Source organism: Ischnura elegans, chromosome 9, assembly GCF_921293095.1.
Source record: "Ischnura elegans chromosome 9, ioIscEleg1.1, whole genome shotgun sequence".
Classification (NCBI taxonomy): domain Eukaryota; kingdom Metazoa; phylum Arthropoda; class Insecta; order Odonata; family Coenagrionidae; genus Ischnura; species Ischnura elegans.
In genome coordinates, this window is record NC_060254.1 from 105197363 (window position 1) to 105333822 (window position 136460).

The 136460-nt window shown below is 37.1% G+C and overlaps 1 protein-coding gene and 5 long non-coding RNA genes across 7 annotated transcripts in view; 1 reads left to right on the forward strand and 5 right to left on the reverse strand.

The window, feature by feature from the left end:
* The window catches only part of LOC124165194, a 9738-nt gene extending 7082 nt beyond the window's left edge, over positions 1–2656 (reverse strand). The window contains exons 1-2 of the long non-coding RNA XR_006866163.1: positions 2586–2656; positions 726–797 (exon numbers count right to left, since the gene is read on the reverse strand). This is a non-coding gene — a long non-coding RNA (uncharacterized LOC124165194). The remainder of the gene's footprint in view (positions 1–725; positions 798–2585) is intronic.
* A 16658-nt stretch (positions 2657–19314) lies between these two features.
* LOC124165195 lies at positions 19315–24479 on the reverse strand. 2 transcript variants are annotated; one of them, XR_006866164.1, is made up of 3 exons: positions 24277–24479; positions 20125–20331; positions 19315–19417 (listed from the first exon to the last, which is right to left on the reverse strand). It is a non-coding gene; the product is annotated as an uncharacterized LOC124165195 (long non-coding RNA). The 2 variants fall into 2 exon arrangements; XR_006866165.1 differs by lacking the exon at positions 24277–24479 and adding an exon at positions 20698–20756.
* A 33363-nt stretch (positions 24480–57842) lies between these two features.
* On the reverse strand, positions 57843–64728 carry LOC124165191. The gene is made up of 4 exons (XR_006866159.1): positions 64309–64728; positions 63187–63239; positions 59687–59768; positions 57843–57901 (listed from the first exon to the last, which is right to left on the reverse strand). It is a non-coding gene; the product is annotated as an uncharacterized LOC124165191 (long non-coding RNA).
* A 7546-nt stretch (positions 64729–72274) lies between these two features.
* LOC124165189 lies at positions 72275–74260 on the reverse strand. The gene is made up of 3 exons (XR_006866156.1): positions 74228–74260; positions 72804–73036; positions 72275–72361 (listed from the first exon to the last, which is right to left on the reverse strand). It is a non-coding gene; the product is annotated as an uncharacterized LOC124165189 (long non-coding RNA).
* A 13843-nt stretch (positions 74261–88103) lies between these two features.
* Positions 88104–88810, forward strand: LOC124165198. Its single transcript, XR_006866168.1, has 2 exons — positions 88104–88382; positions 88628–88810. It is a non-coding gene; the product is annotated as an uncharacterized LOC124165198 (long non-coding RNA).
* Positions 88811–90718: 1908 nt separating this feature from the next.
* Positions 90719–92039, reverse strand: LOC124165027 (piggyBac transposable element-derived protein 3-like). The gene is made up of 2 exons (XM_046542265.1): positions 91980–92039; positions 90719–91864 (listed from the first exon to the last, which is right to left on the reverse strand). Exon 2 carries the CDS (start codon positions 91853–91855, stop codon positions 90719–90721), a length of 1137 nt encoding a protein of 378 aa, XP_046398221.1. The 5' UTR covers positions 91856–91864; positions 91980–92039.
* Positions 92040–136460: the final 44421 nt, after the last annotated feature.

The following is a 136460-nucleotide window of genomic DNA, read 5'->3' on the forward strand; positions in this document are numbered from 1 at the left end:
TCAACTCATTTATGATCATCCTCACTGTAGGAATCCGTTGCGAGGTGATCATATTGTCAATAGTTTTTTCAATGATATTATTTGTGCATACTACAATTTTTTTTAATACTTTGAAATGAATTTTTCATTTTGTTCTGCGTGTAATTAATTTGTAAAGGAAATTTTAGCGTTAAAAAATAACAGACTTAAGGACTTATAGCCTTATTACCTTATGCCGAGCTTATACATATTTACTAACTTTGTTGTTATTAACACAAGAAACCGGTTCAAAATTCCACAATGCTTAAAAAATACTAGTTATTCTTTTAGAAGAGTAAATTATTGAAAATCAAATACAGTGTTTGGTTGAAAAAACACTGGTAACGCAGTAAGTTGACCATGGATTCGTGCTATGATAGGGATAGAGGGTGTGGTCCAGTGGGTGGGGTAAGGGACGGACGCTAATCACTGGGCTTTGAGCTGGGTGCCAAAACAGAGGGACGAAAATACCCAGGCAACTCACCCCCAAAACAAGGCTCCGTACAGAGAGGTTTGAAATCTTCTAATGCTACATGTAGCACACAAACGTTTTCCTATTCTAGCGGCCAGTGCGAAAGGGTTAAATGAAGATGATAGGTATACTTGGAAATTAACATGTGCATTGAGGAAATGTTTTTTGAATGAAATGACACTAATACATAAAAAATTTATATTCAGAAAAATCAAAACAAAAATAGATCTCATACCATTTTGATGATCATCTGGAGGCTAGGGGCAGCTGTCGTTGCCCAAAATTCACACATAGTCAGGTGTTATGGCTGAAAATCAATTTACATGATATTCATTAGGAACCATCTTAAAATGTTATTTGAATGATCCACCCTTATCATTATGTATGTTGTTGCTCCTGGAATTTGTTATAATAAGTATGATAAATTGCAAGTGCCAATTGTAGCAGAAAGTACCTAACCTTGGGTTGGTATCTAAGGACTTTCCGTCGATGGGAAATGGTGAAGGTCCCAAGGTTGGTACTGGTGGTTACTTCCGGTATTCCCCATTACGGGAAAGTGATATGTAATGTCAAATAAATCTCTCGTATGGTATGAACTATCAAATAAATACGTAGCCATCCAGTGCCAGCTTGATCATTTAATCTCTATCACCCTCCTGGGCTAAAAATACAACACCAATGACCCTTAAATAAAGACAATAGGTACCTACTCTTGGAAATTTATGAGTACCTTGAGGAAACATTTTTTTTGCGAAATCATTTGTGTCGTTGTTTTTCAATTCAATTCCATTAATTGCATCATTTTTTATTTCAGATTTACATAAATTAAAATCAATAGTGATGCAATCACGAATTTCCTTGCAGATATTATCAGTGTTATTTTAAAGCACATAAAAAATATATGTACTTTGTTAATAACAATATCTGGGTTTTTTTACTGCATTGAAATAAAATGTTACTCCAAGCAAAACAGCATGTATGTATTTCCCTGTTAGTGTTTCTCATATTAGCATTGGCGGATTTAGGAGGGGGGTGGGGGGAGCACAGGGGTATGTGCACCCTTAGACCCTTAAAAAATATACAAGATTTTTAATAATATCCCATTATCATTGCATTCATTTTGTATTACGAGGCAGCCTAATGCCCCCCCAGATCAAAATCCTTTTCTTGTGCCCCCCAGAGAGAAATCCTGGATCTGCCCCTGCATATTTAGTACATGTTTACACTATTATCCAACTAGACCATGTACAATTACTTTTGATAGGTTCTCAAGGTATGCAGAAATATTTTTATACGAGTATCTTTTTTTTGTTCAGATTTCAAAATTCATTACCATCTCGAAATTCAAAATCATTCATTACTTGTCCCAAAAGTTTCTTAGTACCTATCTTGGCTGAAATGTGTTTTTAATGTTAAATCACAGGTTTGACAAACATACATATTTTTAAAGATGAAACATTGAAATGTTTTGGCTATTGTTTAAATTAAGTTCTCATTAAAAATTTGAGTGTACTAATAAATTTTCTAACGCTCACAGGGCATGGTTGCAAGTAATTTGTTGCAGTAAAGAAACAAAAAATTCATTAACAATCTGCCCTACAATCTATGACATTGTTGTGATACGACATCTGCTATCATCTCAAAAAAGGTAAAAATTGGTGATTGGTCAAATCCACAATTTTAAGAAATTCAGATACAAAAAGAATCTTTCACCAATTTGAATAAAAATCTTGGATCCATATTCACAAAATCTATATTTAAAAATATTTAAAATGCAAAAGTTATTAATAAAGGGTACAGGAAGAGCATGGCCTTATATATACAATGAGTTATTAGAGGAAGAAAGCTGGCCACGGCAGGTAAGCTAAGAAGGGGGGCATGGTTGTCATTAAGTTATTCAGAGTTACAAAACCTCTAACTAGAAACTCTTTCCCGTAAACAAAAGCTATCATAGCAATAATCAGTTTCTGGAGGAATTTGTCTACCATAAAGGTGTATGATTTTGAAAGTGTATGTATTTGTTTTTTCCATGAAATGAGACCGATTTACAAAAAAAGTGTACCTAGAAAAATGATAACAAAAACAGATCTCATACCATTTTGACGATCTGCCAGAGGCTGGGGGCAGGGGTCATTCCCCAAATTATGCAGTGGACTCGTTCCAGTCATGTGTTATGGCTGGAAAATCAATTTACATGATATTATTTAGAAATCAGCTTAAATTGAACTATGGATGATCTACCCCCAGTGAGAAATGGGTGGTGGAATCCACGTGGAACCCACGTGGAGATGTAACGTGGATACCACGTGTTTTTGGTCGTGGAATCAACGTGGAACCCACTTGGAAATTTGGTGGAAAAATTAAAACAGCAGTAGGTGCTGTCCTAAAACCATTAAAACCTCAACCACTCTATATCTAAACCTTCTATATATGTGTCTATGATTTTTCATGTGCTCTCATGGCTGCCTTTCCACGAATTATATAAAAATAGAATGTGCGATACATTTTCACATAACTAGCGTGGTTTCAGGATGATAAATGACGCAATGTCACCAGAGAGTTAAGTTCCACAAATTAGAAATTCTGTTTAACATTTTATGCTAATCACCACAAATCCACTTGAAATCAACGTGGATTCCAAGTGGGTCCAACCACTCAATATCCACCACCATCATATATCCACGAGTCAACGTGGGTTCCACGTTGATTCCACCACCCATTTCTCACTGGGCCCTCATTATAACTTATATTATTGCTCCTGGAATTTTTTATAAATAGTATGAAAAATTGCTTATGCCAAATGTCCTATAAATAGACGTCCGTGGAAGACGTTTTATTTTTTGCTAAAATTCATTTTTAAACCATGTGATTTTTGTGTTATAGAAAATCTTGGCAGTGTTTTATAATGCTACAATTTTTCCACATTTATAGCCATTTATTTTATGTTTCATGAATACTAATACTTTTATTAAGCATTTTACATAACATTTAACACAATTTCGATTGTACAAAATTTCTGATAAAACTAAATGAAGGAAATGGTCAAGTATGTGGTATTGGCATATACGATCAGCTAATGGCAAATCCCCACTCCCTTATATATGTCTATACTTGGAGAGCCATTCCAGAATGTTTGGATTGTCAAGTTTCTCTACACTAAATAAAGCCTTTAAAAATGCTTCAGCAGTAGCGACAACAAGTTCCTCCTTCGCTTTCTTTGACTGAGTGACTGTGTGTTCAAATTCTTTAATTGCAAACTTAGCACAGTAAAATGTGCTCTGTCTTTCACAAAAAATCCTTCCGAGTTGAATTCACTTACCCTGGTATGAGCAGTAGCACTAGCTTTTGGAATTTTAAAATTCGTTTCCATCGTTCGATATTTAAAGCTGGAACCACGATAAATAACAGTCCAACCGCAAAACACAACCTCTCATAATGGTGTTTTCAAACAGAGTGCTGGGTAATTACGGTATTACCGTAGTACTGTATAACTTACAAATTGGCCAAAATATTTCATGTCGTGGGTTCCCTTTCGATACCCCTCACCCAGGTGTTGAGGGAAGGTAGGACATGCAGCTAGATACAACAAAATCGCTTAGTTTTGATTACAGCTGTTGCCAGTTGGCCAGGAAAGGCAGTGAAATAAGTACATGTAACTCAAAATGATTGGATTCATAGAAACGGGAAAAATTATTTCCCATTTATCAATCCTAAAACATGTAGAATGAGGCTTTCTCACCCGAAGAAATAGATGTTAGATTTGGCCAATGTCAAAATGCTTTCTTTTTGCATTGAAGCTCAGTGGAGATCCGAATATCCGACCGCTTATAAGGAGAACCCCTCTCCTCCTGTCCTTTCTGTTCCTACCTTCCCTTCCCCAAATGCTAGCACTTTGTGCCTTCAAATAACTATCCGTGTGTATGGATGTCTTTTAATGAATCGAATCGCTCAGTTGACGGGATGGCACCGTTAACGGTCGCCTTGGTCACCACGACACCCATTTCAATGTGGCCCAGCAGTGCGCCGTTCACGGCGTGTAATAAAGGCAGTGCTACAGAGAGGCCGCTTTCTGAAGAAATGACTCTTTGCAATCAATAATTTCCCTGCAGATATTATCAGTGTTATTTTAAAGCACATAAAAACTATACTATGTTAATACCAATATTTGGAGTTATTTTTTCTGCATTCAAATCAAGTTAAACAAAACAGCATGAATTTCCCTGTTAGTGTTTCTCATATTAGTACATGTTTACATTACGAGAGGGGACCTAACGGTTGAGAGAGGGATCTGTTTTTCCCGTAAAGTGTTCCAAGCAGTGATATTTTCTGAGTCAGTGTGAGAATCCTGGTCGCCTCTGAGTGCATCTGTTTGTCTTTGGGATTTTTTTGGTTAATCAACTTTTTCCGATAGAGCGAAAAGGTGTGATGGCTGACTGGCGGGGTGGACATGCGGCAGTGAAGTTTATTTTATTTATTTTTTTTTGTAGGGGAAAACTCCCGCAGAAACTCTAGCGATGCTTAAAACTGCTTTTGGGAATAGTAATCTAAGTAAAGCACGTGTCTACGACTGGTTTTCGCATCTCAACAATGGACAGATGTCGAGTGATGACCATCCTCATTAAGGGCACCCGTCAACATCAAGAACGGACGGCAATATTGAAAAAATCCACTCCCTCATTCAAGAAGATCATTGCCGAACCATAGAAGAACTTTATAGGTATTTTGCAGAGGTTAAGGGAAACTATCCGGAAAAAAAGGGCTGATCTTTGGCACACAGGTGATTGGTTCTTCCACCATGACAATGTAGCCGCCCACACCGCAATGTCCATGAAGTGGTTTTTGATAAAAAAAGGCATCACGCCAATCGTTCACCCCCACTTTTCACCAGATATTGCCACCTGTTACTCTCTCTACTTCCTAGACTGAAAAGGGATATTAACGGAAAAGGTTTTGGGACGGTAGGTGAAGTAAAACAAAAATCGGTGAAAGGCCGAAAGAACATTGATTTTAGTGAATTAAAAAATTGTTTTGAAGTGTCGAAGTAACGATTAGATGAATGAATGTGTTGCAGTCAATGAGGATTACTTGGAAGGTGATAAAAATTTATTGAGAAAATATTGATTATTGATAAAGTTACTGCGCAATTCCTGTTATTTTTGTCTCCCCTCATGTATTATCCAACTAGACCATTCACAATTACTCTTGATGGGAACTCTATGCAGATATTTTTTATTATGAGCACCTTATTTGGGTCAGATTTCAAAACTCACAATCATCTTGAACTTCAAACTATTCATTTCTTATCCCTAAACTATGTCTTAGTATGAGGGCTGGAATGTCTTTTTGAATGTCACATTACGGGTTTTACAAATATAGGTATCTAAAGATGAGGTATTAAAATCTCAGGGAAATATTTAAATAAAGTTCACTTCAAAAACTACAATGCACTAATATGCTAATATACTAGTATGTTTTATAACGCTCACAGGGAATGGTTGCATGTAACTTGCTCTCCTAGATTTTAGTGACAAGATTAAACAGTGGCATTTACCAGGACCTACGTCACCCTGGGCTTCCCAGGCAACTACCCAGGGTGGCGTAGCTAGGGGGCAACCAAACGCCCAAACAGCAAAATTAAATTGTTTTCCAATTTTAAAATTTTTTATTTTTTATTCTATCTCATGGTGTAAATTTATTTTTATTTTTGCGGAAGAAAAGGTAGACTTTGTGAAAAAAAACTCATAAAGTTTCATGGCTATTATCCATGTATATAATAAAAATATATCACTGCCACTCATATTATGTTGGTTCTTGAAAAATATAAGTCTATTAAACTATTTGGATTAAAATGTTCTTATTACCTCTGAAAATGCTCTCTGGTATTTCTTTTTAACAAAAAATGTACACTGCATTACACACAAAAGAGGTGATGCTAAACAATGGCTCAGGGAGGGGTCAGGCTTTGGAGGATAGACCACTTCCGCCCCGAATTCAGAGAAATTTTTTAATTCATTTCATTTTACTTACTTAATTGCATTGATATTAATTATGGAAAAGTGTAAGGATCGATAGAATATCCCTGAGAAAGCTGTAAACCTCACCATTTTGAACCATTTACAAATCTTAAAATTTTCTGGGGGAGGTCCCAGCACCACCGGCTTACAATGGCAGGCATTCCATACCATCCAGATCCCACAGCATTGATTGTCCCCTCTAAAATTCCCCTGTCCTTAATTCCTAGCTGTACCCCTTTCCCCGGACCACTTAATTGGTATACATAATTGAGGGGTATTCCATACCAAACCCCCCTTAGTAGGGCAACACAACAGCAGTTTGCTCTGTGTTTTCCCTTGAGCGGTCCCTGGTATTGATGTACAAGTCATTTATATTTTGACCGTAATAAAGATAAGAGTGCTATCCACAAGCATTCTTGTTCTTTTCCGAATCCAATCAATTCCGCATTACAATATTTGAGTGCTCGAATTTTGGGATTTGATGGATTTTAGGGTGTTTGCAGATTATAAAGCATACAAGCCTCAAAGTCTCAAAGTCTGGATCTACAGGCTTTATATAGTTGTGTTCGCTAGTTTCCTTGTGTTCACCCATCCCTATTTCCTTTGATGCCAAACGTCGGGTTGAATCGACGAGCATTCTCATACGCAAACGACCTGATGCCGGCTATAGCTGACATGGGGGAAGGAAGGTGACTGGTGAGATAGCTGTGGTCGTATGCATTCTGGCCCTGCCAGAGACCCAACTTAGGGAGACCTTAGGGCCACTGCACCGTAATTAAGCCCGACCCTCCCCTTATGGGATCTGCTTTTATCCCACTCCACAATGTTGATTGTAATGCATTTACGTACATGAGTAGGAAAAAAATGGCTTGTGAACGCATAACTCAGCTAAAAGGTTTGCGCCGAGTGCATTTAAATGGGTTTATTATAGTATCCTTTGTGTTATGTTTTCACTTAGGGCGTGTCAAGAGGTGTGCCTACGCGGCAGGATGACCAGCCACAGAAATTGCATGATGTCGTACATGTGACATAAAACAAGCTAATGCAAAAACAACAAAAAAAGGACAGGTGGGATACAACAAGAAGAGGAACTAAGGCGTTTTGGGAGGATGAGAAGTACTTGTGTACTAACTTGGGTAGCAATCTGTGCAGCCATGGTAATGCGCATAGCAGACAGACAAATAGACATCCACTTCTAAATATATGTAGAAGATGGTTAGCTAGATTTATAAAATCCCTTCTTACCTTTTATAGGAGGAATAGGGCAGGGGCGCAGCTAAGGACAAAGGCTGGGGGGTGGGTTTAGGCACAACTATAATACTTTGGGGTGTGGGGGTATTGCATAACCGCCTTAAGATTAATGGTGTAAAATGGCGACCATTACGGTTTTCTGAGGGATATGTGATTAATCCTAATACTATTCTATAAGTAATACAAATCCACTAAGTAAAATGGATTAAACTTAAAAATTTCTCTGAGCTCTGGAGGGGTTTTATCCCCCTCGCTGCGCCACTGGAATAGGGGATGCTCAATTGAGTATTGAGTTTAATTCTCAATTGAATTGCGGTGGAATGATTTGAATGGTAGAAAGTATTTCAATCTTGTAACAATCTAAGAGTGAGGGATCAATACTTATTCTAGGAATTAAGGTACAGCAATTCCAATGGAAAACCTTGAAAATGTCATATACCTCTGGGTGGTTGGCCGCCGACATGCCAGGGAGTTGTCCTTGATGTTATGGCCCTGAAATAGTGAAGGCATATAATTGTAGATAAACCTCATTTATTGATGAAAATTAGAACTGTGTGACATCTTAAGATAACAGAACAAATGTTATTCTAGACCTAACGTTGTGTGTTTTTAATGTAATAACCACTATTATCCAAGATTATTACAAGTTTTTCCAAGAGAACTTTACATTTTTTAGAATAAGGGTGTTCATAGGGGAGAATTCTTGTATTCAGAAATGTACTATGGGAGACATAAGTGATAATTACATAGGGGTCAGTGTTTGCCAATATCAATACCACCATGGGAATAGATTCTCCCACAGCAAGGTACTATTGTTTTCAATAATTTGTTGAAAACCACACATCCAATTTTCCTATCAGGGCCAGACCAGTAAAACTTGGATAGCTGGCATACAAGGCTAATTGCACCCAAGGTCAAGGATGTGACGGAACTAGCAAAATTGGAGTCAAAGTATATGCGATGTGAGCAAAGTCTGGAAACGAGCACGTAGTCTCGTAGCTGATACTATTGCTATCATCATTGATTCATAACTAATTATATTCAAATGTGAGTTTGCACAGACTACTCTGAGTGCTTGAAGGAGCTTTGCAGCAGCCTGAAACTATGTACAGTGTCGTTAACCTCAGCTTCAATATTAGTGTGGCAATAGAAATGTAATTTAATTAATTATGAATTAATTTGATTAAAATCCTGTTACTTCTCCTTGTTTAAAAGTGATAAGTGCCATGGAAATTGAATTTTCAATGGAAATAAAGTACATCCAAATGAATGTTACTTCCAGAATCAGTTAATGAGCAATCTTCCCAGCTATAGAAAAAGGAAAGCAGTCCAATGATCCGTGATTCTCCTATCCTATTAGGCAAGTTCAGAGGCAGAATATCACTCATGTTTGAATGGTGGCAGGAATGGATCCAGATTGCAGGGGGAGGCCCTCCTTTACATTGAGAGGAATCAAAACATCTGGGAGTCTACCATTTCAATCCTGTTGGCATTTGCATGAGGTGGAAATCTCTCTAGCTTACGTCCACACCAATACTTCTATGCATACAAACATGTGATCCATTCACTTACCTCTTGAGGTGGGACTTTGGGCCTCGCCGCGGGTCGCAGGTGGTTTCAATGGTCGTAAAACCTCCCATCCCCATCAGGATGGTTCCGCGACGTTCTCAGTTCCAGGGCCTGGCGGACAAGACCTTCCATCCTTCGCTCTATGACCCCCACCATCCAGTCAATTTCGTTTATGATAGACGCTATATCCAGAATTATGATGCTATAGCGTTGCATGAATTCTTCAATTGATGGACGGTGGAGGTCGGGCCCTGGAAACTCTTCCACCTCTGCCAGCTCCCTGGCAGGGCCCTGTTGTTCAGTGCCGAGGTCTTCTACCAGTCCTCCTTCTCCCGGAGGAGGAGAGGCGGGCGTTGATGGTCGGCCCGCCTCCAGGGGTGATGGAGCCTTGTCTATCGGCATCTCTGCTGTTGGCTGTAATACCACGTCAGCCCCTGGAGTCTCCAACTCCTCCGGGATAGGGCCCTCGGCGGCCAATTCCTCCACCTCTTTGCGTCCTAGGCATCTGCCTATTATAGAGAGGAATCCTTCTTGATCACACATAAATTTGGGCCCATTTCAGTCCCACCCCATAGATTTTGCTATCGAAATGGATTAGTTAATGACACTTGTAGACTATGCAGCATAGAGAAAGATCGTTTAATTTGATTGTATAATTAGAAGAATTGGAGAAGAAGCATTCACCTGGGTTCCTCATGGGGAATCTAAGTGAACAGTTGGGCATTAGGGACCCTAAGTGCCTTATATGTGTAACACCTAGTGAGGTTATCAAGGCTCTATTGCACCCTTGCAATGCCAAGGACCCATCTACTTCACTTGGGAATCAATCCAGTTACGACTCCGTACTAACTTACAAAAATTCCATAGCTCTAAAATACTACTACTAGAGTACTACTTCAGTGTTTTCCTAAAGAGGGGCTAATATGGCTTATTGTCAGTGTGAGTTTAAAAAACTATTTGTATATGTTATTCTAGCAAGTCGTTCATTAATATGCCTTCACATAGAAATTATTGGGAAGATGTTTGCAAAGGAATGTGTTTATCTAGATATCTCATCGACCGGAGAAAAAATTCGCAGCAAACGCCACAAAAAATCATTATATGCATCGATTACATGTTCGATTCATGATAAATATGATCTTCATGTCCGGTTTTTGAATTTGAAGGAGTAATACAATGCAACGGAATTGCTGGAGACTTACCGGAAAGGAAATCGATTAAATAATTCATGACTACGATAAATTTCCGCCAGGAAAATTGAGGCTGGGAAATAACACCTTCATACGGGGCTCTAGCAATCTCTTCCTTGAGTAAATTTACCCGAAAACCAAGGAAAATGCGAGTTTCCTGGACATAAAATTATTTTTGAGAGAACCAGATCCTGGTTGCTAAGCAGCTATCTCTGTGGGATGTATTTGAACAAAAAATGGGAAAAATATATATTCTTAAGGGCGTATTACACGATATAATAAAGTTTAGAAGTTGTTTTGTTACTTACGTATGGTATTACCCATATTGAAAACTGTTTCCTCAAAAAACTGGCGTTTTTATGCGTATGCACTGTTGCTACGAGTACCTTTTACAAGGATTAAAGGCATATTAACGCACTCCTAGCAACGTGCGGCTGTCGTCTTCAGAAGGCATTGTTGTGAGGAAAAGCATGCGGCTGTGCATATATATATATTATGATTCATTTCATTGCAAATATGTATACTGTTCTAAGAATCAATAAAGTGCCGTATTTTCAAATTAGTACAAGTATTTTCGCTGAAATTATCTACATGGAGTGGCGGTGGCCGGTAATTTTCATGCGGGTATTTTTTTTTCTGCGTGAATTTTTATTGCCACGGATTAGAATTGATTGTTTCGATCCTTGTTGATTTAGCGGGGTTAATTTATACACATATAAATATCCGTCGTCTAAATATTAGTGCGCTGCCAGTTTTGGCTGTAATAATTTTCGGATTTCCAATTTGTTTGTTCACGCCCTCTATTTACTTCACCCCTTCTATAGTTCAAGGAGGATATTTTACGCGGCAGAAAAAAAACATGGAAAATTTACGCGTGTTATTTAAAAAAATTAAATCTGAGCATAGAAATCATGTAAATTCCTCTCGATAAATATGAATATAAGCTATTTATTCTGATTAAATATCAAACTGTTTATAACCGAATAAAATCTTAATTGCAGATTACATCGGCGTATTTAAGTGTCCAATAATATCTACCCTTTTCACACGGATATATTTACGTCGGATTAGTGTTCAATCTTTCAATCAGTGTCGCCGTTTCGTCATTGATATGAGCAATTGTGACCTTCGAATAAATTTCTTCCGCTGTCTCTTGGACGTTGAATAAAAAATTACATCCAATATTGTCCCACAGAAGAATCTCTCTCTTATTCCAATTGTAGATAGTAATGCCAATGTGTTGACAAAATCCATCCTGCTACGTTTGGGCAATAGTTAACGTTGTTGGAGCTTCTGAATATTTCTGCTCTTCTAGGTACCAAGGGATTATAGGTATGAAATCATAACTATTAGTCAACAATCCTAAGATTGATTTGACGCAGCTGTCAATTCTTCCTCCTATCCGCTAGCCTCTTCATGGTGACATATTTCTTCCCTTTTGCATCCTCATAACCTGTCCAATGTAACTCATTCGGGACCGTCCCTTGCCATTCTTCCCTCCCACCTGTCCTTCTATGATCGTGTTCATCAGGCCATCATGTCTCATAATGTGGACAAGGAACTATTCCCGTCTTCTGCTTAGGGATTTTAGAAGATTTATTTTTTTCCCCAACTTTCTTGGCACACCTTCATTACTTACACGTTCGATCAATTTTATCTTCATCATTCTTCGGTAGCAACACATTTCGAATGCTTCCACTCTTTGACTTCTCTGCTGCTATCAACGTCCAAGCCTCACTTCCTTAGAGAATCATACTCCCTATGTAGCATATGATGTATTGTTTCCTTACATCTATGATTTCATTATCAGATGTAAGAAGATCCACCTTTTTGTAGTAAGCCATCTTCGGCAGCGTTAATCTACTGACCATTTCTGTCTTGCTTCGTCCATCGTTCGTAGTTCGGCTTCCCAGGTAAGAATACGCTTTCACATCTCATAGTTTTTTATTTCTTAGCTTAATGTTTGTCCTAGCCTCCTCTCTTTTTCTGCATACTAATATTCTTCTCTGTCTCGGCTATGACTGCTATGCCGTCAGCGAATCATAGCATAGTTTTTTTCTCCGTTAATATTGACACTCAAAGCCTTCTCCTTCTAATCACCTAAAATTATAAGGTTTTCTTCACCCCTTACCTGTTTGATTACTGCTATCTTCATAGACGCCTTAAACTTCTTCATCCTATAGTAGTCCGTCGTAGGTATGCGTTAACGTGTACCACTACGGAATCTACCGGCTTGGTCTCTAGCTTTACCATAATTTTCCTTTTATTTAGGACGGGACCTTTTTCCCTAAATTTCGATCGTATGCCCCTTATCTCTTACATAATTAATGGAAGGAGGAATATTTCTCGTAGTTTTTCAAAGAAATTAGTAAAGCCCTTATAAATAAATTATCCCCTACGAAATTAAAGCGGGCCAAATGTTGGCAAAGTCGAATTCATTAGTTCGTAATCAGACATAGCTTAGTCCCAAGAAGATACATTGAATAAATCACACACCATTTGTACGTTGAAGATGTTGTTATAACATTGAAATCTAGGTCACAATAACTTTTCTTATAATCGTATTGCAAGTGTTTCATTCAATATGGAAAAATTCCGCTCAATCGCGTTTGAATCTTCGGATTTTATTTGTAAGTTGAATTAAGTATATGCTTTTATGTAGAGCGTTTGAAAATTATTAATCATTCTATCAAATTAAGCTGTTAAGCATGGAACGGAAACTAAATATTATCATCTACCGTACAGTGGTTAGAGTAATTTGTGAAAGAGTATATTCCAGCGTCACATTCAAAAGGTTTTGTGCTCTTACTCATACAAAGTACTGCATCCAACAAGTAACTTTGTATGCAGTCACGCGCGCGAGTGCATAGTTAAATACACCAAGTATGATATTCGGCATGAAAAAATCATTTGGTTAACCTGGGATTCGAACCCGGATATCCCCGATGACCGGTCAAATATGCTACTAATTATACCACAAAGCCACCTTTTTACTTGAATATGAGAATCTCTTTTTCCTTGTGACTAAGATTCGCCTAGAAAAAAAATTACTTGGTAATACGTAACTTGTGTAACATAACTGACCGGCAAACGGGAGGATCTGGGTTCGAATCCCGGTTAAGCGAAATGTTTTTTTCGTGGCAATTAACAGTCTTGGTATATATGTGTCCTCATTCATGTTAAATAATAGTGGTGTATAAGAACTAAAATTCCCTTCGAAATTAAAAAGAAATGGGTAACATGTCAAGTACGAGACCTGACTTCAGTGCAGGGTACATCCCCGGAAGGGTCATACGGTGGCCTGAGTGGTAGAGAAAAATTGATCTTGTAATGCTCCTCAGAAATTTTAACTTCTTCCCAAGGCGGAGATGTTAGTATTGAAGAATTTTTAATGAAATTACATTTTGTTGTCATAAACTTCTAGAAGCATCATTATGCAGAAAACTTTCTACAGTTACACTTAATGAGTCTACCTGATGTTTTCAAGTAGGCTTCCGTGGAGATTGTGATGATATTTAGTGATTTTTTCGGGTATTCTTCCGCGTTTATCCATTTTGAAGGACAATATTTCGCCAACGTTCCAGTTGGCTTCCTCAGGTCCACTGAAGTGTCGATGCAGAAAGTTGTTCATCTTATAAACACCTCGTTTGCCGCCTTTTTTGTGGAGGTGTGCCCTGATTGGTCAGGATCTTTGAAGACCCTTTTCCACGCGCTGGCGAGATTGTAGCCGTCTTCACGGTTGAAGTTCTTCGTTGTTTTGGCGATCTCAATTGCCTCCCTGATTATTCTCGGGTAGTAGCGGCCTTCTTTGTACAAAAGAGAGGCGTCGTCAAAGCCAATATTGTGCGTCGGTCCACTCCATTGGTGTTCCGCCGCCGCTGACTGGGTGAAATGTCTATTTTTTACGTGCCTTCTGTGCTCTTCCCTGATAAAAATAAACTCCACAATGGTGGGTTAAGGAAGGGTAGTAGCCTTCATGGTGGGTAATTACCCTTGCACAACCCACGCTCTACCCACTATTAAGGGGAAGGGAAGGATAGAAAAATCCTTCGTCTACCCTTCCTTGGGACTTGGAATTTATAACTGAGGAAAACATATCGACATTGCCTCCTCAGCTACTTTCACCTGCTAAAGAGCATTGAGTTCTGTACAAGAACGTAAGCAGTCTTTGAATCGTACCCTCCGCCCCCCGAAATATAAAAACACAATCATTTTCCTTCATAAAAGAAAACAAAATATTAAAAAATAATGAATTAAGGAATATTTCTTTAACTATTGAAGTTTTTTCGATCATGAAAAGTGTTGGAATTAGTTGAAAACCCAATAATTAGTATCCTGGTTTTCAAAAATTTCCCCACCCGGTTTTGGACACCCCCCCCCCTCCCCCCCCCGAACGAAATTCCTGGTTACGCCACTGTACACAATAGATTATATAATTGTGTGAAAAAAGCTCAGTTAGAAGTTCTTTCATTCACATTTTTAGGATGTAACCTATTTGCGTGGCTGACAATGGGACATGGGGGGAGTGATGTTCGGTATTTGTATGCCGATCTTATTTTCTGAAACGAAAAAGTCACAGCTTTCTTCCACATAGACTCGGGTGCGAATCTCATCTTAAGATTTTGTAGTATATGATCCGTTGAGAAGCCTTTCCTAAGTACTACTTCGATAGCCAAGGTTGTTAAGGTACTAGTTTTTCATCCTCTTATATGTAGGTTCTGGGTTCAAGACCATGTTCGGTCAATTTTTTTCTGTCTTATAATTTTAGAAATCACTGTTATAATTCATCCCCATTAGTTTAATTTAGTTGCTTAGCGATTTTTTTTAAATTTACATGTTAATTTATGGATTTTTAGTTTTCATATTAGTCCTACCCTTCCTGTACCCTTCGTTGAGGCTGGCAGAACCCTTCCCTTACACTCTAGGAAGGAGAGGGCCTACCCACCAATGTTCTAAAATACCCTTCGTGTACCGTTGCTGAAAGTTATAGGAAGGGTACACCTATCCTTCCCTTACCCTCATTGGAGGGTAGACCTCCCCACAATGGAGGAGTTTATTTTGTACAGGGTTGGACTCGGCATTTCAGTGCTCGTGATGTTTGGTCGATGTAGGAATCACCGCCGCTGCATTGTGGAGGAGTGGAAGCCCTCCAAAAACACAGCATCATGACCAGATTCGAATATCCTCGTCAAAATGAAAGAACACACCTTAATGACATCTGTGGAGGAGTATACCAGATTAAATGTAAATGAAATTGTCTTATACTTCTTAAAGTCTTCTTGTCTTATACTTGTAAAAATGATTTGCAGGTTTAATGTATTTCATGTATATATTTTTTGCACACAACAAGCATATTTACGCAAATAGGAGATATGTAACGATTGAATTTGGTAATCTAGACGTCATCGCTGTATTACAGCGACCAAAAATCTTCCCCTGCTTAATGATATTGCAGTAATATAATTTCAAGTTAAATTTCTTTATTTTCGGTGACTCACGCAATAATTAGTAAAAGTAATTTCAATAGTTAGAATATCTTTTATAAGAAAATAACTTCCCGTAGTTTTTTCCCCGGTTGTAATTTATCGAGAAACACATTTTCCGGAAATGCGAGAAAAATTAACCAACGTGATACTTTTCGTATCGTGTTTTGATGACACAGCGGTTACTTTTGAAAATATTTAGACACTAAATGAAGATATGCACGTTATATTACCTACTCGGTGAAATATTTATTCTTGGTTAGCGTCAGCAAGAATTTAAAAGGAAATGGTGTAACCTAGAACCCAACTGATAATGTGCAGTATATTCTCTATATTCATCTTATTTTCAATGCTTGGTTCCAAAAAATTAATATATTATAGTCATAGCCGATACATTATCGAGAGGTACTTACTTTAAAGCAGTTTCTCCTTCTACCGTGTAAATTACATCTTTTGTAGCAGGTTTGGAATGACCAAAATGGTTAAAATAATTTGATAGTCTATTTATTAGCTTCATTACATTTTTAAAGGTTTTACATGGATGAAAATACGTGTCGAAAGATATTTAAACTGTTAATAATGTAGCACATTTAAAACGGATTTATATACTCACCATTATTCCTAGTACTTCATTTCCACCATCCCTCAAAAGATATGCTCCCTCTTTTCTCAGAAATTGGTCTTCATATTCTTTTTCCTCTTTGATTTCCTTTCACTTTCTATGCAAAGGAACAGAAAACTTGAAAACTCGGGCTCGCCCCGTTCCAAGCACACCCTCGCAACTCAACACTGGGCTTCGGATGATAGAAAAAAACTGCTGGGGGGTGTTTCAGAGTCTCCCCTTCCGAGCGAATCGGGAGACTTGACGCGGATTCTACGTCACTTGCTAGCGGCCAGACAATCCGTGCGTTTCAGACTGGCTTCCTATCGACTAAATGACGGCTTTCCGATAGGATAGAAGTCGAGTGGGCTATAGGTGAAGGAAGCTCATTCCGGTTGGGAATGGTGATATGTTATACTGTTGGTTTTTATCAAGTATTTGGTTCTAATAAAATAATACCACTTTATTTCATGAGTGCTGATGCATGTGGATATTCTGATAGAGTAATATTGGTGTAAGTGACTTTAATAATCGTGTAAATTAGACAATAGATGCGCAGACTGTATCACTGTCGGTGCAAGTTCATTTGCGTTGTTATTTGGACGAGTAATTTGGCAAAAAGAACGTTAAACAAGTTGGTATGCATGGCGTAATGACTTACAAATATGTAGGTAGCATTATGCATTGGAAATGTGTCCGTGGGTTTGAAAGTATAACAATTCGTCTAGTTTGATATGATTGTGTGCATGGCCATTGGCATCGCAGTTACATCGGAATTAGGCGTGGTAACGTGCGTAATACAGTTGATTCTATAGAGCACATCCTAAATATTCGTTTTAATATGAGATGTTAGTTCAAGCATAACGGGAACAGCCACGGTAACAACTATACGGAAGCACCCTCACACAATCTTGTCATATATACTCCACAAATTTCGACGTCCTTCCCATGAGAAATAGGGTGGTTTGCTATTGTTTTTTTATTCAGATTATTACTCCTGGAGTACGTATTTCACGCTTTTAGATTTTTAAATTACGATACCTATTTTTCGCGATTAAATGAAAATTGAAAAATTTCAAGCGCGCGAAAACGCGACGGGTAAGCATGAATGCCGGGAAAACTCCCGTGTGACGTCGTTCTGGTTCCCGCTGCCTTAAGCGAGGTGACCCTGGGGCGAGGCTCTGAGCGCTGATACGACGCAGGATGCTAGCATGTAGCAGAGTACCATGCTAGCTGATGGCGCTTGGCTTAAATAAGGATTATTAATACTTAATCAAACGGGGAAAACTGTCCTACCTTAGCCAGTTTTAAAAGGTGATTATTAAGACATGTTTCCCTGATCTCTGTGCCTCATGCATGCATTTGTAACCTCAGACGCTGTAAAACTCCTATCTACTCGTATAGAAACTGTGACGTTACGTGGAGTGGCATCGTATGCGCCAATCTGGCCTCTTTCAAATGAGGATAAAATTGTCCCTTGCCATTCGTCTAAACCAGTATTTCTAAAACCAAATAATTTGTATATTATGAATACAGTAATGGTGGGTAAGACATCGCAATCGACGCCTTTCGTTTCCTTTGATGAAGGAAACTACACAATTACACAAAATGATCATCGACTTACCCCGAAATATTTACCCAGATATATATGGAATTCTGTCGGGCGTGATGCTTAGAGATAAATAGCGACCGCCTGTGATAAAATAAAAAAGGGAGATAAAATTGCATCCGCCAGTCCAGCAGTCCGGAGACGGCTGCCGGCTGCGGGGATCACCGTACTCAACGGATGTTGGAAAGTGAATCTTTTAAACCAGGCGATTGATATAAAATCTATAATTAGACACGAACCCTTCTTTTCGTGAGCTACGTGTTTAAACAAATTTCGAAAGTAGAAACCTGCACTAACGGCGAATTTCTTTAAGAGCTATTTGACATGCATTCATTTAATTAATTTTAAAATAGGAAAAAGAGAATGTATGTAATTGTTTCTTAAGGTAACACTCTGGGGTCTAGTTGCTGTGATAACTAGAGTTATATATTTATATCAGTCATAACTAATTGCTCCCTGTGTAACCGGGTACAAATGCTAGTGGAGGCGGAGATTTTTCAAATATTGCACCTTGCTTGCCGTAGCACTTTGAGGACGGCGTTTGGAACACATCCCTCTGTTCTTCGGAGGGTATGACAAGCCGCCATAACAATGAATACTTACCACAAATACTGACTTGATAGAACTACCATGGAACTGCTTTTTCTTTACCTCTTCACTCTTTCTGCTGCTCCTCCATAGTGGCTGATGTTTTCACTTTATTTATTATTAAAATATTGTTATACATTTAATTTTCTAAAATCAAGTAAGTGATTCTGATGGGTTGTTACAAATGCTAATGGCTCAAATTATGGCATCGACAAAAATTATCGTTAGAATATTTTACAGCAAACTTGGGCATTGCCAAAAAATTGATCCATGAACCTCATTAATTAAGCTACAATAGATAAATATCTCGCTACAGTATCTATTCGTCGTCAAGCCTAGTCAATAAGTTATTATTATTTAATACATTTATTAGTGACAATGTGGCAAACATGGTTAAGTCAAAATCATCTGGAACTCTCTTCTTCCGTGATGCCTTGTGATATGGTATTCGTCCGAAACTTAAGGGAAGCCGATAAAACCCCCAAATAGACCACCGTGTGATGAGGATCAGGGCTGGTGAATAGATGGCGTAGAGTGTCCGCTGTGTTGTCTTGCGTCGCGCTCTCGTTGTCCTTTGCATTATTCGTACAGCGGATTTCATGGTGATGCTATTTGTGAGGTGCTGTGTTTTAAATAAATCGGAATTAGTCCACTACATTATAACAATCTTTTATGATTGAAAAAACTCGTCCTTTTTGTTATAGCCTAGACAATAAGGCTCAGGTCATTGAGATAATTTACAATATATGTTTAAATTCAATCGTGGAGAGCAGTTCCCATAAGTTCCCATTGCCACACCAATTGTTTTATGGCCACATGCGCATTTTTCAGGAAGTAATTGAACATTTATTATTTATATTATTGATTGAATCATTTATTTTCTCAACTAATAGACTTAGTAATTAGAGAATAAAAGAGAGACAAGATGCCGCTGAAGGAAGGTAGATAGGAGAGAAATATATGGTACTTAATGGGCGTAAGATGAAATTTAGAATGATTTAATAAAGTAGGTTTTATGCTATATCAAATTGGAATTTTAAGTATTTCATGTTATCTTATATTGGCTAGGTCGCGTAGAAATTTTCTTTCAGAAACATGTGGCAGATATTAACTTCGACGATGTTGTGAATTTTGGAATAATTTTGTCTCGAGCACCTACCTCACATGTGACTCTAAAATAACTTTATAAAGAAGAAGACCAATGGACATCAAGTCATATTAGAATCACATGATGACCAATGAAAAATATATTCAATCGTGTGAAAAGAAGTTACTCTAAATTTTAAGATTAAGTAGCGCTCAGATAGTATGAGTATCATGGTAGACTACCTGAGATTAGAATTTGATGAAAAGAACGATTTTTCCCTCATCCGTCCGCCTGCCCAATGGCCATCACCCGCTCATTCCAGAAACACCATCTGTTCCCCAACACCATCGCAAGCCGCGCTGTCCTGGACTTGGGCCACAGATGTTCTCTCAGTTGGACATGGGGAGATAGCAGGTCCACTTTGGCGACCACTGGCTCGGATGCAGGATCTGAGGAAGGGAGAAGGTAGAAAGCGATCGGTGACTCTGCGCCCGCCAGCCCTTCCGTTCTTTTGGACGCTGAGTGCCATTTCAATCTATTGCATGGATGGAGGAAGGGTACTGCAGGCAGCGGGCAACTCCACACCCTCCTTACCACAAGCTCAGTCATCTGAGAACATAAGTTGTCCGTTTAAGGCTAGTAGCAAGCCTCATTAACAATATCACAGCCATTGATTCTCTCGCGTTGTGAGAACCATGGAGCAACAAGAACGAAATTTGATGAATGGGAATTGAAATTTCTTGTCCTTTATGCTTTTAAAAGAGATATATAAAAAAATCAACTGTGGCCAAGGTTGAGACGTATAACATACTTACGACATATGACACCTGAAAGAAAGATACAGCATAAGCAATGGAGGCATTAAAAATCACCAAGCAATTAAATGAAACTCAGGCGATCTTCAAACAATCGAATTATTATGCTTCTTTGTTTTGGGACAAATGAGACGTGTTACTTTTTGATTTCATTCTGCCGGGTTTAACGATAAATGCAAATACTTGGTCGATTGCGCGGAGCCATTCAAAATAAAATAAGAGACGTGCTAAAATTCTGTAAGTGTTCTGATACATGACACCGCCCGTGCCCTAAACGCTTGTGCTACCCAACTGTTCTTTGAGCAATTTCAATGGGGCGTTTACGACAACCCTCCGTCCAATGATGAACTTGCGATTTTTGACTTGCATAATTCGCGGAGTGACAATTTGGCTAGGAAAAAGCGCTTTTAAGCGGACGATTAGATTCAGGAAAGCGGTAAAATCATTGGAAGGCATTCGCAGCAACGTCCTATGGAGAACAACCTTCGCCGAGGCCATTGCATCGAAAATGAAGCAAATGTGTACTTATTGTTTAGCAATGAAATGATTTTTGTTTTTTTCTTTTAGTCATGACCCATTGGAGGTATAAAAAAACAGCCCTCGGTAATGAGAAAGAACATACAAAGAATAATTAAAAAATAACCAATGCTCATGTACAGAATATTAAATCAGGAAGATCAAAAAGATGTTCTAAATCTTCTAATTCAACATAATTCTCTGCGTGCCACTTTTCGGATGTTTGGCAGGGGATGATTAATCACCATCTTGCAGCATGCAAGAGGACCACCGCTCCCGAACCGCACGGTCATTGTAATATTACGCATAATGGCATAATATACGTCCATATCAGGGGATTTGGTTCATTGATTCACGTGTTCACTCGTACTTGTAATTTCATTTGCTTTAACACAGTTAAGTTAACATAAGAGCTCACTCTGCGACTATACGCAGTAAAGCGTACCTCGTAACCTAAGTGCGTGACGTCAGGAGAGGATTACTGAGCGTCTCTTTTGTGGCGCCCTCACTCCCTTTCCCCCATCCCCTCTCCTTCTCCTTCAATACCTCCCCTTAACAACCAGCTCTCCACCCTACGACGCGCCAACCGAGCGCCTTCGCGATGCACTTGGACTCGAAATCAGGCCGACAATTTTGACTCTGACTTGAGCTATTTGTTCACGGCAACCTCCCCTGATATCCTAAGTGATTCCCCGCCCTCTTTACCTCTCAGGACTGTATGTTAGAAGCAGTGCGTCACTTGGGTTTCCCCCCAATTCCTCATTCCATCATACCTAGTGAAGTTTGAGTCTCACAGCAATTTGGATAGGGTAAGGTGTGTCCTCCCTCGCAGAAGGGTACGGGTAAGTCCTATTCTCGTAAATAACCTATTAATCCATGATAACCTACAAATTTAATCATAATTGTTCATTATTTTTGATCAAGTAGGAAACATTCTTTGGAAAATTATTTGGACACAATTATTGGAGTTTTTGTACCCACATCCTTGGTTTCGACTCCATGTTACTTCCGAGTATAATGATTAAGAACTGTTCCTTTCATCAGTACCAAATTTTTAGTGATATATCTTAAAGCTACTTCTTGTTCTTTTTACAGTGTACAAAAGGTGGAGTGAACAATTCAATTAATTCAGTGATTGACAGTGCAATTCTAAAATCAAGTTGCCAACGATCTCTTCGAGCCTTTTCCTCAACGTTTGGATAATAATAAATGGCTCTTCATCACGATGAAAGCAGTGTGCATGTCTCTTGGATTTATGTGAAGATACCAGAATGTGTTACTCATCGGCTAAAGAGTGAAGTGAAAGTGTCAAGGTTCCAACAAATAATTCATTGTCAGTGTTGTGTTCAATGTGAAGTGCTTATGAATATAAGTATTTTGGGGTGTCGCTGTTTTAAAGCTGAGCTCTGTCGTCGATGGACCTGGAAGCAAGTAGAAGGTAGGGAGTCTTCTTCTCCTCTTGCAGTTTTATTCAACATGGAGGTTAAACAATTTTTGCATAAAATAATTTTAAACAGAAGTGATATCGCTCCATTTTTTCTGAGGAGAAGGAAAATTCTTTGACCCAATTCGCGGAGTCTCCTAAAAATGAAAAATATTTCAGGAGTTTATTCGTAGAGTGTCTTTGAATGTTGGTGCTATCGTTTTTTGTAGTATGGCGGGGTGAATAAAAAAGGATTTTCATATTAGTTCAATAGGTATAAATTTCCTAGTACTGCTCTTTCGCTATCGCGTGATCTGGCCACCAATTTCTACAGGTTCGACTAAGTTGATTTAAGATGCCTTGGGATGAATATTCCTAATGCTCGTATAGAGATTCGTAATGATCCAATGCTTTGATTTTACACCCCATACTGATACGCCATTTATAACTGTTTTTAATCTGTAAAGTGTCTGAAAATGCAATCAGTGTCGTGTACACTAAGTTCTCAAAAAGGTTTTTGTTCAGTGAAAACAGGGTCGGATAGAAAAGAACAACTGAATCACCTCTTTGGAAAAGAGAGTTGAAGTGAGAAAGGTGTTTGGTTGGTAGAAGTAGATAAGCTTCTTCTCCACTTCCCACTGCGCTTTATAAACATGAATGTGCAAACCTACGTGGACCAGTAACCGTATGACTCGCTATAATCTAAACCTATTCTTTTGCGTGTTTCATGGTATGTACCTTGATTTGATCCCTTGCGTGCCGACCGTGTAAATCTCAGACAAAACGCAAGCCATACGTGCTAATTCAATATTTCTGCCACATTTGCTTCGTTCACTTTTTTATCCAAGATAACCCCTCTCCATATTTTTCCTTCGTCGTGTAGTTTACCGAAAAATCGAAACAGTTTGAAAGCTGAAGTAAACCACGACACCGTTCCCCTTGTACTGACATAACTCGTGAGTTGCGAAAGAATATTCTAATATATTGACAGAATACTTAGTCGGCTAATCTCATGTTTAAAAGTTATGAGGCGTACGAATTTTTATCCCTTCAGCTTTTGTTGACTACGACCATTATCATTAATGAACACAATACCGATAAGCAAACCACGCTGGCAAAGACTGAATTACACATTCAGAAATATTCCCATGCAGAAACGCGTTGATTACAATCCATAAACTCATTTAGTTTCAATTTGTCAATTGAAATTTCCCTCTAGTAAAGGTGACCAAGCTAATACCAATGAACTTGGCTTGTGTTGAAGTTGAAATTCATTGATTATTTCCGTACAGCTTTTTCTTGAAATTTGCAAGAATGTTAGTGTCGCATCATTGTGGCTTCGATGATCTGTTGCGAAATCTCCTTCACTTTAACCTCTACAAACACAGAACTTCGAATAGGCATGCCTGCTGGCGCCAAGAATTGAAGCCTAAAATCCGTAATAATTCTAGTCGACAATGGTTTTATTTCGGGGAAAATAAAACAAAAATTTGTATTAAATTAAAATATGTTTAAACCTACTCAAGATGCCAGTTTTTATGCCTTTACTGAAGAACAAAATTTGCTATATCAAAGATAATTAATTTGAGTCGTTACAAAATGATTAAATCTAATGATGAAATCATAACGACATGACTTACCTTGTGTAAAATTCGAAGATGAAGACCAAGATCCTTCACGGAAGAAATCAATTTCATCTGTCCTTCATTACGCTATCCTTGAAGTGGTAACTTTCGCTGGTGACTTATATCTTCAGTTGGTTCGTAATGAACCATTTAGCAATCTCTTTGTATAAAGAAGACGGCATCAGGTTACTCCATCCGTTGGCCCAAGTTGAACTCTGCAATCAGGGAAACGAATCTGCGAATGACCAGAAAAATAAATACTACTATGTTATTTTTATAATTCAATCAAGAGCTACTAATTTCATCGGCGTGTACATTAAAGTATAATGCCATAATTATTCAGGCTTAGTTAGCGACACTACCTTGAGGCCAAGAAAGGTTTGATAGCTACTAACTAACGCCATTATAAATGAACAAATGTAAAAGCGAGCATGCAAGTCTTCGATATTTTATCGATATCCGTGGCATAGTGGAAGAAGATGATCACATTGCGGACTTAATTGAAAAGCATAGATCACATAGAAGACTGAAGATCTTCGAAGCAATTGAAAGCTCTGTTTTGCACTGTCCAGATTTAATTGTTTACGCTCGGCTAATTAACAAAAAATGGAAAATATTTTTGGGTGTTTTTTAAATGCTTTTTTGCGATTAAACTTAAGGCAGCAATTATGAGATTATCGACCCATTCGCAGCTGACTTACAACGGACAAATGGATAGAACATTTCCGTTTCATGGAATCTTTACCACCGAAATAATGCGTAGAGAAGGAGTATTAATCTAAGCAATGCATTGAACCATGATTGAATTGAAACTACTAATGCTCAGTGTGGTTTTCATACTTAAATATTCGATAAATTTGAAACATCTGTGACAAATAATGGATCGTAAAGGAGAGATTTTTATGCGCTATTGAGAACACATAAATACTTATCCCATATGTACAAATCGCATAGTGGGATTAGCAATGCTCTTATCGCTCGCGAACTCACTAAATATCTCCGCTAATCACTGTCGTATGGAGTAAGTTTACATGGTGAGCTACATTAGTAACATGTTAATGCTTGAGGACAATCATGATTAGAATTACTTTCTCTGTTCACTATCTCATAAAAATTACTTGTGCTCACTTACCTCAGTCAAAACCGCTGCATTTCTTCTAAGTATTTCTGTTGATATGTACGTCGTATAATCGCTCTCCATCCTCGTTTAGGCATAATGAGACGGTGACTTCAACGAACGAAGGAACGTTTAAAACAGTCCAGGAAATGAATTCAACAAATTGAAAACATTCAGAAGTGTGACTCTGCCGAAAGGCCGGTTGGTGCTTTCTTCGTAAATAAGGGGAAGGGGAGGTGCTGCTTTGCGGACGACAGTTGAATGCGGACCGTTGGTGTACTGTTATTCGTAATGCGGTGACGTGTTTTGCAAACGTACCTAATGACCTTCACACATGCCTAGAAAATTCTGGAACATAGATCACGTGTGTTTCGACCGTTGGCCGCTTGAGAATTTCCGCGCTATTTTTGTATAATAGCTGAATCATACGAACGAATCTTATTGGCCGAACGTTTTATTGATTTTCCGCGCGATTAATTTTTTAATTATAATAAAAAATATTACCGTATTTATTGATGTACTTCATTGGATAAAATTTCAAAGGACCCACATCTAAGATATTCAGCGCTTTTTTTCGGTTTTTTGTTGATTAAATAAATAAATCGGTTCGAAATCATCGTGACGTCACAGGCACACGTCACGTGGCTGACGTAGTGTCGGAACGTCCCCTCCCTCCTTTTCTGGACTTCAGTTCGCGGCAAGCTCTGTTGGGATTAAGAGGTGAGTACCTTAATTACTTGTTTGGTGATTCATTTTCATATTATTTTCAATGCACTTTCAATGTATTCTTTAAAGTGTAGGATCCTTCGCAAATGCAATTTGTTCATTTCCATTCAGTTATCGAGATTAGAGTGGCATACATGTTGAGTCAAAATATTTATAACGCCAACTACCTCCATATTCCAAATTTTATTACCATGTGCCCGAAGTTAATATTAGTGACGGAGTAGTTTTTTTAAAGAACGCTAGTGATAGGGAAATCTCCTCTCGGATTAAAGCCATACTGTTTTCATTCTTAATCCTGTGACTTTTGAATTGAAATAATTTTTTTGTGAAAATTGGATGTTGGACGTCATTGGACGAAATTCCATAATACTAGATTTATTGCCATAACGAATATTCGATCATTCAATTCGTTTGACCTTTGACAAAGCATCAACATTCGTTAGGAATATGTGTTAATTACATTCTGTTATGATGTGTCGACATTTGAAATGAGTAGGTAGTTTTATCTTTACATTTATCGAGGTTTATAGAACATCAAATATATCGATTTGATTGCAGTAATTATGATCCGTAATGATCTCTGATAGCTTACTTCTATTACTTCAGCAGGTTAGTTACTATTTTGACGAACGTCAAAATGATGAATTTTATCGCGTTGACTGTAGGTATAAGATATTTACATTAGACGTGGAGCAGTGTATTTCATGCCAGCCACGCTGCTTCGTTGTTGATTGTGAGAGAACATTACGTTTCAAAGTGAAGCTTCTATCCGCGATTTCTTTAGTTGTTAGCCATTAGGATCCCTTATTCATGCTTTTACCATAATTGGTACCTGAATGCCGAGTTATTCCACGTAAGTAATTAATGTTTCAACGAGGTATTTTAAAAAGTCCTTGTTATTTGAACCTAGGAAATTGCAGTTAACTTATTTCGTTAATACAAGCACCAGCCTCACCGGAACCACTCCGCAATAATTTATCATATAATTTTGATGATGAGGAAAAGTAATAGAATATTGGAGGTCTTAATTGGATTTGCAGCACTTCACTTGGCAATTTATTTTTTCAACCTACTTCACCTTTGGAGTCGTTAGTATGATAATTTGTTGTAGCCTTTAATATCAACATAATCTTTAAGTTATGCTCCATGTAAAGTGTATATTTTTGTCGCGTGAATATTGTCAGCCTTTAACGCGAACTTTTCTTTTCAGGTCCTCCATTGAATAGGGGTGGCGGATCAGTTCCGTGAAACGGTTAGGGTTGAATGGGGCATTTGCGAAGAGGTTTCAAGGAAGAGGAAGACTGAAGAAATATGGTGAGTCAATATCATTCACTTCATATGATAGGCCTCTGAATATTCCAATGCATAAATATTTGACTTCTCTATATCTCTGTTAGTAACTAATTAAGAACTAAATCCTGTGCGGTGCGCAAAAATTAACTTCTTCTGCGATAATTTTTATGATGATATTTCATCATTTCCTATTTCATAATAGTGTTTTGCGCTACGAATTCTCAGCTGTTTACTGGTATAAATATCCGTGACTATGAAGGCGAAGAGGAATTATAGCTGTTTTAATTTTACGTAGTTCAGGTGAATTTTGCGAGGTTCATTTTAGCATTTAAACATGCCACGGTCTCTCAAATGCTCTTTCATATCCTTCATTTTTGGTTTCTTAAATACGAAATCAAACGTCTTACTTTTCCGCTCTTACCAACCACTTGTCATTCGAGGATTGACTTCCTTAGAACATCAAGATCAGTTTTTCAAGATATGTTCGATTGCAATGGTGTGTATTCCACTTTAAGTATTGACTAGGCTTCTATTCTCTCCCACTCTTCTGAGGAATCCCGCAGTCCTCACTCGAACGATGCATTTCATTTTCATACAGCCGAATAATACCCATCAGTTTCTTCACTGCTGTCATTGCCCATGATTCATTGCCATAGAGAAGCATACTCGAATTGTATGTTCTGATAAAATATTTCCAAACTTAATTTTCATCATAAAATTTCCTGCTTTTCTAAGCAAATTGATGCTTTATTTTTTCTGAAGTGTATTTTTGCCCTGGGCTGTCTAACTGATTATTTCTCTTTTGTTTCTACAATTGATTATTCTGCCTCCGAAATATTTAAACTGGTGACCTCTTCCAATCTTTCTTTCACTAGTTTTATTCTATTCTTAACTTCCTGCCGTTTGCTACACTCTAGTATTTGATGGTGATTTTCAGATGGCATTGGTATTTGCTCTGCCCAGCTTTACTAGAATGTTTTTCTATTTTACAAATATTTTAATCATGTCTCCTCGTGCATATTCATCCATGTAAACTCCCAATTTTTTCTTGGATGTAATCGGTGCCTTTTTAGTTGTAAACTATGAAAATTACGGGAGAAATAACACCGCCTCAGATCACTTGACTTTTCTCCCAATACTTGATTCTTCATAGCTGGGCCCTATAATGTTGGCCCTACCCCTACTTGGTGTTTTTAAACGAATTGTGGATCATTCATATGCCATTGTTAATTAACTTCATTCAAAATTATAAGCATGGAACTCCAATCCACACTACTGCTGCGTCAAATTATTCAAGGAAGATAAAGACTAAAGGAATTTGGCGAGAAACTGGTCGACCTCTTCCAATGTTTTTTTCCCTAGTTTAATGCTATTCTTATGCTACACCTTAATGTATAATATTCGATATTCATTTAAATTGATTTCGTACTAAGTTAGTCGCCCTTCTATACACGTCTCATTCAGATATTCAATCCATCTCTTCGTTTTTATTAGTCATCAGTCAAAAGTTCTCCGTTTTTGTCACTTACGGTATTCATCATACGCTCATTAATTTGAAGAGATTCCCATAGCGAGCCTCTAATTTTCCTTGCGCACGATGTTTTCATATTCCTCGACCGCTTTTCTCTGGCCTCCTTGACTTTATGTCAAATATCGTTCTTTATTCTCCTTTGAAATTCCACGGCTTAAGTATTCTTGTACTTCAGTGGTGCCTCAGTTAGATTCGAGACTTTTTGCGTGATCCATTAAGATGATTATCCTTCTCCCAAGAACTTCTTCAGCTGCTTCCAATAGCCCACTGCTCAAGTGTTTCTGACTCTCTTCTTCTGATTTCTCGGTCACATCCGATGCTACTTTGGTCTACTCTGCGTCTTCAAATTACACTTGATACCGAGTTTTCTTAATTTTTTACTTGCCAAATGTTTTTCACCGCTTTCTTCAGTTTTTAATTTTTTTATTTTGGGTGAAATAGCATTGTCGCTGATGAGAGCCTTAAGGTAACTTTTACCGTCAATTTTCTAGTTCTTTAATTGTTTTATTTTCGCTATCGTATCATCCGTTAGTCGTTTTTTTCCTATAATCGCTTCGCCTGGGCTGTTCTACTGGTTATTTCTTTTTTGTTTCTACACCTGGTTATTCTGCTTCCAGTGTTTGTTTTACTGGTTTTATGCTATTCTTGACTCCTTGTGTTTTACTACACTGTAATATTTTATGGTGATAATGTTTCTGACTCTCTTCCCCTGATTTCTCGGTCATATCCGATGCTATTTTGTTCCCCTCTACCTCCTGAAATTACACTTGATATCGATTTTCTTAATTTTCTGCCTACCAAATACTTTTCTCGGCTTTCTTAAGTTTTTATTTTATTATTTTTGGTGACATAACATCTCTATTGAGGCATAGTCTCGGTCGTTTTAAGTCTAAGGGTCACTTTTGCCGTCCATTTTATTGTCGATGAATCGTTTCATCTTCGTAGAATTTCATCAACTTAGAATATATCAAGTCCACTATCACTTTCCTCTTTTTCTTCGACTATGATCATTTTTATTTTGTATTCGAAACCACTAGCTTGTGTTCTTTGTTAGTCTTTCATTTTGGATTTACATCATCCCTGTTTCTCGGCTTACCATCCATCTTAAACATCGTCAGTGATGGCATTAAATTCACCGAGAATTATTACATTTTCTTCACCTTTAATCTGCATTATTATTCCCGCTGTATCTTGATTCACTTACTCCACTTCTGCATTTCTTAGCAATTTTTTAGGTTTACAAACATTCGGAGATGCTGTAGTTATAGGTTTTGCTTTATATCTTAACCATTACCTACCTTTAATCATACATTTGGTGGCTTTTTAATTGTCGCTTTTGATAAGCATTATACTTATTACAGCATTAATATTTAGCGATCCTTCGTGTATTAATCTGTAGCTTGCACTCCACAAGTCTCCCACTCCGGACAACTGTATTTCGCCGATTCGTAGCTATGACATAAAGGGATAGTTGTGGTGGTCGACCCTAGCCTTCTACGTCGCAGTATTTTAGGCATTTAATTGGCATTACGGCGCCTGTAGTGAGTAAAGTATCGATTTTTTTTATAATACTCTCGGATGTTTCGTTAAAATCCTTTCCATCATTTCTTCCTTTAGGGTGTAGCAAAGTTCAACCTATTAATGCTTTACAGCCCCACCAACAAATTGATAGCGATAATCACTATGCCAACGAAAAAACTTTTCAGGCTATGTCGCTGCGTCAATTTTCGGGTGGCGCTAACATTTCCCGAAGAATGATGGTCTTCTATTGAAGTGAATCAGATGAAGTAGGAACTGTTATTCATACATATTTATTGTTAGTGAACACAGATAGATAGCCAGGAAATGGTGAAAAAAAAGAAATTCGGCTATTTAAGAATCAGTTAAAAACTTTTATTCATATATTTTTATTGGTATTCGTTTCAGGGGGGGAATGGGAGTTGGAGGAGTAGGCTGTTGAGTGTTTTTCCGAATTATGGTTTGACAAGTACGAATTATTTTAAGGCGGGTGTCTCTGTTAAGATTGTTCTTCTCCACTTTTTTTATTTCGATGGCTTCTCTGACGAGTCTTTTTTGAAAGCCTTTCACGTAGGCGACAATTTCTGTTCCTATAAGGTCGATTGCGTGGCCCAGCGCTGCGTGTTCGGCTGCCGTGGACTTGGTTGACTACCCCAGTTAAATTGCTCTCTCGTGTTCCTCCTGGCGTGTTCTAACTGATCTGCCAATGTATTCTTCCCACAGGTTTGACAAGGGATCCGGTAGACTCCTTCGACTTGTAGTGGAGCTCTGTCCTTGACGGGTTTTAAGAGATTTTTTATCTGCACGTGAGGAGAGAAGATTGTCCTTATGTGATACGTTCTTAGGATATTTCCAAATCTGTCCGTTGTCCTATTTATATGCAGTAGACTTTCTTTTGGTCGCTGATGTTATTTGTTGAGGAGTTCGCTGTTTCTGCGGTGTCTGCTTTGTCCTCAACATTCTTTTTCATGACCTTAATCAGTGCTCGTGAGATAATTCTTTCGTCGAATTCATTTCTCCGCAGAAAGGCTTCTAGTTTCCGCCTTTCTTCGGCAAAGTTGTTTTGGTCGATTATTGTGTTGGAGCGGTGACTCAGGGCGTTTACCACTCCATGTATTTGTGCTGTGTGATGAGTATATGTCCATGTTCTACTCTCCTCCTTGTACTATTGAGTTTTCAATTGCATGTAGACACCCACGCACCCAGTCAGCAAATGGAATGCACTGAGGAAGAGTCTTGGAAGTGTTTTCTTTCGGGCTCCGTGGCGAATAATTTCCTCTCTTTAGATTTTACTTTCTTTAGAAAGTATTTGTACCTACCGTCTATGTATAATTACTACATTATACTTTGCGTTGTAGTTATAGATATATACTATATCTCCTCCTCTAGGATCATCAAAACTATTTCAACTAAGAATACATCGTACGTAAGAACGCATAGTAAGAATAGAATATTTAATGCGCGTTGTCGATACTAAGCGTAAGAATTTAACTCAATCGAGGATTGACAGATATTGGTCGCATGCACACGATGATATAACTATGGCCACTTTCCTTGCTGATTTCCAAAGGATTTTATTTCCACATTTTTTTCAGCATTCAAGCAAAATATACCACTTTCGTCTGTCAACTATATATTTACTCTGTATCGAACAAGCCAATTCCTACGAATATTACATCTTTGGGGGTATCCATTAACCCTTTCGACACAGTGGTGTTGTTGCCTTAGCATGACTGTTGGACTGAGCCCCAAGGGTCCCTTCCGTCCCCTCTGTACGGACCATTTTGCAGGACATTGGTTAAGAAGGGTCTCACGGATAATCACACTCCCTCAGCGCCAATCTTTTTCGACTTTTCCGCATTATCTCGGGCTCAAAGTATAGTTGGTCTTCCTCCTTTCCGGGTTGATAGCCCTAGTAGCAGAATTGGTTCCGGGTCAACTCATGATTAGTTTATGTGAATTTTCTACATGGATAATTGTTGTTTGCCCGTATGTTGCAGTCTTCGAATTCAATTCCTCGGTTTTTTTTCTGTGTATTGTCAACTTTTGAACGGAGCTCTGCCGTCCTAACTAACGGATTTAATGCATTAACAATTTATATGTTGATGGTCCAGATAAGACTTCGCGTAGCCTCGACCGGCATAAAAGGGCAATGATACGGATATTTACGGCATTCCTTGGCCTGCGTCGGAAAATATATGACGAATATTTGCGGCTTTCGTCCTCCGTGTCAAAAACCGTCCGGGCGAATATTTACTTTTTTAGTAGCGAAAGGGTTAATTATATGTGGCGTTTAGGAGGGGCGAGAGGGTCGAGTCGATTCTCACCCAATCTCACGTGCGGGACCAGGGGGTCCTTGCAAGTATCACGTAATTTTTTTCTAAAAAAATGATAAAACATTGCTTTTTAATAAATCTAACGAATGAAGGTTAGATTATGGTATTTACACTAAACATACGTTTTCAATTCTGTCGCGATAATAACGCATGGATATGGGTCATCGTTTTAAGTTATTGATTTTTTATTTTACCACTAAGATAACCCGTGAAATATAGAAATAAGGATCGCTTGACTGCCTCCTTTGTTTCCAGTATCAAGTTCAACGATTTATGTGAAGAGAGAAGGGAATTTTTATGCAAATATTGAATCTGATCATTGATTAAAAATTATCTTTCGTATTAATTTATCCAAAATAAACGTATCCAAAATAAACTAGATAAAGTTAAATCGTGATCTCGGTGGAACAAAGCAGCTTTGGATTTGTACAAATTGGAATTCAAAGAATCATGTTTATCTTGTAATTTTATACTATATCGTGTGGTCAATAAAATCAATTTTTTTAGTTATATATTTAAATTTTGCTGCCTGCCTCTTTTTTAAAACAAAAATTTGATACGGTGTAATAATTCCCAAAATGTTTGTTTGCTATGTATTTCTTTGGTACTGCTTATTCTACGAATTCTCTAGTGTTGCTATTATAATACTTAAATTTATATATTTCTGAGTCAGTTAACATATTTCTACAAATCTTTCACTGTTAAAATGAAGTGGATATAAAGAATTCCACATTAAAGTACAATGATTTCATCTGTTACGAGATATTTTAATATACCTACCCTATTCAATATCACTTTAGAAAGCTCCCAAAGAAATAGACTGTTGTTTAAAAGTCACTGAACAAATATGCGAATTTCCATTGAATTTTTTGGGTGTCCTTCTTTTTAAATAAACAGCCTTTGTTTTAGCATCCATTTCCACGATTTATAAAGACAGGCGGGTATAATATTTTGAGTCATTCCACCTCAATTTCAAAAAAGCTTGTCCCGTGTCAGATTTTGATGAATTCATGGTTGATAGTTTATAGTTGAACCTATGGGTCATACTACTATGATATAGACTACCAGTCTATGAGTACACGTCCATAGACTAGTATTAAAAGTAATCGGAAAGCTGCACGGGAGAAAAAGTAAACGTTCAAATATTTCCAAAAAATATCATTCAGGAGTTGATTTAATTTTAATTTTTGTTATTCTAAGGCAATGATTGAGCCTGCATTCTAAATATTAAATGCTTGGGCCACTTCCGAGATATGGGTTATTTGAAAAAAGTTGATTTGTTGAACAATGTTTTAAATATTTAGATATAACAATAATAGATAAGTGCACTTTAGCAATATTTTACTCAAAGTGACTACCGAAAGGACTTATAAGTAAAATAAGCAATAAATAATGTCTCTACGACAATTTGATAGTTGAATTGGTAGATTTATATGATTTAGCGCAATTTTTTTAGGAAAATATTTGATAACGTATTAAAACCACATATGAAAAAAAGATCTCACGGTATTTAGTGTGTGGTTGATGAAGACCCATACAGGTATCAAAGTCTGAGTCTCTTAGGGACAAACGCTTGTTGAATTAAGGTGGATTGCCCCATGTTTAATAATCTAACCCCCGAATTTAACTTAATTTTTTGCTCTCTTCTAGGTGCAACCAATCCCCGGACATGAGGGGAAGAATGAAAGGTGGAGCAGGAAGAATAAAGAGGAGAAGAAGACGATGGCCTCGCGGGACATCCAATACTAATTCCTTTTATGTAATTCGGAGATATTTGACTCGAATTTTAATCCTCTTTTTTGCTCTTTCAATTTCAGAATGAATATTGAAGAGTATGAACACCATTCATCGACTTGAGTTGAAGGCTGGTAAGAGTGCAGTTTTCCTCGGGCGCTGTGCATTGCCGTATATTTTCATCAGGTTTACATCAGGTAATCTAGAACGTGAAATGGTAAAATACGGCCGACCTAGACCACACAACAGGAGTTATGAGAGACTCCTGGTGGAAAGTGAATTCACCCTCGATTATCAAAGCACGAGCTCTAGGTATCAACAGTACACGAAAGGTAACGGCTCGAAGGAGCAAGTTTGAAAAGGTTTCGAAACAGCGCTGAAACAAAGGTACCACAAAGTGCACTTTCAAGTTATTTACTACGAATGAGACCGGTCCCAGGAGACTAAGAATGCATTCTTAGGCAGGAAATCCACGTGGGTATTTTTGTGTGTAGTTTTTTAAGGTATTTGGGTGGGTTTTGTACTAACAGCATTTATTGCAGGAGTGAAGAATGAAGACGTAGCTGAGGCCCCGAAGATTGAAGACATCGAAGGGGGCCTCGAAGAATGAAGAGGGAAGATAATGTGTGTGTGTATCGGGAATGAGTGGATATTGATAATCACTCGCCTGAACTGGGTTTACTTTGTTTGTACTTAATTGTAACATGTCTGTAACTCCTTCCCTTCCAGCCATGAAGATTGAAGACATCAAATTGAGCTCGAAGAACGGCAAGAATACGAGAACGTGTGTTTTTTCATCTATCGTGTGATTTCGTGTGATATTTTTCTGCGTGTGATTATTTATATTTGCGTGTGCTGCAAGTATTTTTCCGTTTCGTCGCGTTAGGGTTTGCGTGTTAGTGTTATTTATTTATTTGTTTGTGCATGCACTAATCTTACCTCTTCACAGATTCAAGCCATCGCTGGACTTCAAGGAAGGAAGAGTGAGGACTGCACGAAGAAGAGGAGATTGAAGACGCAAGTATTCACGGAAGAAAGAAGAGAAGCATCGTAGGAAGACGTGTGCGATATTTGCGGCTTAGTTTTGGGCCCTTATGGCCAATGAAAAAAAAATTTGCGTAAGGCTAGGCGGTTATTCCGTGCGTTAGTTTTAGTTATTTTTTGCCGTGGTTTTGCATTACGGATTCCATTGCGTCATGCAGGAATGTGGCTGTGGCTAGGTAGGAAATTTATGATTTCCTATCGATGCCATTGTCTCCTTCTTGTTTGATGCTTTGGAGCGGTGCAAATCCTCGGAAGGGTTATTTATTTGTGTATGCACTAACCCGCTCTCTCCCTAGGTCCGCAAGCCATCGCTGGATGTGAAGAGAAGAATGAAGATTCATCGGAAGAATAGAAGACAGAAGAGGATGGCATCGCGGAACCAGAAGAAGGCGACATCTTAGCTTTGGGCCCTTTAGGCCAATGAACATAAATTTGCGTAAGGCTAGGCGTTTTTTCCGTGCGTTAGCTTTAGGTTTTTGTGCCGTGGTTTTGCATTACAAATTCCATTGCGTCATGCAGGAATGTGGCTGTGACTAGGTAGGAAATTCATGATTTCCTATCGATGCCATTGTCTCGTTCTTGTGTGATGCTTTGGAGTGGTGCGAATCCTCGGAAGGGTTATTTATTTGTGTATGCACTAACCCGCTCTCTCCCTAGGTCCGCAAGCCATCGCTTGACATGCTGAGAAAAGGGGAAAGAAGACACTTGGAAGAAGATGGGATGGTGCACCTCACCGAGCCGGCTTCTTGCGGCTCTACATGAGTTGCAGCAGATAAGGAGCGGTATGATCTCATAATATTCATTCAAATTTGGTTCATGTTTCCCATATAAATTTTTTAATTAACGAGTTGATTGAGAATGTTCAATATTGCATTCATTAACGGAACTCAATTGTGCTTACACTGAACTTCTGATTTGCTCATAATGCCATTAAAATTAACAAATGAACTTAATATCCTCCTCAATTTAGTCATTCACTACTCATTGTCAGATTGAAAATTGTACTTGGTACTTAGTAACTGGAAGTGATATAATTTCATGGATCTATACTAACTTTGAATTGAATTGAAAAGTTATGAAAAAATATTTCCAATGGGCAAAATATTTTTTGTGCCAACTTTTTTCTGGATGACTTATAATAACACATCAACGTATTTTCTTTACAAATGTTTTCGAGTCAAAATATCACCTCCCTTACCTGTCTCCGCAAAATATTTTCAAATTATAAAGCAGTACGAATAACTTTTATTTGTAATTAGTATCTAATTATCTGTTTATTCATAACAAACGTTATTTTCCATCATGATTTTTCATTCTGAATCAGAGTTATTTAACTATTTTTTGTCCTGTGAAAGGTTACCCATTTCAAAATCAGTCCTTCATTTTTCCAATTCAAGGGAGATATAGTTCCATTTAATTGGAATCATTTTATTATAATAGGTATTATTAAGGAATAGAATATTATTTTAATTTCCTCTGCAATACGGGAAATGATATTTTTCACTCCAAGTTTTTTAAATCTAATTCAAAGGTGAGCCTATTCACACTGTGACGTCCATGCGCCATAAGAAAATTTATCGATTGAATCGGCCATGAGGCCGATTTTCAAGCGTATTGGTTTGTCTCTTTATGAGTGTTCGTTTTTTTCAATTACAGAGTTCGATGGATCGTATTGTGTGAGTTGACTACTCGAGGCCTCGATGAAAGCACGTGCAAAGAGATCGAAAGAATACAGCTCGTTGCCGCAAGCAGACGGTAAGATTTCATTCATTCCTCTTCCAAGTTTTGAGTTCAGTTCAGAACCAATATTTAGTGATCACATAGGTACACTATGATTTTTACATTCAGGAACCTCGATGATAAAAGTAACGATTGCATGAGAAAATAAATTAATATTTTCACATTTCCTACGCGAAAATATTTAATTCAACCGCACCCAAAATTAAGATTTCTCGCTTATTTTGTAACACTCACAAAACTAAAATCCTGCGCTGAATCTCAAGGCATTGATTGGTTGGCGACGACGATAGCGTTTGCTTTCATATATTTCGATTTGAAACTTCATTTCTGAGAAATTATATAATTCGAATGAAGGACAGGTATGGGAATTGTCGTCAATCTATCATAAGTATTTACTTTGCTGTTTAATTTTCTCATTGTAATGCGGAGGTCGAGGTTTCCATATTGGCCTTGCTTTTGGTAACTCAGCATCCGTCATGCGTGCTCAAGTAATAACTTCCTCAAAGGCCCTATCTGAGTGAAACATGAGATTCCGGTAATATTTTCTACCTTTCTGAAATTTTCCGTGAATTATATATTCCGAGTATAAGTGACATATTTTAAAAAAAGTCGCAAAAATAATGTATTGATACTCTTTTTTGTTTAATTTTGGGTACTTATTTTCCGTTGACGCTTTTTTCCTTGCTGTTAAATATTTATTAAGCCAATGGTGTCAGGAAATTCAGTATATATTTTTCATTTTTTTCGGCTGTTTTGTTTCTGATGTGATTACTCAGACCTCTGGTTCTTTGCATGATCTTGAGAAATAATTTATATTATTTCTTTCGTATCATTAGACTTAAATATTAAATTACATTCCACAATAAATTATTATAATACATTCTCCTGGATAGCGGTTTTATCCTTAATAAGGATGCCATATTTGTAACTTCTGTTTTCGTATTTTTAAATAATTTCATCGTGTTGATTTTTATAATTTCATTATTGTTTTCCATTTCATAAAATAGTACATAAATTTTTGCTATCAATTTTTAGTAATACCCATGAAGTACAAGTAAGTCGTAAAAAAAGTTATATTAATAACACACTCAGCTCACTGTAATGATTTCCGGGAAAATTTTTAATATTGCCCAATATATCTTTAAAATTTTTAATGAATAAAGAAAATACATTGAAATATCGCCGATTTGATAAGCGTCAAAGAATTTGGAATTACACACTCTTGCATTTTTTTTTATTTTAGAAATTTCTACACGCTTAAAAATTAATATTTTCAAAACGTCTTTCTCGAAATAATATTTCTGAGCTGAGAGTCAACTTTTTATGTCTCTCGTTTGTTGGATTATGAGAATTTTTTTGTTATATTACGACAGGTCAAGCTTGTGGACAACGACAGCGATTGCTTTTGGAGACAACTGTTCAGGTCCATGAAATTGACACCTGAAGGTTACTGTGCCGAAAACTAGAGAATTGAGGATTTTATCGTGAAGAAATGAAGAATGAAGATAGGAAGAAAGAAGACACCAAGCCTGAAGATAGTTGTTTTTTTTGCATTTTTTGCTGCATATATTGTACAGGGTCTTTGTATATTATTTATTAATGCATGTTTTTTTCCAGCTATAGTTAGGATTTGCGGCAGGAGAGTAGGGATTTTATATTGCGTCCTACCGTCGAGTAGAAATAACACAGATTAGGCAGGTCTTCGTGTATCGTGGCCACGATTCCGTATTTAGGCGTTTAATTAATTCATACGTATAAAGTAGCATTTAGGTAGGCAGGGCTGTATGAATGGATGAATGTGATTTTATGAATGAGTGATTGGAATGTGATTTTATGAGTGAGTGTGTGCTTGTAGTAGTAGTGGTACTAATGGTAGTGTTAGTAGCAATACTGACACTAACTCTCCCTTCCTTTCACTAAAAATCCCTCCCCACCCTCCCTCCCCCTCAAAATCCAAACTGCTCCCTCTACGTGGGGAGGGGGATAAACAGAGGAAAGTCTAATTGTCCAATCAATTGTTGATTTTAATGAATCATTTATGTCATCTCCTGCTTGAATTACAGCATTGGACTTTCCTCTGGCTAAAGCAGTATGGTATCCTAGTGCAATTTCAAATTCTGTATCTGTGCTTTGTATTTAGGAGGTTTGAAGTGATAGAATGTTATCTAATTTGTGGCTCGTGTAATTTTGTTCTGTTTATAATGTTTTCATTTTTTTATTCTTTTGGTTGAAATATGCTTCATGGTGACATTACTGATTTATTTTTCATTCACTTTTTTATTATTTTAGCTGATTTTATCCACCAATTTTTGGTACTGTTTTTTTATATTTTCTCATTACTATGAAATTGTGAATAAGTATTACTGTGTTCTTATAAGGAATTAAAGTATTATAAAAAATATTTTCTGTATTCATTCATTTTCACTGCTCTTGATAAAGTTGTGTTGTGTAATGGTATATTCTATAAAATTAAATATTAACTTATATTCCCATTCAAGCATATTCTTTGTAAAATACGTTTTTGTTCCTCCTTTTCATTGGTACTGGGGATCTTTTGTTAAATGCATGATTCAACTGTCGCTACATGCTAAAATATGGCAACAATTTTTCTATTACCTTTGTGCATATTATTTTTTGTAAGTGTATGTAAAATTAGCTTGAATTAATAAAAATTTGAAGTACTGCGCTTTTTGAATCCCTTTTTTGTTAGGCTTTTCTTCGATGCTGTTATTATGTGCCCAGTCAGAGTTTCTAACCTGCCATCCATGTTGACGGCTTCCGCTGACAGTATCAATATTGTAAGATTATGTTTGTCTCATTTACTGGTCAAAAATTTATAATTGTATTTTTACTCCTGGTTTTCATTTTAGTTACACTAACACTACACAGTAGAAGTTAGAATATTGTTGACCTCACAATGTGGGTCCATATGTAAAATTTTGCATGGCTAAAAAATTTCGAGATTGAAAAACTTCTAAATGCCTAGGTGAAAATGAGACAACCGCTGTTAAAGGTCTTGAGAAAATGAATACACTACTTTTTAATCAAAGAGGACTACCGTGGCCCTAATGAGGACTCAGGGGTGGTCACCACCCATGTGAAAGGGATGGCATAAGCAGCATGGCTGCTAACAAGTTTCCAAGTGTGCTCCAGTCAGCATACCGATATTGTCAACTTGTGATCGCTAGGGTTCATGCGTGCGGCAAATGTTTATGATGTTTAATTTGCTCTACCTGGGCAGCCGAACTGACTTACCATAGCCTTTTTACTTGGAAAAGTTATTGACGAGGTCTTCAGATCACCCAGTTCACCACCAACGGCTATACGGAGGTCATTTGTTATCGACGCATGAGGTGAAGTATCTGGACAAGCAAGGTGTCAACCCTAGTCTTGGGCTATTGAATGACTATATGCTATGCAGGTATGGTTTTTTTGCAGCGGTTTCACCTTTTTTCATATTTCACCTTTCTTACGTGCTACAGTGCTTTCACTCCTAATTCGGCATTTGGGATTTTTCATAAAATGAATTGATGAATGAAGGATCTGATTCTTAAATCAATATTCATATATCTGAAAGTCATAATTTAAGGTAAAAAAATCACAAATTTTTGCCTCGAATATTAGAAAGAGGATCTTCTGTTTGTCCTCTGTGTTGCCACCCATCGCGAATCTAAATGGGTTTACTAAAGTCACCACTCACGTCGCTGACGAACATATATATCCGAGTTTGATGGGGAAATAAAGAGTAATTAGGAGCGTCCACTGAGGTTTACATTCATGATGATGTGATTTATCAAATAGTGCAACTGCAGAGTGATAAACACTTTGAAATAAAGACACTTAATTTCCATACGTTTTGCTTTGGGGGCTATATATTTTTTGAATTTATCACTATTCCTCTTGTTAATAGTGCTTTATGTTTTTGCTATATATATGCATGCTGGGTGGGATATACATACTCTTCGTCTATCTATATATGACCCAAGATAAGAAAATAAGCATAGGATTCGATGCGGATGTTTATTATGTGCTCATGTATTCGCATTTTTAATTGAGGTATATTTAACTAAAAACCACCGTTAAACGGACTAAAGATACTTAACTTAAATTCAATCTTCGAAAGCGCTTACTATTCTATTTAAGAATAAACTAAAAATACAGGCGGAGTAATCTGAAGTAATGTGAGGACTGTAAATAAAGCATATGTTTCGATAGAGAGGTTCTATAATTTGCCTTTCAATTTCTTTTTATCAGAATGTGCCTGACTTTAACTCTTAATTTGATTGAAGAAAAGACAAGGTAATATTCTCGCATTATAAATCAATACATAGTCATTAATTTCATTAAACTTCAGGTTTAAACTAAAGAAACAGGAGTTTGAGCTGATACCCTCAATGGCCAACGTTCAACTTGGTAAGCCTGGAGATGAATTTTAAGGAATATAAGCGGATGTGAACATTAGGAACAACAGTGTTATGTGGTTACAAGATAATAAATGAACCAGAATATATACCCACTATATACAATGTGTAAAATATTTACAAAGTATACAATACTAGCTGATCCAGCCAGTGGCATACAGAGGGAGGGGTGTTTGGGGGATAACCCCCCCCCCAGAGCTCAGAGAAATTTTTAAGTTTAATCCGTTATACTTGATTGGATTGATATTACCAATAAAAAAGCGTAGGGATTAGTAAGGTACCCCTCGCAAAGCTGTAAAACTCACCATTTTGAACCATTTATCTTAAAAATCTGCAATTTACTAATCTCGCACCTACCGCTTATCCTGGAGGGTATTCAATACCCTTACACACCTCTGTATTGGTTGCACCTAAACCCTCCCCCAGACTTAATTCCTGGCTGCTCCCCTGCATCTCGCAACAGCGCAAGCAAAGGTGTTAGAAGATTAAAAGCAACCTGAATGTCTTTTTTGAATGGTTATGCAAAATGGTTACTTTACGCGGTTTTCAGATGTCAGTGCGGTTTCAAGGAACAAATTCACTAAATAGATAATATAGGAGCATCATATATTTTTCAATTTTATAAGCAGTGAAATTTTCATCTTCCATATTATTTTTATTATGAAATTACTATTTTTATTAACTTTTATCCAATTTTTTAGATCCAGAATAGAAACAAAATCCATTTCCCAGCATGCAATTCCTAAATTTTTCCGGGGGAGGATGGGCTCGATTCCACGGGTAAGGGGAGCCCTTGCCGAGGGCCCCCAACCACCTCTTAAAGCTCCTACAAGGAGGGACTAGAAGAGGGGGCCTGAGGGGAACCTCCCAGCAGTAGTGGGGGGTCCGAACAAAATTATAATTTATCTAGTGTAAAATTGATATACCACAGTTGGCGTCTATGTCCTTTCTACACCCTGTCCCCTCTCTGGATCTGCCGCTGACTGTGATCCCCTCTCCCGTTCATCCGCCCTTCCCGGCAAAAACTAATAGCTTTAGGAAGTGAATGTGAAAGTCTTGGAATGGGGTACGATAGAATCATCTATTTCGGGGTGGGGAGATTGTTTCAAAGGCTCTCCTTGAAAGTTGCAGCGGTGAAAGTGGAAACCATTGGTTGTAGCCAGTGCTGAGGAAGGGTAACAAGGTCCAAGCTGCCCCCTTATGCAGTGGCGCAGCGAGGGGGGGTTTTGTGGGATAAAACCCCCCCCCCCCGAGCTCAGACAAATATTTAAGTTAAATCCATTTTACGTAATTAGATTAGGATTACTTATAGAATAGTGTTAGGATTAATCAAGTATCCCTCATAAAACTGTAAAAGTCGCCATTTTGAACCATTATTCTTAAAATTTTCTGGAGGAGGGCCCCGACAAATCCCGCTTACCCTGGCGGGTATGCAATACCCCACACACACAAGTATTATTTGTGCCTAAACCCCCCCAGCCTTAACTCTTAGCTGCGCCCTTATGAACTTCTGAGATATCAAGTGAATCCTTTCAATAAGAAAAATCCGAATATACCCCATCAAATTAGGATTAAAAAAATTAAAAAATAGTTCTCCTACGGCCTTAGAGAATGATTTTTTTCTCTTGAAAGTGTGGCAGATTTTTAAATTATTTGATATTGTGGTAAATTCATTATTATGAAGATTGTCTTATTTCAATAGCCGCTTAAAATTTCTATTACATGCAGCAACTGTGACGTAACATTTGGGTTTCACATACCCTTGGTCATGAGGTAGTAATCCTGATTTTTCTATGATGTGTGAACATAAAAACTGAAATCGCAGGTTGCCCAAGGCAGTAGCCAGGGGGGATCAAAGGGGATATATCCCCCCCGAAATGAAAACAAAAATTAAACAGATATTACCGACTTTATGCTTGCTTGGTGCTCACACGACAATGTTATTGCGGCGCAGTGGCATGAGGTAGTGAGTAGTGATACTACTTAGTATAACTACTCACTACTAAATGTCACTAGATAGCATGCACTACGCCAACTAAGGAAGCAACGAAACTTTGGAGTCGTGTTCGAGCTGTATTCAGGAATATTGGATAGGCTTAGAGATTTTTCTCGATGTTTCGTGGTGCCGCGTCTACGAAATAAATAAGCACGCCGTCAAGCACGGAGAGGCAGTTCCGTCTTGGAAAGTGATCCAATGCGACTTAAGTCAATAATTATCAAAGCGAAGATGTAGGTGCAGTGCGTGTAGTTGCAGTGCAGTGTGTGAAATAATAGTCCTGTGAATTATAACAGAGATGAGTGAGTTATGATTTTTTAAGAGTCCCTACCAAGTGAACAGGGGCGTCGACTTATAAAAAATATCGTCCCATATCCTCCGATATGGGGGGGCCCATATCGGAGGTCTTGCTCAGGGAAGAGATTAAATTCAAAGTGTCTCAGCACCGAAACACTATCATGATTCATATCACTTGTTTTCAGTTAATCTGCATACTACCTTATGATTTGTTTTAACTCATTGTTGAATTTATTTTAAAAGGTAACTATCGTCAAGCATGGGGAATAAAAAATACCAATATATTTTTGTGATTTCACAAAGCATAATATAACAAAATTATTTTCTTGAATTATTGAGGGGGCTCCGCCCCCCAAACGAATCTTTAAGGGGGCTCGGGCCCCCTCAGGCCCCATGGAGTCGGCGCCACTGCAAGTGAAACTTGCGTAGTGTAATATGCCTATCAATTTATCAATATCAAGCTGTTTAATATACGAATCGGTAGGTATTTCAATTTGGCATTGTATTTTTAGGGCACTGTATTAAATAAAACAAGCCGTTTCGGAGATAGAAAAGTTTGGAAAAAGGATCACGACTCTTTAGTGGCACGTACTTTTGAAGGTATGTAGATATTTGTGTTTGGATTTGATAACTACCGAGCGGGCGCGCCTGATATTTATACACGACCAGACGCGTGGCGTACTTTGTCCACGATAGATGCATTTATATGATAACTCTCGATTATTGTTAGAATTTATCTTTATTTGTAGAAATTCGTTCAGGCTAGTACATTTATAGGTGATATTGGTATAAAGGGCACACAGATGGTAGAGGTGGTACACCCTTGGTCGCGCAGCATACTTTATACGCCACGGGTGTCGGTTTCCTCTTGCCGATCTAAAAACATTTTTCTACAATAATTTGTACTTAAAAAAAATCACGCTGCAGATAGTGAAAATTACATTGTATGAATACACGAGACCATTCAAGAAAAGCGAAGCACGATGTACACGGCCGGTCGTGCGGCGTAATTTGAACGCCACGGGTGTCGGTTCCTCTATTGCCGATCTAAAAATAAATTACCTGCAATACTTCGTCGAGCTTTGATGAGTCGCAATATAGACCGTCAAAGTACATTATACTAATGAACGAGGCCATTCTAACCCAGAATGTACGTACAATGTTGAAATCCTTGGTATTCAATGATTGGCGTGTTTAACACGCGCTATAGCGCTCTCGCTCGAGAGTTAAAATCATAGCTTCAGTTTCGAAAATATGACGATTACGTAGTCAATTTAATTTTTTCAGGTCTGTTCAGCATTTCAAATGGCAAGAAAAAAAATCAACCTGATATTGCGCAAATAGCTGAAAATCGGATCTGAATTTAGCTTTGCATCTCTGTTGCCAGGTTCAGCTTATTCGAAATGCTATTGGAATCATAAAATCGATTGGAAATTTTATCTAGTCCTAGGAAAAATGATCATAGTGCCTAAAACAGAATATCTAAAAAAACTTCCCCGAAACGCAATGGAAAAGCCTTGCGGCAATGAGCCAGGCCCGTCGGGTTGAAAATCATGATGGGTTGTTAAGATTTAAAGAAATGTATAAAGCAATTGTGCGTACACTATACAACTTATGCAGTGACATGGATTCTGAAACATCTTTAAAGGCTGATTCTTTTCTAAGATCAGTCATTTCAAGTGATTTTGTTGTGAGCTTATATTGCTTAGGAATGTTGTTCCCTTATACACTGTCGCTATGCTGAACACTCCAATCTCCATTATGCGATTTGGCAGCAGCTTTACAACATGTCGATTTAATTAACCCGTTAACGGGTTAAGACTATTGAAGATGTTTGTCAAAATGTTGATATAAAATTTGCTGAACTTTTCATGAACGTGGAGAACTTACTCAGGACCATTTACGAGGAAATGAAAATTCCGCGAATAACAGCCCGCCAAGAGCATAGGTTGAACTACAACACAAAAGAGCTTGAGACTTATTTTAGAATTACTATAATGATTCCACTTTTGGATGATTTCATTGATGAGCTTACGTCGAGATTACAAAATCACAAAGACACAGTATCATTTCTCAATATTTTAATACCATATATCTGTGCGTTACCGCAGAGTGGAAATCGACACCGAAGAGTTAATTAATTAGTTTGCAGCAAAGAAATCTAGAAGGCTAAATTTAATTATTTAATAATATGTTTATATTATCCTTTAAGGGTTTATAATAAATACGTATATAGTTAACCGTATACGCTATTTTATTTATCTTATTTAAATAATTTTATGTTTGTCTACTATTCCATAAAACCCCCCCGAAAATATTTCCTGGCTACGGCCTTGAGGTTGCCTGTAATGATTTGGTGTCATAGGCGGATCCAGACGGGGGCACGTACCCCGTTTTGTATTACAAGGTATCCTTGTGCCTTCCCCCCCAAAGAAAGAAATCCTGGATCCGCCCCTGTTTGGAGTTAATTAGAACTGTATCATGCTCTCCGGCGCTTAGGCGGCTTGGGATTCCTACCTCGAGATAGCCTAAGACCAAATTTCAAAAAAACATCACGCAAATGTTGGTGCTCTATTTTGGCACATTGCCTCAACTTTCAATTGGTATAGTATCGAAAGTAATAACGCGACGACCGCTATCGTGATTAAGAATACCCTTAGATTTATATTTCAATGTGTTCGAAAAATCGGCGAGGAGAAAAACCTGGTTTATCGTAAACTTGACCATATAAGCGAGTAGACCCACCGTTCGGGCGGAACGCTGTGGCCAACATTGCACAGTGGGAAAGTGAGGGGGATAAGGGAGCATGACGTCACGGCTGGGAATGCAGAAGATATACTGTATATGCGCTTGAGATATTTTAACACTCATCCGCTGCAAAGTCGCTGAAAAGTGAAGATGCTGGGCGGGCAAAATGATTATAGACTTAAAAAAGATATTTTTGCGATGAACTAAGGCATCTTATAGCCTTGACTGTGTGCAAAAAGTTACATAAATCAAGATTAAGCAAGAAGCGATTGTATTAAATACATTGATTAAGACTGTCATATGTAAACATATGCATACCCAGTGAGGGGCAGGGGGGGGGGGGCAGCTGCCCCCCCTAGAAGCAAAAATCGCAAAAGTCTTTAAGAAAAATTTACTGAATTGAAACTAAAGTATTCAACAAAATAATATTCAAATTCGATATTGGAGCTCTAGAAATCTGCTATTCGACCCATCTCTAATAGTAACGCAAGAAATATACGACTTTACGTTTCTTGACCAGGGAGACAAATGATGGAATTGTCTATCAGAGATTTTTCTATGCCAACAAATGAATGCCATAAATGTATTTCTGGCACCTTGCCCCTTGGGAGCTGGTACATACCTCTGCCCCTCCTCATACATTACGTCTCTTTGTGGTAATCCAAAGCAAACCAATGCCCCCAGGAGGGTTTTAAACCAGGAAAGCAGGGAGTCCAAATAACCTCGGAGTCCTAGATAATGTGGAGTCCCTGCTGAGATGGTCTCTTGGGACTCAGTCCAGCAGTCATGCTAAGGAGAGAACTCAGCCCTCCCGCAAAGGTTAAATTCTTCCAATAAATCAGCTTTATTTCATCATGAAAGTTCATTTGTAACTATTTTATATTTACTTCATTTGCGGAACCTTACATAGCCAATATTAATGGAAGCTAGATTTTATGATTTCAATACTGGTCTCTTTGAATATATGGAACGAATTGGAATAGTGATGAAGTAACTGTGAGTTGAATAATTTTAAAAGAAGTAATTTATATTATTTCATCTTAATTTGAAGAGATTCCATCGTGCCTAGCTGTCATGTCTTGTAAATTTTGCTCTATTTATGTTAATATGATTTATCATGTTATGTATCATCATTCTTTACCGTTATAATATCGGCACACATTCATGCCTCTTTGGAAAAGTAAGAGAGAATGTGTCCACCTCTCTCCTCCTCCCTGGGTTCCTCACTCTCTCCCCCATGGCTCAGCCAAGAGCGAGGAGATGCAGTGTGAGTTCATTCAGCTGAGGGAGAAGCTTCAGATATGCTCAATGGAAGATTTTGAAGCTGTCTCTCGCTCTCTCTCATGCAATCACTCTCCTTCTACTGAATGTGAAAAGTGAACACGTAGTGTAGACACGCAGGCAGAACTTTGCTTGGGAAAGTTGGTGCTTTTTTGGTAAGGGGTTAGCCTATACTGATATTTCTCGATGACAATTATGTACTTTCAAATCAATGAATGAAATGCAAGTTTGATAAAAATTCCTATGTCATTCCCATCCCCCCTGTCAGCCTGGGATCAATAGATAAAAGGTCTTTGAGCTGTACTTGGGTGTTTTGGGGGCCTTCTTTTGTGCAGAAAAGAAGAATAAAACAATCTCCCTTCAATGCATTGGGGGAGAAAATATTGATATCTTTTTTTTTAGCTATACCGTACAACCAATGGAATTGATAAAGAAAATATGACTGATATTGATTAGCATGTAAATGCAAGTCCATCAATGCATTCACATCATTGTCTACTCTGGCAAAACAACAGATGACTAATCTGAAAGATTTTCCTACTCATAAATAAATGTTGATGTAAGCACAAAATATTTTACTGGTAAAATGTGCTTTAATTAATAATTTTCTCCAGGATTAAGAGCAAACACATCAATCCTAGAGATATTTGTCAATAAATTCAATGCCAAGTTTAGGGTCTATAGGGATTATTTCGTGCAAAATAACTACGCCTTATGTAACAATGAAAACTATCAATTTATTTCGTCAGCAATACAATTGAGTTGCACTGAGAGAATCGGCGAACCACGATGGCCGCTGTTTCAGTCCAGTTCCGCGCTACAGCAGGCAGGTCTAACTCGTGTGGGCTCAGGGATGCTACTCCCGGAGAAGGGTGCCAAATCCCTGTCCCAGGGTACCATTACCCTGCTGGCGCCAAAGGTCCTTCACCTGTCTCCCTCCAGGCAGTGCTGTCTTTCGTGGTAGTGTAAATTATTTGAACGCTACACCTAGCACATAGAAACCACAATTAGACATGGGATTATATTCGGAGAAATACAGTACTAAAATTTTTGAACCTTTTTTCGGACCAAAAAACTAAATACCATTCAATCATGGACACTTTCAAATAATTTCTAGCAATAATGCTTGATACCTGCTTCTCCATCTTTCACATTTCAGACCTATGTATTCAATTTATTCAGACAGGAATGATGTACCACTATAAATTGAATCGTATTCTCAGGAGCCAATTGCCAGTAACAGTGTCGTGTAAGCAATACTTAGGTGTAGGTAGTATGTTGCTATAGGTAGTATGTAATGTTTCTTTTTAAAAGAGAAAATAATTTTGAATTCAATTCTTTCAGCACAGTTAGCAAGAAATTAAATGTATCATTACAGAAAATATGCACATGTAGTCTGATGTACTACAAGGAAATGAAAAGGCATTAGGTATGAGCAGCAAAAAAAATGATTATGATAACCAAGTGAAAAAGAAGTAAAAGGCTTGATATGTTTTATCTCTGTATACAGTAGAGAATGTATTACTTGGGTCAATGAATAAAGATTAGGTATCTGTTTTTGAATAATATTAAGTTCAGAGAATTGACTCTTAATGGACAGTACACATTACTTAATTAATGTTTGGCATGGAAATCATCTCACATTAAGAGGTGACCATGTTTTGGTTGAATATAGTCAAGTCCACCCCTGAATGATAATAAAAGATGATGTGCTTGAATTTCGGATAAAATCACTACTTTACAAAAAATAACATAGAACAACTTGAACTGGATGAAAATTATAAGTACCACTCATATCCAGGGCTGATAAACCACCACAAACAATCTTTTTCTGTGCCAGACTGGAGCCTGGGTCGAAGACTTCTTGCAACTCATCACCATCTCCTTTATTTTCATTGGGAAAAGGTGACAATACCATTCACAGAAGACATTCTTGCTTGATGCACTGATGTATGCACACTGCACAGACAATCATTCATTGATTCAGGCATGAATATGTACTTCCAACTGATTCACAGGCGTAAATGGATCATTCCTCTGAATTTCTGTCATTCTACGAGAAAATGAAATGGAGAAATAAGATTTTCTCACTTTCTATGACTAATACAATTTGAACACGGGCGTACCCAGCAAAGGGCAGGGTGGGGCAGCTCCCCCCCCTCCCCTTCCACTTAGAAACAAGAGTCGCAGAAGTCTTTGAGCAAAATCAGTACTGAATTGAAACAAAAGCATTCAACAAATTTTCTTTAAACCCACGAAAAATGATATATATTAGTTTAAGATGTGTTACTAAAATAAAGCTATTTTTTCAAGGAAATAGTCTCATAAATCCTATTGCTGCTCCCCCCTCAGACCTTGGCTTGCACCCCCTCCCCCTAGAACACGGCTTGTCCCCCCCTAGTAATGATTCTGGGTACGCCCTTGAATTTGAATGTACCTGAACAAATGGAAAAAAAATTAAATTGAAGTTTTACAATAGTTCTTCTACTAAACAGATTATTTGCAACCAAAAATTGTGTCAAATGGTAATTTACAAAAAAGGATTAACAAATACATATCAAAAAACAAAAGAGAGTCAAAAAGATCTCGCTATGATCTTTGAGTAAAGAGAAGGGAGAGCCTTGAAAGTGAGCTAAGATTATATCATGCGTATTACTCTATACAAATTATTTTCATAATATAAAATAAAGTTTAACCTTGGACTTTTATTTTGAAATTTGTCTGTTTTATTTAATTTTCACACTCACCCCTTTGCTTATCCTCATTTCTCAAAAGACTTCTTTGCTTCAATATGTTTACATTCCATGGTCCAACATCCTCATCCACCACACTTTCCAGGGGTGGTATGGCCGGGTCGGCTGATCGGTGACAGCCAATGGCCCCTTAGCTTATGGGCCCATCACAATGCTCCAGTCTATTGTGAAGCGTACATGAATGGCGTTATAGAAAACTCAGATTACTTAAACATAAGATTTTTTTGCAATTACAAAATTCTAGGTTTACATTAGTTGCTAAATTTATGAAATAATGACAAAAATTATATAAAAAAGAAATTAAGGTGCCAGAAGATAAAAGAGAACGTGATGCTTTTTTGAAAGGGTTATTCAAAAGGTTATTTTAGAGGTTTAGTTTAGATTTGAGTGCAGTTTAAAGGAAATTATACTCTTAATAGATACCCAGACAGCACAGAATCCTCCGTATCTAATTCGTATGTAGATAGTATGCATTGACTACCGCTCCGTCGCTTTTCGTCAATGGATACTATCTGCATACGAATTAGATACGGAGGATTCTGTGCCGTCTGGGTAATAAAACCATAGTAAGGTTTTAATTTTTATTAGCAGTGGAATTTTCACTTTTAGTGCTACTTTTTTTGTTTCCTTGTTGTGTGTATTTATTATTCCTTTTACCAATTTTCTACTGATGCCATAAATATCCGACAGTACGTTTCTTTACCCAGGAGATGAAAGCCAGAAATATTCAATGGAGAATTTCCTACACATTTCCTAAACCAGATAATGACACAATTTCTCAATAAATTCCTCATTAATCTACCCAAACCTACTCCTGTCTTTTCTTATCTACCCATCCTTCCTTTGCTCTTAAATATTCTTAATGATTTCTTCAGCAATCCACAGTTTCCTTATCCTATGCCTTTCCATCTTTTTGGAAAAGGGTATTTGAAGGGTTATTATATAGGTTTCTTTTATATTTCAGTGCAGCTTTAAGGAAAAAATATTCTTAATAGTAGATGATTGTACCACAATAAAGTTTTAATTTTTACAAGCAGTGGAATTCTCACTTTGCAAGAGCTACTATCCTTATGAAATTGCTATTTTTCATTAATGTTCATCTTATTTTTAAGAGCCAGAATAGCATGGACATACAATTTCCTAAAATTTTCTGGAGTGGGACCCCTGAATCCTCCAGGAGGAGGGCCCCATAGTGGACCCTAGCCGAGGGCCCCCAGTCACACTAAACTGCCCCTGGCACTTTCTCCCTTTAGGATCAACCTCGCTGGTCTATTCCATGTGTCATACAGTTCATCAATGTATTCTTTCCACTTATTCTGCATCATTCTATTATTTGGACAAATTGCTTCATTCTTAAACCTAATTCGCAGCATAGCCAGTCCTCCTTTAATACCAGATAGTGACACAGACTGGCTTATGATTCCCCTACCTCTTCTTCCCTCTCCAAGCTTCCCCTTTCACCAAATTGCCTCTTCCCCTAAATATACTTCAGCCTCCTTTTTTTCTGTGCCATGTATCATTAATCTACTCAAACCTTCTGCTGTCTTTTCTCATCTACCCATCCATCTTTTGCTCTTAAATTATCTTAATGATTTCTTCAGCAATCCGCAGTTTCCCTATCGTATGCCTTTCCATGTACTCCATAAATTTCTCAGTTGCATTTATTATGCATTCCTTTTACCATTTTGCTACTGATGCCATAAATATCCGACAGTACGTTACTTGACCCAGGATATGAAAGCCAGAAATATTCAATGGAGAATTTCCAACACAGGCGAATGAATGCCGTAAGTATCCAGCCCCTTGATCTCTCCCTTTTGTTAAAGAAAGCACCAAGTCCACCCACGGTTTCAAACCCCAAATCAGGAAACTTTGGTAAGCCAACGTGAATAATAGAGACTTTGAAATGGATAGCTTGAGGCATCACTTGGTGAAATAGCTTCAAGTAGAATCAAAAAACTCTTTATTTCAGTTTATAACACAAAAAAAATATTCCTCTTATGTGAGCTTCCATAACTTCGTTTGAAAAAATGGCATAAGAAAAATTTTTTTTTTTTTTGAATAGGTATTGCTTCCTTGTTTATGGTAAATTTAAACTCTTCCTAGTGTAACCAGGTGAGCTTGGTCCATTGGACATTTAACGTACGTGATTAGTTACACATCATTGGAAGGTTAATATAAATTCTAAAACATTGCCTTCTAACAAGCATATTTTGGAAAATTTAAATATACATCTACGTAATCCCTTGTGAGTTAACGCAATTGCGTGCAGCAAGGGATGAGTATTCAACAGTCATGCAACAGCAGGTTGCACTTGGATACTTTCATGCACATTAGGGTGGTCCTTATTTTAAAAGTTTTCGAATTTATTTTGGGATGCCCCCCCCCCCCCCCAGTTTTATCCCATTTGGTGAGAAAACAAATCATGAAAATTATATTTTCAATTGGATACCAGGAAAACATGCCGCATCGCACTCAAAGTTTTGAAATTTTGGTATTTTTCAGCTTAGTAAAACCACTTGTCTGTTTCCACACTTTTATTTAAACCCACCATGGTTTCGACAACTCGTGCCATTATCAAGGTACATAGCCTTGGATGACAGCCTTTTTATGGTGGTAGAGTTTTTCAGGTGGGGGGAGGGTTATTGGGATGTGTTCATTCCAAGGTTAATGATGACGTCAATGGGTGATTGCCCAGTGAGAAATGGGTGGTGGAATCCACGTGGAACCCACGTGGAGAATTAACGTGGATACCACGTGTTTTTGGTCGTGGAATCAACGTGGAACCCACATGGAAATTTGGTGGAAAAATTAAAACAGCAGTAGGTGCTGTCCTAAAACCATTAAAACCTCAACCACTCTATATCTAAACCTTCTATATATGTGTCTACGAATTTTCATGTGCTCTCATGGCTGCCTTTCCACGAATTATATAAAAATAGAATGTGCGATACATTTTCACATAACTAGCGTGGTTTCAGGATGATAAATGACGCAATGTCACCAGAGAGTTAAGTTCCACAAATTAGAAATTCTGTTTAACATTTAATACTAATCACCACAAATCCACTTGAAATCAACGTGGATTCCACGTGGGTCCAACCACTCAATATCCACCACCACCAAATATCCACCACTCAACGTGGATTCCACGTGGATTCCACCACCCATTTCTCACTGGGTGGTGGGAGGTAGGGGTGAGTGGAATGGGAACATATGGTCGTTACATAATTTAAAATTAGCAGGGCAATTAACAATTTCAAACTATTCTAAGAAATCCAGTTTCTGCCTCTAGTCATGTATGTACTTGTAAAATTTTTGCAACAAAATTGCACCACTGGTGTTCGTCATTCAAATGTCTTGCAATTCCTGATGAGTTGTCGTTATTCAAAAAACATCGTCTATGTTCTCTCATTCTCGTTTTAAAACTCCTCCCAGTCTGGCGAATATATTTGGTTTCACAATCGTCACAAATCATTTCATACACTCCACCTTTATCATCATTACAATATTCACCAATAGAGTTAAACAATAATTTACCTAGTGTCAAAGTAGTGTACCTAGTTGGTATTTTTGGGTGTTTTTCGCACATAACTGAAGATGATGTCACTCTCGGATTGTTCTATCACTTTTTTGTCTTCTACAACGACTCATTAGACACTCGCAGAGTATCACCTCAAATTTCTTTCATTTCTGCCCTTTGGATTCCGAGACATCGCACCGAGAGTGAGCGCCAGGCACCCCAGCCAGACAATTTGGGTGGCACGCGGGTTGCATACTCTCTACATTTGTTGTTCATTCCCACTCATCATGAAAGCATAAAATTCTTTAGATAAACTTTAAACTTGGTCAATATAACCTTGGATGCTCTATTTATCTCTATTAATTGACAAAACAGGCTAAGTAGCACTGGTTTCTTCTCTATATCTAGAATTTTATGTACATACGTATATGTAGAAATATGATAGCAAAAACGGATCTCATACCATTTTGATGATCTGCTAGAGGCCTGGGGCAGGTGTCATTCCCCAAATGTTGCGGTGGGACACGTTGTCAGCTGTTATGGGTGAAAAACAATTTAAATGATATTCATTAGTAACCACCTTGAAATATATTTGGGATGTTGTATCCTTTTCAATATGTATGTTATTGTCCTTATATTATTTATTATTAGTGCGATAAATTTCATGCACAATTGACCTTAACTGAAATTAATACGTACTCTTGGCAATTAATGAATGCCTTGAGGGAATCCTTTGTGCATGAAATCATGTCAGTAGTGGTTTTCAACTCATCGTTTTTTATTTCAACTTTGCGCAAAAATGAAAATAACGTAAATATAATCATGAAATTCCCAGCCAAAACTATCAGTATGATAATAAGGTAAGCCAAAAAACCTATACTTTGTTATCAACTAATTTTGGGTTATTTTTACTGTGTTCAATTTAGATTTTACTCCAAACAAAACAGCATGTATTTCCCTGTTAGTATTTCTCATATTAGTATTTACACCAGTGGTGCAACTACGAGGGAATAGATACCCTAATAAGACTCAGAAGTGGAATAACTAGGAATATGCTTTTAGGGGAATTGGGGGGCTTTGAGATGGGGGATGAGGTTGGGTAGTGGGGGATAACCCACAGAAAACGGGAAGTTAAGGTAAATTAAAAAATAAAATAAAATGCCTGAAAATGCATTTTACGTCATTTTGGCAATTTAAATTTAACTTTGTGCGGATGCATTTGTTATGTGTCCAAACTAGACAATGATTTTAAATAATATTTTTATTACTCTGGCGCTTTGGGACGAATACATCCCCTCATCCCCCTCCACATACTCAAACCACTAAGACTCAGAGCAAATAAAAAGAAAATATTTAAAACTATTACCCAGCATTGACATGGAATAACTGCAACTACTTAAAGTTAAATCTTTAGTGCCTAAATGATGTAAAATGTATTCCTAGGCATGTACGATTTTTAAAATTTTCCCAGTTGCCAAGGAGGGGGGTTGCCACCCCACGCCATCTCACCCATTCCCCCCGCGCCCCCAAAGCATATTCCTAGTAACGCCACTGATTAACACTATTATCCAGCTATACCATGCACAATAATTATTGGTATGCATTCAAAGTATATAGAAATTTTTATTACGAATATCTTTTTTTTGTTCAGATTTCAAAAGTCATTTTCATCTCAAAATTGAAAATCATTCATTGCTTGTCCCAAAAGTTCCCCAAATTTCACACATAGTCAGGTGTTATGGCTGTGAAATCAATTTACATGATATTATTTAGAATCCATCTTAAATTGCACTTTGGATTTTCTACCTTATTATAACGTATATTACCTATTGCTCAATTATTACGCATGCTATTATTTGAGCCATCATAGCACATATCAGTTTCTGGAGGAATATTTGTCTACCACAGAAGTGTATGATTTTGAATGCGTACGTGTTTGTTTATGGTTGGTAGTGAGGCTAATATATAAAAAATGTATATCTAGAAAAATGATTACAAAAACAGATCCCATACCATTTTGATGATCTGTTGAAGGCCAGGGGCAGGTGTCATTCCCCGAATGTCGCGTTTAGACGCATAGTCAGCAGTTATGGCTGAAAAACAATTTAAATGATATTCATTAGGAGCCAGCTTACATATGATCTACCCTTATTATTACGTATGTTAATGCTCCTTGCATGTATAATAGTATGATAAATTGTATATGCCATTGGCCCTTAACCTGGCCTGTGTTGGGCCGCCAAGACACCCTCCTATTCCGAAATTGACGAATTTTACAGTCAGAATACCAACATTGACCAGTCCCTTGATGTGAATCATGTCCCATTCAACAGCATAATTAACACCGTCTTGAGTAAAAAAAATAATATTTTAATTTAATATGATTCAATCTTGTAAGATTCAATTCAATCTCAAGAGGGTGAGGATATAAATTTCAAAATTAATTATTGTATTCCACACCCCCACACTCCCCACCAGTCCTCCCCCTGAATACTCCTGGCACCCTCTGCCCATGGCCGTCCACTGTCGTAAGATGGCACCCAGCACAGGCGAGCCTTTAACCCTTTCACAACGGATGTTGGGTGTGGCCGACGGGCATTTTCATACGCAGAAGACCTGACGTCAGGTATAGCTATCACAGATTTTTCAATGCAGACGACCGGATATATTGGCTCTGGCCGATGCGAGGGATGGGAAGTAACCACTAAGGTAGCCATTGTTGGATGCATTCAGGCCCGGCCTGAGACCCAGCTTAGCGAGTCTTTAGGGCCACTCCTTAGCAATTATAAGCCGGACCCTTCAACTCATTTATGATCATCCTTTCTGTAGGAATCTGTTGCGAAATGTTATGTTGTCAATAGTTTTTTCAATGATATATTTTGTGCATACTACAATTTTTTTAATGCTCTGAAATGAATTCTTCCTTTTGATCTGAGATTAAGTAATTTGTAAACAAAATTTAAGCGTTAAAAATGACAGACTTACATACTTAGAGCCTTATTACCTTAAAATTATTTACAAACTTTGTTGTTATTAACACAAGAAACCCGTTTAAAATTCCACAATGCTTAAAAAATACTAGTTATTCTTTTATAAGAGTAAATTATTGAAAATCAAATACAATGCTTGGTTGAAAAAACACTGGTAACGCAGTAAGTTGACCATGGATTCGTGCTATGATAGGGAAAGAGGGTGTGGTCCAGTGGGTGGGGTAAGGGACGGACGCTAATCACTGGGCGTTGAGCTGGGTGCCAAAACAGAGGGACGAAAATACCCAGGCAACTCACCCCCTAAACAGAGCTCCGTACAGAGAGGTTTGAAATATTCTAATGCTACTTGTAGCACGAAAACGTTTTCCTATTCTAGCCGCCAGTGCGAAAGGGTTAAATGAAGATGATAGGTATTCTTGGAAATTAACATGTGCATTGAGGGAATGTTTTTTGAATGAAATGACACTAATACATAAAAAATTTATATTCAGAAAAATCAAAACAAAAATAGATCTCATACCATTTTGATGATCATCTGGAGGCTAAGGGCAGCTGTCTTTGCCCAAAATTCACACATAGTCAGGTGTTATGGCTGAAAATCAATTTACATGATATTCATTAGGAACCATCTTAAAATGTTATTTGAATGATCCACCCTTATCATTATGTATGTTGTTGCTCCTGGAATTTGTTATAATAAGTATGATAAATTGCAAGTGCCAATTGTAGCAGAAAGTACCTAACCTTGGGTTGGTATCTAAGGACTTTCCATCGATGGGAAATGGTGAAAGACCCAAGGTTGGTACTGGTGGTTACTTCCGGTATTCCCCATTACGGGAAAGTGATATGTAATGTCAAATAAATGTCTCGTATGGTATGAACTATCAAATAAATACATAGCCATCCAGTGCTAGCTTGCTCATTTAATATCTATCACCCTCCTAGGCTAAAAATACAACACCAATGACCCTTAAATAAAGACAATAGGTACCTACTCTTGGAAATTTATGAGTACCTTGAGGAAACATTTTTTTTTGCGAATTCATTTGTGTCTTTGTTTTTCGATTCAATTCCATTAATTGCATCATTTTTTATTTCAAATTTACATAAATTAAAATCAACAGTGATGCAATCACGAATTTCCCTGCAGATATTATCAGTGTTATTTTAAAGCACATAAAAAATATATGTACTTTGTTAATAACAATATCTGGGTTTTTTTACTGCATTGAAATAAAATGTTACTCCAAGCAAAACAGCATGTATGTATTTCCCTGTTAGTGTTTCTCATATTAGCATTGGCGGATTTAGGAGGGGGGGGGGGAGCACAGGGGCATGTGCACCCTTATACCCTTAAAAAATATACAAGATTTTTAATAATGTCCCATTATCATTGCATTCATTTTGTATTACGAGGTAGCCTAATGCCCCCCCATATCAAAATCCTTTTCTTGTGCCCCCCAGAGAGAAATCCTGGATCTGCCCCTGCATATTTAGTACATATTTACACTACTATCCAACTAGACCATGTACAATTACTTTTGATAGGTTCTCAAGGTATGCAGAAATATTTTTATACGAGTATCTTTTTTTTGTTCAGATTTCAAAATTCATTATCATCTCGAAATTCAAAATCATTCATTACTTGTCCCAAAAGTTTCTTAGTACATATCTTGGCTGAAATGTCTTTTTAATGTTAAATCACAGGTTTGACAAACATTCATATATTTAAAGATGAAACATTGAAATGTTTTGGCTATTGTTTAAATTAAGTTCTCATTAAAAATTTGAGTGTACTAATATATTTTCTAACGCTCACAGGGCATGGTTGCAAGTATTTTGTTGCAGTAAAGGAAAAAAAATCATTAACAATCTGCCCTACAATCTATGACATTGTTGTGATACGACATCTGCTATCATCTCAAAAAAGGTAAAAATGGGTGATTGGTCAAATCCACAATTTTAAGTAATTCAAATACAAAAAGAGCCTTTCACCAATTAGAATAAAAATCTTGCATCCATATTCACAAAATCAATATTAAAAAATATTAAAAATTGAAAAGTTATTAATAAAGGATACAGGAAGAGCATGGCCTTATATATACAATGAGTTATTAGAGGAAGAAAGCTGGCCACGGCGGGTAAGCTAAGAAGGGGGGCATGGTGGTCATTAAGTTATTCAGAGTTACAAAACCTCTAACTAGAAACTCTTTCCCGTAAACAAAAGCTATCATAGCATTAATCAGTTTCTGGAGGAATTTGTCTACCATAAAGGTGTATGATTTTGAAAGTGTATGTATTTGTTCTTTTCATGAAATGAGACCGATTTACAAAAAAAGTGTACCTAGAAAAATGATAACAAAAACAGATCTCATACCATTTTGACGATCTGCCAGAGGCTGGGGGCAGGGGTCATTCCCCAAATTATGCAGTGGACTCGTTCCAGTCACGTGTTATGGCTGGAAAATCAATTTACATGATATTATTTAGAATTCAGCTTAAATTGAACTATGGATGATGATGGAGTGCATCTGTTTGTCTTTGGGATTTTTTTGGTTAATCAACTTTTTCCGATAGAGCGAAAAGGTGTGATGGCTGACTGGCGGGGTGGACATGCGGCAGTGAAGTTTATTTTATTTATTTTTTTTTTGTAGGGGAAAACTCCCGCAGAAACTCTAGTGATGCTTAAAACTGCTTTTGGGAATAGTAATCTAAGTAAAGCACGTGTCTACGACTGGTTTTCGCATCTCAACAATGGACAGATGTCGATTGATGACCATCCTCATTAAGGGCACCCGTCAACATCAAGAACGGACGGCAATGTTGCAAAAATCCACTCCCTCATTCAAGAAGATCGTTGCCGAACCATAGAAGAACTTTATAGGTATTTTGCAGAGGTTAAGGGAAACTATCCGGAGAAAAAGGGCTGATCTTTGGCACACAGGTGATTGGTTCTTCCACCATGACAATGTAGCCGCCCACACCGCAATGTCCATGAAGTGGTTTTTGACAAAAAAAGGCATCACGCCAATCGTTCACCCCCACTTTTCACCAGATATTGCCACCTGTTACTCTCTCTACTTCCTAGACTGAAAAGGGATATTAACGGAAAAGGTTTTGGGACGGTAGGTGAAGTAACACAAAAATCGGTGAAAGGCCGAAAGAACATTGATTTTAGTGAATTAAAAAATTGTTTTGAAGTGTCGAAGTAACGATTAGATGAATGAATGTGTTGCAGTCAATGAGGATTACTTGGAAGGTGATAACAATTTATAGAGAAAATATTGATTAATGAAAAAGTTACTGCGCAATTCCCATTATTTTTGGCTCCCCTCATGTATTATCCAACTAGACCATTCACAATTACTCTTGATGGGAACTCTATGCAGATATTTTTTATTATGAGCACCTTATTTGGGTCAGATTTCAAAACTCACAATCATCTTGAACTTCAAACTATTCATTTCTTATCCCTGAACTATGTCTTAGTATGAGGGCTGGAATGTCTTTTTGAATGTCACATTACGGGTTTTACAAATATATGTATCTAAAGATGAGGTATTAAAATCTCAGGGAAATATTTAAATAAAGTTCACTTCAAAAACTTCAATGCACTAATATGCTAATATACTAGTATGTTTTATAACGCTCACAGGGAATGGTTGCATGTAACTTGCTCTCCTAGATTTTAGTGACAAGATTAAACAGTGGCATTTACCAGGACCTACGTCACCCTGGGCTTCCCAGGCAACTACCCAGGGTGGCGTAGCTAGGGGGCAACCAAACGCCCAAACAGCAAAATTAAATTGTTTTCCAATTTTAAAATGTTTTATTTTTTATTCTATCTCATGGTGTAAATTTATTTTTATTTTTGCGGAAGAAAAGGTAGACTTTGTGAAAAAAAACTCATAAAGTTTCATGGCTATTATCCATGTATATAATAAAAATATATCACTGCCACTCATATTATGTTGGTTCTTGAAAAATATAAGTCTATTAAACTATTTGGATTAAAATGTTCTTATTACCTCTGAAAATGCTCTCTGGTATTTATTTTTAACAAAAAATGTACACTGCATTATACACAAAAGAGGTGATGCTACACAATGGCTCAGGGAGGGGTCAGGCTTTGGAGGATAGACCCCTTCCGCCCCGAATTCAGAGAAATTTTTTAATTCATTTCATTTTACTTACTTAATTGCATTGATATTAATTATGGAAGAGTGTAAGGATCGATAGAATATCCCTGAGAAAGCTGTAAACCTCACCATTTTGAACCATTTACATATCTTAAAATTTTCTGGGGGAGGTCCCAGCACCTACGGCTTACAATGGCAGGCATTCCATACCATCCAGATCCCACAGCATTGATTGTCCCCTCTAAAATTCCCCTGTCCTTAATTCCTAGCTGTACCCCTTTCCCCGGACCACTTAATTGCTATACATAATTGAGGGGTATTCCATACCAAACCCCCCTTAGTAGGGCAACACAACAGCAGTTTGCTCTGTGTTTTCCCTTGAGCGGTCCCTGGTATTGATGTACAAGTCATTTATATTTTGACCGTAACAAAGATAAGAGTGCTATCCACAAGCATTCTTGTTCTTTTCCGAATCCAATCAATTCCGCATTACAATATTTGAGTGCTCCAATTTTGGGGATTTGATGGATTTTAGGGTGTTTGCAGATTATAAAGCATACAAGCCTCAAAGTCTCAAAGTCTGGATCTACAGGCTTTATATAGTTGTGTTCGCTAGTTTCCTTGTGTTCACCCATCCCTATTTCCTTTGATGCCAAACGTCGGGTTGAATCGACGAGCATTTTCATACGCAAACGACCTGATGCCGGCTATAGCTGACATGGGGGAAGGAAGGTGACTGGTGAGATAGCTGTGGTCGTATGCATTCTGGCCCTGCCAGAGACCCAACTTAGGGAGACCCTAGGGCCACTGCACCGTAATTAAGCCCGACCCTCCCCTTATCGGATCTGCTTTTATCCCACTCCACAATGTTGATTGTAATGCATTTACGTACATGAGTAGGCAAAAAATGTCTTGTGAACGCATAACTCAGCTAAAAGGTTTGCGCCGAGTGCATTTAAATGGGTTTATTATAGTATCCTTTGTGTTATGTTTTCACTTAGGGCGTGTCAAGAGGTGTGCCTACGCGGCAGGATGACCAGCCACAGAAATTGCATGATGTCGTACATGTGACATAAAACAAGCTAATGCAAAAACAACAAGAAAAAGGACAGGTGGGATACAACAAGAAGAGGAACTAAGGCGTTTTGGTAGGATGAGAAGTACTTGTGTACTAACTTGGGTAGCAATCTGTGCAGCCATGGTAATGCGCATAGCAGACAGACAAATAGACATCCACTTCTAAATATATGTAGAAGATGGTTAGCTAGATTTATAAAATCCCTTCTTACCTTTTATAGGAGGAATAGGGCAGGGGCGCAGCTAAGGACAAAGGCTGGTGGGTGGGTTTAGGCGCAACTATAATACTTTGGGGTGTGGGGGTATTGCATAACCGCCTTAAGATTAATGGTGTAAAATGGCGACCATTACGGTTTTCTGAGGGATATGTGATTAATCCTAATACTATTCTATAAGTAATACAAATCCATTAAGTAAAACGGATTAAACTTAAAAATTTCTCTGAGCTCTGGAGGGGTTTTATCCCCCACGCTGCGCCACTGGAATAGGGGATGCTCAATTGAGTATTGAGTTTAATTCTCAATTGAATTGCGGTGGAATGATTAGAATGGTGGAAAGTATTTCAATCTTGTTACAATCTAAGAGTGAGGGATCAATATGTACTTATTCTAGGAATTAAGGTACAGCAATTCCAATGGAAAACCTTGAAAATGTCATATACCTCTGGGTGGTTGGCCGCCGACATGCCAGGGAGTTGTCCTTGATGTTATGGCCCTGAAATAGTGAAGGCATATAATTGTAGATAAACCTCATTTATTGATGAAAATTAGAACTGTGTGACATCTTAAGATAACAGAAAAATGTTATTCTAGACCTAACGTTGTGTGTTTTTAATGTAATAACCACTATTATCCAAGATTATTACAAGTTTTTCCAAGAGAACTTTACATTTTTTAGAATAAGGGTGTTCATAGGGGAGAATTCTTGTATTCAGAAATGTACTATGGGAGACATAAGTGATAATTACATAGGGGTCAGTGTTTGCCAATATCAATACCACCATGGGAATAGATTATCCCACAGCAAGGTACTATTGTTTTCAATAATTTGTTGAAAACCACACATCCAATTTTCCTATCAGGGCCAGACCAGTAAAACTTGGATATCTGGCATACAAGGCAAATTGCACCCAAGGTCAAGGATGTGACGGAACTAGCAAAATTGGAGTCAAAGTATATGCGATGTGAGCAAAGTCTGGAAACGAGCACGTAGTCTCGTAGCTGATACTATTGCTATCATCATTGATTCATAACTAATTATATTCAAATGTGAGTTTGCACAGACTACTCTGAGTGCTTGAAGGAGCTTTGCAGCAGCCTGAAACTATGTACAGTGTCGTTAACCTCAGCTTCAATATCAGTGTGGCAATAGAAATGTAATTTAATTAATTATGAATTAATTTGATTAAAATCCTGTTACTTCTCCTTGTTTAAAAGTGATGTGTGCCATGGAAATTGAATTTTCAATGGAAATAAAGTACATCCAAATGAATGTTACTTCCAGAATCAGTTAATGAGCAATCTTCCCAGCTATAGAAAAAGGAAAGCAGTCCAATGATCCGTGATTCTCCTATCCTATTAGGCAAGTTCAGAGGCAGAATATCACTCATGTTTGAATGGTGGCAGGAATTGCAGGGGGAGGCACTCCTTTACATTGAGAGGAATCAAAACATCTGGGAGTCTACCATTTCAATCCTGTTGGCATTTGCATGAGGTGGAAATCTCTCTAGCTTACGTCCACACCAATACTTCTAGGCATACAAACATATGATACATTCACTTACCTCTTGAGGTGGGACTTTGGGCCTCGCCGCGGGTCACAGGTGGTCTTGATGGCGGTAAAACCTCCCGTCCCCATCGGGATGGTTCCGCGACGCTCTCTGTCCCAGGGCCTGGCGGACAAGATCTTCAATCCGTCTCTCTATAACCCCCACCATCCAGTCAATTTCGTTTGTAATAGACGCTATATCCAGAATTATGTTGTTATACTGTTGCATGAATTCGTCAACTGAGGGACGGTGAAGGTGGGGCCCTGGAAAGTCTTCCACCCCCCTGGCAGGGCCCTGTCGTTCAACATTGAGGTCTTCCCATGGGTCTTCTACTAGGCCTTCTTCTCCCGGAGGAGGAGAGGCGGTTGGTGAAGGGCGGCCCTCCTCCGGGGGCAATGGGGACGTGGCTATCGGCATCTCTGCAGTTTCATCTGACGTCGCTGTTTGCGGTATTGCCACGTCAGCCCCTGAAGTCTCCAACTCCTCCGGGATAGGGCCCTCGGCAGCGAATTCCTCCACCTCTTTGCGTCCTAGGCATCTGCCTATTATAGAGAGGAATCCTTCTTGATCACAAATAAATTTGGGCCCTTTTCATTCCCACCCCATAGATTTTGCTATCGAAATGGATTAGTTAATGACACTTGTAGACTATGCAGGATAGAGAAAGATCGTTTAATTTGATTGTATAATTAGAAGAATTGGAGAAGAAGCATTCACCTGGGTTCCTCATGGGGAATCTAAGTGAACAGTTGGGCATTAGGGACCCTAAGTGTCTTATATGTGTAACACCTAGTGAGGTTATCAAGGCTCTATTGCACCCTTGCAATGCCAAGGACCCATCTACTTCACTTGGGAATCAATCCAGTTACGACTCTGTACTAACTCACAAAAATTCCATAGCTCTAAAATACTACTACTAGAGTACTACTTTAGTGTTTTCCTAAAGAGGGGCTAATATGGCTTATTGTCAGTGTGAGTTTAAAAAACTATTTGTATCCGTTATTCTAGCAAGTCGTTCATTAATATGCCTTCACATAGAAATTATTGGGAAGATGTTTGCAAAGGAATATGTTTATCTAGATATGTCATCGACCGGAGAAAAAATTCCCAGCAAACGCCACAAAAAATCATTATATGCATCGATTACATGTTCGATTCATGATAAATATGATCTTCATGTCCGGTTTTTGACTTTGAAGGAGTAATACAATGCAACGGAATTGCTGGAGACTTACCGGAAAGGAAATCGATTAAATAATTCATGACTACGATAAATTTCCGCCAGGAAAATTGAGGCTGGGAAATAACACCTTTATACGGGGCTCTAGCAATCTCTTCCTTGAGTAAATTTACCCGAAAACCAATGAAAATGCGAGTTCGTGGACATAAAATTATTTTTGAGAGAACCAGATCCTGGTTGCTAAGCAGCTATCTCTGTGGGATGTATTTGAACAAAAAATGGGAAAAATATATATTCTTAAGGGCGTATTACACGATATAATAAAGTTTAGAAGTTGTTTTGTTACTTACGTATGGTATTACCCATATTGAAAACTGTTTCCTCAAAAAACTGGCGTTTTTATGCGTATGCACTGTTGCTACGAGTACCTTTTACGAGGATTAAAGGCATATTAACGCACTCCTAGCAACGTGCGGCTATCGTCTTCTGAGGGCATTGTTGTGAGGAAAAGCATGCGGCTGTGCATATATATATATTATGATTCATTTCATTGCAAATATGTATACTGTTCTAAGAATCAATAAAGTGCCGTATTTTCAAATTAGTAAAAGTATTTTCGCTGAAATTATCTACATGGAGTGGCGGTGGCCGGTAATTTTCATGCGGGTATTTTTTTCTCTGCGTGAATTTTTATTGCCACGGATTAGAATTGATTGTTTCGATCCTTGTTGATTTAGCGGGGTTAATTTATACGCATATAAATATCCGTCGTCTAAATATTAGTGCGCTGCCAGTTTTGGCTGTAATAATTTTCGGATTTCCAATTTGTTTGTTCACGCCCTCTATTTACTTCACCCCTTCAATAGTTCAAGGAGGATATTTTACGCGGCAGAAATAAAAAAAACATGGAAAATTTACGCGTGTTATTTAAAAAAATTAAATCTGAGCATAGAAATCATGTAAATTCCTCTCGATAAATATGAATATAAGCTATTTATTCTGATTAAATATCAAACTGTTTATAACCGAATAAAATCTTAATTGCAGATTATATCGGCGTATTTAAGTGTCCAATAATATCTATCCTTTTCACACGGGTATATTTACGTCGGATTAGTGTTCAATCTTTCAATCAGTGTCGCCGTTTCGTCATTGATATGAGCAATTGTGACCTTCGAATAAATTTCTTCCGCTGTCTCTTGGACGTTGAATAAAAAATTACATCCAATATTGTCCCACAGAAGAATCTCTCTCTTATTCCAATTGTAGATATTAATGCCAATGTGTTGACAAAATCCATCCTGCTACGTTTGGGCAATAGTTAACGTTGTTGGAGCTTCTGTTGAATATATAGTTGACTTGAGTTGAATATTTCTGCTCTTCTAGGTACCAAGGGATTATAGGTATGAAATCATAACTATTAGTCAACAATCCTAAGATTGATTTGACGCAGTACTCAATTCTTCTCTCCTATCCGCTAGCCTCTTCATGGTGACATAAAAGAAATGGAGAAAAATTGATCTTGTAATGCTCCTCAGACATTTTAACTTCTTTCCAAGGCGGAGATGTTAGTATTGAAGAATTTTTAATGAAATTACATTTTGTTGTCATAAACTTCTAGTAGCATCATTATGCAGAAAACTTTCTACAGTTACACTTAATGAATCTACCTGATGTTTTCAAGTAGGCTTCCGTGGAGATTGTGATGATATTTAGTGCTTTTTTCGGGTATTCTTCCGCGTTTATCCATTTTGTAGGACAATATTTCGCCAACGTTCCAGTTGGCTTCCTCAGGTCCACTGAACTGTCGATGCAGAAAGTTGTTCATCTTATAAACACCCCGTTTGCCGCCTTTTTTGTGGAGGTGTGCCCTGATTGGTCGGGATCTTTGAAGACCCTTTTCCACGCGCTGGCGAGATTGTAGCCGTCTTCACGGTTGAAGTTCTTCGTTGTTTTGGCGATCTCAATTGCCTCCCTGATTATTCTCGGGTAGTAGCGGCCTTCTTTGTACAAAAGAGAGGCGTCGTCAAAGCCAATATTGTGCGTCGGTCCACTCCATTGGTGTTCCGCCGCCGCTGACTGGGTGAAATGTCTATTTTTTACGTGCCTTCTGTGCTCTTCCCTGATAAAAATAAACTCCACCATGGTGGGTTAAGGAAGGGTAAAGGAAGGGTAGTAGCCTTCATGGTGGGTAATTACCCTTGCACAACCCACGCCCTACCCACTATTAAGGGGAAGGGAAGGATAGAAAAATCCTTCGTCTACCCTCCCCAGTGAAAATTTTGTATACAATTGTATACAATTTCATACAGGATTTCCTGTATAAACCTGTACACAATTGTATACAAAATGTGTACATTGTATACAAATTTGGCTTCATACAATTGTATACAGTGTATACAATTTACACATTTTCATACACTGTATACAATTGTATGAAATGTATACAATTGTATGAAATGTATACAATTGTATGAAATGTATACAACTGTATGAAATGTATACAATTGTATGAAATGTATACAAATGTATGAAACGTATGCAATTGTATGAAATGTATACAATTGTATACAGTGTATGAAAATGTGTAAATTGTATACACTGTATACAATTGTATGAAGCCAAATTTGTATACAATGTACACATTTTGTATACAATTGTGTACAGTTTTATACAGGAAATCCTGTATAAAATTGTATACATTTGTATTTAGAACTTTAGCTTCCTGTGATGAACAATGTTAGCTGATGGACTCTTCAGTGAGCTGGCAATTAGATTACTCTTTTGAGTTCTTAATTTGTGTTCCCATTGATAATTGGTGATACCTTTATCTTCTTGTTGGTGGACAATATTAGTTCATGGACTCTTCAGTGAGCTGGCAATTGAAATATTGTTCTGAGTTCTTTATGTGTGTTAACATTGATCCCAGATAGCATGCTAAACTTGCTGCAAGCTTGTCACGACATAGTTGTAAGTTTGCAGAAAGCTTGTCATGACAAGCCTGCAAGCTTGAATCAAACCGCCTTGTTATGCTTTTTCAAACATGCAGCACACTTGTCGCATCAAACTTGCAGCAAACTTGTCGCATCAAACTTGTCACATCACACCTGCTGAAAATGTGTAGTGTCACATTGCTACATACTAGGAAAACTAGTTCCACACCTACCATTTCTGTAGTGACACTTGCTGAGGAAAAACTGACTTAAAATTTCTGCTTTTAAAATGCTCTCCTAAATAATGATTAATTTAGAACAACAAAATTTAAAATTTTCCACTCTATCAATTGTTAGTCATTTCACATGCACAGAATTTGGGAGCTAAATTTATTTAATAAAATGGGCAACAAATAAATGCTGAAGAATTTATTTTTCTCATTAATTATGTACATGCTGAGGCAGCGGTGGACATACCGAAAGTAGATATCTAGTCATCGATAGTTAATCATTATTAATGAAGTGAGTGAAATACTTACAAACTGAATAGGAAACATCAAAGACAGAAACACTTTAAAAAATTTATGACCCCCTAGGCCACACATGGTAAGGTAAAACCACCAGTAGTTGACACCTTAAGGATTTATATGTCTGTTTGTTAACATTACTTAAACCGAATTCACTGTAGGGGAAACTTAAAGTTACTGATAGCTGTACAAAGTATTCCTCTATCGTACTGTCACAAGAATAACATTAATAAAATGAATGTGAATTATTATAAATTTTTTTTTTGTTAACGGGCACAGGTCTAGTAGTTGACACCAAGCGAAAACAAGAATATTTAGTAGTTGACACATTTTATTTTCAGTAGTTGACACACTTTATAAAACTCTTTATTTCAATACACTCTTTATTTATTGACACTCTTTAGTAGTTTACATATGTTTTAAATGAGAAAAGGTTTAATAAATGAATTTTTGCCTACCTTGTATGAATACAGGAATGAAATGAATGATAAAAGTTGTAGAAAAATACAAAAATTGAATGTTAACGTATTACATAACTTAGGCTCATTCTCTAGTTAATTAAGTTAAAAAAAAATGAATATAAATTGTGCTAAGCTATCAGAATGCAAGAAGTTAATCCCATAAAAATTTAAGTTCCGGGACTGAGTAAACATTTCTCGTGGTACTCATTTTTAAAGGCTCGTCAATGTGGTATAATACAGTTTCCCGTTCGTAGTCCAATTTATCCTCTTTTTCTGGCCATTTCCAGAGTCTCCCAGATTTTTTCATAGCTGTAATAGTAGCAGCTGTTTCACAAACATCAGTTATAACCCCCGGAAATAACTCTTCTTCATAAGAAAAAACTACATACTCCCCTAATTTCCTCTCTACTGGTTTCTTTAGGTTTTTCTCATGTATGTTTTCCTCATCGCTCTCATCTTTAAAATCACTGTCACTGTCTGATGGCACCTCTTCTATGCCAGAGTTAGAGCTGTAGAGATGTGAAATAAGTTATCTTCTCAATCTTGTCCCAATCGGTTGCATTCAATGAGCTGCTCAACTGTAAGTGAATCTTGTATAGTTCTTCGGAGCAGCGGTGGAGTGAGAGGCGAGTATGATGCACGCGTTCCCTAAGCAGGGCCTTGCTGGCTCGAAGCAAGATCCTTTTGGCAGAACTCGTTTTCAGATGATGACTTATTTCCACACATACAGGAATCGTGTCCGTGTCCCGGCAGCGAAGAAGAAAGGCTAAGGAAGACAAAAGCCTTCCTTTCTTCCCCCTCAATTTCTCAAATCTTCTGATCAGCCTGTCCACATCCTCCCCGTAGAGGCTTACAATGTGACTACGTAGATTTCCGCGGTGTTCAGGTTCCAATTTCTCCATATTTCCCGTGCAACCGCGTCGGTTTGTTGGTGATGACAACAGTTTCGCTGGCACTGCTGCCAGCGTCTTCAGGTCGAAGATGATGCCGGTCCACGATTTTCGTCCTCCTTATATAGGGGGTCAGTCCCGCCAGTTGTGGCTGCCGCTCTCCTATTGGTCCGCCTAATGAGCCTCCTCCAATGGGCATCCAGATGGTAGCCGTCGTCTCTGTTAAAATTGTCCGTCCGGGCTATCTCAATGGATTCGCGGATGAGTCTGGGAAAATATCTGCCTTCTTTCACTATTATCTTGGCGTCGTCAAACTTAATGTCATGTCCCGGGGTCCAGGCGTGCTCCGATATGGCAGACAGCTGGAATTGCCTGTTTTTCGTTGCCCTTCGGTGCTCTTGCATCCGTATCTTGAGTGAACGGCAAGTCTCACCGATGTATGCTTTTCCACATGAGCAAGGGACCTTGTAAACACCTTCATGAAGGTCGTGCTGTAGTCTGTCTTTGGCTGTGGGCAGCAAGTCACCAATTTTTGTCGTACAGCTTGGAACATTAAATTTTTTAGCTGCAGTTTTATATGGTGTTTTATGCAACCTTACATCTTCCACAGCTGCTTCCATTACCTCTTGAGTATAATTTCTAAAATTTCCCTTTGTTGGAGGCATCTGAAAATGAAAGAGGGAGTAATTCAGAAGTTGACACATTGTAACTCCAATAGTTGACACCCCCTGTCAACTATTGGATACAATACTTTGAAAATGTTTTAGAGGTTATAATACACAGTTCAACAATGTAAGCAGTTAAATAACACTCAAATAAAGCAGAATTATTAAATTATATTACTCCTGAGTAGTTGACACACGGTGTCAACCACTCAATACTATGTCATCTAAAGTTTCAGTAGTTGACATGATGCCAAACAGCCATTTTTTTTTAATTTACAGGTTATTTTGAAAACTGTTTGTATACTTTAGAGTCTAAAACAAAGTATTAAACATCTCCTTAATCAAAATTATAATTGGTGTTTAAATTTTCAATGCTTACCTTTCAGCTTGTTCTTAGCAAACTCCACAACGAAATCACATTAATCAATTGAAAAACATGGGCTGTTGTCATCAGATGATTGTGGTTAGACTGCTGTTAAAGATGGCGGTACAGTAGTTCACATACACACCACTAGAGAGCTACACTACACAGACAGAAAAATATTAATCATCTGGCACCTTTATTCCTCTTGTTATTGTATTTTTTTATTATAAGTGTCAACTACTAGTGCAGTGTCAACTACTGGTGGTTTTACCTTAATAACTAAAATACAGAAATCTTCAAAAGGTAAAAACATATTGCTCGAATTTCATCAAAACATTCACAAGTATGCTGATTGGCTGTGAGAATGTAAAATTAAAACTTCATTCTTTTGAATTCTTGTTTAGTTATGGGAGTACAAGGTTGCGCATGGAACTTACATGGTTACATACTTATAGATCGTTACTGATGAACTTATTAAGCAAAATTATTGTCTTCATCAGCCTGATCCTCAGTCTGTTTATCCTGCCAATCCCTGAAGAGAAAATAGTAATTACTCCATGTGAAATGATACATCATGGAACATTATAGTGTATACCTATTGTAAGAGGGAATGGAAAATATGAAGAAAATGTCTGGGATGATCGAATTAGTGTGGCAGAGAAATGAGAAGCAACTACTTACTATCTTATTTTCCCGACTTTAGCCTGGTTGAGCCAATTACTCAGACACCCTTTCAGCTCCACATCTGATGCATCACGGTCGACCCTTCTGCATACACCTATAAAATTATAAAAAACATTGTTAATATCACTTAATGTAATAAGTAAAAAGTTCATTTCAATGATCAATTATTATAATAATCTTAGAATATCTTGTTGGATGCACTCACAAAAAATAACAGGACACACTGGAGTGCTATAAAATGATTTCTTAACCGAATTCTTCTGAAGTTTGCCTGTAAGGGCTTACAGCTCTGCTACATTGTCATTCTAAGACGACGCAACATATTTTGTAGAAGTGCTCATTCAACTGCTACCAAACATTGCATCTAGAGATAAAAAAGACCAAATCAATGAAGAGTTAACAGCTAATACAAGAATAATAAAAATCATGTTTTCAGCCAGAAGAAAAATTCACCAATGAAATTAACACAGTTGTCATGGTTAGTATGCACATGTAGTATGTGTGCACAAGTGCATATGAAATAACAAAAATCCAATCATACCATAATCATACCATAATTTTTTAATATTTCATTGGACATTAATCCATACCCACTTCAAAATTATGTTGTACTTGAGTATTTTTATAGCAGTTGGAATTCCAAGCACCTACGAATGTCTGGCGAGCTCAAGATATACTTCTGAAACTTTCTTACAAATGAAACTCTTATGAAACTTTCTTACAAAAACTTAATTGTTCTTTCATTTAAAAAATCATACATTGTTTGAATCAGGATGGCAGCACACAAATTATCATTATTCACTTACCACCTTTGGCTCAAATGAGGGATCTTCACTTATCCTACGGCAGAGTTTGATGAAATCCTCATCTGATGTCAATGGCAATTGGCTGAATTTCATCTCCTCCACAGCAGCACCCTTTTGCTTTGGGTCACAAGCCAATAAAGCACCTACTTTCCTCTCCAAGTGAGAAAACCCAGGTGCCATTCCTCCCATCCACATGAGGCACTGGCTATTATGTTGTTTTAATTTACTGCAGCCTGTAAATATAAAATTGTTATAAATACACTAATACCAATTGATTTGCTTACATTATACTTCCTTAGCAGACTTGGTACTTAATCATCATAAATCCTGCCTACATGCTTATCAAACAGGTGATAACCATAGATTTTAATATACCACTAATTTTTCTATCAACAAACACGAGTAATTGATTACATAACAAAAATTTTAAGGATTGCAATCTTATTGTACAGAAACAACTTAGAAACGTGTTACTTATGCCCTTGAGTGCAATATGTAATAATAATAATATCTTTATTGTTCCATGGGTCAAACATGTGACATAGAACATCAAAACATACATGTTGTCATACACTATCAGACAAGAATTCATTTACATTATAATAACCCTTAGGCTGTAAAAATTTTTTAAATTCTGTCTTAAAAACATTAATATTTGAAATATGTTTTATACTCGTAGGCAATTTGTTAAAAATGAGCGAGGCAGAGTGATGTGGACCTCTTTTGGCACATAATTGTTGTAAAATATGTATATTTTCACTCCCACGGGTCAGATAGGCATGAACCGAGGAGTTTGGTAAAAATAAGGTAGGGTTCTTTTTTACAAATAATGCACAGTAAAAAATGTACATACTTGGTAGTGTCATTATATTATATTTTAGAAATAATGGCTTTCCAGGAGACCTGATGGACACATTTGCCATAACTTTCAAGGCTCTTTTTTGCATAGAGAATGCTCTAGCAGCAGCACTTGTGTTTCCCCATAAAACTACACACTAAGCCAAGTGGATTGTCTGTTAAAATGTACTAAAGCACAAATCAATGCCTAAATTATAACGATCGGAGAGAGTTCAACTGATGGCTATATGTTTAGAACAGCTTATTAATTGCTATTATTCCTCGACATATTCCAAATAGTTACTCATTTTCAAGATAAATCATTCATAAATGAGTTAATTGAGGTTGAGACTAATGTCATAAAGAACTGTTAACAAAGTGGATTCTACTGCGAGAACCCTGATATTTCAACTTTAACCGTCTGAATGGATTCTTTTCACTATGCCAGCGAAAGTAAAGACCATGCTAAATTGTAATTACCCTGAGAATAAAATAATGAGTAATCTTAAATAATTAATGGATAGTAATTGGCGGTTCATTAATCATACATAAGTATCGAATGGAAAAAAAATGTTCCATTTACTTACATTAACATGCAGCACAGCAGAGATGGGTTGATGCTGACAATGGCAACTTCTTAAATCTCTTCGTGACGCTAAAAGCCACTGTTTCCGGGAATTCAAAAACTTATTCAGGCGTTGATTCAATTGTGCATGAAACAGTATTCTTTCAATCCCTTTTTGTCAGTATTCACTACGAAGCACGGATTATTTTCTTCTTCCATAGCATACTTCAACGTATATTTGCTACTAATCAATATTTTTCATCACAGCTAAATTCGCCATCACAAAATAACGGTAACAAAAGATGGGCAAAGAAATCGATTGTACGTAATAATCGATTATTTGCTTTCGATTATTGCGATTATTGAATCGATTATGGACATCCGATTATTTTGCATAATCGATTATTTGAATATAATCGGCGGGAATAAGAAGCGTGCTCACTTGCGAGATTTTATGCGAGAATTTATTTTTTTACATTTTCACCCCTTCTATAGTTTCAGAACAACAAATGAATGCTATTTTGAAGTTTACTATTGTTTATAACAATTAACTAAGTTTAAACAAAGTTAGCAACAATGCTAATAACATTTACCAGCATTAACGATTTCTACATACCTTACGGGTTACAAAACAGCAAATTAATAACTTATTAATCTACATTGTTCATAAGAAAATGTAAAGTTTAAATAAAGCTAGCAACTTTTAAAAATTTAACAATTTCCGCATGTTGTATGGTTGAGAAGAGTTGGCTGAGCCTTTTTGTTGATTATAACAATTACTTAAATGTAAACAAATTTAGCAACTTTTACAAAAATTAAGAATTCCCACATTTTATACGGTTGAGGAACGTGGAATGAGTGATACTCTTATTCTATTATGTTTATAACGATTACTAATGTTTAAACCAAGTTAGCAACAATTTTAGAAACATTTTCAAAATATTACAATTTCTTTAATTTAATTCAGTTAACCAACAATAAAGGAATGGTTTATTGGAATTCTTTGGTGTTTATAATAATTTCTTAAGTTTAAAAATTATTAGCAACAATTTTAACACCATTTTTTAAAGTAAAAATGCGTTACGGTGTAAAGAATAGAAAATGAGCATAGTTGTGGTGCTTTAACTCCCAAACCCAGATATTTACACATTGATGTACGCATACCTTTACATTGTATAAAATGTACAAATTTTATACAGCCTACACAACTGTATAAATTTTCATAAAATGTATAAAATTTATACAAATTAAACATTTTATACAGCTTTATACAAATTCATACAAAATTTGCACATTGTACACATTCTGTATAAAATTGTATACATAGTATACAATTTACACATTTTATGCATTCTATACAGCTGTATACAATTGTATACTAAATGTGCACATTGTACACATTCTGTATAAAATTGTATACATTGTGTACAATTTACACATTTTATACATTCTATACAGCTGTATACAATTGTATACAAAATGTGTACATTGTATACATCCTGTATAGAAATTGTATACAAAATTTTCACTGGGGCTTCCTTGGGACTTAGCATTTATAACTGAGGAAAACATATCGACATTGCCTCCTCAGCTACTTTCACCTGCTAAAGAGCATTGAGTTCTGTACAAGAACGTAAGCAGTCTTTGAATCGTACCCTCCGCCCCCCGAAATATAAAAACACAATCATTTTCCTTCATAAAAGAAAACAAAATATTGAAAAATAATGAATTTAAAAATATTTCTTTAACTATTGAAGTTTTTTCGATCATGAAAAGTGTTGGAATTAGTTGAAAACCCAATACTTGGTATCCTGTTTTTCAAAAATTTCCCCACCCGGTTTTGGACACCCCCCCCCTCCCCCCGAACGAAATTCCTGGTTACGCCACTGTACACAATAGATTATATAATTGTGTGAAAAAAGCTCAGTTAGAAGTTCTTTCATTCACATTTTTAGGATGTAACCTAGTTGTGTGGCTGACAATGGGACATGGGGGGAGTGATGTTCGGTATTTGTATGCCGATCTTATTTTCTGAAACGAAATGAGTGTGGTTGATAAATGTCACAGCTTTCTTCCACATAGACTCAGGTGCGAATCTCATCTTAAGATTTTGTAGTATATGATCCGTTGAGAAGCCTTTCCTAAGTACTACTTCGATAGCCAAGGTTGTTAAGGTACTAGTTTTTCATCCTCCTATATGTAGGTTCTGGGTTCAAGACCATGTTCGGTCAATTTTTTTCTGTCTTATAATTTTAGAAATCACTGTTATAATTCATCCCCATTAGTTTAATTTAGTTGCTTAGCGATTTTTTTTAAATTTTCATGTTAATTTATGGATTTTTAGTTTTTATATTAGTCCTACCCTTCCTGTACCCTTCGTTGAGGCTGGCAGAACCCTTTCCTTAAACTCCAGGAAGGAGAGGGCTTACCCACCAATGTTCTAAAATACCCTTCGTGTACCGTTGCTGAAAGTTATAGGAAGGGTACACCTATCCTTCCCTTACCCTCATTGGAGGGTAGACCCCCCCACAATGGAGGAGTTTATTTTGTACAGGGTTGGACTCGGCATTTCAGTGCTCGTGATGTTTGGTCGATGTAGGAATCACCGCCGCTGCATTGTGGAGGAGTGGCAGCCCTCCAAAAACACAGCATCATGACCAGATTCGAATATCCTCGTCAAAATGAAAGAACACACCCTAAAGACATCTGTGGAGGAGTGTACCAGATTAAATGTAAATGAAATTGTCTTATACTTCTTAAAGTCTTCTTGTCTTATACTTGTAAAAATGATTCGCAGGTTTAATGTATTTCATGTATATATTTTTTGCACACAACAAGCATATTTACGCAAATAGGAGATATGTAACGATTAAATTTGGTAATCTAGACGTCATCTCTGTATTACAGCGACCAAAAATCTTCCCCTGCTTAATGATATTGCAGTGATATAATTTCAAGTAAAAATTCTTTATTTTCGGTGACTCACGCAATAATTAGTAATAGTAATTTCAATAGTTAGAATATCTTTTATAAGAAAATAACTTCCCGTAGTTTTTTCCCTCGGTTTTAATTTATCGAGAAACACATTTTCCGGAAATGCGAGAAAAATTAACCAACGTGATACTTTTCGTATCGTGTTTTGATGACACAGCGGTTACTTTTGAAAATATTTAGACACGAAATGAAGATATGCACGTTATATTACCTACTCGGTGAAATATTTATTCTTGGTTAGCGTCAGCAAGAATTTAAAAGGAAATGGTGAAACCTAGAACCCAACTGATAATGTGCAGTATATTCTCTATATTCATCTTATTTTCAATGCTTGGTTCCAAAAAATTAATATATTATAGTCAAAGCCGATACATTATCGAGAGGTACTTACTTTAAAGCAGTTTCTCCTTCTACCGTGTAAATTACATCTTTTGTAGCAGGTTTGGAATGACCAAAATGGTTAAAATAATTTGATAGTCTATTTATTAGCTTCATTACATTTTTAAAGATTTTACATGGATGAAAATACGTTTCGAAAGATATTTAAACTGTTAATAATGTAGCACATTTAAAACGGATTTATATACTCACCATTATTCCTAGTACTTCATTTCCACCATCCCTCAAAAGATATGCTTCCTCTTTTCTCAGAAATTGGTCTTCATATTCTTTTTCCTCTTTGATTTCCTTTCACTTTCTATGCAAAGGAACAGAAAACTTGAAAACTCGGGCTCGCCCCGTTCCAAGCACACCCTCGCAACTCAACACTGGGCTTCGGATGATAGAAAAACTGCTGGGGGTTGTTTCAGAGTCTCCCCTTCCGAGCGAATCGGGAGACTTGACGCGGATTCTACGTCACTTCCTAGCGGCCAGGCAATCCGTGCGTTTCAGACTGGCTTCCTATCGACCAAAGGATAGAAGTCGAGTGGGCTATAGGTGAAGGAAGCTCATTCCGGTTGCGAATGGTGATAATAATGCTGTTTTTATTAAGTATTTGGTTCTAATAAAATAATACCACTTTATTTCATGAGTGCTGATGCATGTGGATATTCTGATAGAGTAATATTGGTGTAAGTGACTTTAATTCTCGTGTAAATTAGACAATAAATGCGCAGACTGTATCACTGTCGGTGCAAGTTCATTTGCGTTGTTATTTGGACGAGTAATTTGGCAAAAAGAACGTTAAACAAGTTGGAATGCATGGCGTAATGACTTACAAATATGTAGCATTATGCATTGGAAATGTGTCCGTGGGTTTGAAAGTATAACAATTTGTGTAGTTTGATATGATTGCGTGCATGACCATTGGCATCGCAGTTACATCGGAATTAGGCGTGGTAACGTGCGTAATACAGTTGATTCTATAGAGCACATCCTAAATATTCGTATTAATATGAGATGTTAGTTCAAGCATAACGGGAACAGCCACGGTAACAACTATACGGAAGCACCCTCACACAATCTTGTCATATATACTCCACAAATTTCGACGTCCTTCCCATGAGAAATAGGGTGGTTTGCTATTGTTTTTTTATTCAGATTATTACTCCTGGAGTACGTATTTCACGCTTTTAGATTTTTAAATTACGATACCTATTTTTCGCGATTAAATGAAAATTGAAAAATTTCAAGCGCGCGAAAACGCGACGGGTAAGCATGAATGCCGGGAAAACTCCCGTGTGACGTCGTTCTGGTTCCCGCTGCCGCAAGTGAGGTGACCTTGGGGCGAGGCTCTGAGCGCTGATACGACGCAGGATGCTACACGGAAAAAAATGATTTGATTAAAACTATCGAACTGGTGTGATAGGTAGTATTTTTGTTAAATATACTTAAACTTTGATGCAAATTATTAAGCACTTGATTTATTTTACCAAACGCTAGCGTGAGCTCTTGATATATTTCATCAAACATTTTGGTATTGCATAATTTGGTCAATTGTACGGAAGAGTTTCGTAAAAATAACCGAATTAATTCAATACGATTCTGAGTTTGATAACTTTTATCGAAGTTATGATTAATTTTACGAAGGTGATTGCTTGTTTGGTAAAAATTATCAAACTCTACATTGCTATGCAAATTTGGTTTGATAGAATTTACCAAGTGTTTCGTGATCTATCGAACGGTCTATCGTTCCTCTTATGTTTATACCGATACACATTTGCAGTTGAAAGATTCTTAAACAGGCCTTACATAAAAGATAAGTTAGTAGAAATGATTTTGTTTTCATTATTTGTGATGGCGATAACGTTTTAATTTTGTTTACGTTCATTTTTCTGTTTTTTTCCTGCTTTAAATTGCAATACTACCCGTTAGCTGGTGCATCAAAGACATTGATTGAATCGCATCCCTGTAAACCATAATGGTTGCCACAACGTTGCAGCAACGTCTCACGGCAACCAACTGGGAGTTCCATGCAACGTTGTGACAACGTCTTATTTACTGCCAAACGTCCTCCGTACTACGTTTTCACAACGTCTTCACAACATCTTTGCAACGTGACACGTAACATGATTGCAACCTGCCTGCAACCTTCTGTAAACCATATAGGTTGCAGCTACGTCTCACGTCAACCAATTTACTGCCAAAATTTAATCCTTACTACATTTTCACAAATCTTCGCCACCAGAAGCGTAACGTGCCCCTATGAAAAAATTGTATAAAACCTGTATAAAATTGTATAAAAATTTTGTATACATTCTGTATAGAATTATATACAAGTTGTATACAGTCTCTATACAGATTGTATAAAATCTCTATACAGATTTTATACAGTCTGTATACGTTATATACAAAAATGAGTGTATACAATTTGTATAAAAATATACATTTTATACAAATTATATACAGGCTGTATAAGAATTGTATATGGGCTGTATAAAATTGTATATGGGCTGAATAAGAATTGCATACGGATTGTATGAAAGAAGACCTACCCTATGAAAAAATTGTATAAAACCTGTATAAAATTGTATAAAATTTTTGTATACATTCTGTATAGAATGTTATACAAGTTGTATACAGTCTCAATACAGATTGTATAAAATCTCTATACAGATGTTATACAGTCTGTAAACAAGTTATATACAAAAATGAGTGTACATATACAATTTGTATAAAAATATGCATTTTTATACAAATTACATACACGCTGTATTCGAATTGTACATGGGCTGTATAAGAATTGAACATGGGCAGCATAAGAATTGTACATGGGCTGTATACGGGCTGAATAAGAATTGTATACAAACTGTATGAAAGAAGACCTAGGAATACCTCATCCAAAATAGGTGGAGTAATACTACCCATTTTCTTCCTCATTTCATCTCAGGTCATAAAGAAACACTCAAAAAAATTATTCCAACAGACCATTTCCCTTACCACACTTCCTCTAGGAACCCACATTCATACAAAGGCATAAATAAAAATGGAGTGAATGCTGTCCAAAATATAACATTATAATCCTTTAAACATTGTTAAACTGAAAACTAACCAACCATTCAATACCAGATTTTTAAATGATAAATAGGGGATTCTCAAGTTAAACAGTGGAAATTAAGAATAGCATGTAATTAATTCAAAGTAAAACATCACTTACTCATAAAAAAATAAACGTCTACAAGGTACTTCCCACACAGCACACGGACACCTTTAACACACGTTTAGGTTAGGACTGAATTTCGTTCGATAATAGTATCTAAATAATAGGTCCAGACAAGAATTTAAATAAATTAGGCTTCAATTCCATACACAATATTTATTGGGCTTCTTTGGTGAAATAATACAACACAAGAAACTACATAAGTATTATGTACTTAATTTTCTTCTCCCCCTGCAACCGTGTTGTTGCTGTCACTTGGCGTGCCTTAGTGAGTTTCTGATAGCCACCTCCACATCTTTTTCAGGGACTGACATGCTCTCCTGCACTGCTACTGTGGTAATGAAGTATATAAAAATTTCATTGTAGCAAGAAATTGTCTCTTGTAGGTAACAAGCAGATTACATAAGACAGGAAACTACAGTCTTATTTGTCTCGAGTTTAACATTCTTAAGGTTTCAAAATTAGGAAACCTGTCCATTTTAGGCCGTAAACATTTTAGAAACTTTTCTCTGGATTTAATCTTTTATTTGGATTCTCTTCTTCTTAAAAAAGAAAAGATTTTAAGTAAAAATATTAAGACATATTTATAAATGAAAGTTATAAAATATAGGTACTAGTAATGCATATATTATAATTAAGAACATTTTTCATAGAGCAATTGTTGCACGACAGATCCGAATACAACGAACACAACTGAAATGTAAGAATTTCCAAATGAATTGCTGCTACAATATTTTAAATCACCACTTTCAGTCCTGTACATCAACATCATGAAGCCACTTTTAACTAGAAATTACGTCCAAAGAATTTCAGGGAGAAAGGGTACATACCTTAATGTTTTCCGTAGGGGTGAAATTGTCTCTTCTTATCGCCAAAATACACTTCTTCTTCAATCCATGAAGATCTATAGGAAAGGTAAAAACTTGAACTTTGGGAGTTTCCTTCGCATACCGGCACCACACACGAGAAAGGCATATTTAACAAAAATGCCTCACAAACAAGTTTCTGAAGCCCACCGAATGAAATTAAAGAATAACGGAAACTTCACTATTCACAAAAACTCTAATTTTCACCAACTTAACCACAAAAATCCAAGGAATATGGTAAAACATAACGTAAACCACGTAATCTCCAACGGCGATCCTGGGCGATCCTTCCGCGGGCTCTCTTTCTCGGTGGCTATGGCCCCATCCGCAAAAGAAAATAGTCCCACAACGGATATGAATTTTTTTTATCCAGAGTATCCAGAAACAAAATGACTACTGTGTCATATATTAAATCACGAGTTTTTAGGAAATTTGGGCGTATGTGATACAATTTTATCGATGCATATGAATTTGCAAGTGTACTGTGTAAAACCTTCGTACCGCTTCCTACAAACGGGACAAGGGGACACTATGGAGGCTATGGGTATGGAAAATTTTCGAAGTGGCATTGAATGACTAGCGTTGATGCATCTCCGAGAATCTGGTTTAAAACGCGATTCATGATCTTTAGAAGCAATTGAACTCTCGAATTTGGAACATTATTTTGGTCCCCTACTAAGTTGATTTTTGGACTTCAATTTTTGTCGCCTCGGTTGAAAATTTTCCAAGTGGCATTGAATGGCTAACATTGATGGGTCTCCAATAATCTTGTTTAAAACGCATTTCATGATCTTTAGAAGCAATTGAACTCTTGAATTTGGAACATTATTTTGGTCCCCTACTAAGTTGATTTTTGGACTTCAATTTTTGACGCCTCGGTAGAAAATTTTCCAAGTGGCATTGAATGACTAGCGTTGATGCATCTCCGAGAATCTGGTTTAAAACGCGATTCATGATCTTTAGAAGCAATTGAACTCTTGAATGTGGAACATTATTTTGGTCCCCTACTAAGTTCATTTTTGGACTTAAATTTTTGACGCCTCGGTTGAAAATTTTCCAAGTGGCATTGAATGGCTAACATTGATGGGTCTCCAAGAATCTTGTTTAAAACGCATTTCATGATCTTTAGAAGCAATTGAACTCTCGAATTTGGAACATTATTTTGGTCCCCTACTAAGTTCATTTTTGGACTTAAATTTTTGACGCCTCGGTTGAAAATTTTCCAAGTGGCATTGAATGGCTAACATTGATGGGTCTCCAAGAATCTTGTTTAAAACGCATTTCATGATCTTTAGAAGCAATTGAACTCTTGAATTTGGAACATTATTTTGGTCCCCTACTAAGTTGATTTTTGGACTTCAATTTTTGACGCCTCGGTTGAAAATTTTCCAAGTGGCATTGAATGGCTAACATTGATGGATCTCCAAGAATCTTGTTTAAAACGCGATTCGTGATCTTTAGAAGCAATTGAACTCTTGAATGTGGAACATTATTTTGGTCCCCTACTAAGTTGATTTTTGGACTTCAGTTTTTGAGGCCTACTTTGAATTACTGTTATACAAATTGTATACATTGTGTACAAATTGTATACATTGTATATAAATTGTATACATTGTATACAAATTGTATATGCTGTATACAGCATGTGAATTAATACAGTTTATACAATTTGTATACAATTTGTATACAATGTATACAAATTGTATACAACCTGTATAAACTGTATAGAAATTTTATACGGTTTTATACAATTTTTTCATAGGGGTGATGCAACCTTTAATAAATAATACTTTAAATTGTGTCGTTTCAAAGGAAATTTTTTTATTATTCCTTATTTACAATTTGTTTTCCTTTCCTCCACCCTCTGATGCCTTGACTCAGCGTGCCTGAACCAGTCAATTGCCTTCTCCTTTGTGTGCTTATGGCCATATTCCTTTAATGTGGGCTTGCAACGGAAAGCATCTGAAATTAAATTTTAGTAAGGATTTTAGACACAAGTAGTTTTATTGAACAGTTCCCATTTTGAAATAATTTTATAAGCACAACATACCAATAATACAGGCACACGTTCTGGTGGCACAGAACTGGATTTTTTTAGTGTTCATTTTGGAATGGCCGAAAAATGAAAATCTCCGACCAAGGTTATTGGTAATTAGGTGGTATAACATGCCGAAAACACCCTCAGTAATGTTATTCCGACCTCGTCTGCATAACTCTACAGTCTGAAAAATCAGAGGAATTTTTACAACACAAAAAAACTCACAAATAGCTACTTATAAAAGCCCATCAAACAAATGACACTCAAAAGTTTTATTTTACCAGAGCTGCGTGGAATGGCTTTTTGAGGAGTTCCACCTCCAGGGCATCAAATTCTTCCAATGTATCCATGGGGAATTTCCAGGTCAATAATAAGTCGTTGTCACTTTCATCTGGCATCTGGCAGTTCGACTTAGCTCTTTTCAAAGCCCGAATTTCCTTTAAAATTTCCAGCTGCGTCTTCTCAATTCTCTTTAAATACTGAAGAAGGTCTTCAGAAATAACTATGGGACCAGAAGAAGTTTACATTACTAAAAAATATGTATAATGTACTTTTCATCTTATTATAAAGGTGAGAAGTAAATTGACTATAATATAATTAAGGCAGTAGTTTTTATAGGGCCATTTTTAAATAGATGCACATAACCAATAAGATGTGATGGTCAGCTGATGAAATCAGCAGGATTAGTATTGCACTTGCCACCTAGGTCAGAGCCCACAAATTTGGACTTTCTATGAGGCAAGAGTTGGCAAATTACTTCATATGAAATGACAAACAAGGGTTTGAGACACGAGCTTGGCTGCATATACTTAGTCATTTTCTTAAGCGATTCTATTATCATTACTGTCATTACATGAGATCTTGAAATGACCTCGATAATTAAGGCGTAAGCAGTTAATTTTCCCACAAAATCCACCTGATAAATTTAAGGCTGGAGAGTGGTTTCTTTACTTTAGAGAAATAAAAGTTTAGTCCAAATGTTAATGAAATAAGCAAGCACAACAATAATTGAATGTCATTCAAAGAAAACAGAAATTATCTCATGATATTTTTTAGAACAGCCAATCTTGAAAATCATAGGAATGGTAATAAAAATAATCGAATGCTAGGGTTGTATTGAAAGGGAGAGTACTAACTTTGAATACAACCCAAGAGACTAGAGAGCATAATTCAATTCTGGGCGCTGGACAGCACAAAATAACAAAAGTAATGTCCTTGCAAGAATTTCAACAAAATGCAAGGATGGATTGCTGATAGCTCTCAAGGAAAATACCTAAGCTACTGACATATGTTGGTCTCATTGAAGTATTTAATTAATAGAAATTTGAAAACTTTACTTACAGCTTAGAGCCAAATGAATGTGTGTCTGTCCAAACTTTATGTTCCCTTTAAGGCCATCCAATAAATAATATTTTGCAATATCATCTAAGAATGATGCTCTCAACCCACGCCTTGTTGCATCTGGTGGAGTAGAACCCCCAACTCTTTTCAAAAAATCAATCTGAAATAAAAATTATTATATTAGGGATAATTCATTGAACCAAAGGCTGTACACATCCACTATGACAATTTTACATGAAGAATACTGGGTGTCCCATTTATCTTGATCACCCGAAATAACTTTTTGTCCAGATGGAAATTCAAAAATGTGTCAAGCAAATGTTCATTAGCCGTCAGGGGGACATTAATTAGCATGATTGACTTCCTTTTAGCTTTATTATTTACAAAGATATGAACAGCGGTATGTCTTTTTAAAATGGCACCCTATATTTTTTATTTGGCAGTTCATTTCCTCTCCTAAAGACTTATTCAAAAATGTAGCACAGTGGACCATTAACATAAACACAGTGTTATGAAAAATGTCTGACTCAATAGCACTTAGTGCAGGAAGGCGGGTATTGGAACTACTACACCAGTCGTTCATAAAAAATATAGGGTGTCATTTAAAAAAGACATACCACTCTTCAAATCTTTGTAGAAACAAAGATACAAGGAAGGCAGTCATGCTGATTAATGTCCCCCTGAGGGCTTATGAACATTTGCTTGACACATTTTTGAACTTCCATCTGAACAAAAAGTTATTTCGGGTGGTCAAGATAAATGGGATACCCTGCATAATTGGAATCAAGATCAAACAGTCTGCTTGCTTAGAAGAAAACAATATTAGGGAGCCAACGCATCTCAAAGTCTTTGATCACTCTATTGAAAAGTGCTTCAAGCAAACATAAAGGAAGATGAATCTAAACCATTTCCTATACTGGGCTGGGTATTAATAATATTACCACAGATAAACTGATATTCACTTTATCATTATGGCCCAATGGTTTTATCCCTGAGTAATGTGCACAAATAGACTTGCCTCCAACAAATCAAATCCCATTACTTATCCCCTCTTTAACAAAATCACAGTGACATCTTTAACTACAAAAAATTATCAAAAATGAGACACAAAATTGATTGAAATGTTTTCTTTTAATAACAATTACCTGATTGGAACTTTGATCCAAAACTTTTTACATCATCATGAAGATGTTTTTGACATGAAGCTACACTTAAACCCACTACACCTAAATGAAAAATAAACACTATAAAAAATGTAAATAACTTTAAATGACTCGATAAATAGTAAAGCCGAGAAGTTTTTCTTCATAATCCTCCCACACTACGGTGATGCAATGCGTCAAGCATTAAAATAAATTTAAGTTTATGCATATGCAATGTTTTTCAATCCACAGAAGATGGATTGACTGAGCTGTCTCAGGAAGTGTGAGAAGGTTGAAAATATTAAGAATATGCTTCATTTAAAATAAAAAATGTTGCAATAAGCAACACTTCTACTTACCCAGATTCTGATGAAGGAAGCAAAAGTAGAACTTCAGCTGTTGATAAACTTTTGTTGGAGAAGTTTCGCAAACATAACACTACAAAATTACGTAGTAACAGTAGATGATTGCCTAGGTGCTGGTGAAACAAGTAAAAGAAGAACTTAAGAGGCTGATATGCTTCGGCAGGATCAATTCCGCTCACGAAGAACACAATACAGTTCACGTAACATTATTAATGTGCACATGAATACGACAACGGCCATCAAACGGCCATGGCCGTTGGCATGTTGTTTTTCTCTCGATGGAAATCGACTATTGGTGGAATCGACCATCGATGGTATCCACAATCGATAGCTCGACATCGCGGGCGGGAGTCTAAATCTTGGTAGGCGAAAAATTAAGTTTCGCCTTATGACTTGAGGAATAAATCCCACTGGGAAATATATCTTTTTTGTATCATCGCCTTAGTAGATTAAAAAGCACGAGTGAAATCACATTTCGAAGAACATTCTTCTTTATGAAACGAGGAAAACTTATCATGGCAGGATTTTTTTTACATCTTAAGGGAATTGATTGATTTTTTAATTAATCTGCATTTCGTAGCACCCCAGGTGGACGGCGTTCTTGGGTGTTCCGAAAAGAAATGATGAAACACACTGTAACAACTGTGACTCAGTTATTACATACACAAAAGCCTACTGTCAAAATATATACCGCGAATATCCCACAATGGTTCGCAATGTCTCTGGGACGAAATAGGAATATAAGGGATCAAAATAGGATATTCCAGGAATATCCTCTGCTGTGTGGGTACCTATTCTTTTAGCTCAATATTTTCATATTTTAATGAATGAGGGAAAATTGTTGTAAGGACGTTGCAAAGCAACCTGTCTGCAACGTTGCAAAGAGACCTAAGTAGCTCTGCAACCTCGTGCAACCTGTCTGCAACGTTGCCAGGACGTTGCAAAGAGACCTCAACAGCCCTGCAACCTCTGCAACCTCGTGCAACCTGACTGCAACGTTGCTGCAACTCATTGTGTTTACAGGGATATTATCATAGATATCACAGCTGTAAGGAGATGTTTGTGTATTTCGACACATTAAAACTTTAATTAGAGGTATTCCTGAGGTATAATCATTCGCGATCATGTTTAGTAACATGTGATAAAAGCCGTGATACTAGACCCAATCCATGCTAAGGATATCACCCAGCACGTTAAACCCATCTCTATATCGATGTAATAAGCCTGCAAATAAAGTTTTCTTGCGCATCTGCACTAGATATTCATATGGAGTAACTACCCAGTCAGCACAAAAGATAATTTAGACGGAAAATTTTCTGGTAACTTGGGGCGAATTTACCCCAGTAAGCTTTACCCCATCTTTACCACGTTATTACTCTCGTGCAGAATTGCCAACAGCGAAGTGTAAAAAAATATAAAGTGAGTAATTTATTTCATTGTATGAGGTTGAGAAAGGTTTAAAGAAGAAAAGTAAAGTTCAATATAACCACAGCGACGGTGTAGTGATATTTTGCAAACTATTTTAGATTAATTTTCGCAAATAGTTTCACTTTATATACCTACATGCTATCGATGAAAGGCTATGGTCATTAACAAAAATTCAATTACTTAAAAATTACCTGATTATTTTCGTAAATAAATAGAGGAGAGTACTAATTTTCATCGGATACTTATTTTCGTTTAAATTTTATGAAAGGTCGAGTTCAAATCTTGACAGTTGGCTATTCTGGATCCTCTGCGATTTGCGACTAGTGGACTGTAACGTACGAGTGAACAAGTAAACAATGAAGAAGGAACATGAACGCGATTACAAGTGCCGAAGTAACGTGCCTGGTAATTATAATTTCTATCTATTACTGGAGCATGAAGTAAGCTAAACTAAGTTGCCTGATACAATGCTGAAAATAGTTGAATATAATTCAGTTGAAAATTTAACCAGAGAGTTGCATCACTTTTTGTTGTGACGCCGTGGTGAGGCAATATACTTTTTAATAACCAATATTACTGAAATTTGGTTCCCTCAACCTCTGCTAAAATATAGAGCTCTTAATTGACAGTGTTTTCGTTAAAAATTTCAGGCGAAAAACTTTGGAAAAGCAGTTTTTAGGATTCTCGTTTGGGTGAATTGTTTCCTCGTAAGCATGCCATTAGGAGTTCGGTGTGGAAGCTGTTGTCACCAAGTGCTTAACGGAAGGAAATTAGTTCTAAGTTTAACATTGTTTCTATTTTAAAAGAAATCAAATTGGCAATTCCTCTTAAAACATAAGTGTTATTTATTTCAGTCATCTCTCTTTCTTCGAGTACGTATGTCCTCGTGAATGTGGGTTTTATTTTTGTTATTATTTCTCTATCACCAAGTGGTTATTTCCTAATATATGTCGTGTTTGTATATGTAGTTACTTTTCGTCATTCAATAAACAGTTATTTTCCAATATCAATGTCGATTTCGTTCATTTATCGTGCACATGGATGCCTATAGCGCATTGCAATTAGGTACTGTTAGTTCACAATAGCACCGATAGAGGGAGTGTCGTCATGTTTACTTTGAAGCTCCACAGATGGCTCTGGTGTCGCATCGGGAAGTTTTACCCGGAAAAAGTACGAATTTTACCCGCGTTTTACCATGAAATTACCCGAATTTTACCACTTAAATTTACAGATATTTTACCCGTTACCATGCAGGTTACCCATCTTTTACCACAATTTTACCCGTGTAAAATTTGGGTAATAATGGGGTAAAATATCTTTTGTGCTGACTGGGTACGTAATGCAATTGTGTGCATCAAGTATTCCTCTTAACAGGTTGACTGCCGTGGCGGACACCGGTGTCCGCTGTGGTATCTTCTTCTCCCGCCGTGGCGGTCACCGGTGTCCGCGGAAAAAAGTTCGTCTTCGTGCGCCGGGTGACCGCCATTTACGTACTTTTGCATAGATATCTTTTCCGCAACGGCCTCAGCTAAACTGTCACTCCTTTGGTTTTTGCTAATTGTTTATAAAATTTTTTTTGCTGTCTTGAATGTTACTTACGTATTTTTTTATACCGGTTGGCACATTGGAAGCCGTTATCCCTCGAAGTAGACCTCCGGAGACGCTTTTTCCGTGTTAAATGTTTCATAAACTACGATGTTGTATGAGCAGGGAGTACTTACTCTTTGTTCGTAATCCAGGGCTGCTATATATACATTAAATCTGAAAGCATACTATAGTATGCTTTCGGATTTAATTGAGAAAGAATATATATCTTCTTTAGGAGACGAATTCTATTTTCTACTCAGTGTTTTGCATCCTTCAGATAGTTTCAACTGGTAAACACATCTATAAAAAGAAATTGAAGAGAAGGATAACAAAATCTTTCCCAGCTTTACCTTATAATTCAAATTAACTTTACCGTAGTAATTTTGTAGGTCTTTAGAGCCCTCCTCTCACCGACATTTATTCTTACTTTCCCTTGCTCCTGAAATATCAGAAAGGTGAAATAAATAATATATATCCTTTTCAAATAATCACTTTTTATTGCAATAATGGACAATTATTCATATTTTTACAGATGATGTTTATGAAAGCAATCCAAACAGAACCGTGGCTTTTTAGGGCAGTCATCACAGTAGGTAGTGACTTTTTTCACTTTGTTTTTTTCAATTTCCCCAAGTTGTTTCTTTTCGTAGCATCCTCGGCAATATTTCCGATTGATTCGCGCACCTCCTTCCTCCTTTTTGAATGAATGAGTAGCCATTCTTTTCCGTGATGTTTGTGGCAATGTAAGACTGGTCGGAGATCTATCGCCCTGTGACTCATTTCCCAAAAGCGATCCGATAAGGTTTTCCCTGAATTTTACTATCTGCATCTTACTGCCACAAATTTGGTTGAAAATGAAATAAGCATTCACCACAGAAGTCCCTAATAATAGTTCTAACGCTACTCTTCTGTACCATTTCAAAGACCGACGCAATGGCGTTGAATAAGAGGAAAGTTGATCAGAAAGGTCTATGGATGATTTCCCTTCATTATACTTCAGGATAGCTACTGGTTTCAAAACCCTTGACCTATATTTTTCCACTTCCTCCATCTCGTTTGAGTGGCATGTTGACAATAGCAAAACATCGCGTTTATCTTTCCACTTCATTATTGACACACCTCTTTGATTTTCTTTGACTACTATTTCCCCTTTCTTAAGTTTTTTTGGCCGTTACATCTTTGGGTATTCCCCTCCGATTTTTACGCAGGGTACCTAGTAAATGTGTCCTACGATCAAGAAGTGAATTGGCCAACTCTAAGCTCGTGTAATAATTGTCTGTAACAATCGTTCTGCCAGCATCTAGTAACTTCTCGGAGAGCTGCATAACTACAGCTGTTGGAACAGATCGCATGGCATCGCGCTCACGTCCTGCATAAATTTTCATATTCCATACATAGCCCTTACCAGAGCACAATTTAAAAATTTTGACACCGTACTTATGCCTTTTTTGAGGAATGTACTGTTTTAATGCTAACCTGCCTTGAAATGGAATAATCGATTCGTCAACGCATAAAATTTCCCCAGGTGTATATAATTCCTGATAATTACAAATGATTTTATCCAAGAGTGGTTGAATTTTATGCAAACGGTCTTTGTTTGAATTTTCTTCATTATTGGAGAAGTGCAACATCCGTAACAAGAGTTCAAAACGATTTCTGCTCATGTGAGAAGGAGCTACATCATTACGATATATGAAGTTTTTACTCCAGTAGTCAGAAAGTTTTGGCATTTTTACCACACCCATATAAATCAGAATCCCAAAGAGCTTTTTGATCTCGTGAAGAGTTGTCGGTTTCCAATCTACCACACGAGATTTTCTAGAAGTAGTCAGACCTTTCACTTGATTGGCATAAATATTAGTTTGTTCCACTATCATTTCGAGAATTTCATTGTCTATAATGTTAGAAAATATTCCAAAAGGGGAAGGATTACTCATATCTGCAACTACAGCACTCAATCCACTCTGCGCCGTAAACTGAAAATTCGGATGATTTTTCACTGGTTCAGTCCAAAAGTCAGATGACGCATTTGGTGATGAGGGCACCGGTCTATTTAGCTGCACATTTTCACTCTCACTTAGCTCTCCGTCGGTTGTATCGGAGGTTGCCCCTCGTAGCAATTGTCCATCCTGCAAGGAATCGTCGCTTGAAGAGTTCACTCTGATGTCCTCATCACTGGAAGGGATATATTCATCATTTCCCGTTACACTTTCAGAATCAGATGACTCTTCTAAGTATTTCCTCTTAGCCGCTTCAACAATGAATCTGGTCCGCGGGGTGAATTTATCCATGTGGAATCACTAATGATAAAAGTAGATTTTGGTTCAACATTTCTTATATAATGAAAAAGATTATGAAAATATTCAGTGAACCAAAAAGTAGAAAAATGCAACTAAACATGTAAACCAAACTTACCAAAAGGACGATGACGCACCAAAGTAGAATTCAGCGCAGGACGCACAAAGTGGCACCGAGCACTCTACACATTTCTTCTACTAATCGTATTATAGAAGAAAATGTAGCCTCTTTTCATGTCACTGTGACAGCACTGATCTTTCGAAACGTTCTGTCGTCTCAAGACATAAAAGCGCCCTATATATAATGCTACGTATTCCTTCAACAAGTAGAAAGGGATACATTGTGTTGATGATGTGATATGAAGTTCCACACAATGTTTTACATTAGTCGAATAAAAGAGTTCTCCGTCATAAACATAATAGCACTACATGTAGAAGGAAGGAGGGTCTCCTGGTATAACTTGTTGTTTAGTGTCTGTGCAGCGCCTACTGGCAGGAACGGACTTGAGTGTACGCTAGGGAAGGAGACAAAGTTAGCTCCGCGGAGGACAGCTGTGTCCGCGGAGGGGGGGCGGACTGGAGAGAAAACTGCTACTAAGAAGTGTAATACTGAATATAAAATGAATGTAGGTGTTATTTATCACTACGAATATTTTACTGCACTACAAATGAAGTAATTGCCGTATTTTCGTAAATTTATAGGTATCCGCCAGCGCATAAGTTGGTGGTCGTGACGCTGACACCGTGGCGGACACCGGTGTCCGCTAATTAAATTTATCATTAGATAGAAAAAATAATGTTACGTGCAATTTATTTTTTCATTAGCAAAGTTTTACTGCACTACAAATGAAGTTATTGCCATATTTTCGTAAATTTGTAGATAACCGCGAGTGCATAAGTTGGTGGTCGTGACTCCGACGCCGTGGCGGACACCGGTGTCCGCTAATTAAATTTATCATTATAATGAAAAAATTAATGTTATGTGCAATTTAATATTGCTCAACTCTATTAGTCACAATAAACACATTTAAATATTAACTTGGCCTAAGGGGACATATTTAAAAAAAACCCTCGGCAGTTAACCTGTTAAGCATACAATGGGAAACTGTAGTCACACCTTATTCACATTTCAAAACAAAGGTTAAATACTTACAATACTAATATATATAACGTTTAAGTTATAATTTGTTATGACTACCGATTTAGACTAGTTGTTAGAGTTCGTTGCTAACACGCGGGGGGCCCACGTTCAATGCTTCATTCATGCTGGCTTTTTTTCCACTTTTTTTTTTGTATTTTTTTTTGCAGAAACTTACGCCAAACTCCTAATTTTATTATTTTCAATCATAATAGTGTTTTCTGGGTTGAAAATCTTTCACATGTGCACGCTACGTCGATTTTATTACCCTTTCGATTTTGATAGTTTTTATCGAACTGCTGTAGCCATTTCGGTAACAATTACCAAATCAGTTTGATAGAATTTATCAAACTGGTTTGGTAATAATTACTGAATTTTTCAATGTGCCATATGAACCCAAAAATTTGATAAATTTCATCAGAATTCGATAGTTCTACCTAAACTTTTTTTTCCGTGTAGCATGTAGCAGAGTACCATGCTAGCTGATGGCGCTTGGCTTAAATAAGGATTATTAATACTTAATCAAACGGGGAAAACTGTCCTACCTTAGCCAGTTTTAAAAGGTGATTATTAAGACATGTTTCCCTGATCTCTGTGCCTCATGCATGCATTTGTAACCTCAGACGCTGTAAAACTCCTATCTACTCGTTTAGAAATTGTGACGTTACGTGGAGTGGCATCGTATGGGCGCCAATCTGGCCTCTTTCAAATGAGGATAAAATTGACCCTTGCCATTCGTCTAAACCGGTATTTCTAAAACCAAATAATTTGTATATTATGAATACAGTAATGGTGGGTAAGGCATCGCAATCGACGCCTTTCGTTTTCTTTGATGAAGGAAACTACCCTATTATACAAAATGATCATCGACTTACCCCGAAATATTTACCCAGATATATATGGAATTCTGTCGGGCGTGATGCTTAGAGATAAATAGCGACCGCCTGTGATAAAATAAAAAAGGGAGATAAAATTGCATCCACTAGTCCAGCAGTCCGGAGACGGCTGCTGGCTGCGGGGATCACCGTACTCAACGGATGTTGGAAAGTGAATCTTTTAAACCAGGTGATTGATATAAAATCTATAATTAGACACGAACCCTTCTTTTCGTGAGCTACGTGTTTAAACAAATTTCACAATTAATAAACCTGCACTAACGGCGAATTTCTTTAAGAGCTATTTGACATGCATTCATTTAATGAATTTTAAAATAGGAAAAAGAGAATGTATGTAATTGTTTCTTAAGGTAACACTCTGGGGTCTAGTTGCTGTGATAACTAGAGTTATATATTTATATCAGTCATAACTAATTGCTCCCTGTGTAACCGGGTACAAATGCTAGTGGAGGCGGAGATTTTTCAAATATTGCACCTTGCTTGCCGTAGCACTTTGAGGACGGCGTTTGGAACACATCCCTCTGTTCTTCGGAGGGTATGACAAGCCGCCATAACAATGAATACTTACCACAAATACTGACTTGATAGAACTACCATGGAACTGCTTTTTCTTTACCTCTTCACTCTTTCTGCTGCTCCTCCATAGTGGCTGATGTTTTCACTTTATTTATTATTAAAATATTGTTATACATTCAATTTTCTAAAATCAAGTAAGTGATTCTGATGGTTTGTTACAAATGCTAATGGCTCAAATTATGGCATCGACAAAAATTATCGTTAGAATATTTTACAGCAAACTTGGGCATTGCCAAAAAATTGATGCATGAACCTCATTAATTAACTACAATAGATAAATACATAAATATCTCGCTACAGTATCTATTCGTCGTCAAGCCTAGTCAATAAGTTATGATTATTTAATACATTTATTAGTGACAATGTGGCAAACATGGTTAAGTCAAAATCATCTGGAACTCTCTTCTTCCGTGATGCCTTGTGATATGGTATTCGTCCGAAACTTAAGGGAAGCCGATAAAACCCCCAAATAGACCACCGTCACAGAGTAGGGATATATATCTACTCTGTGCCACCGTGTCCTCATCAGGGCTGGTGAATAGATGGCGTAGAGTGTCCGCTGTGTTGTCTTGCGTCGCGCTCTCGTTGTCCTTTGCATTATTCGTACAGCGGATTTCATGGTGATGCTGTTTGTGAGGTGCTGTGTTTTAAATAAATCGTAATTAGTCCACTACATTATAACAATCTTTTATGTTCGAAAAAACTCGTCCTTTTTGTTATAGCCTAGACAATAAGGCTCAGGTCATTGAGATAATTTACAATATATGTTTAAATTCAATCGTGGAGAACAGTTCCCATAAGTTCCCACTGCCACACCAATTGTTTTATGGCCACATGCGCATTTTTCAGGAAGTAATTTAACATTTATTAGGCGATTGAATCATTTATGTTCTCAACTAATAGACTTAGTAATTAGAGAATAAAAGAGAGACAAGATGCCGCTGAAGGAAGGTAGATAGGAGAGAAATGCACGGTACTTAATGGGCATAAGATGAAATTTAGAGTTATTTAATAAAGTAAGTTTTATGCTATATCAAATTGGAATTTGAAGTATTTCATGTTATCTTATATTGGCTAGGTCGCGTAGAAATTTTCTTTCAGAAACATGTGGCAGATATTAACTTCGACGATGTTGTGAATTTTGGATTAATTTTGTCTCGAGCACCTACCTCACATGTGACTCTAAAATAACTTTATAAAGAAGAAGACCAATGGACATCAAGTCATATTAGAATCACATGATGATCAATGAAAAATATATTCAATCGTGTGAAAAGAAGTTACTCTAAATTTTAAGATTAAGTAGCGCTCAGATAGTATGAGTATCACGGTAGACTACCTGAGATTAGAATTTGATGAAAAGAACGATTTTTCCCTCATCCGTCCGCCTTCCCAAATGCCATCACCCGCTCATTCCAGAAACATACCGGCACCATCTGTTCCCCAACACCATCGCAAGCCGCGCTGTCCTGGACTTGGGCCACAGATGTTCTCTCAGTTGGACATGGGGAGATAGCAGGTCCACTTTGGCGACCACTGGCTCGCATGCAGGATCTGAGGAAGGGAGAAGGTAGAAAGCGATCGGTGACTCTGCGCCCGCCAGCCCTTCCGTTCTTTTGGACGCTGAGTGCAATTTCAATCTATTGCATGGATCGAGGAAGGGTACTGCAGGCAGCGGGCAACTCCACACCCTCCTTACCACAAGCTCAGTCATCTGAGAACATAAGTTGTCCGTTTAAGGCTAGTAGCAAGCCTTATTAACAATATCACAGCCATTGATTCTCTCGCGTTGTGGGAACCATGGAGCAACAAGAACGAAATTTGATGAATGGGAATTGAAATTTCTTGTCCTTTATGCTTTTAAAAGAGATATATAAAAAAATCAACAGTGGGCAAGGTTGAGACGTATAACATACTTATGACATATGACATGACACCTGGAAGAAAGATACAGCATAAGCAATGGAGGCATTAAAAATCACCAAGCAAACAAATGAAATTCAGGCGATCTTCAAACAATCGAATTATTATGCTTCTTTGTTTTGGGACAAATGAGGCGTGTTACCTTTTGATTTCATTCTGCCGGGTTTCACGATAAATGCAAATACTTGGTCGATTGCGCGGAGCCATTCAAAATAAAATAAGAGGCGTGCTGAATTCTGTAAGTGTTCTGATGCATGACACCGCCCGTCTCCTAAGCGCTTGTACTACTCAACTGTTCTTTGAGCAATTTCAATGTTTACGATAACCCTCCTTTCCAATGATGTACTTGCGATTTTTGACTTGCATAATTCGCGGAGTGACAATTTGGCTAGGAAAAAGCGTTTAAAAGCGGACGATTAGATTCAGGAAAGCGGTGAAATCATTGAAAGGCATTCGCAGCAACGTCCTATGGAGAACGACCTTCGCCGAGGCCATTGCGTCGAAAATGAAGCAAATGTGTACTTATTGTTTAGCAATGAAATGATTTTTGTTCGATCACTTATTCTTTTAGTCATGACCCATTGGAGGTAGAAAAAAAAAGCCCTCGGTAATGAGAAAGAACATACAAAGAATAATTAAAAAATAACCAATGCTCAGGTACAGAATATTAAATCAGGAAGATCAAAAAGATGACAGAAAATACTGAACACGAATAAAAATAATCAGGTATATAACATTAGCCATTACATCTAAACTATCTATTATTGAGGTGGTTGGTTGGTCGGGGGATCAGAAAACTAAAATCCTCGTCACCTACCGCCATCGCACCAACCTCCACCTAGGCATAAAATTATGCAATAAATAAAAGCGGTGATGGCATAAGATAAGTAATGTATTGCAGTTCTGGATAGCACAGTTCATCCTATAAAAAGGAAGTCACATTCGGATGGAAGTTAATCCCGTGATACTTTATAGTTGAGTTGAACCTTTAAAGCTCAGTATAATAATCGAATTAGAACTTATCATGAAAAACATTTATCACATGTTTCTTGCGTGTATAATGATTAAGAAGTTCTCCTTGGTGTTTATGTTAGGTAATAGGATACATAAAAACGTGAAAGGAAATGTGTAAACTTAAATATTTTAACTTAAGAATTCACCGTGTAACCAAACCAATTAAGCAGGCGATTGAACAGAAATTACTGCATGTTCTAAATCTTCTAAGTCAACATAATTCTCCGCGTGCCACTTTTCGGATGTTTGGCAGGGGATGATTAATCACCATCTTGCAGCATGCAAGAGGACCACCGCTCCCAAACCGACCGGTCATTGTAATATTACGCATAATGGCATAATATACGTACATATCAGGGGATTTGGTTCATTGATTTACGTGTTCACTCGTACTTGTAATTTCATTTGCTTTAACACAGTTAAGTTGACATAAGAGCTCACTCTGCGACTATACGCAGTAAAGCGTACCTCGTGACCTAAGTGCGTGACGTCAGGAGAGGAATGTTGAGGATCTCTTTTGTGGCGCCCTCACTCCCTTTCCCTCATCCCCTCTCCTTCTCCTTCAATACCTCCCCTTAACAACCAGCTCTCCACCCTACGACGCGCAAACCGAACCTCTCCCGAACGCCTTCGCGATGCACTTGGACTCCCGACAATTTTGACTCTGACTTGAGCTATTTGTTCACGGCAACCTCCCCTGATATCCTAAGTGATTCCCCGCCCTCTTTACCTCTCAGGACTGTATGTTAGAAGCAGTGCGTCACTTTGGGTTTTCCCTTAATTCCTCATTCCATCATACCCAGTTAAGTTTGAGCCTCACAGCAGTTCGGATAGGGTAAGGAGGTGTGTCCTCCCTCGCAGAAGGGTACGGGTAAGTCCTATTCTCGTAAATAACCTATTAATCCATGATAATCTACAAATTTAATCATAATTGTTCATTATTTTTGATCAAGAAGGAAACATTCTTTGGAAAATTATTTGGACACAATTATTGGAGTTTTTGTACCCACATCCTTGGTTTCGACTTCATGTTACTTCCGAGTATAATGATTAAGAACTGTTCCTTTCATCAGTACCAAATTTTTAGTGCTATAGCTTAAAGCTACTTCTTGTTCTTTTTACAGTTTACAAAAGGTGGAGTGAACAATTCAATTAATTCAGTGATTGACAGTGCAATTCTAAAATCAAGTTGCCAACGATCTCTTCGACCCTTTTCCTCAACGTTTGGATAATAATAAATGGTTCTTCATCACGATGAAAGCAGTGTGCATGTCTCTTGGAATTATGTGAAGATAACAGAATGTGTTACTCATCGGCTAAAGAGTGAAGTGAAATTGTCATGTTTCCATCAAATAATTCATTGTCAGTGTTGTGTTCAATGTGAAGTGCTTGTGAATATAAGTATTTTGGGGTGTCGCTGTTTTAAAGCTAAGCTCTGTCGTCGATGGACCTGGAAGCAAGTAGAAGGTAGGGAGTCTTCTCCTCTTGCAGTTTTATTCAACATGGAGGTTAAACAATTTTTGCAGAAAATAATTTAAAACAAAAGTGATATAGCTCCATTTTTTTCTGAGGAGAAGGAAAATTCTTTGACCCAATTCGCGGAGTCTCCTGAAAATGAAATATATTTCAGGAGTTTATTCGTAGAGTGTCTTAGAATGTTGGAGCTATCGGTTTTTGTAGTATGGCGGGGTGAATAAAAAAGGATTTTCATATTAGTTCAATAGGTATAAATTTCCTAGTACTGCTCTTTCGCTATCGCGTGATCTGGCCACCAATTTCTACAGGTTCGACTATGTATATTTAAGATGCCTTGGGATGAATATTCCTAATGCTCGTATAGAACTTCGTAATGTTCCAAATCTTTAATTTTACACCCCATACTGATACGCCATTTATAACAGTTTTTAATCTGTAAAGTGTCTGAAAATGCAATCAGTGTCGTGTACACTAAGTTCTCAAAAAGGTTTTTGTTCAGTGAAAACAGGGTCACATAGAAAAGAACAACTGAATCACCTCTTTGGAAAAGAGAGTTGAAGTGAGAAAGGTGTTTGGTTGGTAGAAGTAGATAAGCTTCTTCTCCACTTCCCACTGCGCTTTAAAAACACGAATGTGCAAATCTACGTGAGGCAGTATATAACTGTATGACTCGCTATAATCTAAACCTATTCGTTTGCGTGTTTCATGGTATATACCTTGATTTGATCCCTTGCGTGCCGACCGTGTAAATCTCAGACAAAACGCAAGCCATAATAGTGCTAATTCAATATTTCTGCCACATTTGCTTCGTTCACTTTTTTATCCAAAATAAACCCTTCTCCATATTTTTCCTTCGTCGTGTACTTTACAGAAAAATCTAAACAGTTTGAAAGCTGAAGTAAACCACGATGCATTTCCCCTTGTACTGACATAACTCGTGAGTTGCGAAAGAATAATATTATATATTGACAGAATACTTAGTCGGCTTATCTCATGTTTAAAAGTTATGAGGCGTACGAATTTTTATCTCTTCAGCTTTTGTTGACTACGACCATTGTCATTAAATAACTCAATACTGATAAGCAAACCACGCTGGCAATGTCTGAATTACACATTCAGAAATATTCCCATGCAGAAACGCGTTGATTAGGTGACCAAGCTAATACCAATGAACTTGGCTTGTGCTGAAGTTGAAATTCATTGATTATTTCCGTGCAGCTTTTTCTTGAAATTTGCAAGAATGTTAGTGTCGCATCATTGTGGCTTCGATGAACTGTTGCGAAATCTCCTTCACTTTAACCTCTCAAAACACAGAACTTCGAATAGGCATGCCTGCTGGCGCCAAGAATTGGGGCCTAAAATCCGTAATAATTCTAGTCGACAATGGTTTTATTTCGGGGAAAATAAAACAAAAATTTGTATTAATTTAAAATATGTTTAAACCTACTCAAGATGCCAGTTTTTATGCCTTTACTGAAGAACAAAATTTGCTATATCAAAGATAATTAACTTGAGTCGTTACCAAATGATTAAATCTAATGATGAAATCATCACGACATGACTTACCTTGAGTAAAATTCGAAGATGAAGACCAAGATCCTTCACGGACGAAATCAATTTCATCTATCCTTCATTACGCTATCCTTGAAGTGGTAACTTTCGCTGGTGACTTATATCTTCAGTTGGTTCGTAATGAACCATTTAGCAATCTCTTTGTATAAAGAAGACGGCATCAGGTTACTCCATCCGTTGGCCCAAGTTGAACTTGGCTATCAGGGAAACGAATCTGCGAATGACCAGAAAAATAAAAACTACTATGTTATTTTTATAATTCAATCAAGAGCTACTAATTTCATCGGCGTGTACATTAAAGTATAATGCCATAATTATTCAGGCTTAGTTAGCGACACTACTTTGAGGCCAAGAAAGGTTTGATAGATACTAACTAACGCCATTATAAATGAACGAATGTAAAAGCGAGCATGCAAGTTTTCGATATTTTATCGATATCCGTGGCATAGTGGAAGAAGATGATCACATTGCGGACTTAATTGAAAAGCATAGATCATATAGAAGACTGAAGATCTTCGAAGCAATTGAAAGCTCTGTTTTGAACTGTCCAGATTTAATTGTTTACGCTCGGCTAATGAACAATATGGAAAATATTTTTGGGTGTTATTAGAAAGTTTTTTTGCGATTAAACTTAAGGCAGCAATTAGGAGATTATCGACCCATTCGCAGCTGGCTTACAACGGACAAATAGATAGAACATTTCCGTTTCATGGAATCTTTACCACCGAAATAATCCGTAGATCCGAAGGAGTATTAATCTAAGCAATGCATACGACCTTGATTGAATTGAAACTACTAATGCTCAGTGCGGTTTTCATATTTAAATATTCGATAAATTTGAAACATCTGTGACAAATAATGGATCGTAAAGGAGAGATTTTTATGCGCTATTGAGAACACATAAATACTAATCCCATGTGTACAAATCGCATAGTGGGATTAGCAATGCTCTTATCGCTCGCGAACTCACTAAATATCTCCGCTAATCACTGTCGTATGGAGTAAGTTTACATGGTGAGCTACATTAGTAACATGTCAATGCTTGAAGACAATCATGATTAGAATTACTTTCTCTGTTCACTATCTCATAAAAATTACTTGTGCTCACTTACCTCAGTCAAAACCGCTGCATTTCTTCTAAGTATTTCTGTTGATATGTACGTCGTATAATCGCTCTCCATCCTCGTTTAGGCATAATGAGACGGTGACTTCAACGAACGAAGGAACGTTTAAAACAGTCCAGGAAATGAATTCAACAAATTGAAAACATTCAGAAGTGTGACTCTGCCGAAAGGACGGTAGGTGCTTTCTTCGTAAATAAGAGGAAGGGGAGGTGCTGCTTTGCGGACGACAGTTGAATGCGGACCGTTGATGTACTGTTATTCGTAATGCGGTGACGTGTTTTGCAAACGTACCTAATGACCTTCACACATGACTAGAAAATTCTGGAACATTGATCACGTGTGTTTCGACCGTTGGCTGCTTGAGAATTTCCGCGCTATTTTTGTATAATAGCTGAATCATACGAACGAATCTTATTGGTCGAACGTTTTATTGATTTTCCGCGCGATAAATTTTTTAATTATAATAAAAAATATTACCGTATTTATTGATGTACTTCATTGGATAAAATTTCAAAGGACCCACATCTAAGATATTCAGCGCTTTTTTTCGGTTTTTTGTTGATTAAATAAATAAATCGGTTCGAAATCATCGTGACGTCACAGGCACACGTCACGTGGCTGACGTAGTGTCGGAACGTCCCCTCCCTCCTTTTCTGGACTTCAGTTCGCGGCAAGCTCTGTTGGGATTAAGAGGTGAGTACCTTAATTACTTGTTTGGTGATTCATTTTCATATTATTTTCAATGCACTTTCATTGTACTCTTTAAAGTGTAGGATTCTTCGCAAATGCAATTTGTTCAATTCCATTCAGTTATCGAGATTAGAGTGGCATATATTTTGAGTCACAATATTTATAACGCCAACTACCTCCATATTCCATCTTTTATTACCATGTGCCCGAAGTTAATATTAGTGTCGGAGTAGTTTTTTTAAAGAACGCTAGTGATAGGGAAATCTCCTCTCGGATTAAAGCCATCCTGTTTTCATTCTTAATCCTGTGACTTTTGAATTGAAATAATTTTTTTGTGAAAATTGGATGTTGGACGTCATTGGACGAAATTCCATAATACTAGATTTATTGCCATTACGAATATTCGATCATTCAATTCGTTTGACCTTTGACAAAGCATCTACATTCGTTAGGAATATGTGTAAATTATAACAGTTACATTCTGATATGATGTGTCGTCATTTGAAATGAGTAAGTAGTTTTATCTTTACATTTATCGAGGCTTTTAGAACATCAAATATATCGATTTGATTGCAGGAATTATAATCCGTAAGGCACTCTGATAGCTTACTTCTAGTACTTCAGCAGGTTAGTTACTATTTTGACGAATGTCATAATGATGAATTTTATCGTGTTCACTGTAGGTATAAGATATTAACATTAGACGTGGAGCAGTGTATTTCATGCCAGCCACGCTGCTTCGTTGTTGATTGTGCGAGACCATTACATTTCAAAATGAAGCTTCTATCCGCGATTTCTTTAGTTGTTAGCCATTAGGATCCCTTATTCATGCTTTTACCATAATTGGTACCTGAATGGCGAGTTATTCCACGTAAGTAATTAATGTTTCAACGAGGTATTTTAAAAAGTCCTTGTTATTTGAACCTAGGAAATTGCAGTTAACTTATTTCGTTAATACAAGCACCAGCCTCTCCGGAACCACTCCGCAATAATTTATCATATAATTTTGATGATGAGGAAAAGTAATAGAATATTAGAGGTCTTAATTGGATTTACAGCACTTCACTTGGCAATTTATATTTTCCACTTACTTCACCTTTGGAGTCGTTAGTACGATAATTTGTTGTAGCCTTTAATATCAACATAATCTTTAAGTTATGCTCCATGTAAAGTGTATATTTTTGTCGCGTGAATATTGTCAGCCTTTAACGCGAACTTTTCTTTTCAGGTCCTCCATTGAATAGGGGAGGCGGATCAGTTCCGTGAAACGGTTGGGGTTGAATGGGGCATTTGCGAAGTGGTTTCAAGGAAGAGGAAGACTGAAGAAAAATGGTGAGTCAATATCATTCACTTCATATGATAGGCCTTTGAATATTCCAATACATAAATATTTGACTTCTCTATATCTCTGTTAGTAACTAATTAAGAACTAAATCCTGTGCGGTGCGCAAAAATTAACTTCTTCTGTGATAATTTTTATGATGATATTTCATCATTTCCTATTTTATAATAGTGTTTTGCGCTACGAATTCTCAGCTGTTTACTGGTATAAATATCCGGGAAATAGTTCAGGTGAATTTTGCGAGGTTCATTTTAGCATTTAAACATGCCACGGTCTCCCAAATGCTCTTTCATATCCTTCATTTTTGGTTTCTTAAATACGAAATCAGACGTCTTACTTTTCCGCTCTTACCAACCACTTGTCATTCGAGGATTGACTTCCTTAAAGCATCAAGTTTTTCAAGATAAGTTAGATTACAATGGTGTGTATTCTACTTTAAGTATTGACTAGGCTTCTATTCTCTCCCACTCGTCTGAGGAATCCCGCAGTCCTCACTTTCATTTTCATACAGCCGAATACCCATCAGTTTCTTCACTGCTGTCATTGCCCATGATTCATTGCCATATATAGATGCATACTCGAATTGTTAGTTTTGATAAAATATTTCCAAACTTCATTATAAAATTTCCTGATTTTCTAAGCAAATTGATGGTTTATTTGTTCCGAAAAGTATTTTTGCCCTGGGCTGTCCTACTGATTATTTCTCTTTTGTTTCTACAATTGATTATTCTGCCTCCGAAATATTTAAACTGGTGACCTCTTCCAATCTTTCTTTCACTAGTTTTATTCTATTCTTAACTTCCTGCCGTTTGCTACACTCTAGTATTTGATGGTGATTTTCAGATGGCATTGGTATTTGCTCTGCCCACCTTTACTAGATTATTTTTCTATTTTACAAATATTTTAATCATGTCTCCTCGTGCATATTCATCCATGTAAACTCCCAATTTTTTCTTGGATGTAATCGGTGCCTTTTTAGTTGTAAACTATGAAAATTACGGGAGAAATAACACAGCCTCAGATCACTTGACTTTGCTCCCAATACTTGATTCTTCATAGCTGGGCCCTGTAATGTATCACCCCTACTTGGTATTTTTAAACGAATTGTGGATCATTCATATGCCATTGTTAATTAACTTCATTCAAAATTATAAGCATGGAATTCCAATCCACACTACTGCTGCGTCAAATTATTCAAGGAAGATAAAGACTAAAGGAATTTGGCGAGAAACTGGTCAACCTCTTCCAATGTTTTTTTCCCTAGTTTAATGCTATTCTTATGCTACACTCTAATGTATAATATTCGATATTCATTTAAATTGATTTCGTACTTAGTTAGTCGCCCTTCTATACACGTCTCATTCAGATATTCAATCCATCTCTTCGTTTTTATTAGTCATCAGTCAAAAGTTCTCCGTTTTTGTCACTTACGGTATTCATCATACGCTCATTAATTTGAAGAGATTCCCATAGCGAGCCTCTATTTTTCCTTGCGCACGATGTTTTCATATTCCTCGACCGCTTTTCTCTGGCCTCCTTGACTTTATTTCAAATATCGTTCTTTATTCTCCTTTGAAATTCCACGGCTTAAGTATTCTTGTACTTCAGTGGTGCCTCAGTTAGATTCGAGACTTTTTGCGTGATCCATTCAGATGATTATCCTTCTCCCAAGAACTTCTTCAGCTGCTTCCAATAGCCCACTGCTCAAGTGTTTCTGACTCTCTTCCTCTGATTTTTCGGTCACATCCGATGCTACTTTGGTCTACTCTGCGTCCTCAAATTACACTTGATACCGAGTTTTCGTAAATTTTTACTTGCCAAATGTTTTTCACCGCTTTCTTCAGTTTTTGATTTTTTTATTATTAAAGATGAGATAGCATTGTCGCTGATGAGAGCCTTAGGGTAACTTTTACCGTCATTTTTCAAGTTCTTTAATTGTTTTATTTTCGCTATCGTATCCTCCGTTAGTCGTTTTTTTCCCTATAATCGCTTCGCCTGGGCTGTTTTACTGGTTATTTCTCTTTTGTTTCTACACCTGGTTATTCTGCTTCCAGTGTTTGTCTCCCTGGTTTTATGCTATTCTTGACTCCTTGTGTTTTACTACACTGTAATATTTTATGGTGATAATGTTTCTGACTCTCTTCCTCTGACTTCTCGGTCATATCCGATGCTATTTTGTTCTCCTCTACCTCCTGAAATTACACTTGATATCGATGTTCTTAATTTTCTGCCTACCAAATACTTTTCTCAGCTTTCTTAAGTTTTTATTTTATTATTTTTGGTGACATAACATCTCTATCGAGGCATAGTCTCGGTCGTTTTAAGCCTAAGGGTCACTTTTGCCGTCCATTTTATTGTCGATGAATCGTTTCATCTTCGTAGAATTTAATCAACTTAGAATATATCAAGTCCACTATCACTTTCCTCTTTTTCTTCGACTGTGATCACTTTTAATTTGTATTCGAAACCACAAGCTTGTGTTCTTTGTCAGTCTTTCATTTTGGATTTACATCATCCCTGTTTCTCGGCTTTCCTCGCATCTTAAACTTCGTCAGTGATGGCATTCAATTCACCGAGAATAATTACATTTTCTTCACCTCTAATCTGCATGATTATTCCCGCTGTATCTTGATTCACTTACTCCACTTCTGCATTTCTTAGGAATTTTTTAGGTTTACAAACATTCGGAGATGCAGTAGCTAGGGGTTTTGCTTTATATCTTAACCATTACCTACCTTTCATCATACATTTGGTGGCTTTTGAATTGGCGCTTTTGATAAGCACTATACTTATTCCAGCATCAATATTTAGCGATCCTTCGTGTATTACTCTGTAGCTTTCACTCCACAAGTCTCCCACTCCGGACAACTGTATTTCGCCGATTAGTAGCTATGACATAAGGGGATAGTTGTGGTGGTCGACCCTAGCCTTCCTCGTCACAGTATTTTAGCCATTCAATTGATATTACGGCGCCTGTATTGAGAAAAGTATCGATTTTTTTATAATGCTCTCGGATGTTTCGTTAAAATCCTTTCTATCATTTCTTCCGTTAGGGTGTAGCAGAGTTCAACCTAATAATACATTACAGCCCCACCAACAAATTGATAGCGATAATCGGAATTAATGTCAGCAAATGGAATGCACTGAGGAAGAGTCTTGGAAGTGTTTTCTTTCGGGCTCCGTGGCGAATAATTTCCTCTCTTTAGATTTTCCTTTCTTTAGAAAGTATTTGTACCTACCGTCTATGTATAACTACTACATTATACTTTGCGTTGTAGTTAAAGATATATACTATATCTCCTCCTCTTGGAACATCAAAACTATTTCAACTAAGAATACATCGTACGTAAGAACGCATAGTAAGAATAGAATATTTAATGCGTGTTGTCGATACTAAGCGTAAGAATTTAACTCAATCGAGGATTGACAGATATTGGTCGCATGCACACGAAGATACAACTATGGCCACTTTCCTTGCTGATTTCCTCTCACTGAATGAATTTGTTTGTAAACAAATTAAATGGATGTGTTAAAATACATATATTCATTATTTTGTAAAAATTTGCTCAGTTAAAAAAGTCCACCGTAAACTTTTTTTGGGTCAACACTATTAACTGCGTTGATGTTAAATGTATGTATTTTACAAAACGAAAAAGTATATTTATTACGTATTCGAATCTGATTCTCCACACACTATAGGAATTTTTTAAACGACTCCAACACTTCAGGTATACTCTTTGGGGAAGTATCCAAATACCTTTCTGTCATAATAGTCATTCATCGTCAGTAATATATACATCTATATCTACATAATATCCTGCGAGCCACCTCTAGGGTGTTTGGCAGGGGGTGATCAATCACCAGCATGCAGCATGCATTTGGACTCCCACATGCACACCACTCCGTACAAAAAACGTCCCGTATACTAACAACTAAACTACTATATGCTGTTAGAATTAATAATTGAATTAAGAACATGCATTAATTTTTACATAGGTTAGTAGGCTACACCACAAGTCATGCAATCGATTTACGAGTTCTATTGCTGCCGTTATAATTTCTTATTGATCGTGGAAAAAATGACATTCGGAATCTAGCTGTTCTACAATCTATCTCTCTTATCTATATTCTATAAAGTCCCCTAACGACCACTCATTCATTCATTCATTCATTCACTCACTCATACAAATGTTTGGGGAGAACGGTACGAGATACGACAAAAAGTCTTATGAAGACCCCCTCTAAAATTGTCTGAAACCCCAGGAAAAATTATGAAAACACTAAATTTACAATTATTTATCTGTTTATTCATATAAAATTGAGTATGGGGATTAGTTCAAAAATGGCCACCAAATTCAATTGTCATACAAACGAACAATCATAGCAACATATTTGTTTATGCAAACAAGAGGAGCTAAATTGGGAAAGAAGATAAAGGAATTAATACGAAAAACTGATAAATATAATGAAGGAAATAAGGAAAATAATATTTGAAGTGTCTATTTCTTTGCGTCTTCTTTCCGCAAGAACAAACATCTGTTTAAATCAAAGCGCATTCAAATCAAAAGCGGAGAAATATAAGGTAGGAAACAGTTGTTGTTTTTAATATATTACATCGAAAAAGTGGTGGTTATTAATTTCAAAGTTAACAAGTGCATTAAATGCCAATTTAGAAATATGATTCGTGCTGTTGACTATAGTTCGTATCTTGTTGGCGATACACGATTGTAGTAGAAATACTTTTAAACAAGTCTTACATAATATAGGTAGGTAAAAATGATTTTATTTTCATTTTTGTGATGGTGATAAATATTATTCTACCATATGCTGTTAGAAATAATAATAAAATTAAGAAACATGCATTAAGTTTTACATAGGTTAGTACACTACAAGTCATGCAATCTACTTATGAGTTCTATCGCTGCCGTTACCATCACTTTATGATCGTGGAAAAAAAAACATTCTGAATCTGTCTGTTCTACAATCTATCTCTCTTATTTTATTTATATGATCTGGATCTTCCGTAGTATGTTGGCGTCCGTAAGATATGGTTAACTTCGTTAAAAAAGACACTGCTCTTGAATTTATCTAAAAGGTTTAGTCTATTTTTCATTCTACGGTCCGACAGAGATTCCCATCCGAGTTTATCTAAGAGGCCAGTTACACTAACAAGGCTATCCTTACGACCTTTCACATACCTGGCAGCCCTTCTTTGCACGCGTTCTTACTCTGTTATTAAGCCTTTTTCATGAGGGTCCCAAACACTGGCAACGTATTCCAAATGTAGTCTTACGAGGGAAAAGTAGCCAATTTCTCTCACTTTGTCGTCGCACTTGCCTAATATTCTTTTAACAAAACCCATTTTACGATTAGCTTGACCGGTTATTTCTCTAATAAATCTCGAGGAATTTTCAGAGCTCCATCACTAAGAGAGAGATAACACGTAATCACATCACAACAGTGCTGCTGACTGCTGAGAAATCCAATGAAAACAATTCAAGTGCAACTACTCCGCAGCAGATCGGGGAACAGACTGAATGACCGGGACACACGAGAGAACACACAACCACGTTGCTGCCGAATTAGAAGACGAAGTCGTTTCTTGGTTACACATGAAATATTTACTACGCAACAAATCAGAACCTCCTTTTTATTTTCTCTGAATTTATTTAAGATATAAATTAATAGAATCCGACAATTACGATAGTGACTCTCTAGCGCCATAATGATGCATGGTGAGCGTGAAGCAAACTACGGCTTTACAATCTTCCATTTTCCGATATCATGTCTACATCACCTCGTTTTGCCTACGGATTATTTGGATTAAATGGACTACTCGGTGGCCTTTATATTGAATTAGCCCATTGTCCCAAAAGATTGTTACGTCATACGTATCCATAAATACTATTACCTTTAGCAAGCACTCATCCAGTGTAACCTTACATTTGTTATGGTTGCCATGGAGATTTTACTCGCGGCCTGATTGGTTGTAGAAATTTACCATCTGCTGAGTAGTAACAACATCTGATTAATTAGTTTCTTTGTACATCTCATTAGTTGGACGTACATTTGTGAAGCTTAATAGATTTAATGAAAGTGAATCCGCTCATTGATTGGGTTCGCTGCTATCACCTAGCTAAAACTCATGCTTGTTATCTCCCTCATATACTCACATAGGTTACCATTAATAACCTAAAATTCATCGTCACATAGTATCATATTATGATGCATTTCACCATCAATTGTACATCATCTAATTCGTTCACTTATCTGAAATAAAATCTATCCGAAACTGCAGCCAAAGATCTCTTTAGTTTGTAAAGTTGAGTATGATTCATGAATCCGGAATCACACCATCATTTTTCCATCCCTTACATTGACAGGTTAAGCGATAGGTTTTCAGGGACAATAGTCATCGCTCACTGATCCATCATTTATTATGAATCTCGCGGTCATTCCCACCGTCCCTTTTTCCATCAGACGCAGGCCAAGAGTGGGGACTCGAACTTAACCTGATGGAATGCACGACGGTGAATTTTTTGCTCGGGTCGCCCTACTATCTCCATGTGTTTTCTGTGGATGTTTTTAACATTATGGCGACAGATTGACACGTACGAGTTAATGTATCGTGAATGAATGATTTTTGTCGATCGGAACGTAACACTTATGAATGCATGAACCTAATTTGAACAGGTTCTTTTTCCTGTGCATCCATTCGTATAAGTTGGGTGGTTACACGGTGCATTTTGGCGTTTATTCTTGCGTTCCTACATTTAGGCCCGTGCGTGTTAATGTACCGCGCAAACAGCCCTTAAGAAATATTTTTGTCAGAGCCCTGAAGATGCTAGGATTCGTCAAGCGTTTAGTGGGTGGATTTTCGGATGAAAAAAGAAATAGAGGTGCTATTTCGCACTCGCCAGGCCACACCTTGAATATGCAGCGAGCGTATGGGATCCGGTGCAGAAATACAAAGGAAAGCTGCACGATTCGTAATATACTCGCTTCGGGCGTACAGAAAGTGTTACACGAATGTTAAACAAATTAGGTTGGGAACCGCTGTAGATTCGAAGGCTGCGCGTTAGACTTGGAATGCTTGAGCAATTGACAATGGATATCTTTCGAAGCGAAAACGGATAACATAATATCAGAGCCCCACCACATTTATAGGTCTGACAGAAACGATAAATTGAGAGAGATATTATGCCGAACGGATAGGTATGGGAATTAGTTTTTCCCCTGTCGACTATATCGGACTTTAATAAATGCTGGGCATTATTTCGTTAGAGCATACCATTTTTATTTATCAACGGCAGGTGACCTAGCACCCCCTGCCACATGCCTATTAAGACGGCTTGCTGGTTAGTATGTAGATGTAGATTTAGCTGATCAAAACTATTTTTGAATAATTTAAATTATGTTATGGAAGAGTTCTATAAAAGGGCAACGGACCGTCTAAATAACGCCCGGATTACGAGTAACGATTAATTGATGATAAAATGCGCTGGCGTAGAAATTTTTACAAATGCGCTCATTAATGTATGGTGTGCTTTTGAGTTAATACTTTTCTTTACGGTGACAAGAACGCATGTAATCTTCCTTTTTCATTCCGTTATAATTTTTCACCTGCCCTCTTGTCGAGAGTGAGAAATATTGAAACTTTTACTTAGCGGTTTCCGAAGTAGATGATATTGGTTCAAAAGAATTTCACAATACAGAGGATAATAATGGTTGCCGAAGATAAGAGAGTTGAGTGAAATAACGTCATATGTTATGCACTGAGAACAATGATAGGAAAACTATTTAGTTGAAGTGATTCTGTATGATTAAAATTAGCTTTTCAATCATTATTTGTCCGTAGAAAACTGAAATATTAGTTTGTGCTGGTTTTTATGGAAAAAATGAAAAGGAGAACCTTAGTCTAAAGCTGATACAATAATATAAATCTCTATCATTCGAGTAATTTCATTGGGAATCAGGAAGTACTACTCATTGCCCATGAAAATTACTGGAATATTTGTTGAAACATTGCCACATGAAAAAATCGATCAGAGTTCTTTGTATACCGCCAATGAATAAATTCATATTAATTTTATATTGTCCGTGAGCGATAAATCTTGCGATGAAAGGAAGTAAGGACCCAAGGAACGCAGTAAATTACATGTTCAACGATAGTTTCATTTGAAATCAAGAGCCAAACTCCTCTTCCATTACTATTATGTTTCGTAAAAATTTATGGAAGGCAGCTTACATGCTTGTGATAAGCCAACCCTGCCAAACACCTTTTCAGTTTGCTGGCTGGATAGGTGTTTCTTTTTTTACAAGTATACCGGGACTAGCCACGGTGGTACCTTTGCGAGAGTCACCCACAATACACAAAAAGGGTAGTTTCCTTCATCAAAGAAAACGAAAGGCACTGATTGCGATTCGTTACCCACCATTAGTGTATTCATAATATACAAATTATTTGGTTTTAGAAATACCTGTTCAGACGAATGGCAATGGTCAATTTTATCCCCATTTGAAAAAGGCCAGATTGGCGCCCATGCGATTCCACTCCACGTGACGTCACAGGGACCTAGTTTCTACACGAGAGGATAGGAGTTTCACGTCGTCTGAGATTATCAATGCATACACGAGGCACAGAGCTCAGGGAAACATTTGTCATTAATAACCTAGGTATTAAAATTGCCTATGGTCGGAAAGTTTACTTCGTTTGATAAGGTATTAATAATCCTTATTTAAGCCAAGCGCTACCTGCCAGCAAGGTGGTAAAAATGAATAACGAAATTTGTGTGCCGGTACTGTACCGTTATATTATAATACATATACCGTTACAGACTCTCTCAATTTCAATGCAATGGATTTTTCAATGTAAACCAACCTCCTCTCCGTGTATGAATATTCGTTTTACTTCCACTTCGTCGATGAGTAAGCACTAACCTTAAAATGGTGTATACAGCAATGAAAGCGAGTATTTTTCTTACGGATTGTATACTTCTTTCTGACCGCTTCAAAGTACAAAAGTCTCTTCTTCTCGCTCAGTGGAACCGTGACGAACGATTTTCCGCTAGCTTTTAGCGTTGTAGAACGACATATTGGCCTAAAACACACTTTATATGTAGATTTTTTTGCTGGCATCCATGCTGCCACGGACATTCAAATAATTCAGCAGACGCTGTGAGTCACTGGATTTAAGGACTTTGGGGAGGAGGGTGTTCAGTGCAGAGGAGTGCCCTACGTAAGGCATTGCATTATTGTATCAATCATCATATAAGCCTTCGTATTCGATCGTTATTAATTACGACGCGGATCCGAGGCGGCTAGAGCCATGTGAATTTCTTTTGCCAGTCGTAATAAATTGCTAATTATTCCATGAAAACTATTTGGAGTCACATCGTGAAGGTATTATGACCCAACAGTTAATATTTACCTAATTGTAACTCAACACTTATGTCGTAATACATGTCGAAATTTGTGTTTTTCCTTTGAAAGATGGGAATATGCCCTACCGCCAAACCTCGTCAGAATACTGTTAAGTTTTTTTTAATGAATTTAATACAATTCGACATGATATCCATCCAGCGTAATATTTTGCTATGATTAAAATACAATGAATTTTCTCTAATTAATAGTTCTTCTCATCAAATTCACTTTTGTATGTACCATAACCAATCGTTAATCATGCTATTACATTTTTTATATTGAAGTAGACGTGCACCACTTTTGTATATGCATTTAAAAATCTTGGGAGATCCATTACAAAGCGGTTATCTAAGATACTGTGCATTTCGAGTGCAGGTAAAACTTAGTTTTTCTTTGAGAAATATAGTTTTTGCTCGAAGCGTTGAATTATCCTCTCAGATGATGCGTCGTCTGCATCGAAGCGGCGCGGCGCTCTCGTAACAAGGTCACCTACCGCTGACGTCACACGGCGATTACCCATCATTCATACTTACCCGTCGCGTTTTTTCGCGCTTGAAATTTTTCACTTTTCATTTGATCCCAAAAAATATATATCGTCATTAAAAAATCTAAAAGCGGGAAATACATACTCCAGGAGTAAAAATCTTTCGATTAAGGCAATTAAAAAAATTGGAAACCAACCTATTGTGCTAAAACCCACTGAGAAAAAAATCATTCGGGGGGATCCGGGTTCGAATCCTGGCGAATGATTTTTTATCCGTGGATTTTTCGCACAATGATGGCTGGATATTATGCTGATTTAGCATTTGACATCGGGATACATGTCTCACTCTCGTTGGCGCTAATTTAACTAAACTTTCAATGGGCATTGGAGCTAATCATTCATGACATGAGTTACAGGACAAGACCGTGCCTTTTATTATTTTTTATTCATATACTTCACCACTGAAGTTGAAACGTTTGAAAAAATATAATATATTTATTCAATTTTTAGCATTTCATACTTTCAATTTCATATTTTTTTCGCAAATGGAGTTTTCACGCTTATCTTTTACGTGTCCGTACTCGATACTGAAGCCTTTATACAGGTGAAAAATAAGAGAACCGAATATTACTATCATATTATTCTCAAAGTTCCTCTCATTATAAATTGATAGACCCTTCACTTTCCCCTTGACCTGTAGGCACAACAGAGCCATATTTTTCGGACGTTATTGTAAAATAATGCTTCGATGATTTACTACTCCGACTTCCTTATTTCCCTAAAGGATTTTATTTCCGTATTTTTTTCAGCATTCAAGCAAAATATACCGCTTTCGTCTGTCAACTATATATTTACCTAGTATCGAACAAGCCCATTCCCACGAATATTACATCTTTGGGGGTATCCATTAACCCTTTCGACACAGTGGTGTTGTTGCCTTAGCATGACTTGTGGACTGAGCCCCAAGGGTCTCTTCTGTCCCCTCTGTACGGACCATTTTGCAGGACATTGGTTAAGAAGGGTCTCACGGATAATCACACTCCCTCAGCGCCAATCATTTTCGACTTTTCCGCATTATCTCGGGCTCAAAGTATAGTTGGTCTTCCTACTTTCCGGGTTGATAGCCCTAGCAGCGGAATTGGTTCCGGGTCAACTCATGATTAGTTTATGTGAATTTTCTACATGGATAATTGTTGTTTGCCCGTATGTTGCAGTCTTCGAATTCAATTCCTCGGTTTCTTTCTGTGCATTGTCAACTTTTGAACGGAGCCCTACCGTCCTAATTAATGGATTTAATGCATCAACAATTTATATGTTGATGGTCCAGATAAGACTTCGCGTAGCCTCGACCGGCATAAAAGGGCAACGAAACGGATATTTACGGCATTCCTTGGCCTGCGTCGGAAAATATGTGACGAATATTTGCAACTTTCGTCTTCTGTGTCATAAACCGTCCAGACGACTTACTTTTTTAGTAGTGAAAAGGTTAATTAGATGTGGCGTTTAGGAGGGGCGAGAGGGTCGAGTCGATTCTCACCCAATCTCACGTGCGGGACCAGGGGGTCCTTGCGAGTATCACGTAATTTTTTTCTAAAACAATGATAAAATATTGCTTTTTAATAAATCTAACGAATGAAGGTTAGATTATGGTATTTACACTAAACATACGTTTTCAATTCCGTCGCGATAATAACGCATGGACATGCGTCATGGTTTTAGGTTATTGATTTTTTATTTTACCACTAAGATAACCCGTGAAATATAGAAATAAGGTTCGCTTGACTGCCTCCTTTGTTTCCAGTATCAAGTTCAACGATTTATGTGAAGAGAGAAGGTAATTTTTATGCAAATATTGACTCTGATTATTGATTAAAAATTATCTTCCGTATTAATTTATCCAAAATAAACTAGATAAAGTTAAATCGTGATCTCGGTGGAACAAAGCAACTTTGGATTTGTACAAATTGGAATTCAAAGAATCATGTTCAACTTGTAATTTTATACTATATCGTGTGGTCAATAAAATCATTTTTTTTAGTTATATATTTAAATTTTGCTGCCTGCCTATTTTTTAAAACAAAAAAATTGATACGGTGTAATAATTCCAAAAATGTTTGTTTGCTATGTATTTCTTTGGTACTGCTTATTCTACGAATTCTCTAGTGTTGCTATTATAATACTTAAAGTTATATATTTCTAAGTCAGTTTACATATTTATACAAATCTTTCACTGCTAAAATAAAGTGGATATAAAGAATTCCACATTAAAGTACAATGATTTCATCTGTTACGAGAGATTTTAATATACCTACCCTATTCAATATCACTTTAGAAAGCTCCCAAAAAAATAGACTTGTTTAAAAGTCACTAAACAAATATGTGAATTTCTATAGAATTTTTTGGGTGTCCTTCTTTTTGAATAAACAGCCTTTGTTTTAGCATCCATTCCCACGATTTATACAGACAGACGGGTATAATATTTTTAGTCATTCCAACTCAATTTCAAAAATGCTTGTCCCGTAGGGTGTCAGATTTTGATGAATTCATGGTTGATAGTTTATAGTTGAACCTGTAGGTCATACTACTATGATATAGACTACCAGTCTACGAGTACACGTCTATACACTAGTATTAAAAGTAATCGGAAAGCCGCACGGGAGAAAAAGTAAACGTTCAAATATTTCCAAAAAATATCATTCAGGAGTTGATTTATATTTAATTTATGTGATTCTAAGGCAATGATTGAGCCTGCATTCTAAAGATTAAATTCTTGGGCCACTTCCGAGATGGGTTATTTGAAAAAAGTTGATTTGTTGAACAATGTTTTAAATATTTAGATATAACAATAATAGATAGGTGCACTCTAGCAATATTTTACTCAAAGTGACTACCGAAAGGACTTATCAGTAAAATAAGCAATAAATAATGTCTCTACGACAATTTGATAGTTAAATTGTTGGATTTATATGATTTAGCGCAATTTTTTTAGAAAAATAATCGGTAAACTATTAAAACCACATATAAAAAAAAGATCTCACGGTATTTAGTGTGTGGTTGATGAAGACCCATACAGGTATCAAAATCTCAGTCTCTTAGGGACAAACGCTTGTTGAATTAAGGTGGATTGACCCATGTTTAATAATCTAACCCCCGAATTTAACTTAATTTTTTGCTCTCTTCTAGGTGCAGCCAATCCCCGGACATGAGGGGAAGAATGAAAGGTGGAGCAGGAAGAATAAAGAAGAGAAGAAGACGATGGCCTCGCGGGACATCCAATGCTAATTCCTTTTATGTTATTCGGAGAGATTTGACTCGAATTTTAATCCTCATTTTTGCTCTTTCAATTTCAGAATGAATATTGAAGAGTATGAACACCATTCATCGACTTGAGTTGAAGGCTGGTAAGAGTGCAGTTTTCCTCGGGCGCTGTGCATTGCCGTATATTTTCATCAGGTTTACATCAGGTAATCTTGAACGTGAAATGGTAAAATACAGAAGACCTAGACCACACAACAGGAGTTTTGAGAGACTCCTGGTGGAAAGTGAATTCACCCTCGATTATCAAAGCACGAGCTCTAGGTATCAACAGTGCACGAAAGGTAACGGCTCGAAGGAGCAAGTTTAAAAAGGTTTCGAAACAGCGCTGAAACAAAGGTACCACAAAGTGCACTTTCAAGTTATTTACTACGAATGAGACCGGTCCCAGGAGACATAGAATGCATTCTTAGGCAGGAATTCCACGTGGGTATTTTTGTGTGTAGTTTTTTTAAGGTATTTGGGTGGGTTTTGTACTAACACCATTTATTGCAGGAGTGAAGAATGAAGAAAGAAGACGTAGCTGAGGCCCCGAAGATTGAAGACATCGAAGGGGGCCTCGAAGAATGAAGAGGGAAGATAATGTTTGTGTGTATCGGGAATGAGTGGATATTGATAATCACTCGCCTGAACTGGGTTTACTTTTTTTGTATTTAATTGTAACATGTCTGTAACTCCTTCCCTTCCAGCCATGAAGATTGAAGACATCAAATTGAGCTCGAAGAACGGCAAGAATACGAGAACGTGTGTTTTTTCATCTATCGTGTGATTTCGTGTGATATTTTTCTGCGTGTGATGATTTATATTTGCGTGTGCTGCGAGTATTTTTCCGTTGCGTCGCGTTAGGGTTTGCGTGTTAGTGTTATTTATTTATTTGTTTGTGCATGCACTAATCTTACCTCTTCACAGATTCAAGCCATCGCTGGACTTAGAGGAAGGAAGAGTGAAGACTGCACGAAGAAGAGGAGATTGAAGACGCAAGTATTCACGGAAGAAAGAAGAGAAGCATCGTAAGAAGACGTGTGCGATATTTGCGGCTTAGTTTTGGGCCCTTATGGCCAATGAAAAAAAAATATGCGTAAGGCTAGGCGTTTATTCCGTGCGTTAGTTTTAGTTATTTTTTGCCGCGGTTTTGCATTACGGATTCCATTGCGTCATTCAGGAATGTGGCTGTGGCTAGGTAGGAAATTTATGATTTCCTATCGATGCCATTGTCTCGTTCTTGTGTGATGCTTTGGAGCGGTGCAAATCCTCGGAAGGGTTATTTATTTGTGTATGCACTAACCCGCTCTCTCCCTAGGTCCGCAAGCCATCGCTGGATGTGAAGAGAAGAATGAAGATTCATCGGAAGAACAGAAGACAGAAGAGGATGGCATCGCGGGACCAGAAGAAGGCGACATCTTAGCTTTGGGCCCTTTAGGCCAATGAACATAAATTTGCGTAAGGCTAGGCGTTTTATCCGTGCGTTAGCTTTAGTTTTTTGTGCCGTGGGTTTGCATTACAAATTCCATTGCGTCATGCAGGAATGTGGCTGTGACTAGGTAGGAAATTCATGATTTCCTATCGATGCCATTGTCTCGTTCTTGTGTGATGCTTTGGAGTGGTGCAAATCCTCGGAAGGGTTATTTATTTGTGTATGCACTAACCCGCTCTCTCCCTAGGTCCGCAAGCCATCGCTGGATGTGAAGAGAAGAATGAAGATTCATCGGAAGAATAGAAGACAGAAGAGGATGGCATCGCGGAACCAGAAGAAGGCGACATCTTAGCTTTGGGCCCTTTAGGCCAATGAACATAAATTTGCGTAAGGCTAGGCGTTTTTTCCGTGCGTTAGCTTTAGTTTTTTGTGCCGTGGTTTTGCATTACAAATTCCATTGCGTCATGCAGGAATGTGGCTGTGACTAGGTAGGAAAATCATGATTTCCTATCGATGCCATTGTCTCGTTCTTGTGTGATGCTTTGGAGTGGTGCAAATCCTCGGAAGGGTTATTTATTTGTGTATGCACTAACCCGCTCTCTCCCTAGGTCCGCAAGCCATCGCTTGACATGCTGAGAAAAGGGGAAAGAAGACACTTGGAAGAAGATGGGATGGTGCACCTCACCGAGCCGGCTTCTTGCGGCTCTACAGGAGTTGCAGCAGATAAGGAGCGGTATGATCTCATAATATTCATTCAAATTTGGTTCATTTTTCCCATATAAATTTTTTAATTAACGAGTTGTTTGAGAATGTTCAATGTTACATTCATTAGCGGAACTCAATTGTGCTTACACTGAACTTCTAATTTGCTCATAATGCCATTAAAATGAACAAATGAACTTAGTATCCTCCTCAATTTAGTCATTGACTAATCAGTTTGAAAATTGTACTTGGTACTTAGTAACTGGAAGTGATTTATAATTTTATGGATCTATTCTAACTTAGAATTGAATTGAAAAGTTATGAAAAAATATTTCCAATGGGCAAAACATTTTTTTTGCCAACATTTTTCTGGATGACTTATAATAACAAAAACGTATTTTCTTTACAAATGTTTTCGAGTCAAAATATCACCTCCCTTAAAAGTCTTCGCAAAATATTTTCAAATTATAAAGCAGACCAAATAACTTTTATTTGTAATTAGTATCTAATTATCTGCTTATTCATAACAAATGATATTTTCCATCATGATTTTTCACTCTGAATCAGAGTTATTTAACTTTTTTAGTTTTTGAAAGGTTACCCATTTCAAAATCAGTCCTTCATTTTTCCTATTCAAGGGAGATATAGTTCCATTTAATTGGATTTATTTTATTATAATAAGTATTATTAATTAATAGAATATTATTTTAATTTCCTCTGCAATACGGGAAACGTTATTTTACACCCCAAGTTTTTTAAATCTAATTCAAAGGTGAGCATATTCACACTGTGACGTCCATGCGCCATAAGAAAATTTACCGATTGAATCGGCCATGAGGCCGATTTTCAAGCGTATTGCTTTGTCTCTTTATGAGTGTTCGTTTTTTTCAATTACGGAGTTCGATGGATCGTATTGTGTGAGTTGACTACTCGAGGCCTCGATGAAAGCACGTGCAAAGAGATCGAAAGAATACAGCTCGTTGCCACAAGCAGACGGTAAGATTTCATTCATTAAATTCCTCTTCCAAGTTTTGAGTTCAGTTCAGAACCAATATTTAGTGATCACATAGGTACACTATGATTTTTACATTCAGGAACCTCGATGATAAAAGTAACGATTGCGTGAGAAAATAAGTTAATATTTTCACATTTCCTACGCGAAAATATTTAATTCAACCGCACCCAAAATTAAAAGTTCGCGCTTTTTTTGTAAGACTCACAAAACTAAAATCCTGCGCTGAATCTCAAGGCATTGATTGGTTGGCGACGACGATAGCGTTTGCTTTCATATATTTCGATTTGATACTTCATTCCTGAGAAACTATATAATTCGAATGAAGGACAGTTATGGGAATTGTCGTCAATCTATCATAAGTATATACTTTGCTGTTTAATTTTTTCATTGTAATACGGAGGTCGAGGTTTCCATATTGGCCTTGCTTTTAGTAACTCAGCATCCGTCATGCGCGCTCAAGTAATAACTTCCTCGGAGACCCTATCTGAGTGAAACATGAGATTCCGGTCATATTTTCTACCTATCTGAATTTTCCGTGAAATGTATATTCCGAGTATAAGTGACATATTTTAAAAAAAGTCGCAAAAATAATGTAATGATACTCATTTTTGTTTAATTTTGGGTACTTATTTTCCGTTGACGCTTTTTTCCTTGCTGTTAAATATTTATTAAGCCAATGGTGTCAGGAAATTCAGTATATATTTTTCATTTTTTTCGGCTGTTTTGTTTCTGATGTGATTACTTAGACCTCTGGTTCTTTGCATGATCTTGAGAAATAATTTATATTATTTCTTTCGTATCATTAGACTTAAATATTAAATTACATCCCACAAGAAATTATTATAATACATTCTCCTGGATAGCTGTTTTATCCTTAATAAGGATGCCATATTTGTAACTTCTGTTTTCGTCTTTTTAAATAATTTCATGGTGTTGATTTTTATAATTTCATTATTGTTTTCCATTTCATAAAATAGTACATAAATTTTTGCTATCAATTTTTAGTAAAACCCATGAAGTACAAGTAGGTCGTAAAAAAAGTTATATTAATAACACACTCAGCTCACTGTAATGATTACCGGGAAAATTTTTAATATTGCCCAATATATCTTTAAAATTTTTAATGAATAAAGAAAATACATTGAAATATCGCCGATTTGATAAGCGTCAAAGAATTTGGAATTACACACTCTTGCATTTTTTTAATTTTAAAAATTTCTACACGCTTAAAAATTAATATTTTCTAAACGTCTTTCTCGAAATGATATTTCTGAGCTGAGAGTCAACTTTTTATGTCTCTCCTTTGTTGGATTATGAGAATTTTTTTGTTATATTACCACAGGTCAAGCTTGTGGACAACGACAGCGATTGCTTTTGGAGACAACTGTTCAGGTCCATGAAATTGACACCTGAAGGTTACTGTGCCGAAAACTAGAGAATTGAGGATTTTATCGTGAAGAAATGAAGAATGAAGATAGGAAGAAAGAAGACACCAAGCCTGAAGATAGTTGTATTTTTTGCATTTTTTGTTGCAATTATTGTACAGGGTCTTTGTATATTATTTATTAATGCATGTTTTTTTTCCAGCTATAGTTAGGATTTGCGGCAGGAGAGTAGGGATCTTATATTGCGTCCTACCGTCGAGTAGAAATAACACAGATTAGGCAGGTCTTCGTGTATCGTGGCCACGATTCCGTATTTAGGCGTTTAATTAATTCATACGTATAAAGTAGCATTTAGGTAGGCAGGGCTGTATGAATGGATGAATGTGATTTTATGAATGAGTGATTGGAATGTGATTTTATGAGTGAGTGTGTGCTTGTAGTAGTAGTGGTACTAATGGTAGTGTTAGTAGCAATACTGACACTAACTCTCCCTTCCTTTCACTAAAAATCCCTCCCCACCCTCCCTCCCCCTCAAAATCCAAACTGCTCCCTCTACGTGGGGAGGGGGATAAACAGAGGAAAGTCTAATTGTCCAATCAATTGTTGATTTTAATGAATCATTTATGTCATCTCCTGCTTGAATTACAGCATTGGACTTTCCTCTGGCTAAAGCAGTATGGTATCCTAGTGCAATTTCAAGTTCTGTATTTGTGCTTTGTATTTAGGAGGTTTGAAGTGATAGAATGTTATCTAATTTTTTGCTTGTGCAATTTTGTTCTGTTTATAATGTTTTCATTTTTTTATTCTTTTGGTTGAAATATGCTTCATGGTGACATTACTGATTTATTTTTCATTCACTTTTTTATTATTTTAGCTGATTTTATCCACCAATTTTTGGTACTGTTTTTTTTTTATATTTTCTCATTACTATGATAAGGTGAATAAGTATTACTGTGTTCTTTTAAGGAATTAAAGTGATATAATAATTATTTTCTGTATTCATTCATTTTCACTGCTCTTGATAATGTTGTGTTGTGTAATGGTATATTCTATAAAATTAAATATTAACTTGTATTCCCATTTAAGCATATTTTTTGTAAAATACGTTTTTGTTCCTCCTTTTCGTTGGTATTGGGTATCTTTTGTTAGATCCATGATTCAACCGTCGCTACATGCTAAAATATGGCAACAATTGTTCTATTACCTTTGTGCATATTATTTTTTGTAAGTATAAGTAGAATTAGCTTGAATTAATAAAAATTTGAAGTACTGCTCTTTCTGAATCCCTTTTTTGTTAGGCTTTTCTTTGATGCTGTTATTATGTGCCCAGTCAGAGTTTCTAACCTGCCATCCATGTTGACGGCTTCCGCTGAGAGTATCAATATTGTAAGATGATGTTTGTCTCATTTACTGGTGAAAAATTTATAATGGTATTTTTACTCCTGGTTTTCATTTTAGTTACACTAACACCACAAAGTAGAAGTTAGAATATTGTTGACCTCACAATGTGGGTCCATATGTAAAATTTTGCATGGGTTTTGCATGCTTAAAAATTTCGAGATTGAAAAACTTCTGAATACCTAGGTGAAAATGACACAACCGCGGTTAAAGGTCTTGAGAAAATGAATACACTACTTTTTAATCAAAGAGGACTACCATGGCCCTAATGAGGACTCAGGGGTGGTCACCACCCATGTGAAAGGGATGGCATAAGGAGCATGGTTGCTAAGATGTCCAAGTTTCCAGGTGTGCTCCAGTCAACATACCGATATTGTAAAAATGTGATCGCCAGGGTTCATGCGTGCGGCAAATGTTTATGATGTTTAATTTGCTCTACCTGGGCAGCCGAACTGATTTACCATAGCCTTTTTGCTTGGAAAAGTTATTGACGAGGTCTGCAAATCACCCAGTTCACCACCAACGGCTATATGGAGGTCATTTGTTATTGACGCATGAGGTGGAGTATCTGGACAAGCAAGGTGTCAACCCTAGTCTTGGACTATTGAATGACTATATGCTATGCAGGTATGGTTTTTTTGCAGCGGTTTCACCTTTTTTCACATGTCACCTTTCTTACGCGCTGCAGTGCTTTCACTCCTAATTCGGCATTTGGGATTTTTCATAAAATGAATTGATGAATGAAGTATGTGATTCTTAAATCAATATTCATATATCTGAAAGTCATAATTTAATGTAAAAAAATCACAAATTTTTGCCTCCAATATTAGAAAGAGGATCTTCTGTTTGTCCTCTGTGTTGCCACCCATCGCGAATTTAAATGGGTTTACTAAAGTCGCTACTCACGTCGCTGACGGACATATATATCCGAGTTTGATGGGGAAATAAAGAGTAATTAGGAGCGTCCACTGAGGTTTACATTCATGATGATGTGATTTATCAAATAGTGCAACTGCAGAGTGATAAACTCTTTGAAATAAAGACACTTAATTTCCATACGTTTTGCTTTGGGGGCTATATATTTTTTGAATTTATCACTATTCCTCTTGTTAATAGTGCTTTATGTTTTTGCTCTATATATACATGCTGGGTGGGATATACATACTCTTCGTCTATCTATATATGACCCAAGATAAGAAAATAAGCATAGGATTCGATGCGGATGTTTATTATGTGCTCATGTATTCGCATTTTTAATTGAGGTATATTTAACAAAAAACCACCGTTTGACGGACTAAAGATACTTAACTTAAATTCAATCTTCGAAAGCGCTTACTATTCTATTTAAGAATAAACTAAAAATACAGGCGGAGTAATCTGAAGTAATGTGAGGACTGTAAATAAAGCATATGTTTCGATAGAGAGGTTCTTTAATTTGCCTTTCAATTTCTTTTTATCAGAATGTGCCTGACTTTAACTCTTAATTTGATTGAAGAAAAGACAAGGTAGTATTCTCGCATTATAATTCAATACATAGTCATTAATTTCATTAAACTTCAGGTTTGAGCTCATACCCTCAATGGCTAACGTTCAACTTGGTAAGCCTGGAGATGAATTTTAAGGAATATAAGCGGATGTGAACATTAGGAACAACAGTGTTAAGTGGTTACAAGATAATAAATGAACCAGAATATATACCCACTATATAAAATGTGTAAAATATTTACAAAGTATACAATACTAGCTGATCCAGCCAGTGGCATAGAGAGGGAGGGGGGTTTGGGGGATAACCCCCCCAGCTCTGGGGGGGATAACCCCCCCAGAGCTCAGAGAAATTTTTAAGTTTAATCCATTATACTTGATTGGATTGATATTACCAATAAAATAGCGTAGAAATTAATAAGTTACCCCTCACAAAGCTGTAAAACTCACCATTTTCAACCATTTATCTTAAAAATCTGCAATTTACTAATCTCGCACCTACCACTTATCCTGGAGGGTATTCAATACCCCCACACACCTCAGTATTATTTGCACCTAAACCCTCCCCCTCCTGTCTTAATTCCTGGCTGCTCCCCTGCATCTCGCAACAGGGCAAGCAAAGGTGTTAGAAGATTAAAAGCAACCTGTATGTCTTTTTTGAAGGGTTATTCAAAATGGTTACTTTACGCGGTTTTCAGATGTCAGTGCGGTTTCAAGGAACAAATTCACAAAATAGATAATATAGGAGCATCATATATTTTTCAATTTTATAAGCAGTGAAATTTTCATCTTCCATATTATTTTTATTATGAAATTACTATTTTTATTAACTTTTATCCAATTTTTAAGATCCAGAATAGAAACAAAATCCATTTCCCAGCATGCAATTCCTAAATTTTTCCGGGGGAGGATGGGCTCGATTCCACGGGTAAGGGGAGCCCTTGCCGAGGGCCCCCAACCACCTCTGACAACCCCTACAAGAAGGGACTAGAAGAGGGCGCCTGAGGGTAACCTCCCAGCAGTAGTGGGGGGTCCGAACAAAATTATAATTTATCTATTGTAAAATTGATATACCACATTTGGGGTCTATATCCTTTCTACACCCTGTCCCCTCTCTGGATCTGCCGCTGACTGTGATCCCCTCTCCCGTTCATCCGCCCTTCCCGGCAAAAACTAATAGCTTCAGGAAGTGAATGTGAAAGTCTTGGAATGGGGTACGATAGAATCATCTATTTCGTGGTGGGGAGATTGTTTCAAAGGCTCTCCTTGAAAGTTGCAGCGATGAAAGTGGAAACCATTGGTTGTAGCCAGTGCTGAGGAAGGGTAACAAGGTCCAAGCTGCCCCCTTATGCAGTGGCGCAGCGAGGGGGGGTTTTGTGGGATAAAACCCCCCCTAGAGCTCAGACAAATATTTAAGTTAAATCCATTTTACGTAATTAGATTAGGATTACTTATAGAATAGCGTTAGGATTAATCAAATATCCCACAGAAAACTGTAAAAGTCGCCATTTTGAACCATTATTCTTAAAATTTTCTGGAGGAGGGCCCCAGCAAATCCTGCTTACCCTGGCGGGTATGCAATACACCCATAAGTATTATTTGTGCCTAAACCCCCCCAGCCTTAATTCTTAGCTGCGCCCTTATGAACTTCTGAGATATCAAGTGAATCCTTTCAATAAGAAAAATCCGAATATACCCCATCAAATTAGGATTAAAAAAATTAAAAAATAGTTCTCCTACGGCCTTAGAGAATGATTTTTTTCTCTTGAAAGTGTGGCAGATTTTTAAATTATTTGATATTGTGGTAAATTCATTATTATGAAGATTGTCTTATTTCAATAGCCGCTTAAAATTTCTATTACATGCAGCAACTGTGACGTAACATTTGGGTTTCACATACCCTTGGTCATGAGGTAGTAATCCTGATTTTTCTATGATGTGTGAACATAAAAACTGAAATCGCAGGTTGCCCAAGGCCGTAGCCAGGGGGGATCAAAGGGGATATATCCCCCCCGAAATGAAAACAAAAATTAAACAGATATTACCGACTTTATGCTTGCTTGGTGCTCACACGACAATGTTATTGCGGCGCAGTGGCATGAGGTAGTGAGTAGTGATACTACTTAGTATAACTACTCACTACTAAATGTCACTAGATAGCATGCACTACGCCAACTAAGGAAGCAACGAAACTTTGGAGTCATGTTCGAGCTGTATTCAGGAATATTGGATAGGCTTAGAGATTTTTCTCGATGTTTCGTGGTGCCGCGTCTACGAAATAAATAAGCACGCCGGCAAGCACGGAGAGGCAGTTCCATATTGGAAAGTGATCCAATGCGACTTAAGTCAATATGTATCTAAGCGAAGCTGTAGGTGCAGTGCGTGTAGTTGCAGTGCAGTGTGTGAAATAATAGTCCTGTGAATTATAAGAGAGATGAGTGAGTTATGATTTTTTAAGAGTCCCTACCAAGTGAACAGGGGCGTCGACTTATAAAAAATATCGTCCCATATCCTCCGATATGGGGGGACCCATATCGGAGGTCTTGCTCCGGGAAGAGATTAAATTCAAACAATGTAGTGTTTATGATCTTGGAGTGTAGGTCATGATTTAAATTAAATACACAATTGGCCAACGTTTCTGAGATTTATTCTCCTTCCTCAGGGCTCTTAATTATAATGAATGTTTACAAAGAAAATAAAGAAAATAAATTAATTAAGTGGTTACAAAAATTTTGAATACAATTGTGCAGTACAAATTCATTGGTAAATTAAAAATTGTGAACAGAATTAAACAACATACCTGTGATAGAAAATTTTCGTTACTAGGCTAATCATGGTTACTAATAAATATTGATTCATTTGTTAACAAATGGTATCTAAATTATACTAAACAATTCTAATTTCGATGAATTAAATAATAATAAATTTTACTTAGGTGTTCGATGTCCGATCTTTTATTGCAACTGTTATTTGATTTTGATATGTAAAACATTTCTTTAAATAATCTTTTCTTAAAATTGGTTTCTATGTCTAAAATTTTGGTGTTCTCGAAATCAAAATGATGGCTATAGTCTAGACTGTGATTTGCAAGAGCAGAAAGAGTGATTTTATTTTTTATTGATGATTTGTGCTGGGATATTCGGTTTTTTAAATATTGAGAAGTTTGACCAATGTAACAACTATTACAATCGAGGCATGGTATGTGGTATATTATGTTACTTTTTAGTTTTTTTGGGGTTTCTGATTTTATTTTTGTGTACAGAAGTCTGCTTTGCGTGTTAGAAATTTTGTGTGCAATTTTATAATCTAATTTTTTGAAAACTCTAGTAAGTTGTTCAGATAATTTATTTATATAAATGATTCCACGGTATGGGGACGTTATTGTGTTTGTTAAAGCTAATTTATTTGGTGAATTCTGTGTTTGTGGACATAGAGCGTTGTTTTTTTGTAGTATACATTGAATGAGTCTTTTTGGAAAATTGTTTTTTATTAGAATGTCCTCGATTATTTTTAAGTTTTTTTTTTGTGAAAAATTTTATCACTCAGATTTAGCGCTCTAAATTTTAGTGCATTGGCTATATTTATTTTATGTCGTAGAGGATGATGAGACTGGAAATTTAGATATCTGTCTGATTTATGCGGTTTCTTCCACCAATCCACACTTATGGATCCATCTTGATTTCTTATTGTCAACATATCAAGGAGAAATCCTGGATCCGCCCCTGTTTGGAGTTAATTAGAACTGTATCATGCTCTCCGGCGCTTAGGCGGCTTGGGATTCCTACCTCGAGATAGCCTACGACCGAATTTCAAAAAACATCACGCAAATGTTGGTGCTCTATTTTGGCACATTGCCTCAACTTTCAATTGGTATAGTATCGAAAGTAATAACGTGACGACCGCTAGCGTGATTAAGAATACCCTTAGATTTATATTTCAATGTGTTCGAAAAATCGGCGAGGAGAAAAACCTGGTTTATCGTAAACTTAGACCATATAAGCGAGTAGACCCACCGTTCGGGTGGAATGCTGTGGCCAACATTGCACAGTGGGAAAGTGAGGGGAATAAGGGAGCATGACGTCACGGCTGGGAATGCAGAAGATATACTGTATATGCGCTTGAGATATTTTAACACTCATCCGCTGCAAAGTCGCTGAAAAGTGAAGATGCTGGGCGGGCAAAATGATTATAGACTTAAAAAAGAAATTTTTGCGATGAACTAAGGCATCTTATAGCCTTGACTGTGTGCAAAAAGTTACATAAATCAAGATTAAGCAAGAAGCGATTGTATTAAATACATTGATTAAGACTGTCATATGTAAACATATGCATACCCAGTGAGGGGCAGGGGGGGGGCAACTGCCCCCCCTAGAAGCAAAAATTGCAAAAGTCTTTAAGCATAATCTACTGAATTGAAACTAAAGTATTCAACAAAATAATATTCAAAATCGATATTGGAGCTCTAGAAATCTGCTATTCGACCCATCTCTAATAGTAACGCAAGAAATATACGACTTTACGTTTCTTGACCAGGGAGACAAATGATGGAATTGTCTATCAGAGATTTTTCTATGCCAACAAATGAATGCCATAAATGTATTTCTGGCACCTTGCCCCTTGGGAGCTGGTACATACCTCTGCCCCTCCTCATACATTACGTCTCTTTGTGGTAATCCAAAGCAAACCAATGCCCCCAGGAGGGTTTTAAACCAGGAAAGCAGGGAGTCCAAATAACCTCGGAGTCCTAGATAATGTGGAGTCCCTGCTGAGATGGTCTCTTGGGACTCTGTCCAGCAGTCATGCTAAGGAGAGAACTCAGCCCTCCCGCAAAGGTTAAATTCTTCCAATAAATCAGTTTTATTTCATCATGAAAGTTCATTTGTAACTATTTTATATTTACTTCATTTGCGGAACCTTACATAGCCAATATTAATGGAAGCTAGATTTTATGATTTAAATACTGGTCTCTTTGAATACATATATGGAACGAATTGGAATAGTGATGAAGTAACTGTGAGTTGAATAATTTTAAAAGAAGTAATTTATATTATTTCATCTTAATTTGAAGAGATTCCATCGTGCCTAGCTGTCATGTCTTGTAAATTTTGCTCTATTTATGTTAATATGATTTATCATGTTATGTATCTTCATTCTTTACCGTTATAATATCGGCACACATTTATGCCTCTTTGGAAAAGTAAGAGAGAATGTGTCCACCTCTCTCCTCCTCCCTGGGTTCCTCACTCTCTCCCCCATGGCTCAGCGAAGAGCGAGAAGATGCAGCAGTGAGTTCATTCAGCTGAGGGAGAAGCTTCAGATATGCTCAATGAAAGTTTTTCAAGCTGTCTCTCTCTCTCTCTCTCTCATGCAATCACTCTCCTTCTACTGAATGTGAAAAGTGAACACGTAGTGTAGACACGCAGGCAGAACTTTGCTTGGGATAGTTGGTGCTTTCTTGGTAAGGGGTTAGCCTATACTGATATTTCTCGATGACAATTATGTACTTTCAAATCAATGAATGAAATGCAAGTTTGATAAAAATTCCTATGTCATTCCCATCCCCCCTGTCAGCCTGGGATCAATAGATAAAAGGTCTTTGAGCTGTACTTGGGTGTTTTGGGGGCCTTCTTTTGCACAGAAAAGAAGAATGAAACAATCTCCCTTCAATGCATTGGGGGAGAAAATATTGATATTTTTTTTTTTAGCTATACCATACAACCAATGGCATTGATATAGAAAATATGACTGATATTGATTAGCATGTAAATGCAAGTCCATCAATGCATTCACATCATTGTCTACTCTGGCAAAACAATAGATGACTAATCTGAAAGATTTTCCTACTCATAAATAAATGTTGATGTAAGCACAAAATATTTTACTGGTAATATGTGCTTTAATTAATAATTATCTCCAGGAATAAGAGCAAACACACACCAATCCTAGAGATATTTGTCAATAAATTCAATGCCAAGTTTAGGGTCTATGGGGATTATTTCGTGCAAAATAACTACGCCTTATGTAACAATGAACAACTATCAATTTATTGCGTCAGCAATACAATTGACTTGCACTGAGAGAATCGGCGAACCGCGATGGCCGCTGTTTCAGTCCAGTTCCACGCTACAGCAGGCAGGTCTAACTCGTGTGGGCTCAGGGATGCTACTCCCGGAGAAGGGTGCCAAATCCCTGTCCCGGGGTACCATTACCCTGCTGGCGCCAAAGGTCCTTCACCTGTCTCCCTCCAGGCGGTGCTGTCTTTCGTGGTAGTGTAAATGATTTGAACGCTACACCTAGCACATACAAACCACAATTAGACATGGGATTATATACGGAGAAATACAGTACTAAAATTTTTTAACCTTTTTTCAGACCAAAAAACTAAATACCATTCAATCATGGACACTTTCAAATAATTTCTAGAAATAATACTTCATACCTGCTTCTCCATCTTTCACATTTCAGACCTATGTATTCAATTTATTCAGACAGGAATGATGTACCACTATAAATTGAATCGTATTCTCAGGAGCCATGTGCCAGTAACAGTGTCGTGTAAGCAATACTTAGGTGTAGGTAGTATGTTGCTATAGGTAGTATGTAATGTTTCTTTTTAAAAGAGAAAATAATTTTGAATTCAATTCTTTCAGCACAGTTGGCAAGAAATTAACACTTTATGTGCGGATGACATATATATATGTCATGAGGGCTTTTCCACTCAGGCCGATGACATAAATGTATGTCTTCAGGAGTTCGTTTTTCCACTGGTCACTAGGGTGCTCCGAGCGTGCCTAGCATTACTTTTTCATCCTCTCATAGACGGAGAAAAATGCAGAAAGCATTTTCATCCGAAATCCTTCACCAAGGTCCTTCACTAAGGGCATAATGGATTGGAAGCCATTGGGCAGGGAGAACTGGAAACTTGGCTGGGCCTTCTTCTCCACAGGGGCGCAATTAGGTATAACACGATTTCTAATGATTGGAGGTCAGAATTAGTGCGAGTACCGATTTTCGGGAGAAAATGTGCCGTGATAGGTTTTTAGGAATGATGCAGGCTCTTCATTTCTCCGCTTACCGTGAAGGCATCCGTAGGACAGTGACTACAATTTGCCTAGAATGTGAATGTCAACCAGGGCTCTGTCTAAGGCCTTGCTTTCAAATACATCATAAAAATATTTGAGAATTTTTATTGAAATGTTTCAATGTTGCAATAACTCTGAGGTAACATAGATTTGCTTTGATAAAAAAAGATGCTTCTTCCATAAATATATATTTTTCTTGCCGTTCGTTGTGTGTTCTACTTCTGTGACTCGTAAAAATTAAATCTACGGCCGTCGAAACAAATACACGTAAAACCTAATTCCAAGATATTTTCGTCATTAACCTAAGGAATCAACGGTAGAAGAAGTATTATAAACGGAAATATGAAAAGTTCACTACTTCATACAAGGAAAATTGCATGTGTGTAATGTGGGTTGCGTGAATTGTCAATTACTGGTGACGGGTGGCATACATGTATGTCATTAACGTTTTTTACAAATTGCGAGAAATAGAAACAAAAAAAATTGCAAATTCTGTTGTATTACTTCCAAGACCACCGTTATGAAGGAAAATCACCCATCCGTCACTGGAGGTTTCGGCAAAAATATCATCCGCATTGAATGTGTTAAATGTATCATTACAGAAAATATGCACATGTAGTCTTATGTACTACAAGGAAATGAAAAGGCATTAGGTATGAACAGAAAAAAAAAATGATTATGATAACCAAGTGAAAAAGAAGTAAAAGGCTTGATATGTTTTATCTCTGTATACAGTAGAGAATGTATTACTTGGGTCAATGAATAAAGATTAGGTATCTGTTTTTGAATAATATTAAGTTCAGAGAATTGACTCTTAATGGACAGTACACATTACTTAATTAATGTTTGGCATGGAAATCATTTCACATTAAGAGGTGACCATGTTTTGGTTGCATATAGTCAAGTCCACCCCTGAACGATAATAAAAGATGATGTGCTTGAATTTCGGATAAAATCACTACTTTACAAAAAATAACATAGAACAACTTGAACTGGATGAAATTTTTAAGTACCACTCATATCCAGGACTGATAAACCACCACAAAAACTCTTTTTCTGTGCCAGACTGGAGCCTGGGTCGAAGACTTCTTGCAACTCATCACCATCTCCTTTATTTTCATTGGGAAAAGGTGACAATACCATTCACAGAAGACATTCTTGCTTGATGCACTGATGTATGCACACTGCACAGACAATCATTCATTGATTCAGGCATGAATATGTACTTCCAACTGATTCACAGGCGTAAATGGATCATTCCTCTGAATTTCTGTCATTCTACGAGAAAATGAAATGGAGAAATAAGATTTTCTCACTTTCTATGACTAATACAATTTGAACACTGGCGTACCCAGCTAAGGGCAGGGTGGGGCAGCTCCCCCCCCCCCTTCCACTTAGAAACAAGAGTCGCAGAAGTCTTTGAGCAAAATCAGTACTGAATTGAAACAAAAGCATTCAACAAATTTTCTTTAAACCCACGAAAAATGATATATATTAGTTTAAGATGTGCTACTAAAATAAAGCTATTTTTTCAAGGAAATAGTCTCATAAATCCCAATGCTGCTCCCCCCTCAGACCTTGGCTTGCACCCCCTCCCCCTAGAACACGGCTTGTCCCACCCTAGTAATGATTCTGGGTACGCCCTTGAATTTGAATGTACCTGAACAAATGGAAAAAAAATTAAATTGAAGTTTTACAATAGTACTTCTACTAAACAGATTATTTGCAACCAAAAATTGTGTCAAATGGTAATTAACAAAAAAGGATTAACATATACATATCAAAAAACAAAAGAGAGTCAAAAAGATCTCGCTATGATCTTAGAGTAAAGAGAAGGGAGAGCCTTGAAAGTGAGCTAAGATTATATCATGCGTATTACTCTATACAAATTATTTTCATTATATATAATAAAGTTTAACCTTGGACTTTTATTTTGAAATTTGTCTGTTTTATTTAATTTTCACACTCACCCCTTTGCTTATCCTCATTTCTCAAAAGACTTATTTGCCTCAATATGTTTACATTCCATGGTCCAACATCCTCATCCACCACACTATCCAGGGGTGGTATGGCCGGGTCGGCTGATCGGTGACAGCCAATGGCCCCTTAGCTTATGGGCCCATCACAATGCTCGATTCTATTGTGAAGCGTACATGAATGGCGTTATAGAAAACTCAGATTACTTAAACATAAGATTTTTTTGCAATTACTAAATTCTAGGTGTTCATTAGTTGCTTTATTTATAAAATAATGACAAAAATTATATAAAAAACAAATTAAGGTGCCAGAAGATAAAAGAGAACGTGACGCTTTTTAGAAAGGGTTATTCAAAAGGTTATTTTAGAGGTTTAGTTTAGATTTGAGTGCAGTTTAAAGGAAATTATACTCTTAATAGATAATAAAACCATAGTAAGGTTTTAATTTTTATTAGCAGTGGAATTATCACTTTTAGTGCTACTTTCCTTGTTTCCTTGTTGTGTGCATTTATTATTCCTTTTACCAATTTTCTACTGATGCCATAAATATCCGACAGTATGTTTCTTTACCCAGGAGATGAAAGCAGGAAATATTCAATGGAGAATTTCCTACACATTTCCTATACCAGATAATGACACAATTTCTCAATAAATTCCTCATTAATCTACCCAAACCTACTCCTGTCTTTCCTTATCTACCCATCCTTCCTTTGCTCTTAAATATTCTTAATGATTTCTTCAGCAATCCACAGTTTCCTTATCCTATGCCTTTCCATCTTTTTGGAAAAGGGTATTTGAAGGGTTATTTTATAGGTTTCTTTTATATTTCAGTGCAGCTTTAAGGGAACAATATTCTTAATAGTAGATGATAGTACCACAATAAAGTTTTAATTTTTACAAGCAGTGGAATTCTCACTTTGCTAGAGCTACTTTCCTTATGAAATTGCTATTTTTCATTAATGTTCATCTTATTTTTAAGAGCCAGAATAGCATGGACATACAATTTCCTAAAATTTTCTGGAGTGGGACCCCTGAATCCTCCAGGAGGAGGGCCCCATAGTGGACCCTAGCCGAGGGCCCCCAGTCACACTAAACTGCCCCTGGCACTTTCTCCCTTTAGGATCAACCTTGCTGGTCTATTCCATGTGTCATACAGTTCATCAATGTATTCTTTCCACTTATTCTGCATCATTCTATTATTTGGACAAATTGCTTCATTCTTAAACCTAATTCGCAGCATAGCCAGTCCTCCTTTAATACCAGATAGTGACACAGACTGGCTTATGATTCCCCTACCTCTTCTTCCCTCTCCAAGCTTCCCCTTTCACCAAATTGCCTCTTCCCCTAAATATACTTCAGCCTCCTTTTTTTCTGTGCCATGTATCATTAATCTACTCAAACCTTCTGCTGTCTTTTCTCATCTACCCATCCATCTTTTGCTCTTAAATTATCTTAATGATTTCTTCAGCAATCCGCAGTTTCCCTATCGTATGCCTTTCCATGTACTCCATAAATTTCTCAGTTGCATTTATTATGTATTCCTTTTACCATTTTGCTACTGATGCCATAAATATCCGACAGTACGTTACTTGACCCAGGAGATGAAAGCCAGAAATATTCAATGGAGAATTTCCAACACAGGCGAATGAATGCCGTAAGTATCCAGCCCCTTGATCTCTCCCTTTTGTTAAAGAAAGCACCAAGTCCACCCACGGTTTCAAACCCCAAATCAGGAAACTTTGGTAAGCCAACGTGAATAATAGAGACTTTGAAATGGATAGCTTGAGGCATCACTTGGTGAAATAGCTTCAAGTAGAATCAAAAAACTCTTTATTTCAGTTTATAACACAAAAAAAATATTCCTCTTATGTGAGCTTCCATAACTTCGTTTGAAAAAATGGCATAAGAAAAATGTTTTTTTTCACGAACAAAATTCACTAACTCTTGGTTAACTATGTGGTTTTCCATTATTTCCTGGATATAGACAGTTACTTATACCACTTATAAGTGGTATAAGTAACTGTCTATATCCAGGAAATGTTTTTTTTTGATATAGGTATTGCTTCCTTGTTTATGGTAAATTTAAACTCTTCCTAGTGTAACCAGGTGAGCTTGGTCCATTGGACACTTAACGTACGTGATTAGTTACACATCATTGGAAGGTTAATATAAATTCTAAAACATTGCCTTCTAACAAGCATATTTTGGAAAATTTAAATATACATCTACATAATCCCTTGTGAGTTAACGCAATTGCGTGCAGCAAGGGATGAGTATTCAACAGTCATGCAACAGCAGGTTGCACTTGTATGCTTTCATGCACATTAGGGTGGTCCTTATTTTAAAAGTTTTCGAATTTATTTTGGGATGCCCCCCCAGTTTCATCCCATTTGGTGAGAAAACAAATCATGAAAATTATATTTTCAATTGGATACCAGGAAAACATGCCGCATCGCACTCAAAGTTTTGAAATTTAGGTATTTTTCAGCTTAGTAAAACCACTTGTCTGTTTCCACACACTTTTATTTAAACCCACCATGGTTTCGACAACTCGTGCCATTATCAAGGTACATAGCCTTGGATGACAGCCTTTTTATGGTGGTAGAGTTTTTCAGGAGGGGGGAGGGTTATTGGGATGTGTTCATTCCAAGGTTAATGATGACGTCAATTGGTGATTGGTGGGAGGTAGGGGTGAGTGGAATGGGAACATATGGTCGTTACATAATTTAAAATTAGCAGGGCAATTAACAATTTCAAACTGTTCTAAGAAATCCAGTTTCTGCCTCTAGTCATGTATGTACTTGTAAAATTTTTGCAACAAAATTGCACCACTGGTGTTGGTCATTCAAATGTCTTGCAATTCCTGATGAGTCGTCGTTATTTAAGAAACATCGTCTATGTTCTCTCATTCTCGTTTTAAAACTCCTCCCAGTCTGGTGAATATATTTGGTTTCACAATCGTCACAAATCATTTCATACACTCCACCTTTATCATCATTACAATATTCACCAATAGAGTTAAACAATAATTTACCTAGTGTCAAAGTAGTGTACCTAGTTGGTATTTTTGGGTGTTTTTCGCACATAACTGAAGATGATGTCACTCTCGGATTGTTCTATCACTTTTTTGTCTTCTACAACGACTCATTAGACACTCGCAGAGTATCACCTC

Bases quoted from the DNA above. Each gene is read 5' to 3' on its own strand.
- LOC124165027 (XM_046542265.1), bottom strand. From the start codon at position 91,855: ATGGATAAATTCACCCCGCGGACCAGATTCATTGTTGAAGCGGCTAAG.